Source organism: Coregonus clupeaformis, chromosome 21 (genome assembly GCF_020615455.1).
Source record: "Coregonus clupeaformis isolate EN_2021a chromosome 21, ASM2061545v1, whole genome shotgun sequence".
Lineage (NCBI taxonomy): Eukaryota > Metazoa > Chordata > Actinopteri > Salmoniformes > Salmonidae > Coregonus > Coregonus clupeaformis.
Window position 1 is genome coordinate 41,940,589 of NC_059212.1, and position 144,179 is coordinate 42,084,767.

General features: G+C 43.8%; 5 protein-coding genes across 7 annotated transcripts; 2 read left to right on the forward strand and 3 right to left on the reverse strand.

The window, feature by feature from the left end:
- Positions 1-21,554: 21,554 nt before the first annotated feature.
- LOC121535660 (protocadherin-8-like) lies at positions 21,555-25,771 on the forward strand. The gene is made up of 3 exons (XM_041842910.2): positions 21,555-24,324; positions 24,580-24,814; positions 24,950-25,771. Exons 1-3 carry the CDS (start codon positions 21,907-21,909, stop codon positions 25,297-25,299), a joined length of 3,003 nt encoding a protein of 1,000 aa, XP_041698844.2. The 5' UTR covers positions 21,555-21,906; the 3' UTR covers positions 25,300-25,771.
- A 1,425-nt stretch (positions 25,772-27,196) lies between these two features.
- Positions 27,197-55,456, forward strand: LOC121535661 (leukocyte cell-derived chemotaxin 1-like). Its single transcript, XM_041842911.2, has 7 exons — positions 27,197-27,356; positions 27,604-27,744; positions 43,450-43,590; positions 43,744-43,857; positions 52,217-52,370; positions 54,130-54,236; positions 55,006-55,456. Exons 1-7 carry the CDS (start codon positions 27,285-27,287, stop codon positions 55,228-55,230), a joined length of 954 nt encoding a protein of 317 aa, XP_041698845.1. The 5' UTR covers positions 27,197-27,284; the 3' UTR covers positions 55,231-55,456.
- Positions 55,457-58,782: 3,326 nt separating this feature from the next.
- On the reverse strand, positions 58,783-94,497 carry LOC121535662 (protein SGT1 homolog). Of its 3 annotated transcripts, none has more exons than XM_041842915.2 (13): positions 94,306-94,497; positions 94,173-94,218; positions 93,454-93,544; positions 93,109-93,178; positions 86,360-86,430; positions 84,658-84,711; positions 83,482-83,510; positions 83,036-83,058; positions 82,623-82,719; positions 81,526-81,633; positions 59,589-59,679; positions 59,265-59,437; positions 58,783-59,144 (listed from the first exon to the last, which is right to left on the reverse strand). In XM_041842915.2, the coding sequence occupies exons 1-13, from the start codon at positions 94,317-94,319 to the stop codon at positions 59,043-59,045; spliced, it is 969 nt and encodes a 322-aa protein (XP_041698849.2). In that variant the 5' UTR covers positions 94,320-94,497; the 3' UTR covers positions 58,783-59,042. The 3 variants fall into 3 exon arrangements, with proteins under 3 accessions (XP_041698849.2, XP_041698848.2, XP_041698846.2); XM_041842914.2 differs by having other exon boundaries at positions 83,036-83,055; positions 94,173-94,221; positions 94,306-94,496; XM_041842912.2 differs by having other exon boundaries at positions 94,173-94,221; positions 94,306-94,496.
- Positions 94,498-98,305: 3,808 nt separating this feature from the next.
- LOC121535664 (ETS-related transcription factor Elf-1) lies at positions 98,306-114,896 on the reverse strand. The gene is made up of 8 exons (XM_041842916.2): positions 114,665-114,896; positions 107,791-108,430; positions 106,913-107,033; positions 102,507-102,617; positions 101,885-102,040; positions 101,649-101,717; positions 100,590-100,782; positions 98,306-100,467 (listed from the first exon to the last, which is right to left on the reverse strand). The coding sequence occupies exons 2-8, from the start codon at positions 107,860-107,862 to the stop codon at positions 99,813-99,815; spliced, it is 1,377 nt and encodes a 458-aa protein (XP_041698850.2). The 5' UTR covers positions 107,863-108,430; positions 114,665-114,896; the 3' UTR covers positions 98,306-99,812.
- Positions 114,897-133,708: 18,812 nt separating this feature from the next.
- Positions 133,709-138,538, reverse strand: LOC121534731 (endothelin receptor type B-like). The gene is made up of 8 exons (XM_041841313.1): positions 138,068-138,538; positions 137,458-137,904; positions 136,261-136,373; positions 135,890-136,094; positions 134,707-134,856; positions 134,407-134,540; positions 134,162-134,270; positions 133,709-133,926 (listed from the first exon to the last, which is right to left on the reverse strand). The coding sequence occupies exons 2-8, from the start codon at positions 137,884-137,886 to the stop codon at positions 133,792-133,794; spliced, it is 1,275 nt and encodes a 424-aa protein (XP_041697247.1). The 5' UTR covers positions 137,887-137,904; positions 138,068-138,538; the 3' UTR covers positions 133,709-133,791.
- Between the last annotated feature and the right edge of the window lie 5,641 nt (positions 138,539-144,179).

Sequence of the window (144,179 nt, forward strand, 5' to 3'; positions counted from 1 at the left end):
TGTTCCACCCGGACCCAGCCGCTAGAGGACGAAACTCTAGCGCAGTCCTCGTCCCCTGCCTTAGATGGACCAGCCGCTCGCCCGCCTCTCTACCCTCGGGGAGGTGATTGCAGACGGCCCGGAAGAGGCGAGCGAGCTCCCCTGGAGTGGGCCAACGCGGTCTGGAATGAAGGAGGAGCCGCGTTGGCCCACTCCAGGGCTTTCCCCGAGAGGCAGGAGACGATGGCGGACACCTTCTCCCGCTCCGATGGAGCCGGGCTGATGGTTGAGATAATACAAATACAGAGTTGGGGGCAGAGGGAACACTTATACAGGTACGGATGAGGGGATATGAACCAGGTGTGTGAAAAATAACTCCCTCTACAGACACACGCATGCATTGCACACACACGCATGGACACACACACACGCATGCACACATACACTGACACTTGATTTGACACACACACACACACACACACACACACACACCACTCCATAATGTAGGTGCCTAACGCTCTCCTCCTCATGATCAAAAACATGAAACTAGGAACAAAAGGAGAACAGTTAAATATTCAACCTCACAGAGGGGAGACAGGGCTTTCTGACGGAATGCCTAAATGTGAGACTGTCTTCACTAGTTCAAAGGCCTTTGTCATAGAGAGAAACAGAGAGAGAGAGAGAGTGTGTGTGTGTGTGTGTGTAGACATATTATTTTTCATTCCAAGATTTTTTCTTTCATCCTCTCATGTGAACATGATTTGAGTGACAGCTGTTTGAAGGGGCGTGTACAAAGTGGAGGAGAGATTGCTGAGAATTGTGAGGGATGAGAGTGGGTGAGTCTACAAAGAACAATAGAGGTGGAGAAGAAGAGAGGAGAGAGAATGGAGAGAATGGAGAGGAGTTAGAAATGTTGAGATTATCAGTCAGACTGGAATCCCTTAGCAGCCAATCAGTATAAACACACAGCAACTTCAAGCCAACACACATATCGCCCCAAGCACAACACAGCTCGTTAGTGCAACATGCCCAAAATTAGTCTCTCTCTCTCTCTCTCTCTCTCTCTCTCTCTCTCTCTCTCTCTCTCTCTCTCTCTCTCTCTCTCTCTCTCTCTCTCTCTCTCTCTCTCTCTCTCTCTCTCTCTCTCTCTCTCTCTCTCAAATAACTGGCAATATCATTAATTCCAAATGAATACACATATAGACATGACATTTAATGACACAGAACATATAGATAATATACGTGGTGAGAATGAAAGGAGTGCATTCGGAAAGTAGTCAGACCCCTCGACTTTTTCCACATTTTGTTACGTTACAGCCTTATTCTAAATTGGATTAAATTATTTTTCCCCTCATCAATCTACACACAATACCCCATAATGACGACGAAAAAACAGGTTTGTAGAATTTTTTACATAAAGAAAAAAAAATGAAAGATCACATTTACGGACAATGGCTTCGAAAGTATTCACCCCCCTTTGCATTTTTCGTATTTTATTGCCTTACAACCTGGAATTAAAATAGATTTTTTGGGTGTTTGTATCATTTGATTTACACAACATGCCTAGCACTTTTAAGATGCAAAATATTTTTTTTCGCAACACAAACTAGAAATAACACAAAAAACAGAAAACTTGAGAGTGCATAACTATTCACCCCCCCAAAGTCAATACTTTGTAGAGCCACCTTTTGCAGCAATTACAGCTGCAAGTCTCTTGGGGTATGTCTCTATAAGCTTGGCACATCTAGCCACTGGGATTGTTGCCTATTCTTCAAGGCAAAACTGCTCCAGCTCCTTGAAGTTGGATGGGTTCCGCTGTTGTACAGCTATCTTTAAGTCATACCACAGATTCTCAGTTGGATTGAGGTCTGAGCATTGACTAGGCCATTCCAAGACATTTAAATGTTTCCCCTTAAACCACTTGAGTGTTGCTTTAGCAGTATGCTTAGGGTCATTGTCCTGCTGGAAGGTGAACCTCCATCCCAGTCTCAAATCTCTGGAAGACTGAAACAGGTTTCCCTCAAGAATTTCCCTGTATTTAGCGCCATCCATCATTCCTTCAATTCTGACCAGTTTCCCAGTCCCTGCCGATAAAAAACATCCCCACAGCATGATGCTGCCACCACCATGATTCACTGTGGGGATGGTGTTCTCGGATTGATGAGAGGTGTTGGGTTTGCGCCAGACATAGCGTTTTCCTTGACGGCCAAAAAGCTCAAATTTTGTCTAATCTGACCGGAGTACCTTCTTCCATATGTCTGGGGAGTCTCCCACATGCCTTTTGGCGAACACCAAACATGTTTGCAAATTTTTTTCTTTAAGCAATGGCTTTTTTCTGGCCACTCTTCTGTAAAGCCCAGCTCTGTGGAGTGTACGGCTTAAAGTCGTCCTATGGACATATACTCCATTCTCCGCTGTGGAGCTTTGCAGCTCCTTCAGGGTTATCTTTGGTCTCTTTGTTGCCTCTCTGATTAAAGCCCTCCTTGCCTGGTCCGTGAGATTTGGTGGGCGGCCCTCTCTTGGCAAGTTTGTTGTGGTGCCATGTTCTTTCCATTTTTTAATAATGGATTTAATGGTGCTCCGTGGGATGTTCAAAGTTTTGGATATTTTTTTATAACCCAACCCTGATCTGTACTTACCCACAACTTTGTCCCTGACCTGTTTGGAGAGCTCCTTGGTCTTCATGGTGCCGCTTGCTTGGTGGTGCCCCTTGCTTAGTGGTGTTGCAGACTCTGGGGCCTTTCAGAACAGGTGTATATATACTGATATCATGTGACAGATAATGTGACACTTAGATTGCACACAGGTGGACTTTATTTAACTAATTATGTGACTTCTGAAGGTAATTGGTTGCACCAGATCTTATTTAGGGACTTCATAGCAAAGGGGGTGAACACATATGCACGCACCACTTTTCCGTTATTTATTTTTTTGCATTTTTTGAAACAAGTTATTTTTTTAACTTCACTTCACCAATTTGGACTATTTTGTGTTTGTCCATTACATGAAATCCAAATAGAAATCCATTTAAATTACAGGTTGTAATGCAACAAAATAAGAAAAAACGGCAAGGGGGATGAATACTTTTGCAAGGCACTGTAAGTATTCTGACCCTTTACTCAGTACTTTTTTGAAGCACCTTTGGCAGCGATTACAGACTCGATTCTTCTTGGGGATGACGCTACAAGCTTGGCACACCTGTATTTGGGGAGTTTCTCCCATTCTTCTCTGCAGATCCTCTCAAGCTCTGTCAGGTTGGATGGGGAGCGTCGTTGCATAGCTATTTTCAGGTCTCTCCAGAGATGTTTGATCGGGTTCAAGTCCGGGCTCTGGCTGGGTCACTCAAGGACATTCAGAGACTTCCCGAAGCCACTCCTGCGTTGTCTTGGCTGTGTGCTTAGGGTCGTTGTCCTGTTGGAAGGTGAAACTTCACCCCAGTCTGAGGTCCTGAGCTCTCTGGAGTAGGTTTTCATCAATGATCTCTCTGTACTTTGCTCCGTTCATCTTTCCCTTGATCCTGGCTAGTCTCCCAGACCCTGCCGCTGAAAAACATCCCCACAGCATGATGCTGCCACCACCATGCTTCACCGTAGGGATGGTGCCAGGTTTCCTATAGTCTTGACGCTTGGCATTCAGGCCAAAGAGTTCAATCTTGGTTTCATCAGACCAGAGGATCTTGTTTCTCATGGTCTGAGAGTCCTTTAGATGCCTTTTGGCAAACTCCAAGCGGGCTGTCATGGGCCTTTTACTGAGGAGTGACTTCCGTCTGGCCACTCTACCATAAAGGCCTGATTGGTGGAGTGCTGCAGAGATGGTTATCTTTCTGGAAGGTTCTCCCATCTCCGGAGCTCTGTCAGAGTGACCAACAGGTTCTTGGTCACCTCCCTGACCAAGGCCCTTCTCCCCCGATTGCTCAGTTTGGCCGGGCGGCCAGCTCTATGAAGAATCTAGGTGGTTCCAAACTTCTTCCATTTAAGAATGATGGAGGCCACTGTGTTCTTGGGGACCTTCAATGCTGCAGAAATGTTTTGGTACCCTTCCCCAGATCTGTGCCTCAACAAAATCCTGTCTTGGAGCTCTCCGAGATATAATTGTGATGAGGCATATATCTGGGGAAAGGTATAAAACAATTTCTAGATTGTTGAAAAGTTTCCAAGAGCACAGTGGTCTCCATCATTGGGAAATTGAAAAAATATGGAACTACCCAGACTCTGCCTAGAGCTGGCCATCTTACCAAACTCAGCAACCGGGCAAGAAGGACCTTGGTCAGGGAGGTGACCAAGAACCCAGTGACCACTGTGAAAGTGGCTGAGAACCTGCCAGATGGACAACAGTCTCTACAGCACTTCACCAATCTGGGCTTTATGGGAGAGCGGACAGACAGAAGCCACTCCTGGATAAAAGGCACATGACATCACACCTGGAGTTTGCAAAAAGGCAAGTGAAAGACTCTGAGAGCATAAGGCAAAATATTCTGTGGCCTGATGAGACAAAAATGTAAGTCTTTGGCCTGAATGCAAAGCGCAATATCTGGAGAAAACCAGGCACAGCTCATCATTCATCTAACACCATCCCTACTGTGAAGCATGGTGGTGGCAGCATCATGCTATGGGGATGCTTTTCAGCGGCAGGGACTGGGAGACTGGTAAGGATAAAGGGAACAATGAATGGAGCCAAATACAGCCAAATCCTTGATGAGAACTTGCTTCAGAGTGAAAACGACCTTACACTGGGGGGCGAAGATTTGCGTTCCAACAGGACAATGACCCCAAGCATACAGCCAAAGCAACACTGGAAGGTTTCAGAACAATAAGATGAAAGTCCTTGTGAGGCCCAGCCAAAGCCCAGACTTGAATCCCAATGAAAATCTGTGGAAAGACTTGAAGATTGCTGTTCACCGCTGCTCCCCATCTAACTTAACAGAGCTTGAGAAAATCTGCAAGGACGAATGGGAGAAAGTTCCCAAATCCAGATGTGCAAAGGTGATACAGACATACCCAAGACTACTCAATACTGTCATAATCACAGCAAAAAGTTATTCTACAAAGTATTGAATACTTATGTAAATGAGATATTACTGTATTTCATTTTCAAGAAATGTGCAAACATTTCTAAAAACATGTATTCACTTTGTCATTGTGGGGTATTGTGTGTAGATTTCTCACTTTTTTTTTCCCATTTGGAATTCAGGCTGTAACACAACAAATGTGGAATAGGTCAACGGGTGTGAATACTTTCTGAAGGCACTGTATGTGTGTGAGCTTTCATTAGAGTGTTTGTGTGTGTGTAATTTTTTATTAGAGCAAGTGTGTGTGCCTGTGTGTGAGTGAAACACCCACAGCCATGCGCTGGAGATGAGAATGCACATGTTGGAATTATCACGCCTCCCAACAGCTTGTGGGCATTTGGTTAAATTATGAATTTCATGTATTTTTTACTTAAACAGTCATCTCTCTTCCCCCTTCCTCTTTTCAGCTCCCTCTCTCCCCCTCTCCCCCCATTCCTCATTTTCTACCACCTCTATTCCCCTATCTCTTCAGCCCCCCCCCTCTCTCCAGTTCTCTCCCTCAACTCAAAATGTGGGTGTATCAGTATCATTGCTGATAGATATAGACAGAGTGGGTTTTATCGCCAAAGCTGCTTGTTAATTAAAATCAGACAGGCATTAGCACAATCACTTTAGCTCATTTATATTCTCCATAAGAGCAGAAAGTAGGCCAGGCTTTGTGTTCCAATCACTTTTACGCCATGCTCGCACTAGAACGACTTAAATCTGAGTCCAGGAGAGAGTAGAGGGGAGAAAAGAAAAAAGAATTGCCAATGTATCACAGATGTCATCAGACCACGCTAGAAAGGACGAGTCCTTACTTAACCTCATCCTTATCTTTAACTCTACCTGCACTCCTACATGAAGTACATATAGCGTGTTGTGTGTCAGCTGGGGTTGAATGAGTACAAGGGATATAAATAATGGTCACAGGTTCTGATGGAACAGATTGCACATTGTGGCCGCGCAAGCTCGAAGGTGGTACGTTAAACTCTGCATGAGGTGTTATCATCTTCCTTGAGTCTGTCACACAAGCTCATTTGCATAATATCCTGCCTCCTTTTCAAAATGAACACAGTACACACACACACACACACACACACACACACGCACTGTTAATAGCCCACTCCTTTGCGTGCCTCGGATGCGGACACTCGTTCCTATTAGAATAATGTAGCCTAACACACATTAACCCCTGTGGTGCCTGACAGACCCGGAGGTGAGAGCCTGCTCTTATCCCATCTGTTACTGTATCAAACAGAAACACACATTAACGACACACTACTTCTTCCAGAGCACCGCCCAGATATGACTCCTCTGTCCAGTTAAGTGTGGCTCTCACATTCTTCAGTCCAACAGTGGTCATGTGGTTGAAGAAAGCAGTTCCGTATTGGGCCTAGGCTATATTTACCCTTGTAGCCACAGATCATCTTTCACCACATGGCCAATCTGAGATTATATGAGTTCCATTTAGTGGGTCCCTCTCATCCAGTCATTGCAGTCATTGCATAAAACTGAGTCCCTGAACCACCTGGAAATGAAAATGTGTAATGCACTGCATGTAAGTCCTCGAAAAGTGAAATAGAAAGGCCTATCCAAAATGTGTTGGCTGCTGCAGGCCTGATTGATTACATATTGAGATACTGGGTTGGTGCTTAGTTTGCCACAGATTGTGGAATAGGCATTTAGTGGCCTATCACTTACCACTAAGGCTTACTGCCCACTGGGCACACACATTAACGTTGTTTCCACATCATTTCAATGAAATTACGTTGAACCAACGTGGAATAGATGTTAAATTGACGTCTGTGCCCAGTGGGTGGTCTATCCTGTTTGTCCCAATCCTGGCAGTCCTGTGTCTGAAAGCACGCGCATGATATCAGTTTCTTGGCGCCCATGCTCTTTGTTGTCTGTTCTACTGGATTTTAATACAGGCTGTTCTTTTCTATAAGAGACTTGTTTACGATATATAGATAACCACTCGCCTCTGTTGGTTAAACAGTAGCAGTTGCTATCAGCAGGGGTTTGGATCTATAATATAACTCCCATTCACTACCATTTAGAGAGGAAAACACTCTCTGATGGCTTTTGTCTAGTAAGGACTAACTAAATTAGGAGAATGGCGCACAGCACGGTGCGCATTTTGAAGCATTTAGACACGCCTCATTAACAGTTTAAAATGTAGCCTACACCTGCCTCACGCATTCCGCTGGGGGAGAACAGGGTCCCTGCAGTGTTCTAACTAGGCCTTGACGCGCGAGGACAATGACGTCCTGTCTCAGAGGCTTTTAGCTACAGGCCAAGGGAGAGAGAGAGACGCATTTCTAAAGTTGTTATTAAGCCATTGATCTGTGATTGGATATTTGAATGACTATGAAGTTGGGTAGCGCAAATTCAACATGGCTATTTCTGGAGGGGCTATAGGCTGGGATTCTGACAAGGCAGCAGCTACTCTTCCTGGGGTCCATGAAAATTAAGGCAGTTATACAATTTTACAAATATTACAATACATTCACAACAGATTTTACAACACATTAAGTGTGTGCCCTCAGACCCCTACTCTACTACCACATATCTACAACACAAAATCCATGTGTACGTAAGTGTATAGTGCATATGTTATAATGTGTTTGTATGCATGTGTCTGTGCCTATGTTTGTGTTGCTTCACAGTCCCCGCTGTTCCATAGGGTGTATTTGTATGTTTTTTAAATCTAATTTTACTGCTTGCATGAATTACTTAAAGTGGAATAGAGTTCCATGTAGTCATGGCTCTATGTAGTACTGTGCGTCTCCCATAGTCTGTTCTTGACTTAGGGACTGTGAAGAGACCTCTGGTGGCATGTCTTGTGGGGTATGCATGGGTGTCTGAGCTGTGTGCCAATAGTTCAAACAGATAGCTCGGTGCATTCAACATGTCAATACCTCCGCAAAATACAAGTAGTGATGAAGTCAATCTCTCCTCCACTTTGAGCCAGCACTCTGTGCACATCTAAGGGCCAGCCTTGCTGCCCTGTTCTGAGCCAATTGCAATTTTCCTAAGTCCCTCTTTATGGCAACTGACCACACGACTGAACAGTAGTCCAGGTGCGACAAAACTAGGGCCTGTAGGACCTGCCTTGTTGATAGTGCTGTTAAGAAAGCAGAGGAGCACTTTATTATGGACAGACTTCTCTCCATCTTAGCTACTGTTGTATCAATATGTTTTGACCATGACAGTTTACAATCCAGGGTTAATCTAAGCAGTTTAGTCACCTCAACTTGCTCAATTTCCACATTTTCATTACAAGAGTTAGTTGAGGTTTAGGGTTTAGTGAATGATTTGTCCCAAATACAATGCTTTTAGTTTTTGAAATATTTAGGACTAACTTATTCTTTGCCACCCATTCTGAATCTAACTGCAGCTCTTTGTTAAGTGTTGCAGTAATTTCAGTCGCTGTAGTAGCTGATGTGTATAGTGTTGAGTCATCTGCATACATAGACACTGTGGGTTTACTCAAAGCCAGTGGCATGTCATTAGTAAAGATTGAAAAAAGTAATGGGCCTAGACAGCTTCCCTGGGGAATTCCTGATTCTATCTGGATTATGTTGGAGAGGCTTCCATTAAATAACACCCTCTGTGTTCTGTTAGACAGGTAACTCTTTATCCACAATATAGCAGGGGGTGTAAAGCCATAACACATACGTTTTTTCAGCAGCAGACTATGATTGATAATGTCAAAAGCCCCACTGAAGTCTAACAAAACAGCCCCCACAATCTTTTTATCAACAATTGCTCTCAGCCAATCATCAGTCATTTGTGTAAGTGCTGTGCTTGTTGAATGTCCTTCCCTATAAGCGTGCTGAAAGTCGGCTATTTGAGCCAGTAAAGGGGGCTTTACTATTCTTAGGTAGGGGAATGACTTTTGCTTCCATCCTGACCAGGCCTGAGTGGCAATATCGTCCGCTATTATCCTCAGTCATTTTCCATCCAAGTTGTCAGACTCCGGCGGCTTGTCATTGTTGATAGACAACAATAATTTTTTTCACCTCTCCCACACTCACTTTACGGAATTAAAAATTACAATGCTTATCTTTCATAGTTTGGTCATTTACTTGGATGTTTAGTGTCAGCGTTTGTTACTGGCATGTCATGCATACATTTGCTAATCTTGCCAATGAATAAATAATTAAAGTAGTTGGCAATATCAGTGGGTTTTGTGATGAATGAACCTTCTGATTCAATGAATGATGGAGCGGAGTCTGCTTTTTTGCCCAAAATTTCATTTAAGGTGCTCCAAAGCTTTTTACTACCATTCTTTATGTAATTTATCTTTGTTTCAGTGTAGTTTCTTCTTCTTTTTATTCAGTTTAGTCACATTACTTCTCAATTTGCAGTACTGTTGCCAATCGGTTGTGCAGCCAGACTATTTTGCCTCACTACCTCTCAACCATACCATTTTTAAATTCCTTATAAATCCACTGGGATTGAACTGTTTTTACAGTCATTTTCTTAATGGGTGCATGCTTATTAGTAACTGGGATAAGCAATTTCATAAATGTGTCATGTGCAGCGTCTGGTTGCTTCTCATTACACAACATGGACCAACAAATATTCTTTACATCAACAAAATAGGAATCACTACAAAACGTATTGTATGACCTCTTATACACTATATTAGGCCCAGCCTTTGGAACCTTGGTTTTCCTAGATATAATAATAATAATATGCCATTTAGCAGACGCTTTTATCCAAAGCGACTTACAGTCATGTGTGCATAAATTTTTACGTATGGGTGGTCCCGGGGATCGAACCCACTACCCTGGCGTTACAAGCGCCGTGCTCTACCAATTGAGCTACAGAGGACTACTATATTGTGATCACTACATCCGATGGATCTGGACACTGCTTTCAAGCAAATTTCTGCAGCATTAGTAAAGATGTGATCAATACATGTTGATAAATAAAATAAATAAAATAAATAAATAATGATTTAGTTCCTGTGCTGTTTGTAACTACCCCGGTAGGTTGACTGATAACCTTAACCAGGTTGCAGGCACTAGTTACAGTTTGAAGCTTTCTCTTGAGTGGGCAGCCTGATGAAAGCCAGTCAGTATTTAAATCACCCAGAAAATATACCTCTCTGTTGGTATCACATACATTATCAAGCATTTCATACATGTTATCCAGATACTGACTGTTAGCACTTCGCAGTCTATAGCAGCATTGGTTGAGCATGCAATAGTCCTATGCTTCATTACACTGAGCTGGCTAATATAGAGTTGAGTTGATAGAATGTAGAAATAATTTATGTGAGAACAGACCACGAAGTAGCCTATAATGCAGCCAAACGACCCCTCTCCCAAGCAAAGAAATATACAGTGCTAGGCCTATAGAAAAATAACTTTAGGCTAGGCAATAGCAACTAGATTATTCAAAAAGACAGATTTCAATTCTTAGAGGAATCTGGACAAACTTAAACTGTGTTCCATTACTGTTTCATTATGAAATGAAACAGAAATAGCCTAAAACATTGATTGCAGGAATAGAGGCCTACCTCTTTTCGTTGGTCTTACTTTGCAATTGTGTGTCTTTGACGGCTCACTTAAATAATGTATGTATGACCACCAGATTCCCATTCACAGAGTTTCCAGCGGTCAACCAGGCCTGTAGAATACCTCACCGCATGGCCTCTCTTTACCACTTTCATCTGTGCCACAATCAGGACATATTTCACGCAGTAAGGAGCGCTGAAGCACAGTGAGAGCTCATGCTCAAACGAGTTTAATTATCCTCCTAATTGACAATTCGGTTCCGGTATATTACCGATTTTCCGGTCCTTCTTGATGGCGAGAGGGTAATTCCCCGAGTTATAGGCTCTCTGATCAAATTAATTGGTAACACTTTTATATTGCACTATATTGAAGTCAAATTGGTCATTGCATTATAAGACTTGTCATAAGCATGAATTAACCACTTATGTATTTAGCATCACATAATGAGTTACTATCTGTCATTTTGACATTGGAAGCTTACCACTCATAACCTAAGGCATCCCATTATGAGTTGATGATAAAAAGGCATCAGCCATGTCTTTAGCAATACATTTAGCTTAATATGCAGGTTTTAGGTGTTACCACATTTCACCGTATCAATGTATGGACACCAAGAACTGAGGGACTAGTGTGTTTTTCTGATTATGTAGGTTCTACCCTGAATGGTAGGCCTATGTGTATAATGGTGGGCCCAATAGCCAGATCTACTGTTCTAAACAGCTTGAGGCTATGGACCTGAGTGAGTCTGTTGAGGTGGGTGTTTGAATGAATGGAAAGCACTAGGATTGTTGTCCATAGGCCTACTGATAGAGCTCAGAGTGGGGATGGGTAATTCACCTTCCGAGGACCCCAGCAGTGTTGGTGCAGGCTTTAACTCCAGCCAACACATCTGAATCTACTAATTATAGTCTTTAATCAAGGTTTGATGAGAAGCCTTGAATTAGGCGTGTTAGGTCTACAGCTTGGCTAAGGCAAAAGCCTACATCCACATGGGCCCTTAGAGGGTAAGATTCCTAACCCCTCCTTCAGGCCTATCTGATTACGCTGGGCCCCAAAAGCACTTGTCCTGGCGTAACGAACCCCCTTTAGTCCAGTCACTGCCTCCGCATAAGACCACAGAGACCTTGAATATAGAGCAGGCATTCTTTCTAATGAGGCAGAACTTCATGATTCCCCTTTAATAAAACTTTCTCTGGCTCCACCTCTACAGCAACAAAGCCTGAATTTTAAAAAGTTTGCCCCGCTTTTTTAGTTTTGTTGCTGTGACACACAAACGGTTCAGATGAATCAAACACTGCCTCCTTTCCCCCCTCGCGCTAATACAGTGACGCCAGCGTGTGTGTGACAGTGTTCCAGAGATGCTCATGCAGAGAAATAGGCCTCTTTGGCGGGAAGAGCGAGTATCAGAACAGGGTCTCCTCAGGGGAAAGCTTTGATGCCGCCTGGTTGTAGTTAAATAATCTACATTTCACTTTGTGTCTAGAACTCTGTTAGGAATTGAGGTAGATGATTATTTTCTTCCTTTTTGTATTTCTTATTATTCTTCCCAGGCCCTATTCAATTTTTTATTCGGTTTATTTATTGTGCGCAGAGCTGGGTGGGGTAACTGTGTGTGTGTGTGTGTGTGTGTGTGTGTGTGTGTGTGTGTGTGTGTGTGTGTGTGAGAGAGAGAGAGAGAATCGCATAGAGCGGCGTTCAGGTTTACTGGCCCAAGCCAAAGTAGGCTGATGACACTTACGCCTACAGTTGTATATTGATTATTGAAGTTGTTTGTTTTCCACAATATGGATAATTGTAAAGAATGGATGGTCTATCTTCATGGCTCTGGAGCAGAGATGGTTCAGTGAACCACAAGATGATGCCTGAGGAAGTGTTCGCTCTCACAACTAATGCCAAGCCTTTAGCTCAGAGAGATAACAAAGTCTTGAGTCTAGTGCACAATCCGTGTTTCATACCCAGTCAGTCACACCGCTCACATTTAGAGACAATTGAAGAATGATGTTCATCCTCTCTGACTCCAACCATTGAACATTCACAGGATTTCACTGTGTGGAATCTTAAAGATCCAGAACAATCACAGTCACTCCTGGGGGAAAGTGTGTCTTTGGGGATCTCAGGAGTTAGAACAAGTATATTTTGTTTTCTAAAGAGTTAGACAAAGTATATTTTCGTTTCTAAAGAGTTAGACAAAGTATATTTTGTTTTCTAAAGAGTTAGACAAAGTATATTTTGTTTTCTAAAGAGTTAGACAAAGTATATTTTGGTGAGCACCAAGAACCCAGCTTCGTCTCATTACTGTCTCAGGGCCCTCTTGAACAAGAAGAATCAAGGCCAAGAGTTTAAATATTAATTAGAGAATATTGTGCTCGATGTTGTTTCAGAATTCTCATGTGAAGCTTTGCCGCATATATAAGTTATTTGTTTTAAAGCAGCGGTTGTTTTCTCCTGCAGGAAAACGGGACCCTTTCTTCAAACTCTGCCTGGCACATATATATATATTGGCGACACGTTGATCGTGCGCAACCGTGTATGAGTGTGTGTGTGTGTGTGTGCTGTCCCCTCACATTGCACATTGCTTTTTAAGAAGCTGTGTTTTCTAACATTCAAAGGGAATTGTATATGAAAGATGTCGCACATGGCCCCTAAACATGGGTCTTTCCTGCGTGCTGAGGGAGTGCCAACTTCCTATCCAATGACAAATCATCTGCACTGATAGCACACATACATCTGACCGATGTTGGCCGGATGTATACATGATACATCGTGAAGATGTAGTATGGAGAGCGTTGGCTAATTGGCAAGACATCGCCGAGACGTCCGGACCGTGATCGCATTCCCCCCTCAGCCGTTGTTTGGATGATGCATGTCAAGCTGCATGCTGCCAAGCCGCTCTCCAGACGACATTAACTACAGATTACCTTTATCTGAGGTTGGGTCAATAGGTTTTAATCCCCATGAACTAATTGAAATTACCCTTACCAAATAAACATATGATAAACATTGAATTTGAATGGGAAGCTAAATCACAACAGCAATAATGAAAAACAAATATGCTTGAAGACTTGGCTCTAGCCTATGTGATTTTGTGTGTGGCTAAAATGAAGAGACAAGATTCAAGTGAATTAAATGTATTAGGCTTTATAGCTTGTTTCTGTCACATCAACAGCCCACGTGGAAACTGCCTGCAGTCAAAAGTGCCAATACCTGACCAGCAGCATAACCCTAATAACCCTAACTGAACAGGGAAGGTTGCCATTTTCCAAGCCATAATATCCTAACACAACCTAAATGTAAATATGTGACCAAAAAACATGAGATCACGTTATCAACAGATATGACATAGGGATTTGGTACAAATTCTCCTTTGTTCGTTAGTAGGCCATTCTTGAACTCAAATTCCTTTCTCTTTCTCTCTCCCTCTCTCCCTCCCATCCCTCCCTCCTTTCTCTCTATCCCGCCATTATTTTTTTGTCCTCTCTCTCCATTTCCCTCTCTTCTCTCTCTCTCCCTCTTCTCTCTCTCCATTCTCCCTCTCTCCCATCTCAGTGTAAGTGTGGGCAGGTATCAGCTTTACATACTGATCCACACTGATCCTACTGTGGGCTGACCAGACCACCATAGCACAGCTATTGGCTGATTAATTACAAATGCATGCAGAGAGAGAGAGGGAGAGAGAAAGAGAGGGGGAGAGGGATGGGTGGGGGTTAGCGATGCGACAGAGAAAGTTGGAGTGGGGAGAGAGAGAGAGAGAGAGAGAGAAGGGTGGGGCGAAATGTGAGCGCGAGAGAGTGGGAGAGTGGGAGGAAGATAGGAGTTGTAAAGTGAGTGGTGGGAGGAAAAGAGACCATTTCTATATCGTTGTTTACTTTAAAGACCCGTTCCACCTCAGCCGTTAATGCAGTGAGTAGTTCTCGCTTGTGACTCATCTGCTCTTTACAAAGTAGGTCAGTAGGTTTTTTGCTCAAACTTCTAATAGACTTACAGAGTTCTAAAAGCCCCCAAGTTCTGAAGTTCTGGGGGGAATCACTCAGAAATTCCAGGCTCCCACGCTCACCTCTACAGTGCCAAAAATTGTGAAATAGATAATTCTACCCAAAACATGTCTCATGAAATGCCAGTGGTTATACATGGTATTCTATTGGAGTAGTCCTACATGGTATATAGACCTAAAATGATCAGTGTGCCTCAGGACATTGGCCCTAGCCGTTAGCACTAGTCGGGATCAGTTTAGGCCTACCCTTCCCTTAATCTTTATGGGGTGAAATGCAATTCTGACTTATGGTCAGTGTGGGCAACTGCATAGTGTCTGCATAGTGTTCATGAGGACAACAACAGACAGAACTTCACAGGAGTGATACCCGGCGTCTGCCACTCCCCCTTCAACAGCTTTCTTACAGTTTTTCTCAATTGTTTACACACAAATACTGGTACTTGAGACACAATGACCACAATATGTAACTCATGCACCAACCCCCTGAACCAATTCTGCTAAACTACAAGCACAATTCCTGCTTTACACTCAAATTGCAGTTCTACAACACACTTTTTTCAAAACACTACACACAAATCTTTGCATTTGGCACAATTTTCATGCAGAAAATCTCTTGTTTTCACAATGAACACACTGCCATTCAAATATGCACACTGACTCATCACATGGGCAAACACCCGTCACACAGTTTTACAATTAGCAATCAGAGCTTTGGCATAAAAGGGCAACAGGTGAGCTCTTCTGTTTTGGAGCAATGGATGCCAACATTGGAAACAGAGGCAGAGCCAGAGGATTGAGAGTAAAATGAAGAGGACGGGGAGGACAAGGACGAGGACGAGGACGAGGAAGGCCAAGGACCGTAATCTCTGATGAGATCCGAGCCACTTTGGTTGATCATGTGGTCAACCATGGTCTAACAATGAGGGAGGCTGGGCAAAGAGTACAGCCAAATTTGAGCAGGTACACTGTAGCATCCATCATCCGGACATTCCGAAATGAGAATAGGTAAGAAATCTACTCTCACTAGAAAATTGCAGTACTGCATATCAATACAGTACTCAATGAGTACAGTAGTACAGTATTGCCTGTGGACTGTAAAAAATAAAGTATGTTTCAAGTATTTGGGAAATGTATTTCTACTTTGTATTTACAGCATTTTACTATTTGTTTGGCAGAACTGAAAGATTACCAACACAAGGTGGTCGGGAACGTGTTCTGTCTCCTGAACAGGAAACTGAAATCATGAACATGGTCCTAGAAAATAACGCCATAACATTACGGCAAATACAAAGAAAAATAATAGAAAACAATTAGATATTTCAAAATATTGATAGGGTAAGCTTATCAACACTGGACCGTGTCTTGCGCAGAAATAATCTCAGGATGAAGCAGGTCTACGGGGTGCCATTTGAACGCAATTCAGAAAGTCAAAGAATTGCGATATAACTATGTGCAAGTGAGTCCTATACAATCCCACAATTGATGCATACACTGTATAAATTATATATATTTCAGTATTGTAATCATAATGATTGTGCTTCACAACAGTGACCACTCCATGTCTATTTCTGATATTGTCATGTGTGTTTCAGAGAGTCCTTGAGCTAGAGGTGGCTGCAGTGGAGCACCAGTTCATCTTCATTGATGAGGTTGGATTCAACCTCACAAAAAGACGAAAGAGGGGAAGGAATATCATCGGCCAGCGTGCCATTGTTCAAGTCCCTGGCCAGCGCGGAGGGAACATCACAATGTGTGCAGCGATTACCCACCACGGCGTCATCCATCACCATGCTACCCTTGGCCCCCTACAACACCGCCCATCTGATCACATTCCTGGACACCCTACACAACACACTCATTCCACCAGATCAGGTAGATGGCCCAGAGCAGCTCAGGTACGTTGTCATTTGGGACAACGTACATTTCCACAGGGCTGCTCTGGTTCGTAACTGGTTCACTGCCCACCCACGCTTTTTAGTTGTTTATCTCCCTCCATATTCTCCATTCCTCAATCCTATTGAGGAATTTTTTTCTGCCTGGAGATGGAAAGTGTATGACCGAAATCCACAAACGCGTATACCTCTTCTCCAAACTATGGAATACGCATGTGGAGATATAGCAGCTGATGCTTTTCATGGCTGGAATCGCCATCCTAGGCGATATTTCCCCCGCTGCTTGGCCAGGGAAAACATTGCTTGTGAAGTGTTTTTTATTTTATTTATTTTTTACTGTAACTGTATACATTAAATTCTTCTGTTTTGTATGTAGACCACTGTATGTGCAACTTTGTGTTGGTTGGGAATGGGATGTACACTGTGTACATTGTTTTTGTGGGAAAAATGAAATATATTTGTTACCGTGTATTTGTGTGTTCTGAGCATAAAACAATATTCTCAAATATTTTACAACACACTTATGTATGTACTGTCTGTAGTAATGACAACACTGAACCAAAAAAAGGCCTAAGTCATTATGATGAATGGAGAAGAAGTGTTTTCCATTCATCATAGTGTATTACATTGAGCACATCAGTGTTCAACTGGTTCTTATAAATGTATATTCATATGATGGTTTGTGTGTGTCATTTGAAAACAAAATACAATTTTGATAAGAAATAAGATTGTTTTGAATGTAAAGTTTCATTTTGCTGGAGAATTGAGGGGTTTTGCCCATTGTGTGTGTGTTTTTTGATTTGTGTGTAGAGTTCTGAGAATATGAGGCATGCTTTCAGAAAAGGTGTGTAAACAATCGAGAAAAACTGTAACTCATCCTCCCCATCTGTCCATCTGCAACCCACCCACCCTTTCTGGCTGGCCCCTGCCAGCAAGTGTGTGTGCTCGCAACTGTGTGTGTGTGTGAATGTGTGTGTACGTGTGTGTGAACGTGTGTGTGCCTGTGTTTGTATGTGTGTGTGCACTTGCGTTTTGTAGGTTCTCCACAAACCTGTTCTGACAGCTTTCCCTTTGATTAGTTAAACTCCTAAACTCTCTTTTTTATTATTTTACAGAAACCTGAAAAAACTCCCATATTAGTCCTTCCACAGACACCCTGAATTCTTTAGCTACAGCCTCCAACTGAAAAGCTCCCTCCCTCAGTAATCTATAGGCCAAGGTCCTCAGACAATAACTTACTGTCATTCCCTTTATCCAACTCTAATGTGAGAATATTTATGTGAGTGTTCCTTTGACCTCCCGCTTCTCTTTCACTGTGATGGGGGACAGGGGCAGCGAGGCGAGACACAGCGAGACAAAAGCTGATGAGATTCAAAAGGAGCGAAAGAGACAAGGGACGGAGGAGGAGGAGGGAGGAGGAGACGGAGGAACCCTTTAAATCACCATTAGAAAGTCATTAGAAACCTGGCGGGGCCGGGCCGGGATGGTCGCACAGATTGCCCGCTCCCGAACACAAAACCGGTAATGAAGTGGAAGCTAGGAGGGAGTGACAGGAGACAGATTTCTTTGGATTAGCTATACTGGCCCTAAAGTTTCCCTCAGTCTGTGTGGCTGTAAAAAAAAAAATGTATTCATGAGGTGTTAACCGTTTTGTTTGTCTGATGGCGGAATGTATCTAAAGTGTTGCAGCTATCTGCGACAGATGGCTGAGATGTGATGGATCTGAGCAGAAGTTAACTAACACATTGGTTAAAAAAAGAAAAAAAAGAGAGAAAATAGAACCCAGTAAAGAGAAACAATGATCATGTGTTGCCCATGCTATTTCGATGTTACCAATCTGGTGGTAATTCGATTATCTCTCCTCTCGCTGGCTACTGGGAGAGAGTTGGAGAGAGGTGAGAGGAGCATATGATGGGAAAATAGATGTAGTTAACATTGATAATGAATGTTTCATTCGAATAGCCTAAATTAATGTGATGTTATTATTCGTTTAGAAATAAACATAGCCTACATAAAGTATAGCTTGGTATAGCCTATATCTGTAAAATGTGATGTAATAGGCTACGTAAAACTATTCAGCCAACCATGCATTGAGGATAATTCCTCTTTTATGAGCCAACGGTTTAAAAGCCTTCAAGGAGGTGCCTGAAACAGTCTAATTTATATTTCTTTATTCTCATTCTGTGTCCCGATGCCTCTATTCACACGACATCTGGAGCCTAAATACTGTCAATTAGAGGACACGACTCAATACTCTTTCAAGTGGTCCTCTCTTTAACCTGGTTAAGTCGAGGGCTAACTGTTGAGCCTGATGGGGCATTCACACATTTGTACTGTCTGTATTTAGCAATGGTCGATAGGTATTATCCCAAATGGACCCTTTTGAGTCTCCTCTCTCCGTTAGAGATGATAATGAGATAATTAGTTGTGAATCACGTTAGGAACTAATTAGGATGTGTGCATGTGATGGCACGCGAGTTAAGCAAAGGTTAGCGGGAGGTTGAAGGGGCGCGAGAGGGGCGCCCGCCTGCCTGCCTCAACAGCTCAAGGATCGATTATCTTGGACATCCCTATGTACCCCTCCATCCCTAACCCTCTCACCCCTCCTCTACTCCTCTGCATACTTTCCCATCCGACGGATAATGAAGCCTAAATCACCTAATTTCCATCTCAATGAGTTAAACCCAACAAGAGGCGAGGTTCAGGCGACGAACTCCACACCACAAATGCCGGGCAATCACCAGAGCAAATGGGACAATGAGAGAGAGAGGGAGGAGGTAGGAAGGAGAGGGAGAGTGCGGGTCTGCAAAAAATATTTTTAAAGAAAATGTTAATCCGTCTCGTGAAGAATAGAAGGGATTTGCGAGGCTCGCACTAATTCTGCTATTGTTGAACTCGCGTGCAGACGGGTGAGAGTGACACACCAATCACGTGAGAGAATGAGGTGTGTGTGCGAGTGTCAGAGCTGGAGTAGTGAAAGCACGCTCACATAAAAGGCAGCTTTGGGTTTGCCGAAAGTCTGTCCAGCATTTTAAAGCGAATCTAAAGAGGTCTTAAGAGCAAACCTCTCTCTCTCTCCCGCTCTCTCTTTCTCTTACACACTTACTCTCTCTCTCACACACACACACACACACACACACACACGGATCTCTCTCACACATAATCCGCAAAGTGAGACTCTACACAGTGTAATTTGCCTTTGATTGCGCTCTCTCTCTGTGAGAACACTGAGCAGTATATTACAGCATGCAGGCCTTCGCAGCCTAATACAGAATAAACAGAACATTTCTCACCGTAAGGCAATAAGGCCTACAGCTAGAATCAGTCTACAGAATGTATTGAGTTACATTAGAAGGGATATAAAGCCTGTTAAACCTTTTTATTAAAGAGTGTTTGGATTAAGGCTTTTGTTTCCACAAAGCAGCCTATATTTGATTGTTGCAAATAAAGAGGTTGGCCAATTAAACATTTTTATTAAAGAATGTTTGGATTAAGGCTTTTGTTTCCACAAAGCAGCCTATATTTGATTGTTGCAAACACTTTGCCCAAGTGTATTTTCTCACAGGCTGTTCTCTGGTATGGCTGGCGGTCCCATATAGCCAACAGATCGCACTCACAGATGTAACCTAGTAGTTCATAGGTATCAGAATATTTGACATTCTGCGGCAGATGGACCTTTAGAAGATGCCAACTGATATTAGTTCCTTCTGGAAAGTGTTGCCTTAGAGCTGCGTGTGTGTGTGTCTGTGTCTGTTTCTTACTGGAAAGAAAGCCACAATCTCTTAAAGACCCGTCACGGGGCCCAGACCGTTTTCTAAATGTAGGCCTATTTTAAAAGGAGGTACCCCCATGTCCAGTCTGATTCATCCCCTGTCTCCTGTTTAATGAAAGGAGTTGTGGCCGGGTCTGGGGCAGGCGAAGGTGGGGGACGGACAAAGGCTGCATGTGGCTCTGGCTCGTTATGCTGCAGTTAGGCGGAGGGCTGTGTAAGAGCAGCGGGGGTTTGGGTCCGTACAGGCCGGCTTACGAGCACAATACACCCGGTGCTGCTTAAAGGGATGTCCTACCATGCCATTATATTGCCACTGCTAACGAGCGCTTCATACGCCTTTGATATAATCTCACTATTGAAATCCGTATAAATCTCCCTGCGTTTACAGCCAAATCCTATTTGTTACGGGTGTATGTGACTGTGTGTGACTGGCGGGGGTGAGTGAGTTTTGTCTCTTCACCTGCGCAGCTCTGTTCTGGCAGACGAGGTTATGGAGAGAGGCGCGCAAGGCGCTGACACGCATGTTAAATAGCCCCGGTACACCGGCTTTCATTAACGAATCTCCACTCCCGCTCACACAACATCTCGTGGGCTGAGGCAGAATTAGAATAAAATCAATGTTTAAGTAGATAAAGTGGATATAGCCGTTGCTATTGAGTCAAATCTGATCTGATAACAGTTATTGGATTACACACGGGGGAAATTAATCAAAATATCTACACAGCTCTTGGTGAATAGAGTTATGGAATTATGAATGACAATAACATAGCCATGCACATTGGACAACCATCACAGAAAACTGGTGTGGTAGCCTACCATTTCTTCAGGATTTGGTGAGAGAGGTGCTGCAGATAAACGAATTTGTCCTCTAAAAGGGTTTAGGGGCTCTTTGGGTTGATGGGACAGGCCTATGTAATACATTTCCCCCTAATAATTGGTCCTTTAGAAGAAGGGATGGATAGGCTTCTGTTCAGAGCTCCCCAACCAAACGTATCAATATTCTGGTGAAGAAACTGATATGACCCAGGGGATAATGCATCAATAGCCCAATGATCCAATACGTTTTAGGCTGGCATAGAGTAGAGAGCAATAGACGAGGTCCTATAGCTATGCCCATAATGACGAATGTTTTTCTTTATAGGCTACTGTAGGCTAGCTACTGTCTGTTACCCGAGTGCTTTGTCCTCTAGCTCAGGGGCAGTGCGCATCTTCTCTGTTCTCCACGTGTGTTTGTGCGCAGACTCATTTAACAGACCAACCAACATAAACAAGCAACGGAAACTAAACATTTTAAATCAAGCCGAACGTTGAGCCCACATTGCTGTGCCAACTTTCTCCACACAGTCCAGGAATCTCTAAACAGGCTTAGGGGTCTTTTAGAAGTCCGCTTTTCGTTTTCAATGCGTGGATTGGTCACAGTGCAGCTCATTTGCATGCGCTGCTCGTATAAATCCTCCCGCCACTGCAGCCCTCTCGCGCTGGGAGAGCAAACCTCGGAGAGTGCACAGCGAGAGAAAGAGACAGTGAGCGCATTCTAAAATCAAGGGCTTATTATCTCAGCATCCTAATTAGAAAACTGGCGTGCCCAACGAGAGAGGGCGAAATTCAACTTGATAAGTGCTTTTGTTTAAATAAATAGTTGAGTTAAGTGCAGCCAGTTGAGTGGATTTTAGTTGTGTTAAATCGGCAGAATGGGTATGAGAGGGTGGAACTGGTGGGTGCTGGTGGGCACCTCACTGGCTGTCCTGTCCACTCTCACGCAGGGAAAGACAGTGAAGTATGAGACATTTGAGGAGGACGCCCCGGCGACTGTCATTGGAAACTTGGCCAAGGACATTTCATCCAGCCCCTCCTCGGGCTCCAAGACAAATTTCAGGATGATGAAGCAGTTTAACTCGTCTTTTATCCGTTTGAGGGAGAGCGACGGACAGCTGACAATCGGAGAGAGAATTGACAGAGAGAGAATCTGTAAACACACCCTTCACTGCCTCGTCGCCTTTGATGTTGTCAGCTTCTCCAAAGAGCAGTTCAAACTCATCCACGTCGAGGTAGAGGTCAAGGACATCAACGATAATTCCCCCGAGTTCCCTCGGAAAGAGTCGAGTCTGGAGATCTCCGAAAACACAGCGGTGGGCACGCGGATCCCGTTAGACTTCGCTGTGGATGAGGACGTGGGGTTGAATTACATTCAGAGCTACCAGATCTCCGTTAACAGTCACTTCACCATAGACGTGCTCAGCAGAGCCGACGGGGTTAAATATGCGGAGCTCGTGCTCATGAAGGAGCTGGACCGTGAGACTCAGGCTTCCTATGCGCTCGAGCTGGTTGCTATGGACGGCGGCAACCCGTCCCGCACGGGAAAGACGCGCATCAATGTCAAGGTGAAAGACTACAATGACAACAGCCCGGTGTTCGACAGGAGCAGTTTCACAGTGGACCTCCCTGAGGATGCACCAGTAGGGTTTCTCTTACTGGACCTGAACGCAGAAGACCCGGATGAGGGGCTGAATGGGGAGGTGGTGTATGGGTTCGGTCACCAGGTGCCATCCGAGATAAGACAACTTTTCAGAGTGGACCGCAAAACAGGACAGCTCACCCTCGAGCGCCCCATTGACTTTGAGAGCAAGAAAACGTACGAATTCGACGTCCAGGCGACTGACCTGGGTCTGAACCCAAGCCCGGCCATCTGTAAGATAGTGGTGCAGGTCCAGGACGTTAACGACAACGCGCCAGAGATCTCCATCACTCCTATGACGTCCATCACGGCTGGAATCGCCTATATCACGGAGGCTGCATCGCGCGAGAGTTTTGTAGCGCTAGTCAGCACCTCGGACAGGGACTCTGGTGCTAATGGACAGGTGCACTGTACGCTCTATGGCCACGACCACTTCAGGCTGCAGCAGGCGTACGAGGACAGCTTCATGATCGTGAGTACGAGCCTGTTGGACCGGGAGAAGATCCCTGAGTATAATCTAACAGTGGTGGCAGAGGACTTGGGCTCCCCACCGTTCAGAACCATCACCCAGTACACCATCCGGTTGATGGACGAGAATGACAATGCCCCTGTGTTCAGTAAACCTGTGTATGAAGTGGCAGTGGTGGAGAATAACGCCCCGGGGGCCTACATCACCACTGTTGTCGCCAGGGACATGGACTTGGGCCACAACGGGAAGGTGAGCTACAAGCTCGCTGACACCTACATCATGGGCTCCCCGGTGTCCACGTTTGTCTCACTGGACCCTGCAAGCGGCTCCCTTTATGCACTCAGGAGCTTCAACTATGAAGTCATGAAACAGCTTGAGCTCCGCATCACAGCCAGCGACGGTGGGTCCCCGCCCCTCACCGGAACCACAAGCGTTCATGTCAGGATAGTGGACCAGAATGACAACGCACCTGTCATCAACCAGCCCGTGCTCAATAATGGGTCAGCTGAGATTCTGCTGCCCCGGGACGCGCCCTCAGGCTACGTCATCACCCGGGTGGAGGCGCGAGATGCTGATGAGGGCGTGAACGCAGAGCTGTCCTACAGACTGGCCTCTGGAGAGAGTTCTGTGTTCTCCGTTAACAAAGCTACCGGGGAGGTCTACCTCAACCGCGAGCTCAGCCACAACGTGGACGAGACCCTGCGCATGACCGTCACGGTGAGTGACAACGGGAGACCTGCGCTCACCGCCACCGCTACGCTTCACTTCCTCATCATTGTGGGTGCCCCGCCGAGCGACAGGACCGTGTACTGGGCAGGCAGCGAGGAGGCGGGGGAGCACGCACAGTGGGACCTGTCAGTGGTGATTATTGTTGTCCTGGCGGGGAGCTGCACGCTCTTGCTGTTAGCAATCATCCTCATTGCCACCACCTGCAACCGGCGGAAACGGGACAAGACTGGAGATGACACCGACTCGTACGGGGAGAAGGAGACCCTGGAAAGGGGCAAGAACAACAGCGACAACCCACTGCTGCCGCTCCATGGAACCGTGGGAGGGTTTGAAGCTCACACCTTCTCTAGCCAGCCGGGGTTTACCGGGGGACACACTGGCAGCAGCGACCTGTGCTCCGCCTCAGAGGATGGGAGCGAGGCACCATGCGTCTATGAACCGGACAGCAAACCCAAGGTGAGATGCTGTTTTTAATCTAGGCCTACCACCTCTCTCTCTCTCTCTCTCTCTCTCTCTCTCTCTCTCTCTCTCTCTCTCTCTCTCTCTCTCTCTCTCTCTCTCTCTCTCTCTCTCTCTCTCTCTCTCTCTCTCTCTCTCTCTCTCTCTCTCTCTCTCTCTCTCTCTCTCTCTCTCAGCCACATACAGTGCTATTGTATTGTGTTGCTGTCCATGGTGCTGAACTATGTGTGTGTTTCTCTCTCTGCTCCACAGGGCTACTCCACTCTGCCCGGCTACGGTAACGGCTACAATAACGGTAAAGAGGCGGTCAGACCAATCACCATCTGGAAGGGCAACTCCTACACCACCATCTCCGCGAGAGACCCCGCGTTCAGTGGGAAGGACAGCGGGAAAGGCGACAGTGACTTTAACGACAGTGACAGCGACATCAGTGGCACCGATCTGAAGAAGGAGGGGGTACCGGTACCCCCCATGGGCGGCCAGAGTGGTAAGAGACACTTCTATTTCTTTATCATCATAACCATTACAGTCATTTGAATGAAATCGGTGTGTATGGAGTTTTGCTTTTATGTTTGGTCGCACAAGTAGCTTAACCTCTTCCCCTCCCTCCTCTCTCTCTCAGGTCTATGGGCATGTACCAGTGAGTGTAAGGTTCTGGGCCACTCTGACCGCTGCTGGAGCCCCTCAGCTGTCCGTGCTCACATTGGTCCCTCACCCATTCCCACCACCACCGGCCAGACCCTCTCCTCCTTCAACAGTCTTTCCAAGACCGCCTCGCTGCCCCGCGACTCACTCCGGAGGGACAACTATTACCAGGCGCACATCCCCAAAACAACAGGCCTGCAGAGCGTGTATGAGAAAGTGCTGCATAAGGAATATGACTATGTCCTGGTGACTCCTCCCAGACCCATTAGAGTTCAGGAGATGAGTGAAATCACTATCCCAGTCTACAGTCCCAGCAATGAAGTCTAAAAAAGAACTTCATTCACAGCATTCCAAAAATCTGTTTAATTGATAAAACCATATCAATGAGAATCACATGTTGCTTACAAATGTATGAGATTATTGTGGGAAGAATATGTAAATGAGTTTATATATCCAAAATAATATTTGTGTTTCATTGTAAAAGTCACATTTGGAGTTTTTATCCAATCACTTTTAAGACTATGTTGGACAGATACTGTGTAATTTATGCAAGGATTTGTACATAAAGAGAGTTTATTTTTTATAAAAATCCTAATTAAAAACCGAAGATGTGTACATATGAATTGTAATTATACTTGATTCTAAGGCATGACTACTATTTAAATGGCCCAGAAACCAGGGTTTGAGGCAGGAGACCCAATGTATCAAGTTGATAACTATGTATGAATAATAATTGTTTAGATTTTGTATCACGATATTCGAAAGAAAATAAAAGTTGAAATACCTTTTTGAAACGTTAGTAATCTTGTCCCACATGACTTCTGTTCACTCATGCATTAGCCTATTTGTGCAAGACATGCTACTCTTAGTTTTAGAGGAATAAGGTAGCTAAATAAAAAGGGCTTCTATATTATTAAACAGAGGCATAATCCTTCATCAAGGCATTATGCTCCTTCTGACAATTAAATTAATAGCCCTATCTATTCGGCAATTTGGAGCAGAGAGGTGTCGCTATTATAAAAGCTGTGAGCTCAGTAGTTGACGTTCAGTGACAGGACAGTTTAGGAGTGAGGGATGAAATAACACCGAAAAGTGAATACAATCGGCGAACCCCGTCTAGTCATCTCGTCCACATTTGATTGATGATTGACTTTGACTACTGCCAATAAAACGATATGGCAGTCTAGCCAACGTGCTCGCTAGAGGCAAAAAATTGTAACCAATCAAGCTAATCAATCAGATTAAAATGTAACTGAATCCTCTGAGCATATTATAGTCTCTAGGGGTTACTTTCTCTGTCAGAAGAGTCTAATAGAGTCTGTGGACCACCTCAAGGCGTATAATCATAATCAGTTGTGCACACTACTCAATCAAAACACACCGTGCCAAATGCGCGCCGATACATAAAAGCGCGCTTGGTACATTTAGATAGGGAACTGTTTACGCATCGATTGACTATCGCCTATAACCACATGCTGTAATGAATATGTTTGGTAATAAAACATGTCATGATGGCTCAATCAGTGCACATAAGCATTTGGGAGGGAATTTCACAGGATCCACCGCTGACCTTAGGCACGGTTAGAACTGAGCGAGAGAGATGAGAGATGAGAGATGAGAGAGAGAGAGAGAGAGAGAGAGAGAGAGAGAGAGAGAGAGAGAGAGGAGAGAGAGAGAGCAAATGTGAGTGAGAGGGAGAGAGAGAGAGAGAGAGAGAGAGAGAGAGAGAGAGAGAGAGAGAGAGAGAGAGAGAGAGAGAGAGAGAGAGAGAGAGAGAGCAAATGTGAGTGAGAGGGAGAGAGAGAGACTACTGTAAGAGCAGCTCAGGTATCCCCTCTGACTCTCTGACAGCGCATTGTATGTTCCAGGGTGATTTGAAGAAAGGCTTCCTTCATAACATCGTCCTACTCTGCATTCCTTGTGGAACCCCTGTTCCGAGGCAGGGCGCGAGGCCAACAGAGTGACAGAATTTGAAAACGCACATACCTTCCACGGTGTCGTTTCCCAGGCGGGTAATATAACACGCCTCGCGCATGAATGGGCAGTTTTGTTCCCACTGCCCACTCCCAGAGAGAAAGAGAGAGGAGAGAGAGAGAGAGAGAGAGAGAGAGAGAGGAGAGAGAGAGAGAGAGAGAGAGAGAGAGAGAGAGAGAGAGAGAGAGAGAGAGAGAGAGAGAGAGAGAGAGAGAGAGAGAGAGAGAGAGAGAGAGAGAGAGAGAGAGAGAGAGCGAGAGAGAGAGTGAGAGAGAGAGAGAAAGAAAGCGCGCGCGAGAGAGAGACCTTTGCTCAGGCTCTCAGACCCATTCGCAGCCATGGCCGGGAGTTCAGAGAAAGTGCCCATCGCCTTTGCGGGACCGGATGACCTGCAACAGTTTATGCCACCGGTAAGCAGCCTATATCATATATCGTTGCTTTAGTTTCTAAATAACAGAAACGTGTAAAGTGTGACAGATAGACTACTCTCAGAAAACTTTGTTTGGACATTCCACGAAGACACCTGCTCATTCTGAGGGAGGTGTTGTGGTTGAGCTGGACTTTTATAAGCGCAACGCATTATAAACACTTTATTAACACTTCTTGAACTCTGTGTAGGCGGCTTTCATGTGTAAATGATTGATGTGTTCATGGCAGGCATACACTGCTGTGGCCGTTAAACCGGCTGCCACCAGCCGCCTGCTGAAGACCGGGATTGTGGTCCTGATCGCCGGGGCAATTCTGCTGCTGTTCGGGGCTATCGGAGCTTTTAACTTCTGGAACAACAACGACAACCATGTAAGCATTTAAACATTAGTCCCTTTGGCTATAGCGAGTTCAAGAGACATTGCTCCTTGAACCAGCCAGCGACTCTTGTTTCTCAAGAGTCTAGAGGTATAGGTGAATGGAAGCCTTGTATGTTTCTGAGACTGAGGGTGGGCGGCTCGTAGGGTCCTGCTGATGTCCCGGGGTCGAGAGGTGTGAGCGAGGTAGGCCTAGGCTACATTAAAAATATATGTTTTTAATCAATTTGGTAGCTTTAGGCCTGCATGAGTTTAAATGCATTGCCTGAGCAAGAATAGCATAATCATTTTGTTGGGAATTTTTCAATGCGTTCAATTGTGTAGGCTTTGGATGCAGGGTAGTGTCTGCCTGTGCCTGTTTTTCTTGCTGTTTCTAGGATGTGGATGGGGGAATGTAAACAAAACTCACCCATTATGAATCTCCCCCCAACCCATTATGAATCCCCGCCCCCCCTTCTGTCACACGCACACACACACGCGCGCACGCGCACATAGTAAACGAAAACTGAAACTAAAATATAAACTAAAATTGGGAAAACCATTTAGAAAAATGAAACTAAAGAAAAAAGAAAAAAGAAAACATTTGAAAAACTAGAACTATACTGAAACTATTATATTTAACTGCAAAACGAACTAAAATAAACTGACCAAAAATATAAATGCGACAATGAACAATTGTAAAGATTTTACTGAGTTACAGTTCATATAAGGAAATCAGTCAATTGAAATAAATTCATTAGGCCCTAATTTATGGATTTCACATGACTGGGCAGGGGTGCAGCCATGGGTGGGCCTTGGAGGGCATAGGCCCACCCACTTGGGAGCCAGGCCCAGCCAATCAGAATGATTTTCCCCCCACAAAAGGGCTTTATTACAGACAGAAATACTCCTCCCCCCTCAGACAATCCCCTCAGACAATCCTGCAGGTGAAGAAGCCGGATGTGGAGATCAAGGGCTGGCGTGGTTACACGTGGTCTGCGGTTGTGAGGCTGGTTAGATGTACTGCCAAATTCTCTAAAACTAAGTTGGAGGCAGCTTATGGTAGAGAAATGAACATTACATTATCTGTCAACAGCTCTGGTGGACATTCGTGCAGTCAGCATGTCAATTGCACGCTCCCTCAAAACTTGAGACATCTGTGGCATTTTGTTGTGTGATAAAACTGCACATTTTAAAGTGGCCTTTTATTGTCCCCAGAACTAGGTGTAATGATCACACTGTTTAATCAGCTCCTTGAAATGCCACACCTGTCAGGTGGGTGGATTTCTTGGCAAAAGAGAAATGCTCACTAACAGGGATGTAAACAAATTTGTGCACAAAATCTGAGAGAAATAAGCTTTTTGTGCATATGGAATATTTCGGGGATTTTTTATTTCAGCTCATGAAACATGGGACCAACAATTTACATTTTGCGATTATATTTTTTGTTCAGTGTAAAGAAAAAAGATGATCAATTATGTTTAGTTTGAGTTTCTTTCTTCTAAACTTCAAAAATCAAATGGGGTTTTCAAGCTGTGTTTTGAATTGGGTTTTCAAGCTTCTGAATCTGGCAGCTAAATGCTGCCAGTAGATGCCAATGTTTCACATAGGCATAGCTTCTGCATGGCTATCACTAGCTTTCACTACCTAACAGGGAAGAAATCCGAGGGCGAGCACGGAGTATGACTGGACCAAGCTAGAACAGCTTCAGAAGTTGCTGGAGCCGTTCGCATGCCACATCGACCAACTTCAAACTGACACCCAGTCGCTGTCTGATGTGATGCCGTGCATTCTAAACCTTGAGGCACACTTACACTCAACTACTGTTGCAAAACAGAACATCTTGTTTGGTTGAACAGAAACACACAAGCTGGCTGGTTGTGAACTGATAGAGTTGTGATGAAGTGTTGTATTGCTTATGCAGTTGTAGCTGTTTTTATTAACCCTATTGGAAGGGGTTAGGCAGTGATACATGTTTAATATTACATAAACATAACATGTCAAATGTGCCATGGCTTCATTTGTTGTTTTTCCTCTCTCTTTCTGTCAGATAATACATATACACAGTCGTATGAAAAAGTTTGGGCACCCCTGACAATTTCCATTTATGAATAATTGGGTGTTTGGATCAGCAATTTCATTTTGATCTATCAAATAACTGATGGACACAGTAATATTTCAGTAGTGAAATTAGGTTTATTGGATTAACAGAAAATGTGCAATCTGCATCAAAACGAAATTAGACAGGTGCATAAATTTGGGCACATCAACAGAAAAATCACATCAATATTTAGTAGAGCCTCCTTTTGCTAAAATAACAGCCTCTAGACGCTTCCTATAGCCTCTAATGAGTGTCTGGATTCTGGATGAAGGTATTTTGGACCATTCCTCCTTACAAAACATCTCCACTTCAGTTAGGTTTGATGGTTGCCGAGCATGGACAGCCCGCTTCAAATCATCCCACAGATTCTCAATGATATTCAGGTCTGGGGACTGGGATGGCCATTCCAGAACATTGTACTTGTTCCTCTGCATAAATGCCTGGGTAGATTTTGAGCAGTGTTTTGGGTTGTTGTCTTGTTGAAATAATTGAAACCTTACCAAATAAATCTATGTCCTGGCCATGAAGTTGTATGGAGTCCTCTAGTGGCCTAAAGCCTGCGTTAGCATGGGCAGCGCCATTGAGGATTTTTGCAATTTTGATTTAGTCAGCTGGGCGGGACTTCTAACTTCATTGACTGATCTCTCCAGATGACCCTGTTGGCATGACCTGATGACCCGGTCGGAGTCGTGACAGCCGGGTCATCAGGAGGGATCAGCCAATGAATTTTACTCGCAAAGAAGGGGCTGCCCATGCTTTCACAAAGGAATGGCACCGAAGGGAATGGCAGCCGTTTTACGGGCTCTTGACCAATTGTGCTATTTTGTGTATTTGTTTGCGCTGATCGTAACTTTTTTTGTACATAATGTTTCCGCCATCGTTACCGAAAAGAGCTTCTGGACATCAGAACATCTGTCACGCCCTGGCTCTGGGGACACTTGTATGTTGAGCCAGGGTGTGCATTTCATTTGTTTATCTAGTATGTGTATTTCTATGTTGGCCTGAGTGGCTCCCAATCAGAGGCAACGAGTGTCAGCTGTCGTTGGTTGTCTCTGATTGGGAGCCATATTTAAACGGTCTGTTTCCCATTTGTGTTTGTGGGATCTTGTTTCAAGTCTGTTTATGTTAGACCGTGAACTGTCACGTATCGTTTGTTGTTTTTGATCGTGTCTCTAATTAAAGAGTATGTTTGCCTACAACGCTGCGCCTTGGTCCTCATCTTTGGTAGACGATCGAGACAGAAGATCCCACCTCGACTGGATCAAGCAGCGTGACGAGGAGAGAGGATGGACTTGGGAGGAGATGAGTGCGAGTCTGGCAAGAGGGATGGAGGCCTTGGCCACGGGTAGGAGTGAAGCCCATACATTTTTTAGGGGGGGGCTAACGCCGTGGACGACGGGGCAGCAGGAGGCCGCCAGGTTACGGGAGTCACTGGTCACCAGGGGGAAGGAGGATGTAGAGGCACGGCGAGAGGTACTGGCGTGTGTTGCCAGTCCGGTCCGGCCTGTTCCTGATCCCCACGTAGGGCCAGTGGTGTGTGTTCCCAGTACGGTCCGGCCTGTTCCTGCCACTCGCACCAAGTCAGTGGTGCGCCATCCAGCCCGGTCCGGCCCGCTTCCTGCTCCCCGCACCAAGTCAGTGGTGCGTTCCGTCAGCCCGGCGCGGCCCGTTCCTGCTCCCCCGCACAAAGTCAGTGGTGCGCGTCGTCAGCCCGGTCCGGCCCATTCCTGCTCCCCGCACCAAGTCAGTGGTGCGTTTCGTCAGCCCAGCTCGGCCCGTTCCTGCTCCCCGCACCAAGTCAGTGGTGCGCTCGTCAGCCCGGCACGCCCAATTCCTGCTCCCCGCACCAAGTCAGTGGTGCGCTCGTCAGCCCGGTCCGGCCCGCTCCTGCTCCCCGCACCAAGTCAGTGGTGCGTTTCGTCAGCCCGGCGCGGCCCGCGTCCTGCTCCCCACACCAAGCCAGTGGTGTGCGTCGTCAGTCCGGCACGGCCCGTGCCTGTTCCACGGTGGCTGGTCGGCACCGGTCAGATGCTTCATGCCGGAGCTAAAGCAATCCGCTCCACCAGTGTGCAGTCCAGCTCCGGCCAGCGGGCCAGACCGGACCAGGGGTACTTTGGGGGTTGGAGAGGAGCGGGGATCAGGCCCGAGCCGGATCCGCCGCCTAAGCGGAGTGCCCACCCGGTCCCTCCCTGTGGTGTTTGGTGGGCGCGGTCGGAGTCCGCGCCTTTAGGGGGGTACTGTCACGCCCTGGCTCTGGGGACACTTGTATGTTGAGCCAGGGGTGTGCATTTCATTTGTTTATCTAGTATGTGTATTTCTATGTTGGCTTGAGTGGCTCCCAATCAGAGGCAACGAGTGTCAGCTGTCGTTGGTTGTCTCTGATTGGGAGCCATATTTAAACTGTCTGTTTCCCATTTGTGTTTGTGGGATCTTGTTTCAAGTCTGTTTATGTTAGACCGTGAACTGTCACGTATCGTTTGTTGTTTTTGATCGTGTCTCTAATTAAAGAGTATGTTTGCCTACAACGCTGCGCCTTGGTCCTCATCTTTGGTAGACGATCGAGACAACATCTATCACTAACCTCGATTTGGACGAGGACTTCTGCTTCAATGAGTTGGAGGCGAAAGGCATATTGATTATCCCGGTCCAGGCCCTAATCTCCGACACTCAAAGAAGGCGAAGACGGAGCTATAGAGCCTATGGCGGCAAATTACTAAATCGCCTCTACCCTCTGTTCTATTGGCGAATGTGCAATCGCTGGAGAATAAACTGGACAAGCTCTGTTCGAGACTATCCTATCAACGGGACATTAAGAACTTTAATTCACTATGCTTCCCGGAGTCATTGCTGAACAAGGACATGGATAATATACAGTACCGGTCCAAAGTTTGGACACACCTACTCATTCCAGTGTTTTCTTTATTTTTACTATTTTCTACATAGTAGAATAATAGTGAAGACATCAACATTATGAAATAACACATATGGAATCATGTAGTAACCACAAAAGTGTTAAACAAATCAAAATACATGTTATATTTGAGATTCTTCAAAGTAGCCACCCTTTTCCTTGATGACAGCCTTGCACATTCTTGGCATTCTCTCAACCAGCTTCATGAGGTAGTCACCTGGAATGCATTTCAATTAACAGGTGTGCCTTGTTAAAAGTTAATTTGTGGAATTTCTTTCTTTCTTAATGCGTTTGAGCCAATCAGTTGTGTTGTGATAAGGTAGGGGTGGTATACAGAAGATAGCCTTATTTGGTAAAAGACCAAGTCCATATTATGGCAAGAACAGCTCAAATAAGCAAAGAGAAACGACAGTCCATCATTACTTTAAGACATGAAGGTCAGTCAATCCGGAGTATTTCAAGAACTTTGAAAGTTTCTTCAAGTGCAGTCGCAAAAACCATCAAGCGCTATGATGAAACTGGCTGTCATGAGGACCGCAACAGGAAAGGAAGACCCAGAGTTACCTCTGCTGCAGAGGATAAGTTCATTAGAGTTAACTGCACCTCAGATTGCAGCCCAAATAAATGCTTCACAGAGTTCAAGTAACAGATACATCTCAACATCAACTGTTTAGAGGGGACTGTATGAATCAGGCCTTCATGGTCGAATTGCTGCAAAGAAACCACTACTAAATGACACCAATAAGTAGAAGAGACTTGCTTGGGCCAAGAAATACGAGCAATGGACATTAGAACGGTGGAAATCTGTCCTTTGGTCTGATGAGTCCAAATGTGAGATTTTTGGTTCCAACCGCCGTGTCTTTGTGAGATGCAGAGTAGGTGAACGGATGATCTCCGCATGTGTGGTTCCCACCATGAAGCATGGAGGAGGTGTGATGTTGTGGGGTTGCTTTGCTGGTGACACTGTCTGTGATATATTTAGAATTCAAGGCACACTTAACCAGAATGGCTACCACAGCATTCTGCAGCGATATGCCATCCCATCTGGTTTGCGCTTAGTGGGACTATCATTTGTTTTTCAACAGGACAATGACCCAAAACACACCTACAGGCTGTGTAAGGGCTATTTCACCAAGAAGGAGCGTGATGGAGTGCTGCATCAGATGACCTGGCCTCCACAATCACCCGACCTCAACCCAATTGAGATGGTTTGGGAGGAGTTGGACCGCAGAGTGAAGGAAAAGCAGCCAACAAGTGCTCAGCATATGTGGGAACTCCTTCAAGACTGTTGGAAAAGCATTCCTCATGAAGCTGGTTGAGAGAATGCCAAGAGTGTGCAAAGCTGTCATCAAGGCAAAAGGTGGCTACTTCGAATAATCTAAAATCTAAAATATATGTTGATATGTTTAACACTTTTTTAGTTACTACATGATTCCATATGTGCTATTTCATAGTTTTGATGTCTTCACTATTATTCTACAATGTAGAACATAGTAAAAATAAAGAAAAACCCTTGAATGAGTAGGTGTGTCCAAACTTTCGACTGGTACTGTACGTCTAGCTGGTTTTTCTATCCATCGGCAGGACAGAACGGCAGAGTCCGGTAAGATCGGGGGGGTGGTGTGTGTCTCTTTATTGACAACAGCTGGTGCGCGATCTCTAATATTAAGGAAGTCTCAAGGTTCTGCTCACCTAAGTTAGAATATCTCATGATAAGCTGTAGACCATACTATTTACCAAAATAGTTTTCATCTGTATTTTTTGTAGCTGTCTATTTACCACCACAAACCGTTGCTGGCACTAAGACCGCACTCAACCAGCTGTATAGGGCCATAGGTACACAACAAAATGCTCAACCAGAGGTGGCGCTCCTAGTGGCCGGTGATTTTATTGCAGGAAAACTTAAATCCGTTTTACCGAATTTCTATCAGCATGTCACCTGTGCAACTAGAGGGATAAAAAAAATCTATATTACCTTCACTCCACACAGAGAGACATACAAAGCTCTCTCCCACCCTAATTTGGCAAATTGGACCATAACTCTATCCTCCTGATTCCTGCTTACAAGCAAAACTCAAACAGGAAGTACCAGTGACGCGCTCAATACGAAAGTGGTCCGATGAAGTGGATACTAAGCTACAGGACTGTTTTGCTATCACAGACTGGAATATGTTCCGGGATTCATCCGATGGCACATCAGTCACCGGCTTCATTAATAAGTGCATCGATGACATTGTCCCCACAGTGACCATACGTACATATCCCAACCAGAAGCCATGGATTAAAGGCAACATAGCTAAAGGCACTGAGCTAAAGGCTAGAGCTGGCACTTTCCATGAGCAGGACACTAATCCGGATGCTTATAAGAAATCCCGCTATGCCCTCCGACGAACCATCAAACAGGGAAATCGTCAATACAGGACTAAAATCGAATCCTCCTACACCTGCTCTGATGCTCGTCGGATGTGGCAGGGCTTGCGAACTATCACAGATTACAAAGGAAAACCAGCCGAGAGCTAGTGACACTAGCCTACCAGATGAGCTAAATGCCTTCTATGCTTGCTTCGAGGAAAGCAACACTAAGCCATGCGTGAGAGCACTAGCTGTTCCGGACGACTGTATGATCGCTCTCTCCGTAGTCGATCTGAGTAAGACCTTTAAGCAGGTTAACATTCACAAGGCCATAGGGCCAGACGGATTACAAGGACGCGTACTCAGAGCATGCGCTGACCAGCTGGCAAGTGTCTTCACTGACATTTTCAACCTCTCTTTGACCCAATCTGTAATACCTACATGTTTCAAGCAAACCACTATAGTCCCTGTGCCTAAGAATGCCAAGGTAACCTGTCGAAATGACTATCGCCCCGTAGCACTCTCATCTGTAGCCATGAAATGCTTTGAAAGGCTCACATCAACACCATCATCCCAGAAACCCTGGACTCACTCCAATTCACATACCACCCCAACAGATCCACAGATGATGCCATCTATATTGCACTCCACACTGCCCTTTCCCACCTGGACAAAAGGAACAGCTATGTGAGAATGCTGTTTATTGACTACAGCTCAGCATTCAACACCATAGTGCTCTCCAAGCTCATCACTAAGCTAAGGACCCTGGGACTGAACACCTCCCTGGACTTTCTGATGGGCCGCCCCCAGGTGGTGAGGGTAGGCAACAACACATCTGCCATGCTGACCCTCAACACAGGGGCCACTCAGTGGTGTGTGCTCAGTCCCCTCCTGTATTCCCTGATCACCCATGACTGTGTGGCCGCGCATGACTCCAACACCATCATTAAGTTTGCCTACGACACAATGGTGGTATGCCTGATCACCGACGATGATGAGACAGCCTATAGGGAGGAGGTCAGAGACCTGGCAGTGTAGTGCCAGAACAACAACCTCTCCCTCAATGTGGGAAAGACAAAGGAGCTTATCGTGGACTACAGGAAACGGAGGGTCGAACATGCCCCCATTCATATCGACGGGGCTGTAGTGGAGCAGGTCGAGAGCTTCAAGTTCCTCAGTGTCCACATCACTAAAGACCTATCATGGTCCAAACACACCAACACAATCGTGAAAAGGGCATTACAACCCTCTTACCCCTCAGTAAGCTGAAAAGATTTGGCATGGGCCCTCAGATCCTCAAAAAGTTCTATAGCTGCACCATTGAGAGCATCTTGACTGGCTGCATCACCGCTTTGTATAGCAACTGCTTGTTATCCGACTGCAAGGCGCTACAGAGAGTAATGCATACGGCCCAGTACATGACTGGCGGTACCAGAGCACCAAGTCTGGGACCAAAAGGCACCTGAACAGCTTCTACCCCCAAGCACACACACTACATACACTCACACATACAAAATATACACACACATGCAAATTGATGCCACACACACTCACACATAGACACACTTTCACACTTCACATACGCTGCTGCTACTCTATTATATCTCCCGATTAGGGTTGAATGGCGGGAACCCGGTTACTGAGATTTACAGGGATTACCACCTAAAAAGAACTGTGAGAAACCTGTAAATTATAATAAATTATTTATATGAACAGCATGGCGTGAAATGGAACTGTTAAATTTTATGTGATGTCTAAATTTGGCTTCTCTGTGGCCTCTGCATGATTAATCATCAACGTTCAGGGTGGGGACAGACAGCCCATCTCAGTATGGAGCATAGTTCACAATGCATGTAGACCTACCATCTCATCATGGTAACTTTTTTTCTTGTGACAGGTAGGCCTGCATTTGCTGCAGCATAGTCTATGCTACAGTAATATAAAGACCGAATTTACCCATCTCCATCTGGCTTTCAGGGGTCACCTTGTTTTTTAACTGTAAAGATTTTTTGTATTTTTTATTGCTGCTGCAGAGTTTTAAAACAGTCTATCACTCGAATATTGTTGCTTTAAATCAGTGCACACGCAAGCACTCTCTCGCGGTCTTTCTCTCTTTCCATCAACTCCATTCAAATTGAATCCAAAATAGATAATCCTGTTCTAGATTGATATATAGATGTTCTAGCCTACCTCTTTCAGGTAATAAATTCAATGCAGTATTAGCCTTATATTTAGCTAATTAATGATGGGTTATGCATAATAAGCTTCTAACTTATAGCCTCTGTCTCTTGGCAATATGCACGCACCTCTGCTGGCCTCTCTCCTTAAAATACGCTCCGTAGCTCTTGGAGTCCCATGCAGGAAAAGCTAGACTAGAATAGCTTGCTGGACATAATTGTTTTGAGCATTTCTTACACCAATAGCTATTTGAAGAGGGACGGACGCAAGCTCTTGTTTGCTTAATGTTAAATACAGCAGCCAATAGAACTCACGGGTAGTTTGAAAGAGGAGAGAACGCGCGAAGGCAGTAGGTAATAGAGCCCCACAGTGGAGGTGTCATAATACCCATAAAACCTAGCGGTCAAACAGGGAAATGGTTCCAATCGTTTTTCCACCATTCATTTTTCCCATAGGGGATTTTAGAAACACTTAAAATAAGGGCTGTGTTTTGTGTAGGCTTACCCTGGCGTGATGTTTTGATAACCATGAAAATCTCTCTCAGACAAGGTGACTTTTATCAATATATTCGGCTCTATTTACTCTCAGATTCGAAAATGTTATTAGCATCAAAGTAGACATCATAAAAAACTACAAATCCCTGCAGGCTCCTGCATGTTATCTCTAGCTGAAACCTTTGCTAACAGGTATTGTGTCAATTTAAAACTTGCAAAAGACAGTTCACAGAATTGTCAATTTAAAGAAATGTTGCCAATTTATTCATTACTACATTTAGCTAACATTAATCCAGAGATTCTTACCTTTGCCTCGATTTGGCAGTCTCATACAGATCATCATGGCATTTGTAGTTCTTTATGGTAGCCACATTAGCAGCTAATTAGCATTTAATTTGGGGGGATAATTACAAGCAAATATATTGATAAAAGATTTACACGGTTATCAAAACGTCATGCCAGGGTAAGCCTACACGAAACACAGCCCTTATTTTAAGTGTTTCTAAAATCCCCTATTGGAAAAATGAATGGTGGAAAAACGATTGGAACCATTTCCCTGTTTGACAGCTAGGTGTTATGGGTATTATGACTCATAATGTGGTACTCCATAGCAGTTACACTACTGTTCACAAGTTTGGGGTCACTTAGAAATGTCCTTGTTTTCGAAAGAAAAGCATTTTTTTTGTCCATTAAAATAAATCAAATTGATCAGAAATACAGTGTAGACATTGTTAATGTTGTAAATGGCTATTGCAGCTGGAAACGGCTGGTTTTTAATGGAATATCTACATAGGCGTACAAAGGCCCATTATCAGCAACCATCAGTCCTGTGTTCCAATGGCACGTTGTGTTTGCTAATCCAAGTTTATCATTTTAAAAGGCTAATTGATCATTAGAAAACTCTTTTGCAATTATGTTAGCACAGCTGAAAACTGTTGTGCTGATTAAAGAAGCAATAAAACGGGGCTTCTTGAGTCTAGTTGAGTATCTGGAGCATCAGCAATTGTGGGTTCGATTACAGGCTCAAAATGGCCAGAAACAAATAACTTTCTTCTGAAACTCGTCAGTCTATTCTTGTTCTGAGAAATGAAGGCTATTCTATGCGAGAAATTGCCAAGAAACTGAAGATCTCGTACACCGCTGTGTACTACTCCCTTCACAGAACAGCGCAAACTGGCTCTAACCAGAATAGAAAGAGGAGTGGGAGGCCCCGGTGCACGACTGAGCAAGAGGACAAATACATTAGAGTGTCTAGTTTGAGAAACAGGCGCCTCACAGGTCCTCAACTGGCAGCTTCATTAAATAGTACCCGCAAAACACCAGTCTCAACATCAACAGTGAAGAGGCAACTCCGGGATGCTGACATTCTAGGCAGAGTTGCAAAGAAAAAGCCATATCTCAGACTGCCCATCTTAATCTTTTCTTTTTATTGGCCAGTCTGAGATATGGCTTTTTCTTTGCATCTCTGCCAAGAAGGTCAGCATCCCAGAGTCGCCTTTTCACTGTTGACAGTAGGCCCAGGGAGGGGGAAGACAGAGTGAAGGCACACAGCAAACTTTTTTGTTTCATTTTTACTTGTTTTCACCTACACACTTTTATTACCCTGGGGTCCAGTGGACACGAACACCACACACAGTTGAAGTCGGAAGTTTACATACACCTTAGCCAAATTGTTTGGAACAATATACTCTACAAAGAGTGGACTCATTGCTAATTCTGAAGTTCTGATCCATTTTATGAGCACTACCAACACAGTGAATGGTAAATGGATTCAAAGGGAACTCCCTCTGCTGGTGATTTGCTGAATCTGCAATCCTAAAGGAGTGCTGTGGTTGGTTAATGTCAATTTCTACAGTTGAAGTCGGAAGTTTACATATACCTTAGCCAAATACTTTTAAACTCAGTTTTTCACAATTCCTGACATTTAATCCTAGTAAAAATTCCCTGTCTTAGGTCAGTTAGGATCACCACTTTATTTTAAGACTGTGAAATGTCAGAATAATAGTAGAGAGAATGATTTATTTCAGCTTTTATTTTTATCCCAGTGGGTCAGAAGTTTACATACACTCAATTAGTATTTGGTAGCATTGCCTTTAAATTGTCTAACTTGGGTCAAACGTTCCGGGTAGCCTTCCACAAGCTTCTCACAATAAGTTGGGTGAATTTTGGTCCATTCCTCCTGACAGAGCTCGCACACACTTTTTCAGTTCTGCCCACACATTTTCTATAGGATTGAGGTCAGGGCTTTGTGATGGCCACTCCAATACCTTGACTTTGTTGTCCTTAAGCCATTTTGCCACAACTTTGGAAGTATGCTTGGGGTCATTGTCCATTTGGAAGACCCATTTGCGACCAAGCTTTAACTTCCTGACTGATGTCTTGAGATGTTGCTTCAATATATCCACATAATTTTCCTTCCTCATGATGCCATCTATTTTGCGAAGTGCACCAGTCCCTCCTGCAGCAAAGCACCCCCACAGCATGATGCGGCCACCCCCGTGCTTCACGGTTGAGATAGTGTTCTTCTGCTTGCAAGCAACCACCTTTTTCCTCCAAACATAATGATGGTCATTATGGCCAAACAGTTCTATTTTTGTTTCATCAGACCAGAGGAAATTTCTCCAAAAAGTATGATCTTTGTCCCCATGTGCAGTTGCAAACCGTAGTCTGGCTTCTTTATGCCGGTTTTGGAGCAGTGGCTTCTTCCTTGCTGAGCGGCCTTTCAGGTTACAGTGAGGGAAAATAGTATTTGATCCCCTGCTGATTTTGTACGTTTGCCCACTGACAAAGACATGATCAGTCTATAATTTTAATGGTAGGTTTATTTGAACAGTGAGAGACAGAATAACAAAACAAAATATCCAGAAAAACGCATGTCAGAAATGTTATAAATTGATTTGCATTTTAATGAGGGAAATAAGTATTTGACCTCTCTGCAAAACATGACTTAGTACTTGGTGGCAAAACCCTTGTTGGCAATCATAGAGGTCAGACGTTTCTTGTAGTTGGCCACCAGGTTTGCACACATCTCAGGAGGGATTTTGTTCCACTCCTCTTTGCAGATCTTCTCCAAGTCATTAAGGTTTCGAGGCTGACGTTTGGCAACTCAAACCATTGCTCCCTCCACATATTTTCTATGGGATTAAGGTCTGGAGACTGGCTAGGCCACTCCAGGACCTTAATGTGCTTCTTCTTGAGCCACTCCTTTGTTGCCTTGGCCATGTGTTTTGGGTCATTGTCATGCTGGAATACCCATCCACGACCCATTTTCAATGCCCTGGCTGAGGGAAGGAGGTTCTCACCCAAGATTTGACAGTACATGGCCCCGTCCATCGTCCCTTTGATGCGGTGAACTTGTCCTGTCCCCTTAGCAGAAAAACACCCCCAAAGCATAATGTTTCCACCTCAATGTTTGACGGTGGGGATGGTGTTCTTGGGGTCATAGGCAGCATTCCTCCTCCTCCAAACACGGCGAGTTGAGTTGATGCCAAAGAGCTCGATTTTGGTCTCATCTGACCACAACACTTTCACCCAGTTCTCCTCTGAATCATTCAGATGTTCATTGGCAAACTTCAGACGGGCCTGTATATGTGCTTTCTTGAGCAGGGGGACCTTGCGGGCGCTGCAGGATTTCAGTCCTTCACAGCGTAGTGTGTTACCAATTGTTTTCTTAGGTGACTATGGTCCCAGCTGCCTTGAGATCATTGACAAGATCCTCCCGTGTAGTTCTGGGCTGATTCCTCACCATTTTCATGATCATAGCAACTCCACGAGGTGAGATCTTGCATGGAGCCCTGGGCCGAGGGAGACATTTTCGAATAATCGCACCAACTGTTGTCACCTTCTCACCAAGCTGCTTGGCGATGGTCTTGTAGCCCATTCCAGCCTTGTGTAGGTCTACAATATTGTCCCTGACATCCTTGGAGAGCTCTTTGGTCTTGGCCATGGTGGAGAGTTTGGAATCTGATTGATTGATTGCTTCTGTGGACAGGTGTCTTTTATACAGGTAACAAACTGAGATTAGGAGCACTCCCTTTAAGAGTGTGCTCCTAATCTCAGCTCGTTACCTGTAGAAAAGACACCTGGGAGCCAGAAATCTTTCTGATTGAGAGGGGGTCAAATACTTATTTCCCTCATTATAATGCAAATCAATTTATAACATTTTTGACATGCATTTTTCTGGATTTTCTCACTGTTCAAATAAACCTACCATTAAAATTATAGACTGATCATTTCCTTGTCAGTGGGCAAACGTACAAAATCAGCAGGGGATCAAATACTTTTTTCCCTCACTGTATGTTGATATAGGACTTGTTTTACTGTGGATATAGATTTTTTTTACCTGTTTCCTCCAGCATCTTCACAAGGTCCTTTGCTGTTGTTCTGGGATTGATTTGCACTTTTCGCAACAAAGTACGTTCATCTCTAGGAGACAGAATGCGTCTCCTTCCTGAGCGGTATGACGGCTGCGTGGTCCCATGGTGTTTATACTTACGTACTATTGTTTGTACAGATGAACGTGGTACCTTCAGGCGTTTGGAAATTGCTCCCAAGGATGAACCAGACTTGTGGAGGTCTACAATTTTTTTTCTGAGGTCTTGGCTGATTTATTTTTATTTTCCCATGATGTCAAGCAAAGAGGCACTTAGTTTGAAGGTAGGCCTTGAAATACATCCACAGGTGCACCTCCAATTGACTCAAATTATGTCAATTAGCCTATCAGAAGCTTCTAAAGCCATGACATCATTTTCTGGAATTTTCCAAGCTGTTTAAAGGCACAGTCAACTTAGTGTATGTAAACTTCTGACCCACTGGAATTGTGATACAGTGAATTATAAGTGAAATAATCTGTCTGTAAACAATTGTTGGAAAAAGTACTTGTGTCGTACAAAGTAGATGTCCTAACCGACTGCCAAAACTATAGTTTGTTAACAAGAAATTTGTGGAGTGGTTGAAAAACAAGTTTTAATGACTCCAACCTAAGTGTATGTAAACTTCCGACTTCAACTGTACATACTTCCGACTTCAACTGTACATACTGTTTTACCTCAATTACGTAATCTACCTCGTACCTCTGCACATTGACTCAGTACTGCTACTCCTTCTATATAGCCTCATTATTGTTTTTATTGTGTTACTATTTCCTTTTTTACTAAGCAAATATTTGTCTTACTTTTTAACTCTGCATTATTGGGAATGGGCTTGTAAGTAAACATTTCACTGCAAAGTCTACACCTGTTGTATTCAGCGCATGTGACCAATAAAATGTCATTTGATTTGACAGACGTCATCATGAGACAGAGATGTTATGTCTTTCCAAGTCTATGGTCCTGGCCCATCACCTTATTTATTAATGCTCCCCAGTGGCTCGAAGTGACATCCCCAAAAAACAAACTATAGGCCTACAACACATACATGGCTCCTAGCCTCCCACACATAGGCTAATTTCTATCCCTAACACTAAACGAAAACTTAAACGAAATAGAAAGGTTTTTATCAAACTGAAACTAAATCAAAACTAGTAAATCAAGTCTGAAAACTAACTTAGACTAAACTGAATTTCAAATAAAATGCTAAAAACTAATAGAAATAAAAACATGATAACCTCGCACACCACAACTTCCTTCTCCATCGCTCCGTCTTACAGGTATGACAACATTCCCGATGTATGTGTTTGTGTGGCAGGTCTACAACATCCACTACAGCATCAGTATTAATGGTAAGGTGGAGGAGGGCTCTATGGAGATTGATGCTACCAACAACATGGAGAGATTCCGCACTGGCAGCGGAAATGGCGAGGCAGAGGAGGTCCACGACTTCCAGGTTGTAAGTTTGAAAGAACAACCGCAACAAAAAATTCAAATTCCAATGGTACATTGAAGTAATTATGTAAAATGTTGGATGCACATTGCTCATTAAATTTTAAATGCTTTTGTTATAAGCAATTCCCTCTCTTCCCTATCTTCAATCTTTCTCCAGGGTATAACTGGTATCCGTTTCGCTGGAGGAGAGAAGTGCTACATTAAGACCCAGGTCAAAGCTCACCTGCCTGATGTGAAAACTCTGAACAAAGACTCACTTCTGTTCGACCTGGTAGGAATGACCTCAGCTCTCTCTCTCCCTCTCCCTATCCAGTCACCCTCTCCCTCTGTCCACTGGCGTAACGCAGTTTCTCTGGGCCCCCTCGCAAGCTCAGCGTTTGTTTTAGCTAATGGATTAATGTTTATTGGTAGGCCTATTTGGTCGTCATTTTCTCAGGTTAAGCATAACATTTCACGAAGCTATATACGGTGTCGCAATGCTGCCATTTTTAGACTTCTGGCAATAATGTAATTCAGTAATTAAAGTAGGAAATTCAAACATTGCAGATTGTCAAATTAATTTAAGATACAAAAGAATACTAATCAGCTCCCAATAGATTTTTTTAGAATATACAGCTGAATATATATATAGGCTACCTGAACCTGCATGACATAAGCTGTCCTAGCTCTCTCCTAGCTTGGATAGAAAGTAAAACCAGTCTATTAATGCCAAGTAATCCAGTCAGTCCACCCTCAAAACAGTAGTTTACTAGGGATTGTTTTATTATGCAGTGTACTATCTATAGCTATATACCGTATATAGCTGCGATTTAGGTGCTATTTATAAACTTTTTATAAAAATTACACATCAAATAGCCTAACAATGAGGAAAAAAGTAGTCGGCTTGAGGATACATTCAGCTATTATTTCTTGTTGAACTCAGCGGGTTTTGTCTGGCTAATAGCCTACACAAATGGGCTTCAGTATTCAAAGTAAATTAAATTAAATCCAACTTGAGAGACCCCCTGGTCTCCTGAAGTCCTCCTTTTTTGTGTGCAAATGTTTTCAACACAGCATGTAGGTCCAGGTTGTGGGCCCGACTGTTTTCAATACTGGGTGTTGCCAACCCAGACAGTCTTTCCTGAGACATTGTGCATTATATGTCCATTGCCCTGCACACAATTATTTTTGAATGATGCATGCCATTATACAGTGAGGGAAAAAAGTATTTGATCCCCTGCTGATTTTGTACGTTTGCCCACTGACAAAGAAATGATCTATAATGGTCTATAATTTTAATGGTAGGTTTATTTGAACAGTGAGTAACAACAAAAAAATCCAGAAAAACGCATGTAAGAAATGTTATAAATTGATTTGCATTTTAATGAGGGAAATAAGTATTTGACCCCCTCTCAATCAGAAAGATTTCTGGCTCCCAGGTGTCTTTTCTACAGGTAACGAGCTGAGATTAGGAGCACACTCTTAAAGGGAGTGCTCCTAATCTCAGTTTGTTACCTGTATAAAAGACACCTGTCCACAGAAGCAATCAATCAATCAGATTCCAAACTCTCCACCATGGCCAAGACCAAAGAGCTCTCCAAGGATGTCAGGGACAAGATTGTAGACCTACACAAGGCTGGAATGGGCTACAAGACCATCGCCAAGCAGCTTGGTGAGAAGGTGACAACAGTTGGTGCGATTATTCGCAAATGGAAGAAACACAAAATAACTGTCAATCTCCCTCGGCCTGGGGCTCCATGCAAGATCTCACCTCGTGGAGTTGCAATGATCATGAGAACGGTGAGGAATCAGCCCAGAACTACACAGGAGGATCTTGTCAATGATCTCAAGGCAGCTGGGACCATAGTCACCAAGAAAACAATTGGTAACACACTATGCCGTGAAGCACTGAAATCCTGCAGCGCCCGCAAGGTCCCCCTGCTCAAGAAAGCACATATACAGGCCCGTCTGAAGTTTGCCAATGAACATCTGAATGATTCAGAGGAGAACTGGGTGAAAGTGTTGTGGTCAGATGAGACCAAAACCGAGCTCTTTGGCATCAACTCAACTCACCGTGTTTGGAGGAGGAGGAATGCTGCCTATGACCCCAAGAACACCATCCCCACCGTCAAACATGGAGGTGGAAACATTATGCTTTGGGGGTGTTTTTCTGCTAAGGGGACAGGACAAGTTCACCGCATCAAAGGGACGATGGACGGGGCCATGTACCGTCAAATCTTGGGTGAGAACCTCCTTCCCTCAGCCAGGGCATTGAAAATGGGTCGTGGATGGGTATTCCAGCATGACAATGACCCAAAACACACGGCCAAGGCAACAAAGGAGTGGCTCAAGAAGAAGCACATTAAGGTCCTGGAGTGGCCTAGCCAGTCTCCAGACCTTAATCCCATAGAAAATCTGTGGAGGGAGCTGAAGGTTCAAGTTGCCAAACGTCAGCCTCGAAACCTTAATGACTTGGAGAAGATCTGCAAAGAGGAGTGGGACAAAATCCCTCCTGAGATGTGTGCAAACCTGGTGGCCAACTACAAGAAACGTCTGACCTCTGTGATTGCCAACAAGGGTTTTGCCACCAAGTACTAAGTCATGTTTTGCAGAGGGGTCAAATACTTATTTCCCTCATTAAAATACAAATCAATTCATTCAAACATTTTTGACATGCGTTTTTCTGGATTTTTTTGTTGTTATTCTGTCTCTCACTGTTCAAATAAACCTACCATTACAATTATAGACTGATCATGTCTTTGTCAGTGGGCAAACGTACAAAATCAGCAGGGGATCAAATACTTTTTTCCCTCACTGTATACCATAGATAAGGGACTGTTGATATTCCAACCACACAACTCAAACGCCGGTTCACCAGTAAGAACAAAAATCACAAACTGCTTTTTTTGTTCAAGCCCTCAAGAACTGTTGTCTGCTAAATATGATAATCTGTTTGCATCTTCCGATTTATTGGCTGTCCAGTATCCAGACGACCTGTCCCCAGAGTTTCCCATACAGTTAATCTCATTCCGTAACGTGTTGAGGCCGGCAATTAAGGAGAATGAGAAGCTCAATTAAAGATATTGCTGAACTGCTGTATTTGAAGCACTCCTCCGTTCTGCCTAGTTTCCCTGATGTTGCTACGGCAATCAAGCTGTTTTTACCATCCCTGTAACTGTCGCTTCTGCGGAGAGATCATTCTCTGAACTAAAACTCATAAAGAACTACATAAGAAGCATAAGGCTCTCGATCTGATATGAGCATTTGAACCCCAAGCTCCACTCATTGCACTGGCGCCATCGTAGCCTTTACCACGGCATTTGTTAGCCAATATCCCCCTTATACTTGATAGGTTTCTTTTTCAAGGCCTGAGGCACTTTTTCAGTCACATTCCTGAAGCCCAAGAAACAAACACTTAGCTTCCTAGTACATATGGAAATCAAAAAAGGTTTATGAATAAATTACTTTTTAGAAGGTTACTGTCAAAATGATTTATTACATCAAAAAATAAATAGACATTGATGACAGGCACATTCGCCACCAGAGCTCATGGCTGAGGCTGCAGGGGTGTCCGGTACGCCAGGGCCTCTCTCTCTCTCTCTCTCTCTTTCTCTCTCTCTCTCTCTCTTTTCTCATCCTCTCTCTCTCTCTCTCTCTCTCTCTCTCTCTCTCTCTCTCTCTCTCTCTCTCTCTCTCTCCCATCCCTCTCTTTCTTTCACTCACACACCTGCGTGCTACTTCACTCATCACCCTCCTCTGTGTTTGTCTGTCTAAAGGTGAAGGTATCAGGTCAGAGAATTCTGGGTTACCTATCTGACCACGACACACACCTATCTACTGTCAGACACGGTTAACATCGGCTGTATGTTGTGGAGGGTTGAGGGGTGGGGGTAGGTATAGGGACTGAGGTAATTTAAGCGATTACAGGACAGATCTAAAATGAACTGAGTGGTTGAGTCTGGCTGGGTTAGCTGCGTGTGGATGTTACTGTCATGGTGGTGTGTGTTTGTGATTAGTTGGCCTGGATGTGTTTAGCCTGAGGGCTTGTAAAGGGAAAGGAAGAGATTGTAGTAGATTGGCATCCAGACCCAAACATGAGCTCTCTCTCTGGCCTGGAGGGGCTCTTCTGCCACAAACTATACCCAAACAAGACCTGTGATCTGGCCTCACCTGACACAAGGAACCCACCCCCACCCCACCACCACCTATGCCCCAAGTCATGTGTTATAGCCCTGACTGTCATGTTGTCCATTTCACTCAGAGTGAAGCCAGTTTAGAAGTATTTGATGGTGAACATCTATCTATTCATGTTCCTTTATACTGGTGTTGTTTTGTCCCCTAATGTAGAAACTGAATGAACAGCCAGAGAAGGTCATGAGCCAGTAACCCTGCAGTCAGGAGAAGCACATAAAGTTCCAGCTCACATACAAGGAGGCTAACATACAAGGAGGCTAACATACAAGGAGGCTAACATACAAGGAGGCAAACATACAAGGAGGCAAACATACAAGGAGGCAAACATACAAGGAGGCTAACATACAAGGAGGCTAACATACAAGGAGGCTAACATACAAGGAGGCTAACATACAAGGAGGCAAACATACAAGGAGGCGAACATACAAGGAGGCTAACATACAAGGAGGCTAACATACAAGGAGGCTATAAGGTCCTGTTAGCAGCTGTCAGATTATCAGAGCGCTAGTAGCAGGATGAGGGGGGTGGACTGTGAGCCGCAGGGACACGCACACACATACACACACACACAAACACACACACGTACACTAGTGCTGAGCGATTAGTGCTTTTTGAGGTCAGTTTGGTTTTGGTTCGATTTTTTTTTTTATCATCACGGTTTTCGATTTCAGTATTGATTATTTTTTTCAACATTTAATGCACTACGCATTATGTGGGTTGAATGCTGTAACAACACAGAATAAAACTATTAGCAGAAGTCCCATGATGGTAGTGACTGCCCATTACTGCTTATCACTTATTAACCATCATTTATTCACATTACTTTAAATATTTCAGTTGTTCTGTATATTACACTTGTTTTATTTGATGACTTTATTATTTAATTCCAAGCCATCATCTCATCTCTATAGAGCAGCTGCCTATGCTGTCTTACAAAATCACTATTTTAGTAGTTCTTCAAAGTAAATAAGGCATACTTTTATGACTCGATCACTTAGATCATGTATTTTCAGGTAGAGATACCTCGCAAAGCAACTGCTCTATATCCCTCTCTGATCCCGCATTTTTCTGTCTCTTTTACATAGCAGGCGTAAAAGAAACACAGACCAGACAAGTAGGCGCGCAATGGATTCTGGTCATTGTAGTTAATGACCATGTTTTCTGCGCTAAACTATGTAGAATATTGGCCTGTTGGAAACTACAACTCCCTACTACATCGCACAGTTCGGGCTTGAACTGATTTATCTCTAGAGAAATTGCTGCAATGTGCGTATAATTGAACTTAAGTCATTAGTTGTTTAAAAAGTGGAAAATATACATTTCGGTTAATCGCTCAGCACTAACTTGTGAGTCATGTTTTCACACTCTCGCTCTCTGGCCAAACTGGGACGAGGTGGGTTGGATCGACACACTGATCTTAACAACATCTGAACAAGCCTGTCAAGCTGTCACAGTGCTGCAAGATGTGTTTGTGTGTGTGTGTGTGTGTTTGTAAGTGTGTGTGTGTAAGCTGTCCCAGTGCTGAAATGAGGCCGTCTGATTATTTAAATCAGTTAGCGCTGCATATGCCCCATGCACACATCACTAAACATCATGCTGGCTGTTCTCTCACAAACACACACATACACACGCATGCACACATCACTAAACATCATGCTGGGCTGTTCTCTCACAAACACACACATGCACACATCACTAAACATCATGCTGGGCTGTTCTCTCACAAACACACACATACACACGCATGCACACATCACTAAACATCATGCTGGGCTGTTCTCTCACAAACACACACATACACACGCGTGCACACATCACTAAACATCATGCTGGGCTGTTCTCTCACAAACACACACATACACACGCATGCACACATCACTAAACATCATGCTGGGCTGTTCTCTCACAAACACACACATACACACGCATGCACACGCACACACATATACACACACACACAGTACATGCCTCTCTGCCTTGTAAAAATACATTTATTTATTATACGGTGTGCCAAACTGTGTGTGTGTTGGTCTCAGATAGGGAGATGTGGTTAAAATAGCAGCTGCAGGCTGGTCATCTGCTGTAATTTAGAGTGATGGGAAATATGGGTCAGATAAACTCTTATCAGTTTCGTGGTGGTGACACACACACACACAGACACACACACACAGACACACACAGACACACACACACAGACACAGGGTCAGATAAACTCTTATATGTCCTGCAGTGGAGGACCCTTGCTGTTGTTTGTCCCCCAAGCTAATAATTTAAAATGAAAAAGTATTTCTGGTGGGTTAGATGATAACATTCCCCTGACTATCTATTACCTGTTTAGTAACTAGCAACACATGTATATTACTCTAGTAATATAATGTTATTACCATGTTATTAGTGTTAGCTGTGTGTGTGTATGCGTGTGTGTGTGTGTTTGATCTAGAAATCATACAATCTGCTTTTTTAAATCGTGTTTTTCCGTCAGCTTGTAGACGATGTGAATGACTCCTGACTTTGTTTGAGCACCTAAATATTGGAGAACCTGAGGGGTTTTTCATCAACAGGAGAGCAACTGTGTCATTCCACGAGATGAGTGCCTTTTGCGTTCCTTTGATATTTTAAGTAGAAACTGTGCACCAATATTAAATATCAAAAGCCTGTTGTATTAAATGAAGTTGACTTTAATATAGACCACATGGAGAATTCAATATATCAGATTTTTAATATCATAATAATTTATAAACATTTCTATATCGCTATTCATAACATTCTGAAAGCGCTTCAAAAGCAAATAAACAAGCAAGCAATACATCATGAGTAGCCTAACTATAGTTGAGTCAACCAATAGAGGCCAAGTCATTGAGTGCATGCATCCTCCCAAGATGGAGAGGGACAGTTTATGGCTTGATCAGAGGAAGGTTGTTCAGGGAGATGGTTGATGAAGAGTCTGGTGATGATCATGGAGAGGGCTACTCTGGGAACCAGCCTGAGTCATCTAGCTACTGGACTTCTCCTCCTTCACAATGTATGGCACCCACTTGGGTGATGCCTCAGCAGCACTGGGCGCCAGAAAGCTCACCACACACAGTTATGACTAAAGGCTTGCTCGGTCAACCCTGTGTCACTTCTATCAAGATTTGAACCCTCTTAATCCCACATTTTTTCCAAGTTTCAATTGTAAAGCCCTAGTTATTTTGTTGCTTTGACAAAGTAATTTATGAAGATTATTGTTTATTTCATGTGATTAATTATTCATTTACGTCTGTCCCTCATTTTAAAGTCAACCCTGTTACGTGAACTGAACTCTCGTTTTAATATGGTTAAACTATTCCTTTTTAAATATATATATTTTTAAACAAACATTGACCATCTAATAGTTAAATCATAGAGTTAAAGAAGATGAGCTGGCTCTACTCTTTTTTGCCATTTTCTGGTGTTTTGTGGTGGAAACTGAGCGGGTCGAGCATAACATTTACATTTTACATTTTAGTCATTTAGCAGACGCTCTTATCCAGAGCGACTTACAGGAGCAATTATGGTTAAGTGCCTTGCTCAAGGGCACATCGACAGATTTTTCACCTAGTCGGCTCGGGGATTAGAACTAGCGACCTTTCGGTTACTGGCACAACGCTCTTAACCACTAAGCTACCTAACACGTCAACCCTGTTACCCATAGATAGACAGGCTAGAAATGTTTTAACAATTATTTTGGTGAAACTTGCATTCAATTGCCACTCCCTGTTGCAAACAACAAGCTTCAATTCCCTGCCACAAAGGGATTTATGGCTGATTTAAGAAGAAATCATCAACCCTGTTAGGGTATACCCTGTTACTTTATTTGGCACTTAATAGGCACTTACTGTAGTAATTATTTTATTTACGTCTTGAAATGGGAAAATGTTGTTTATTAAGTTGAAGATGTGCTCTTTATGACAAAATGTAAAAATTTGGTGAAATCGAACACAAATTGACCAAGTTACACTTCTCAAAAGGCACCGAATTGGTGGAACAACCCTACAGTATTTTCTACTCAGTTTTACCTCAGGGCTTCATAAAGTATCTAACACAGACCATCCAAAAAATCTAACATCTATCTAACGAACACTAGGTCAGGAACTACATATTTACAAAAGGCTTGAGGGATTTCCCTGTTTTAATATGTACTTTGTTATTGGTTTCATTAAGAAAACATGCACAAGATTTTAATAGAAAATGGGGAAAGAGAAAGAGCAAACCACATCAAAACAGACAAGGTGTCAAAAGAATCAGAAGAAAATTGCCATTATACAGGAAAATAATTACTCTGTCAGTCAGACATAGTGTAAGCCCAGGGGCTTTCCTTAAGAGTGTTCCTGTCTGTCTGTCGGTCTATCAACTTTGTATAGTCAAGAGCTACTTATAGGATTTACGTTTCAATGTTCATCCTATATTTATAACCCCCCCTCTCTTTCTCTCTCCAGGAGGATGAGGTGATGCCTGCTAAGTTCGAGGAAGACTCACGGATCTGGGTGGCAGCTGACACGCCCCTCTCTGACCCCGCCTTCCTCAGCTCCAAGATCCATGATTTGTGTGGAGACCTGCCAATCTTCTGGCTCCGCCCCACCTACCCCAATGGTACCCAATCAGCCCCTTTTTATTGTCACAGGAAAATAATAAGTAATGAAAGTGACTCCAACCAATGCACATAGCAACATGATGCACTGGAGATATGCAAAACAGTACAATTAGTAGTTTTTTTGCAATTAACATTAATTGCAGAAAGTATTCAGACCCCTTAACTTTTTCCACATTTTGTTACGTTACAGCCTTATTCTAAAATGTATTACACCCCCCCTCATCAATCTACACACAATACCCCATAATGACAAAACATAAACAAGTTTGTAGACATTTTTGGTAATTTATTAAAAATAAAAAACGGAAATATCACATTTACATAAGTATTCAGACCCTTTACTCAGTACTTTGTTACAGCACCTTTGGCAACGATTACAGCCTCAAGTCTTCTTGGGTATGACGCTACAAGCTTGGCACGCCTGTATTTGGGGAGTTTCTCCCATTCTTCTCTGCAGATCCTCTCAAGCTCTGTCAGGTTGGATGGGAAGCGTGGCTCTCTCCAGAGATGTTCGATCGGGTTCAAGTCCAGGCTCTGGCTGGGCCACTCAACGACATTCAGAGACTTGTCCCGAAGCCACTCCTGTGTTGTCTTGGCAGTGTGCTTAGGGTCGTTGTCCTGTTGGAAGGTGAACCTTCGCCCCAGTCTGAGGTCCTGAGCACTCTGGAGCAGGTTTTCATCAAGGATCTCTCTGTACTTTGCTCCGTTCATCTTTCTCTCGATCCTGACTAGTCTCCCAGTCCCTGCCGCTGAAAAACATCCCAACAGCATGATGCTGCCACCACCATGCTTTGCTGTAGGGATGGTGCCAGGTTTCCTCCAGACGTGAGTTCAATCTTGGTTTCATCAGACCAGATAATCTTGTTTCTCATGGTCTGAGAGTCTTTAGGTGCCTTTTGGCAAACTCCAAGCGGGCTGTCATGTGCCTTTTACTGAGGAGTGGCTTCCGTCTGGCCACTCTACCATAAAGGCCTGATTGGTGGAGTGCTGTAGAGATGGTTGCCCTTCTGGAAGGTTCTCCCATCTCCACAAAGGAACTCTAGAGCTCTGTCAGAGTGACCATCGGGTTCTTGGTCACCTCCCTGACTAAGGCCCTTCTCCCCCGATTGCTCAGTTTGGCCGGGCGGCCAGGTCTATGAAGAGTCTTGGTGGTTCCAAACTATTTCCATTTAAGAATGATGGAGGCCACTGTGTTCTTGGGGACCTTCAATGCTGCAGACATTTTTTGGTACCCTTGCCCAGTTCTGTGCCTTGACACAATCCTGTCTCGGAGCTCTACGGACAATTCCTTCAACCTCATGGCTTGGTTTTTGCTCTGACATGCATTGTCAACTGTGGGACCTTATGTAGACAGGTGTGTGCCTTTCCAAATCATGTCCAATCAATTGAATTTACCACAATCAAGTTGTAGAAACATCTCAAGGATGATCAATGGAAATAGGATGCACCTGAGCTCAATTTCGAGTCTCAAAGCTAAGGGTCTGAATACTTATGTAAATAAGGTATTTCAGTTTTTTATTTTGAATACATTTACAAAAATGTCTAAAAACGTGTTTTCGCTTTGTCATTATGGGGTATTGTGTGTAGATTTTAGAATAAGGCTGTAATGTAACAACATTTTGAAAAAGTGAAGGGGTCTGAATACTTCCGAAGGCGCTATAGGTGTGGTCCTCCAAAGGTGGCTCCAATAATGCCCGGATGTCAAATTATGTCGTGTTGGCTTTCATAGTGTATTGACTGTCTCTGTGCTCTCCCCAGGCGGGCAGAGGAAGAGGAGGGCGGCCCCTCATCAGCGTCGCCAGGCAACCGGGTCAGAGGAGGAAGTGGACCCGGAAGCAGAATTTAACCCCGAGAACCCATATCACGTGAGTTCCCTCAACCAATCAGTCAGTATGCCGCTTTACTCGAGATTCCCGCAGCAGAGCACTAATATTTGGCCTTAATTGACAGTGTTTGTTGTGTCACCACTGGCCTAACAGCCAGACAACATCCTCTCTTAGATATATAATGTTATGTTCACACGCTCATGTCAACAGTTGAGCATCTGACAACGGGTCAAGTGGTTTCTGTCCCGGTCCCGTCTCTCTCCCAGCATTCACAGCTGTGTGAGCAGGAGCAGATGTTGGGGTCACAATGTCACCTCGACTGTGTGTGTTTATGTGAGTGCGCCTGTCACTCAGAGCATGTGTGTGTGTGTGTTTGCCTGTCACCCCGAGTCTGTCTGCACCTCGTGAACCCCTTTAGAATACCAAACTAAAGTCCCATTGAGCCTCTCAGAAAGAGTGCAAATAGCTCCCCCGTGCCCCATCCCTCCCTCAATGTGTAGACCCCCAGATGTCCCCTAATCCCCACCGCTCCTCCTTCTCCTCCTTCCCCTGAGAGAAACAGACATCCCCAGACCCAGACCCAGAACCAGACTGTTTGCATTTGAGATAAATCATTGAATGAGAAATATAGTTCTACACAGAAACACATTATACACAGACATAAATGGGTGTATGGAATTGAAAAATGTCTATTACCAGTATTTCACCCTCTCTCTCTCTCTCCCTCTCTATCTCTCTCTCCTCCTATTTCTCCCCTCTATCTGCCTTTCCTCCCCTTTCCCTTCTGTCCCTCTCACTCAACATAAAGCGTGGCCTGGATGGCGATGAGGGCACCATGACCTTTGACCCCATGCTGGACCACCAGGGCGTGTGCTGTACGGAGTGCCGGAGGAGCCACACCCACTGCCAGAGGATCTGTGAGCCCCTGGGCGGGTTCCACCCCTGGCCCTACCACTACCGCGGGTGCAGGGTGGCCTGCAGAGTCATCATGCCCTGCCGTTGGTGGGTGGGACGCATTCTGGGCATCCTCTAAACACCCCCCAACCAGCCCTGGAGTGGTAGTCCAGAGAGAAGGAGAGGCGGGTAGAGAGAGAAGGGGGAGGTGGATTTGGGCAAGGGAGAAAGAGAGAGAGATAGATGGAGAGAAAAATCAAACAAGTCAATCAAGGATATTCAGTTTTCCATCATAAGATATGCTATGCATGCTGTAACACAGACTACAATACCATATGACATACAGTACATGAGTATTATTGCTCATACAATACTCTTTAGAAAAGAGTACTCTTGCATTCCACATACCCGTGATGACAAATTAATCCTGTCTGATCTTGTCACCTGAAACGAAACATATCAAAGTAACATCAATTAAAGTACAGATTTTATATCATGATATATGATATGATCTGTGATAGTTATAATGATTTGTGGAAACTTGTATGTAAAGAGCCAACACCTTTCCTTTTAGCTTTCTGATGTAAATAAATGTAAGAAGTATTCTGTAGGCTGAAGTATGAGTTGGAGGACTAGACTGTATGTTAGCTGTGCATGCCTTTAGGTATTCATCATTCTAGTGAGAAATGTTTTAAGTATTTCCTAACCGTTTCTCCAGAAGTAGGGCCTACTAACAACATGTGATGTTTGCTTTACATTCTCCTCAAAGGTCACTGTATTTCCCATCAGCATTAAATAACTATTTCAAAGTGCAAGTTCAATGAATAAACCTTTTTTTAAGTAAACATATAGAAATCATTTTTGCCATTCTTATTGCGTAGCAACAACATAGTAACACATTACTTCAGTAATGTACTGTCCTCAATACATACTGTATGTTGCAAATTAGTCTGTACTGTATAGGTCAACAGCAGAGATGAATGCTACCGTACACATGGTATGTATGCAGGCACACATATGCAGCCAAACACACTGGAGTTAATATGTCAAATATAGTAGTTGATCCATAAGATGAAAAACTTTGAGAGCAGCAGTGAGTTTCAGAGGTCTAGAAGACTTTAATGTCAGAGTTCCAGCTGTAGAAGACTTTAATGTCAGAGTTCCAGCTGTAGAAGGCTTTAATGTCAGAGTTCCAGTTCTAGAAGGCTTTAATGTCAGAGTTCCAGTTCTAGAAGGCTTTAATGTCAGAGTTCCAGTTCTAGAAGGCTTTAATGTCAGAGTTCCAGTTCTAGAAGGCTTTAATGTCAGAGTTCCAGTTCTAGAAGGCTTTAATGTCAGAGTTCCAGTTCTAGAAGGCTTTAATGTCAGAGTTCCATTTCTAGAAGGCTTTAATGTCAGAGTTCCAGTTCTAGGCTTTAATGTCAGAGTTCCAGTTCTAGGCTTTAATATCAGAGTTCCAGCTGTAGACGGCTTTAATGTCAGAGTTCCAGTTCTAGAAGGCTTTAATGTCAGAGTTCCAGTTCTAGGCTTTAATGTCAGAGTTCCAGTTCTAGAAGGCTTTAATGTCAGAGTTCGAGTTCTAGGCTTTAATGTCAGAGTTCGAGTTCTAGGCTTTAATGTCAGAGTTCCAGTTCTAGGCTTTAATGTCAGAGTTCCAGTTCTAGGCTTTAATGTCAGAGTTCCAGTTCTAGGCTTTAATGTCAGAGTTCCAGTTCTAGGCTTTAATGTCAGAGTTCCAGTTCTAGAAGGCTTTAATGTCAGAGTTCCAGTTCTAGGCTTTAATGTCAGAGTTCCAGTTCTAGGCTTTAATGTCAGAGTTCCAGTTCTAGAAGGCTTTAATGTCAGAGTTCTAGTTATAGATAGAAGTCTTAGAGTTCCAGTTATAGAAGTGTTTAATGAGACTAAAGACTGCAGCCGTCATGCTGAGATCTTACCCACGATGCAGTGCTTAACTCCTTTTGATGTTAGTAGCGAGCAGCTTCAGGCAGGGGGGTGGGAGGGGGCAGTGTGTGCGTGTGAGATGCAGTTAAGAGTTCTAACCGAAGCCGTTTCATCGTCACGACAGATGAAACGATGTGCAATGAATTTAACACTTAACTCAGTGAGGAAGGGAAAGGGTGTGTGTGAGGGTGTATTTTTCACTTAACTCAGTGTGAGAGGGCTGATGATGCAGTTAGCAGGCAGATCCATATTAATGCTCCTGCGCTTCTTAACGCAACGCCCACTCATAGCAGAGAGTAGTAGAGCGTAGTGTGTGAGGATGAGGTCTACTCCCTCTCTAATATAGTACAGTAGATCAGTACAGTAAGCATCAAGATCAGTACAGGATTGGGTGTGTTTGGTATTGGTGATTGACGATGCAAGCTTTCGTTTGGGCCACCTTCAGTAGCCAAACGTCGAACGTTGCAGATAGAAATGCCACGAATAGAGCAGATTTGATTCCTTATTCTACATGTCAGAGCCGTGTTTGTTCTCTATAACATATTTTTATCTGAACCTTTAAAAAATGTTGCGTCCTTCTTAACGCGCCCCAGGTCTCTTACGTCTACACACAGTAAAACCAAGAAAATGGTGATCCAGAAACAAAATAATTTATTTACATTGAAGTTTTAATCAAATTGAGGAAAAGGAAATTAAGATTCCAGACTTCCATTGCATGACTGTATTGCTGCTGATGTGGAAAAACATTATATAATTCTTATACAAGTGTACCCCACAAAAAAGTGCCCTCAATTCTTTATTAAACTATTTTTCTTAAAACATGTTACATATTTTGTATTCTTTCCCAAAACATGTACAAGTGGAGAATGGGACGATATACACCTGCCACCCCGGATAAAGAAAGGCTCTGAACACAAGAACAGGCACAAGAAGAGGTTAAAAGGGTTTCCTAACCTTTCAGTGCAGGAATCAAGTTCAACTCTACACTCCATTTAACCAAGCTTACCATGGCCAGAAACTGACCATTCAAATGGATTCCCAGCGTTTCTATGATATCTAGGACATACAGATGTATCGATGAACCTCTTTATAGTGTTTGTGAGAATGGTTTAACGCTAGGGTTTCTAGTGGTTCCTGGACTGCAGCTGAGAAGCACCAAAGCTCTAAAACCAATATTGACAGACGGACTGGAAGGGGAAGGTGGAGGAGGAGCGAGATGGAGGAGGAGGGAGATGGAGAAGGGGGGAGATGGAGAAGGGGGGAGATGGAGGAGGGGGGAGATGGAGGAGGAGCGAGATGGAGGAGGAGCGAGATGGAGAAGGGGGAGTTGGAGGAGGAGCGAGATGGAGGAGGAGCGAGCTGGAGGAGGAGCGAGCTGGAGGAGGAGCGAGATGGAGGAGGAGCGAGATGGAGGAGGAGTGAGATGGAGGAGGAGCGAGATGGAGGAGGAGCGAGATGGAGGAGCGAGATGGAGGAGGAGCGAGATGGAGGAGGAGCGAGATGGAGAAGGGGGAAGGTGGAGGAGGAGCGAGATGGAGAAGGGGGAAGGTGGAGGAGGAGCGAGATGGAGGAGGAGCGAGATGGAGGAGGGGGAAGATGGAGGAGGAGGAGGAGTGAGATGGAGGAGGAGCGAGATGGAGGAGGAGCGAGATGGAGGAGGAGCGAGATGGAGGGGGGGGGGGAGGAGGAGCGAGGTGAAGGAGGGGGGAGGTGGAGGAGGGGGGAGGTGGAGGAGGAGCGAGATGCAGGAGGGGGGAGGTGGAGGAGGAGCGAGATGGAGGAGGAGCGAGATGGAGGAGGAGCGAGATGGAGGAGGAGTGAGAGGTGGGTTCGGGGGAATAAAGTGGACATGTCCATCGGTGGCAAAGAGAAGGAGAGAGTTGGGCGGGAGAAAGTAATATTAACAGACAGGGCCTGGGAGGAGGAGGAGAAGGAGGAGGGGAAGGTTGGGGGAGAGGAGATATGGGCGGTCCATTTGAGGCAGAGAGCAGGAGTGTAGGAGAGTGTTCTTCAGTACTTCTTAAACTCCACGTCGTCAGGAGGGCTCATCTCTACCGTTCTCTTCCCGACGTCTGTCCAGTTGGTGCTCAGGACTGTACCACCCGACTCCATCTACAGGGGGAGGAGAGGAGAGTCAGTGACACTCACTGTGTACTGCTAAAACAAAAACCTCTTTCTCAGTTTCTCCCTCTCGTGGTGTGTGTGTGTGTGTGTGTGTGTGTGTATACTCACAAAGGATTTGTTCATGGCCCGTTTGACCTCGTCAGTGCCATCACAGTAGATTTGTTGAAAGAGTTTGTTGAGCGCTGCATCTCCCTCCAGCTTCTCCTTCTTCTCCTCCTCACTGATGTCCCCCACCACCTTGTCCCAGTTACGGCTGGAGGCAGACGACGACGGGTACTGGTCTACACAGGAACACACACACACATTAAAAAGGTTTTCAGTACCACAAACCAGTTCTGATTTTGTTATATGTTAGTGTAAGGGAGAGCGCGCAAAGGTGAAGAGAGTGTGTGTGTGTGTGTGTGTGTGTGTGTGTGACGGAGAGGAACTGACTGGGGATGAAGTGTTTGATGATGGGCTCCTGTCCCTCTCCCTCCAGCTTCTCCCACCTGATCCCCTCTGTCTTCTGCATCTTGACCTCCACCTGAGAGGGAAGGACGGAAGAGAGAGAGGGGGGGGGGTACAGAAAGAGAGAGGACAGAAAGAGAGAGAGAGGACATAAAGAGAGAGAGAGGACAAAGAGAGAGGGGGGGGACAGAAAGAGAGGGGGGGACAGAAAGAGAGAGGGGGGCAGAAAGAGAGAGGACAAAGAGAAAGAGAGGACAGAAAGAGAGAGGACAAAGAGAGAGAGGACAGAAAGAAAGAGGACAAAGAGAGAGAGAGAGGACAGAAAGAGAGAGAGGACAGAAAGAGAGAGAGGACAGAAAGAGAGAGAGGACAGAAAGAGAGAGAGGACAGAAAGTGAGAGAGGACAGAAAGAAAGAGGACAAAGAGAGAGAGAGGACAGAAAGAGAGAGAGAGGACAGAAAGAGAGAGAGAGGACAGAAAGAGAGAGAGGACAGAAAGAGAGAGAGAGGACAGAAAGAGAGAGAGGACAGAGAGGGGGGACAGAAAGAGAGGGGGGGGCAGAAAGAGAGGGGGGGGCAGAAAGAGAGGGGGGGACAAAGAGAGAGAGAGAGAGGACAAAGAGAGAGGACAGAAAGAGAGAGAGGACAGAAAGAGAGAGGACAGAAAGAGAGAGAGGACAGAAAGAGAGAGGACAGAAAGAGAGAGAGGACAGAAAGAGAGGACAAAGAGAGAGAGAGGACAAAGAGAGAGGACAGAAAGAGAGAGAGAGAACGAAAGCCAGTGAGAGAGGAGGGAGAAAGAGAATGAGAGAGGAGGGAGAGAGGGGGTAGAGAGAGCAAGAGAAGCAGATATATCTTTAGTTATTGTTACGTCTAAATAGGGCTCAACACAGAAGATCAGAAGATGGTAGCTCAGACAGAGCCCACCAGTCTCTTTTAGCGGTGTGATCAGCTCACGACAGACACACAGGGATATGCGGGGGCACAGCCCATGCCCAGATCTTCCAGACAGAGCGCTAACGAGACATCTGTCAGATTGAGGGGCCGGAATGTGTGTGATCAGCACAGCTCAATATACTGGTGTGTGTGGGTGAGAGCTATAAGTCTGTCCATCACAGCGGCAGGAGCACACATTTTGGGACAGATCATTACATCCGAGAAGAAAGGAGACAAGAAGATGAGAGGAGAGCAGCCACCACCCACACCCACTGAGCTGCAGTGACAGGCCAATACCAGTGGGATATGCAATCTGCTGAGTTGTCCAGTACCCCCCGTCATCTTAGGTGTGTGTGTGTAGGTTTGTTTGTGTGTAGGTTTGTTTGTGTGTAAGTAGTGTGTGTGTGTGTGTGAGCAGAGAGAGGGAGAGCGTGTGTGTTCAGAGACGGTCTGATAGAGTAGGGGATGCGCTGGCATGTCGACGCAATTAAATAACATTTCTGCTCGGCTGGGAGATGGGACTTTTCATTCATGAAGGTGTCAGGAGTAGACGCCAGAGCATCAGAGGACACACACGCAGACAAGAGCACTGATTACAGAGCTAATAGAGGAGCTCAACACTAAGCCAATACTAAACTACTAGGACAGAATGGTACACAACATATACACAAAAATATGTGGACAAATTAGTGCATTCGGCTATTTCAGCCACACCTGTTGCTGACAGGTGTATAAAATCGAGCACACCGCCATGCAATCTCCATAGACAAACAGTGGCAGTAGAATGGCCCGTACTGAAGAGCTCAGTGACTTTCAAGGTGGCACCGTCATAAGATGCCCCTTTTGCAACAAGTCAGTTTGTCAAATTTCTGCCCTGCTAGAGCTGCCCCGGTCAACTGTAAGTGCTGTTATTGTGAAGAGGAAACTTATAGGAGCAACAACGGATCAGCCGCGAAGTGGTAGGTCACAGAATCTCACAGAACGGGACCGCCGAGTCCTGAAGCGCATAGCACAAAAAAATTGTCTGTCCACTCACTACCAAGTTCCAATCTGCCTCTGGAAGCAACGTCAGCACAATAACTGTTTGTTTGGAGCTTCATGAAATGGGTTTCCATGGCTGAGCAGACACACACAAGCCTAAGATCACCATGCGCAATGCCAAACGTCGGCTGGAGTGGTGTAAAGCTCGCCGCCATTGGACTCTGGAGCAGTTTGATGGAGTGATGAATCACGCTTCACCATCTGGCAGTCCAACAGACAAATCTGGGTTTGGCGGATGCCAGGAGAACGCGACCTGCCCGAATGCATAGTGCCAACTGTAAAGTTTGGTGGAAGAGGAATAATGGTCTAGGGCTGTTTTTCATGATTCGGGCTAGGCCCCTTAGTTCCAGTGAAGGGAAATCTTAACGCTACAGCATACAATGACATTCCAGACGATTCTGTGCTTTCAACTTTGTGGCAACAGTTTGGGGAAGGCCCTTTCCTGTTTCAGCCTTGCAATGCCCCCATGCACAAAGCGAGGTCAATACAGAAGTGGTTTGTTGAGATCGGTGTGGGAGAACTTGACTGGCTGCACAGAGCCCTGACCTCAACCCCATCGAACACCTTTGGGGTGAATTAGAACGCAGACTGCGATCTAGGCCTAAACACCCAACATCAGTGCCCGACCTCACTAATGCTCTTGTAGCTGAATGGAAGCAAGTCCCCGCAGCAATGTTCCAACATCTAGTGGAAAGCCTTCCCAGAAAAGTGGAGGCTGTTATAGCAGCAAAGGGGGGAACAACTCCATATTAATGCCCATGATTTTGGAATGAGATGTACGACAAGCAGGTGTCCACATACACTACATGACCAAAAGTATCTCAAATATTAGGACTGACTGACCCATGATCAACTGCTGTCCACATGCAACCTCCATGGCCACCATGGATATGATTTGTCCCCGGTGGTAATCTATGAACATCTTGAAAACCCATCTGGCTTTATGGCCACACATGTACTCTTAAATTTCCACCCGGTACAGCCAGAAGAGGACTGGCCACCCCTACGAACCTGGTTCCTCTCTAGGTTTATTCCTAGGTTACTGCCTTTCTAGGGAGTTTTTCCTGGCCACTGTGCTTCTGCATTGCTGGTTCTTTGGGGTTTTAGGCTGGGTACCTGTTATGCACTGTGTGACAACAATTTTGTGACACCAAAGGGCTATATAAAATACATTTGATTGATTGATGGAACCCTCCACTTTGACCTTCAATGTTCTTCATTGTATATTTGGGTCATTCCACCTCAAAAAGCACAAGAGGAGTATGCCAACCGCAAGCTCAGATTGTTCAGTAATTGTTTCTGTTATTAGAAACAGATAAGATTAGCATTCCTGCAACATTTTGTTTAAATATAATTTGGTCATTTTAATTTATACGATTCATATAATACTCAATTCACGCCAATCTGAAAGCGCAAACCACCACATTCAACCATGCCAAGGTGACTGGGAATATGGCAGAATACAAACAGTGTAGCTACTCACTCCGCAAGGCAATTAAACTGGCAAAACATCAGTATAGAGACAAAGTGGAGTCGCAATTCAACGGCTCAGACACGAGACGTATGTGGCAGGGTCTACAGGCATTCACGGACCACAAAAGGAAAACCAGCCACATCGCCGACACCGACGTCTCGCTTCCAGACAAGCTAAACACCTTCTTCGCCCACTTTGAGGATAACACAGTGCCACTGACGAGGCCCACTACCAAGGACTGTGGCCTCTCCTTCTCCGTGGCCGACGTGATTAAGACATTTAAGCATGTTAACCTCCGCAATGCTGCCGGCCCAGACGGCATCCCTAGCCGCGTCCTCAGAGCATGCGACATGTTTATGGACATATTTAATCTCTCCCTTTCCCAGTCTGCTGTTCTGACGTGCTTCAAGATGGCCACCATTGTTCCTGTACCCAAGAAAGCAAAGGTAACTGAACTAAATGACTATCGCCCTGTAGCACTCACCTCTGTCATCATGAAGTGCTTTGAGAGACTAGTCAAGGATCATATCACCTCTACCTTACCTGTCACCCTAGACCCACTTCAATTTGCTTACCGCCCCAATAGATCCACAGACGATGCAATCGCCATCACACTGCACACTGTCCTATCCCATCTGGACAAGAGGAATACCTATGTAAGAATGCTGTTCATTGACTATAGCTCAGCATTCAACACCATAGTACCCTCCAAGCTCATCATCAAGCTCAAGACCCTGGGTCTGAACCCCACCCTGTGCGACTGGGTCCTGGACTTCCTGACGTGCCGCCCCCCAGGTGGTGAAGGTAGGAAACAATATCTTAACTTCTCTGATCCTCAACACTGGGGCCCCACAAGGGTGCGTGCTTAGCCCCCTCCTGTACTCCCTGTTCACCCATGACTGCGTGGCCAAGCACGCCTCCAACTCACTCATCAAGTTTGCAGAAGACACAACAGTAGTAGGCTTGATTATCAACAATGACGAGACAGCCTACAGGGAGGAGGTGAGGGCTCTGGGAGTGTGGTGCCAGGAAAATAACCTCTTACTCAACGTCAACAAAACAAAGGAGATGATCGTGGACTTCAGGAAACAGCAGAGGTTGCACCCCACTATCCACATCGACGGGACCGCAGTGGAGAAGGTGGAAAGCTTCAAGTTCCTTGGCGTACACATCACCGACAAACTGAAATGGTCCACCCACACAGACAGTGTGGTGAAGAAGGCGCAACAGGGCCTCTTCAACCTCAGGAGGCTGAAGAAATTCAGATTGGCACCTAAAACCCTCACAAACTTTTACAGATGCAGAATTGAGAGCATCCTGTCGGGCTGTATCACCACCTGGTACGGCAACTGCACTGCCCGCAACCGCAGGGCTCTCCAGAGGGTGGTGCGGTCTGCCGAACGCATTATCGGGGGCAAACTACCCACCCTCTAAGACACATACAACACCCGATGTCACAGGAAGGCCAAAAAGATCATCAAGGACATCAACCACCCGAGCCACTGCCTGTTCACCCCGCTAGCATCCAGAAGGCGAGGTCAGTACTGGTGCATCAAAGCTGGGACCAACAGAATTAAAAACAGCTTCTATCTCAAGGCCATCAGACTTAAATAGCCATCACTAGCACATTAGAGGCTGCTGCTGCCTATTGAAATCACTGGCCACCAAGAAATGGAACACTAGTCACTTTAATTATGTTTACAGTCACTTTAATAATGTTTACATATCTTGCACTACTCATCTCATATGTATATACTGCATTCTATTCTATAATATTCTACTGTATCTTAGTCCATGCCGCTCTGTCATTGCTTGTCCATATATGTACATTTTCTTAAATTCCATTTCTTACTAGTTTTGTGTGTATTAGGTATATGTTGTGAAATTGTTAGATATTACATGTTAGATATTACTGCACTGTCGGAGCTAGAAGCACAAGCATTTCGCTACACCCGCTATAACATCTGCTAAACACGTGCCTAACATCTTATTTGGAGCAAACTCTTTATAACAATGTGTTAGACATGAGGAATCCAAAGAAAAGGTCAAAAGCCACCCACGGACCCCCCACACCAATAACGAGTATAAAGGATCAGTTCTCTATGTCTGACAAGTAATATGGAGCTGTGGCCTATGTAATGTTTTCCCAGTGAATTTGGTGATGTCTTTTTCCCTCTGTTCAGAGAAATTAGTAATTGATGTTGTTAGGTTTATGCCAAATCAAATGGTATTTCTCACATGCTTCGTAAAACAGGTGTAGACTAACAGTGAAATGCTTACTTATAGGATCTATCCCAACAATGCAAAAACAAATTAGAGAAATATACTGAACAAAAATAAATGCAACATGTAATTTTCCATACACACAAAAAGCTTAATTCTCTCAAATGTTGTGCACAAATTTGATTACATCCCTGTTAGTGAGCATTACTTCTTTGCCAAGATAATCCATCCACCTGACAGGTGTGGCATATCAAGAAGATGTTTAAACAGCACGATCATTACACAGGTGCACCTTGTGCTGGGGACAAAAAAAAGCTACTAAAGAATGTTCAGTTTTGTCACACAATACAATGCCACAGATGTCTCAAGTTTTGAGGGAGCGTGCAATTGGCATGCTGACAGCAGGAATGTCCACCAGAGAATTTAATGTTAATTTTTCTACCATAAGCCACCTCCAACGTCATTTTAGAGAATTTGGCAGTACATCCAACCGGCCTCACAAGCGCAGACCACGCGTAATCACGCCAGTCCAGGACCTCCACATCCGGCATTTTCACCTGCGGGATTGTCTGAGACCAGCCACCCGGACAGCTGATGAAACTGTGGGTTTGCACAACTGAAGAATTTCTGCACAAACTGTCAGATACCATCTCACGGAAGCTCATCTGCGTGCTCGTCGTCCTCACCAGGGTCTTGACCTGATTGCAGTTCGAAGTCATAACAGACTTCAGTGGGCAAATCCTCACCTTCGATGGCCACTGGCACACTGGAGAAGTGTACTCTTCATGGATGAAAACCGGTTTCAACTGTACCAGGCAGATGGCTGACAATGTGTATGGTGTGCTATGGGCGAGCGGTTTTCTGATGTCAACGTTGTGAACAGAGTGCCCCATGGTGGCGCTGGGGTTATGGTGTGGGCAGGCATAAGCTACAGACAACGAAGACAATTGCATTTTATCGATGGCAATTTGAACGTACAACTTGAATACCGTGACGAGATCCTGAGGCTCATTATCGTGCCACTCATCCGCCATCATCACCTCATGTTTCAGCATGATATTGCACGGCCCCATGTCGCAAGGATCTGTACACAATTCCTGGAAGCTGAAAATGTCCCAGTTCTTCCATGGCCTGCATACTCAGACATGTCACCCTTGAGCATATTTGGGATGCTCTGGATGTGTATGACAGCATGTTCCAGTTACCGCCAATACCCAGCAACTTCCCACAGCCATTGAAGAGGAGTGGGACAACATGCCACAGGCCACAATCAACAGCCTGATCAACTCTATGTGAAGGAGATGTGTCGCGCTGCATTAGGCAAATGGTGGTCACACCAGATACTGACTGGTTTTCTGATCCCGCCCCTACCTTTTTAAAAAGTTATCTATGACCAAGAGATGCATATCTCTATTCCCAGTCAAGTGAAATCAATAGATTAGGGCCTAATGAATTTATTTCAATTGACAGATTTTCTTATATGAACTGTAACTCAGTAAAATATTTGAAATTGTTGCATGTTGCGTTTATATTTTTGTTCAGTGTAGTTAGAAAAAAATGGAAGAAAAAATAAATACAAATAACACGAGAAATAAATATAAAAATAATAATACAAGGAATAAATACACAATGAGTAACGATAACTTGGCTATATACACGGGGTACCAGTACCGAGTCGATGTGCAGGGGTACGAGGTAATTGAGGTAGATATGTACAGTACCAGTCAAAGGTTTGGACACACCTACTCAGTCCAGGGTTTTTCTTTATTTTTTAAACTATTTTCTACATTGTAGAATAATAGTGAAGACATCAAAACTATGAAATAACACATACGGAATCATGTAGTAACCAAAAAAGTGCTAAACAAATCAAAATATATTTTAGATTTTAGATTCTTCAAAGTAGCCACCCTTTGCCTTGATGACAGCTTTGCACACTCTTGGCATTCTCTCAACCAGTTTCACCTGGAATGCTTTTCCAACAGTCTTGAAGGAGTTCCTACATATGCTGAGCACTTGTTGGCTGCTTTTCCTTCACTCTGTGGTCCAACTCATCCCAAACCATCCCAATTGGGTTGAGGTCGGGTGATTGTGGAGGCCAGGTCATCTGATGCAGCACTTCATCACTCTCCTTCTTGGTCAATTCTAAATAAATCACCAGCAAAGCACCCCAAAACCACCTCCTCCATGCTTCACGGTGGGAACCACACGTGGAGATCATCCGCTCACCGACTCATGTTTCTTCCTTTAGTAGTGGTTTCTTTGCAGCAATTCGACCATGAAGGCCTGATTCACGCAGTCTCCTCTGAACAGTTGATGTTGAGATGTGTCTGTTAATTGAACTCTGTGAAGCATTTATTTGGGCTGCAATTTCTGAGGCTGGTAACTCGAATGAACTTATCCTCTGCAGCAGAGGTAACTCTGGGTCTTCCTTTCCTGTGGCGGTCATCATGATAGCCAGTTTCATCATAGCGCTTGATGGTTCTTGTGACTGCACTTGAAGATAACGTCAAAGTTCTTGAAATTTTCCGGATTGACTGACCTTCATGTCTTAAAGTAATGATGGACTGTCGTTTCTCTTTGCTTATTTGAGCTGTTCTTGCCATAATATGGACGTGGTCTTTTACCAAATAAGGCTATCTTCTGTATACCACCACTACCTTGTCACAACACAACTGATTGGCTCAAACGCATTAAGGAAAGAAATTCCACAAATTAACTTTAAAAAGGCACACCTGTTAATAGAAATGTATTCCAGGTGACTACCTCATGAAGCTGGTTAAGAGAATGCCAAGAGTGTGCAAAGCTGTCATCAAGGCAAAGGGTGGCTACTTTGAAGAATTGAAAATATAAAATATATTTTGATTTGTTTAACGCTTTTTTGGTTACTACATGATTCCATATGTGTTATTTCATAGTTTTGTCTTCACTATTATTCTACAATGTAAAAAATAGTAAAAATAAAGAAAAACCTTTGAATGAGTAGGTGTGTCCAAACTTTTGACTGGTACTGTACATATAGGTATGGATAAATTGAATAGGCAACGAGATAAGATAATAAACAGTAACAGCAGCGTATGTGATGAGTGAAAAGAGATTAGTGCAAAAAGGGTAAATGCAGATATTCCGGGTAGCTATTGGTTAACTATGACTAACTATTTAGTAGTCTTGTAGCTTGGGGGTAGAAGCTGTTCAGGGTCCTGTTGGTTCCAGACTTTGTGCATCGGTACCGCTTGCCGTGTGGTAGCAGAGAGAACAGTCTATGATTTGGGTGGCTGGAGCCTTTGACAATTTCTAGGGCCTTCCTCTGACACCGCCTGGTATAGAGGTCCTGGATGCCAGGGAGCTCGACCCCAGTGATGTACTGGGCCATACGCACTACCCTGTGCAGCACCTTGCGGTCGGATGCCAAATAGTTGCCATACCAAGCGGTGATGCAGCCAGTCAAGATGCTCTCAATGGTGCAGCTGTAGAACTTTGAGGATCTGAGGGCCCATGCTGAATCTTTTCAGCCTCCTGAGTGGGAAGAGGCCTTGTCGTGCCCTCTTCCGACTGTGTTGATATGTGTGGACCATGATAGTTTCTTAGTGATGTGGACACCGAGGAACTTGAAGCTCTCGACCTGTTCCACAATAGCCCTGTCGATGTGGATGGGGCATGCTTGGCCCTCCATTTCCTGTAGTCCACGATCAGCTCCTTTGTCTTGCTGACGTTGAGGGAGATTGTTGTCCTGGCACCACACTCCACAGGTGTCTGACCATCTCCCTGTAGGCGGTCTCATCGTCGTCGGTGATCAGGCCTACCACCATCGTGTCGTCTGCAAAGTTAATGATGCTGTTGGAGTCATGTGCCGCCACGCAATCGTTTTGTAGCACAAATCCAATGCAAGTCAATGGTACCTATATTAGCATTTTCATGCTTCATGTCCAATTCACAATGTATTTAAAATGTATTGTATAACTCAATGATGGTTTGCATATGAAGCGCGGAAATGCTAATATAGGTACCATTGACTTGTGCCACACATTGGATTTGTGCCACAAATGCTAAAAAGTTAGCATTTGAAACAGTGGCAAGGTAAACACCACCAAATCATTGGTTGCTGTCATACCTTGGCCAGGAAACCAACAAGTCATTTTGTAATTTGGGTGAACTATCCCTTTCACAGGGGGTGGGGGGTATTAAAAACATCTGGAACAGCACCATCTAGTGGTCAGAACCTGGTAATATGTAGTGGTCCTCTGTAGCTCAGCTGGTAGAGCACGGCGCTTGTAACGCCAAGGTAGTGGGTTCGATCCCCGGGACCACCCATACACAAAAATGTATGCACGCATGACTAAGTCGCTTTGGATAAAAGCGTCTGCTAAATGGCATATTATTATTATTATTATTATTATTATTATTATTATATCAGGATGTAGGATGGGACATACATCTAACTTCAATGACCAATTTCTCAACAAACAAAAAACAAAACAAAAATTCACTGAGATTACATTACGTAGGATGAAGAAACAATTACTCCAACCCGCAGCTCCATGCTACTTGTCAGACATGGAGAACTGATACTGTATACTCGTTGTTGGGGTGGGATTAGCATGGGGGGGTTCGTGGGTGGCTTTTGACCATTTATTTTCTCGATTCCTCATGTCTTACTCATTGTTAGAAAAAAGTTTGGTCCAAATCAGATGTTAGGTACTATATTTATTGAATATTATATGAATCCTACAAATTAAAATTGCCAATTTGGGGGCAATCAATTAGCTTAATTTATTAGAAATACAATTATATTTCAACAAAATAATGTTGCAGGAATGCTAATATTATCAGTTTCAATCAACAGAAATGATGTTAGAACGATCTGAGATGGTGGGTGTCATGGCTTGCTGAAATGACATGGAATGACCCATTTGTTACTTCCACCAAGATCTTTCTGCAGACACAGACCTAGTCAACCTTAGTGGACAGTGCATGAGAATGGGCTGGGAGACTGAGGGAGACATGACAGAGAGAGAGAGAGAGAGAGAGAGAGAGAGCCTTTGCGGTGGCTGAGAGGTTTTTAAGGTCTTATCTGCACTGAGAGAGTGTGTATTGTGAGTGTGTGATGATAACTGCCTAAAGCAGTCTGTACCCATGCAGAGTGTGTGTGTGTGTGTGTGTGCTTGCTCGGGGGCTACACAACATTAATCTGCTGCCATATCTGTGTCTCTGTGCGTTAAAGGGATGTGACAGGCGAGGCGCCGTGTGTGTGCGCGCGTGCGTGTGAGAGTGTGTGTGTGTGTGACGGGCAAGGCGCTGCTTCTTAAAGGGATGTGACAGCACAGCCACTGCTCCCAGGGGCCATACTGAGTAACACGCGCACGCACAACTCGTACCCCCTGCCTGTCAGAGTTGAGTCCCTGTGTCCCATGTCACCAGTCCCACGTGCTCTTACCCCAGTCACATTCCATCTTGCCATACGCACACACAGCCTTCCACTCACAGACAAACACAAAACCCCCAGACAGTCTCTGCTAAATGACAAAAAAAATATATATATATATATATATATATATATATACACATATATGCTCACACACACATACACCTTTTGACAGCACCCCTTTTGATTTTAACGAAACATTCCATTGTAGAAGTGCTCAGAAGGTGACTTTTTGGACCTGAATGCCAAAACATTGAAGAGATAAAGCTGCTCAAAGTTGACCTATTTGCATACCCCACCATACCATGAGTAGTGCTGAGCAATCACGTTTTTGTTGTTTTTTTTAAACATTTAATGCACTATGCATTATGTGGGTTGAATGCTGTAACACAGAATAAAACAATTAATAAAAGTCCCATGATGGTAGTGACTGCCCATTACTGCTTATCACTTATTAACCATCATTTATTCACATTACTTTAAATATTTCAGTTGTTGTGTATATTACACTTGTTTTATTTGATGACTTTATTATTTCATTATTAATCATCTCTATAGAGCTGCTGCCTATGCTGTCTGACAAAATCAACATTTAGTAGTTCTTCAAAGTAAATAAGCCATACATTTATGTAGTGATGGGTGAAAAACAAATCGATAGTTACATACCGTATCGCTTTGACAATATTGCAATATTATTTTTGCGCTAGTTGGCTGTACCTACACCAAAATGCCAGTATTTTTCCTTCATAGATTGTTCTCCATCATCTTTTTAAATAGGGATCCAATTTGTTTTCAGCACTTTTACTGCCATGACTGATCAAAACTCATTTTATCTCTCTTGTCCCTCTGCAGCAGACATATGGTAAGCAAAATGTTTGGAACATCGAATCGCAATAAAAATCACAGTATCGAATCGCAATATATATAGAATCGTGAGAAATCGCAATACATATCATATCGGCACCTAAGTATTGTGATAATATCGTATCGTGAGGTCCCTGGCAATTCCCAGCCCTACTTTTATGACTGCTGAATACCAACTATCAATCACTTAGAGCATGTATTTTCAGGTAGAGATACCTCGAAGCAACTGCTCTCTATCCCTCTTGATCGTGCATTTTTCTGTCTCTTCTCTCCCTCCATGTCTGCCCCACACTAACCTAACATAGCAGGTGTAATTTTCTGCACTAAACTATGTATAATATTGGCCTGTTGGAAACGGCAACTCCCTACTACAATCGCACAGTTCGGGCTTGATTTGATTTATCTCTACAGAACCTGTGCAATGTACACATTGAGCTCAAAAATAATTTTACCGACGTCGGTCAATCAGTTGTTTAAAAAACAAAAAAAGAACCAAGATTTCTGTTAATCCCTCAGCACTAACCATAAGACATGCATGTGTTCATCACTGGAAAAGATAAACGGTTGAGATTGATATAATTTAAAAGCTTACAAACAGGGTTGTCAAACTATTTGAGAATTTCTTGAGAAAAAAAGTGTAATACAAATGTCATTTTTTAACCTTAAACGTAAATTATCTAAAAACGTGTAAACTATGTTGTAGCTTGGACCACCTTTTACATCATCTGAGGTTTTTGTGTTGTGCCTGCCATTGGTTGATACACAAAATGCTCTTGAATACAGGGTGGGTGTCATGTTTTGGCTGATAAATATACTAAAATGTGAATACAGTTGAAATTTCAAAATTGTACCGCAAAGATGGTTGGAGGTTCACACAGAGAATGTTGACTTGAACGGGAATATCTGTTGTTTTAAATTATACTGTCAATCCTCCATAGGAAACCTATTAAAATCATATAAATATAGATAATATAATATATAATAGAATATCAGCCTTTGCCAAACCCCTTCAAATGTTCCAAAAATGCATTCAGGTGAGAAGCTGTTGGTGGGGGGAAATGCTCATAAATATTCATTTTGGCGGTGGGTAAACGTAGTTGTGCCTGATCAACACTTTCTCACTAAAGCATACTAACAGAAGTCCACTGGCACGCTCTGATAATAAAATGATGTGCATCGCGAGCTACTACGGCTCTGGACAGTTAGCTCACAGTGTTAAGGCGCTGAGTTCCTGACATCTACTGCCACTTGCAGTGTAAATTCCAATCCCCCATGTGACGCAATATTTTTTTTTGAAAATGTGGACTCACATTTATTGCTGTATAAGTGCAATTATCACCTTGAAAATGAAGATTAGGGGCTCAATTCAATCCAACCTGCATTGCAGTTTTATGCAGTAGCTCTTTTTCCAATGGTCAAATTAACTGACAGTGGCCTTGTGTACTGTATAAAAACCTACAACTACTACCAGGGCGACCCCTCTCACAGGTATGCTTTCACTTTTCAGAATTAGAAGTGTGTGGGCACAGGATGAATATTGGGCAACATTTATTTTTGCCCCATGTGGGATTAGAACTCGCAACCATCGAACTGAGCCAACTGTTCTAGCTGACTGTGCCACCAGTCATAACTGTTAGGAAAAGTTACATTGAAATTACCACCATTGTCAACTATTTATTATTCCGATGGATGGAGCTACAAATATAAACGTATAATCCTCATAGCCTACATGTTTTTCTTCTTCGTAAAAGCACATAGATGCGTATAAAACGGTAAGTGAAAACTTTGAATTTGGTCATATGCAGAAATGTGCCTTACTGCCTTTTGACAGTAGTCTAGTCAAGGAAGCATCATGCAAACTATATTGGCACACTCCATTTACCAAGACCATTGCCAAATAAGGCACGCTGTCACCTGCTTTTATAGTAAGCCTTGAGGTGGTACCACGCAGCACATCTAGAAGGGAGTGTATTTCATACCGAACCCCTTCCTTGAGATGACGTAGAGGCACCTTCAAGGTGCCTCTAAATCAAGATTTCAATGATAGACTTGCATCGCTAGGGGCAAAAAGACCTAGATTTACTATTAAAAATACCAAAATATATCACTTTTGCAACTAACTGTCAAAATGAAGACCGGAGGTGTTTCACTATAAATAAGCCTAAAACATCTGGTTAAAAAAAATTACTAATAAATGATTTCTTCATAAAGTTACTCTTTAAATTGACATTCGACAGTGGGTGGACTGCGGCCATCTTTGTGGTAGTAATTTGAAGTAAAAATGTCAATTCAATTTAAATGTCAATGGTGTACCAGCTAAATTGCAGTGGTCTGAAGAGATAGAAATATAATTCATAGAATGGACCTAAGATTGAAATTACACCAAACTCAACCGTTTATCTTTTCCAATTAAGACCTGGATGTCTCATGGTATGGTGGGGTATGCAAAATGGGTCAACTTTGAGCACCTCCAACTCCTAAACGTTTTTTACCTGACGACTCCAACAATTATTCCGCTGCTCTATGTTCACTACATACTTCAGTCCGAGACTGCCATTGTTGAAGTCGTTTGTGGTGACGTCAAAATGAGGGGTGATGTACAAAACAAAGTCATCAGTGATTGGTTCATCTCTAACCAATCAGAGTATCAAAGGCAATGACACATTTTCAAAATGTCGCTTTCCCCACGTGTGTTTGTTTTGGCTCTGGCCCAAGTCATCGGTTTCTGGGACCAATCAATGGTTAGAATGTGTTTGCGTTCTAGAAATAGTCAGAGAGGTACTCAGATCCAGACGCATTGCAGAGAATAAACTAACATCCGTGGCGTAGCGTTTGGCCGGAGCAAGGAGTTTGGGTAGCCAGGCAAAAATGTTTTGGCATTCAGGTTCAAAAAGTCACTTTCTGACCACTTCTTCCATGGGCAAATATGTATGGAACCAAGATATGGTCACTATGCCAGGGTTCTCCACAAATAAGAGGAGCGCACCGCCACCTTGTCGACTTGGCTGCGATACTATTTAAAGATTTCAGAGCAAATTAAACAGATTTTTAGAAATGATAGAGCAGCTATCTTTGATCGGCAATGACATTGTCGAATAATACAAACTTTGTAACGGTAGTCAAACAAAAGTCAAATGACCAAAGTTGCTAAGCTTGCTAGATAACCTCCAAATGAATTACAGAATATCTCTTATATTTATTCAGATAGCAGATCAGCTCATGAATAAGAGGGGGAAATGTTATAGCGGTAATTTGACATGCATATGCGAGAGACGTGCTTTGATAATGCAACCTATGGATTACAGAATAAAGTTAGGAATTTTCATGTGAGACAGGAGTCAGGATTTTGGGTTTTAGTGGGATTGGGACTGGATATGAAAATAGACTAGGCTCTAGGACATGAGAAGATAGAATTTTCCCTCATGCCTCTCTGAATTGTTAACAGTACTCATGTATGTGACAGAGATGCCCATGTAGTGTAAATTGTGCATAGGCCTATGAAATTTGTGACTGTCTGAAGAGTCACAATGACAGCTCAGAGGCACACATTATTTTATAGGCTATACCAGTGGTTCCCAACCAGGGCTACTAGGACCCCTGGGAGTACTTGGCCTATCCACAGGGGGTACTTGAGAAAACATATGAGACAATAGGCCTACTGGTAAAATGCACATGAGCGGGTACTTCTGGGCAACTCCAGGCAGGGCAAAATTCAGTTGGTGGTACAGTAACCAAAAAAGGCTGGGAACCACTGGGCTATACTGTAGGGGTTTTCCTGTAGGGTTTATTAACTGCATTTGGGTCACGTGGCAAGCCCTACTTTAGATTACAGTAGAGAATAATTTAAAAAGCAACTTAAGAAACATAAATACAGTCTGGTGAGGGATGCTGACAGGCATGGAAATTACAGGGAGGGAGGTTGTATGTTATCTACTCACAAAGACGAGATGAGTTTGGAGCAGAGCGTGTGTGTTTACCCTTCCATTCTGATCAAACACTCCGGTGTGTAATTGGCTCTCTGTTCTCGTGACAACCCAGTGCGTTAGAATGTCTGTCATAGCCGATGACGGGAGGAGGTCAGAGAGGGCAGCACTGACAGATGTGTGAGAGAGAGAGACACACCACACACTCATAAAGCACACATTTACAGGACAACTTCGGCAAGATTCTGTGAAGACAGCACAAGGGTGTTAAGTGTATTTTCTCAGCAAGTGTGTATGTGTGTGTGTGTGTGTGTGTGTGTGTGTGTGTGTGTGTGTGTGTGTGTGTGTGTGTGTGTGTACAGTGCATTTTCCCTTCCTAAGCCCTAGTTCAAACAGCGCTCTATCGCCGCACAGAACTAAAAAATAAGTCACTTTCTTTTTGGAAGAGTGGGGATAGAGTGCCGTCTGAAACAATAGAGTACGCCTCGTAGTAGAGCAGTTCTTCCACTATCGGGATAAATGGTAATGTGTGTTAATTGCATGCAAATAAAGGTTGCTTCTTGACCACACCCACAACGGAAGCACAATCATGGCTTCAGATTCGCAGGTGGAGGACATCTCTGAGAGGTCGCTGTTACGCTCGAATTCCACCCAAAACCAGCCAAGGAAGTCTGCTGCAGTGTTGAGAGCGGTGGTATGAAACCAATCGGTACGTCAATCAAAGCTCTTAACCGTGCCAGCCCGTTCAAAATGTCTATTCAGTTCGACTCGCCATTAATTCAGTGTCTGAACTGTGCGTCGGGGAAAGTAAACAGAAACATTTGGAGTGAAAGGAACCCAATGCACCCAGATAAACAGTGAGCACTGCAGCTAGTCTGACTTCTGCACAGCCATGGGACTCAATAGTATTTAGTTGGAGACAGGTTAGGGGGAGGTCTGTTTTGGTGAGTTTCTGTACTTCTTCCTTCTCATGCCAGAATACCGATCTACTAAAATGAAGTCAGACAAGCATCAAATAATCTCAGCACACACACTCTCTCTCTCTCTTTTTCACACACATAATTCACCTGTTCAGAGATCAGCCAGAGTCTCTAAGTGTGTCTAGCGGAAAGGAATGCACCCGTCAACTGATGTGTATGTGTGCGTACCTCCCTGTGTGTGTTTGTGTTCTTGCGCCTGCATGTTTCTCTTTGGGTGCGAATATCGTTTGTCCAAGGAACAGTGTATGTGAATGATGTGTAACGTGTAATGTGACCGTGTGTGTTTTGCATGCGTGTGAGTGTGTGTCTAGGGCCGGCCATGAGAGTCTGTGGAGCCCTGTGGAGCCCTGGGGACCAGGAAACAGACAGGGCTTTGTGGGAGTGGAAGGGGCCTGCACTCTCCACCCATCTCTGCTTCTCTCCTCCACCACCCTCTGCTTCTCTCCTCCACCACCCTCTGCTTCTCTCCTCCACCCCCTCTCCTTCTCTCCCCCACCCCCCTCTGCTTCTCTCCCCCACCCCCCTCTGCTTCTCTCCTCCACCCCTCTTTCCTTCTCTCCTCCACCCCCTCTCCTTCTCTCCCCCACCCCCTCTCCTTCTCTCCCCCACCCCCTCTCCTTCTCTCCCCCACCCCCTCTGCTTCTCTCCTCCACCCCCCTCTCCTTCTCTCCCCCACCCCCCTCTGCTTCTCTCCTCCACCCCCTCTTTCCTTCTCTCCTCCACCCCCCCTCTCCTTCTCTCCCCCACCCCCCTCTCCTTCTCTCCCCACCCCCTCTCCTTCTCTCCCCCACCCCACTCTGCTTCTCTCCTCCACCCCCCTTTCCTTCTCTCCCCCACCCCCTCTCCTTCTCTCCCCCACCCCCTCTCCTTCTCTCCCCCACCCCCCTCTCCTTCTCTCCCCCACCCCCCTCTGCTTCTCTCCTCCACCCCTCTTTCCTTCTCTCCTCCACCCCCTCTCCTTCTCTCCCCCACCCCCCTCTCCTTCTCTCCCCCACCCCCCTCTGCTTCTCTCCTCCACCCCTCTTTCCTTCTCTCCCCCACCCCCTCTCCTTCTCTCCCCCCACCCCCCTCTCCTTCTCTCCCCCACCCCCTCTCCTTCTCTCCCCCACCCCCCTCTGCTTCTCTCCTCCACCACCCTCTGCTTCTCTCCCCCACCCCCTCTCCTTCTCTCCCCCCACCCCCTCTCCTTCTCTCCCCCACCCCCCTCTGCTTCTCTCCTCCACCCCCTCTTTCCTTCTCTCCCCACCCCCTCTCCTTCTCTCCCCCACCCCCCTCTCCTTCTCTCCCCCACCCCCTCTCCTTCTCTCCCCCACCCCCTCTGCTTCTCTCCTCCACCACCCTCTGCTTCTCTCCTCCACCCCTCTTTCCTTCTCTCCCCCACCCCCTCTCCTTCTCTCCCCCACCCCCTCTGCTTCTCTCCCCCACCCCTTCTGCTTCTCTCCTTCTCTCCCCCACCCCTTCTGCTTCTCTCCTTCTCTCCCCCACCCCTTCTGCTTCTCTCGTTCTCTCCCCCACCCCCCCTCTCTCCTTCTCTCCCTCACCCCCTCTCCTTCTCTCCCTCACCCCCGTCTCCTTCTCTCCCTCACCCCCGTCTCCTTCTCTCCCTCACCCCCTCTGCTTCTCTCCTCCACCCCCCTCTGCTTCTCTCCCGCACCCCCCTCTGCTTCTCTCCCGCACCCCCCTCTGCTTCTCTCCTCCACCCCCCTCTCCTTCTCCCCCCACCCCCCTCTGCTTCTCTCCCACACCCCCCTCTGCTTCTCTCCTCCACCCCCTCTCCTTCTCCCGCCCACCCCCTCTGCTTCTCTCCCACACCCCCTCTGCTTCTCTCCCACACCCCCCTCTCCTTCTCTCCCACACCCCCCTCTCCGCTTCTCTCCAACACCCCCTCTGCTTCTCTCCCGCACCCCCCTCTCCTTCTCTCCCACACCCCCCTCTCCTCCACCCCTTCTCCTTCTCTCCTCCACCCCCTCTCCTTCTCTCCTCCACCCCTCTCCTTCTCTCCTCCACCCCTCTCCTTCTCTCCTCCACCCCCTCTCCTTCTCTCCTCCACCCCCTCTCCTTCTCTCCTCCACCCCTCTCCTTCTCTCCTCCACCCCTCTCCTTCTCTCCTCCACCCCCTCTCCTTCTCTCCTCCACCCCCTCTCCTTCTCTCCTCCACCCCCTGTCCCCATCCCCTTCACTCCCTTTAAGACTGACTCCTTGTGTGAGTTAGTGTTACGCGAGAGTGAGTTTGTGTGCATGTACACAGTGTGTGTGACACAGTGTGTGTGTTCAAGGCACTGATCTCCCCCTCTTTTCCCTCCTCCTCCCATTCCAAGACTGAGTCCTTGTTTGAGCTTCAACACACGTGTACCTCTGGGCCTGCTGTCGCCATGGTGAACTATGAGTGAGTGAGAGTGTGTGTGTGTGTGTGTGTGTGTGTGTGTGTGTGTGTGTGTGTGTGTGTGTGGGGGGGTGCGCTACGTCCTCTCTCTAGGGGGGAAACTCGTTTTGGCATTGGCTGGCAGGAACTCAGGAATAACTTCTCTACCTCACTTTTTTATTTTCTATTCCCTTCCTCTTCTTCCTCTTTCCGTGTCCCTCCATCTTTTCCCTCTCTGCTGAGCTATGAGGCTGCATGTCTATCTGTCCTCCAAATCATCCCCACCTTCACTCTCTGTCATCCTCCCCCCTGTTGTGCCATGCTGTGTCTGTGTGGCATGTCCCACTATCTCATTAGCAGACTGAGCACCATCTCATGCCCTGAGCGAGCCCCAACAGCCTATACCTATCCACAGATTCCCAAAGCACACTAGAAGGGTTCGCTCTCTCCCTCCCTCTCACACAAACCCTTTTAGATACATGTGCACTCACGCTCAACACAGGATGAAATTCTCACACACAAACTCACTGGATCCATTTCAAGCTTGTCACACACTGACACCTGTTTTAGCTTGCCATTTGTCATCGATACACAATATCTATGTACTATTTTCACATTCAATAGGATTGTGGATTGACCACAGGCTTCTGTCAGTTCAACATAATACAGCAGAAACACAAAAGAGAGCGCATGGAGAGATGCCTACACACTCACTAGTCTACACACTCACTAGTCTACACACTCACACAAATTAGTGTACACTAAGAAGTGTCGTTCCCACTCATTAATGTCCAACTTCAGAGCTTGTTAATCCTCACAGGGAAGCTCTCTCGTACAGTGGGGGAAAAAAGTATTTAGTCGGCCACCAATTGTGCAAGTTCTCCCACTTAAAAAGATGAGAGAGGCCTGTAATTTTCATTATAGGTACACGTCAACTATGACAGACAAAATGAGAGAAAAAAAATCCAGAAAATCACATTGTAGGATTTCTAATGAATTTATTTGCAAATTATGGTGGAAAATAAGTATTTGGTCAATAACAAAAGTTTCTCAATACTTTGTTATATACCCTTTGTTGGCAATGACACAGGTCAAACGTTTTCTGTAAGTCTTCACAAGGTTTTCACACACGGTTGCTGGTATTTTGGCCCATTCCTCCATGCAGATCTCCTCTAGAGCAATGATGTTTTGGGGCTGTCGCTGGGCAACACGGACTTTCAACTCCCTCCAAAGATTTTCTATGGGGTTGAGATCTGGAGACTGGCTAGGCCACTCCAGGACCTTGAAATGCTTCTTACGAAGCCACTCCTTCGTTGCCCGGGCGGTGTGTTTGGGATCATTGTCATGCTGAAAGACCCAGCCACGTTTCATCTTAAATGCCTTTGCTGATGGAAGGAGGTTTTCACTCAAAATCTCACTATACATGGCCTCATTCATTCTTTCCTTTACACGGATCAGTCGTCCTGGTCCCTTTGCAGAAAAACAGCCCCAAAGCATGATGTTTCCACCCCCATGCTTCACAGTAGGTATGGTGTTCTTTGGATGCAACTCAGCATTCTTTGTCCTCCAAACACGACGAGTTGAGTTTTTACCAAAAAGTTATATTTTGGTTTCATCTGACATTCTCCCAATCCTCTTCTGGATCATCCAAATGCACTCTAGCAAACTTCAGACGGGCCTGGACATGTACTGGCTTAAGCAGGGGGACACGTCTTGCACTGCAGGATTTGAGTCCCTGGCGGCGTAGTGTGTTACTGATGGTAGGCTTTGTTACTTTGGTCCCAGCTCTCTGCAGGTCATTCACTAGGTCCCCCCGTGTGGTTCTGGGATTTTTGCTCACCGTTCTTGTGATCATTTTGACCCCACGGGGTGAGATCTTGCGTGGAGCCCCAGATCGAGGGAGATTATCAGTGGTCTTGTATGTCTTCCATTTCCTAATAATTGCTCCCACAGTTCATTTCTTCAAACCAAGCTGCTGACCTATTGCAGATTCAGTCTTCCCAGCCTGGTGCAGGTCTAAAATTTTGTTTCTGGTGTCCTTTGACAGCCCTTTGGTCTTGGCCATAGTGGAGTTTGGAGTGTAACTGTTTGAGGTTGTGGACAGGTGTCTTTTATACTGATAACAAGTTCAAACAGGTGCCATTAATACAGGTAATGAGTGGAGGACAGAGGAGCCTCTTAAAGAAGAAGTTACAGGTCTGTGAGAGCCAGAAATCTTGCTTGTTTGTAGGTGACCAAATACTTATTATTAAGTCACATTGTAGGATTAAAAATCCTACAATGTGATTTTCTGGATTTTTTTTTTCTCAATTTGTCTGTCATAGTTGACGTGTACCTATGATGAAAATTACAGGCCTCTCATCTTTTTAAGTGGGAGAACTTGCACAATTGATGGCTGACTAAATACTTTTTCCCCCAACTGTATGTATGTGTGTGTTTTGACACAGTCAGGTCTGTATTAAAGAGGATTCTCCGTTCAACTAATGGTTAATTACCACATTCCAGTGTGGTTATTCTCTGGTAACCTGCTGTGTATTAAATCACGTCTCTATGGGCTCCTTATAAAGCCTTTCTGAGGGCTGCAATTTTACACACATTTTCACACTTCTTGAGGCAAATGGTAGCACAGTTCTGATAGGCTGAGTGGTTTGACGTGTGTGTGTGTTGTATATGTACAACTTGTGTGTGTGTGTGTTACCTTGGTGGAGAGGACCTTGAAGGTGCTGTGTTGGGGGACGATGGGATGCAGCAGGTTCATGTTCAAGCTGAAGTCCTCCCCCGAAGGAAGCTTCACCACAGCCGACAACTACAGAGACAAACACACACATTATAAACACACACATACACCACCTCCTCCTCTTTTTATAGAGGGGTGGGGATGGAAGACTGTTTCATCAAATTCACCCTGAGGGCTTTAGTGCTGGTCTGAAATCAGTTGGGCTTTTTTTCTTGGATTGGGGATTTAGACCTGGGGGTAAACTGTTCCTAGAGCTGAGTTTACAGGCACCCCTGAGGGCATAGCTGGGCCCAAAGGGAGTGAGTGATTGAGCGTGTGTGTGTGTATGTAAGAAGGCACATGTGCCCATAGCAGCACCCCTGCCAAACCCCCCTGGAGGAAAAGCCCCTAGCCATCTTATTACCCCTAATAACACCTCCCCTACTGTTCTCACAGCAACAGAAAGAGAAAGAGTGGGCTAGGGCAGAGAGAAAGGAGGGGTGCGAGATGTGGAATTGGAATCAGGCCCCTCCCTGTGTGTTTCAGAGGGAGCGCTGCTCTACTGTAGGGGGACTTCAGCGGAGACAACAACCCCCTATTTTTAGTGCTGTACCGCTGCGCGCGCATGTACACGTACAAACACACACACACACTCCCCTCCATCTTTCATTCCAGATCCAGAACATCCATTTTTCCTCATCTCCATCTCATTTAAACCCAAATCACACTGCAGTCATTAATTTACAGCACAGATCCAACACTATGCCCATACTTTGATTTGATTCCATGTTATCTACACCCCCGCCCCAAACAGAATCCTTTTAATGTCAATAAGATGAGAAATAAAGACATGTCGAGAGACAGCTTCCTCCGAGAGACAGCTTCCTCCTCAGCAACTATACTGGGCTGCTGATACTCTGGCAGCACTTCTGACAGTTTGGAACTGTACTTCTCTCTCCTCAAGAGCCCCTTACACTGACCTGTGTGTGTGTGTGTGTGTATATCTGACAGAAGTCTGTGTGTCTGTGTGTGCTCGCTTGCTTGTTTGTACGTGTGTGTGACTGTATGTATGTGTGTACCTGTCTGTTGTTAAAATTGACATTGACACCGTCCTTAGGAGCGTTTTTCACCATGATGGTGACGATGACCTGGGACTCTGTCTGGTACCAGTCGTGTCTGAGGACGTACACAGAAACTCAGTACAGGTTGCCCCTGAAGTGTAAGATCAAGTCATCTACCTGCCTGCACACATAAGATGAGTCCCAAATACCCCCTATTCCCTACGTAGCGCACTACTTTTGACCAGGGCTCATAGGACTCTGGCAAAAAAGTAGTGCACTATAGAGAATATGGTGACATTTGGAATGCAACATTTACATTTACGTCATTTAGCAGACGCTCTTATCCAGAGCGACTTACAGTTAGTGAGTGCATACATTTTTCATACTGGCCCCCTGTGGGAATCGAACCCACAACCATGAAGTGTACTTACTTGATGTGTGGTGTCAGTGTCTGCTGTGGCATCCAGTCACCCCAGGAAAAGAGCGAGAAAGTTTAAACAAACAAAAATAGGAGAGAAAGAGAGAGGGCTTACTGGCTGTGCTCGCTCTCTCGCTCTAGCAGTTAGAACAGAATAAGCAAGGTTTGGAATGCTGGGAGCAACATTGCCCCCATGAGGTGGAGAGTGGAACTGAATGCCAGAAAAACCTGTATACAGTCGTAAGGTTTGTGTTGTTGATTATATGTATTTTTCAAACTGTGAAATAAATCAAACACAGCATATACATTTTCTTTTTAACTTGACAGGGATAGCACAATAAAGTCAATTATTATTTTTTCCATTGTGGCCCCTTAAAAGTGCATGGCACAAGATATTTTTATACAGACATGGTACAGAGCATAGATAGAATAATGGTAGGAAGATCCGTTAGCACTCACATTGTTCTCATTTCCATTCTGATTCGCCGCTGCAAGGGACAGGAATCAGAATGTTACAGTCAAACAGTTCTTCATTACTCGTACATTAACAGGCCAGAGGAACACACAAACACACACAGGGACATGCCACACAGAGAGACACACCTCCCTGTGACATCTCAGAGGCAGTCTGTTTACCAGTCCATCCACATCTATTAAAACCCCACTGTATTTACCAGTTATGTCTGTTACATTATTCACTGCTTTCATTAGAGAGAGAGGGAGGGAGAAGGTGGCAGAGGGAGGCGAGGAAGAGCGGGAGAGGGAGAAGGAGGGAGAGAGGAGTTTAAAGGGGAAGGGGGCTGGGATGAGACGGAGCATAAATGTTATGAGGTTGCCTTTGAAAGGGGGGGGGGGGGCTGGGATGAGACGGAGCGTTAATGTTATGAGGTCACGTCTGAAAGGGGGGGGGGCTGGGATGAGACGGAGCGTTAATGTTATGAGGTCACGTTTGAAAGGGGGGGGGGCTGGGATGAGACGGAGCATTAATGTTATGAGGTCGCGTTTGTTATGAGGTCGCGTCGGGGGGGGGGTGTAACTGTGTGGATGTTTACTGGGGTTGATCCGAGGCACCCCTTGCTGTACATTATTAATGTGATCCAAACAGGTTCAGTTTAAACCCTATGAGACGACAACCACACACACAGACAAACACACAACTTCTCTGATGAAGAGTTCAGTTAGTACAGAGTTAGAATTCAGATAGAGGTTGGAGATGGGCCTGTGGCTAGGGTTTAGATGGTGGATAACATAGATGCCTCCCGAATGGCGCAGTGGTCTAAGGCACTGCATCGCAGTGCTAGCTGTGCCACTAGAGATCCTGGTTCGAATCCAGGCTCTGTCGTAGCCGGCCGCGACCGGGAGACCCATGGGGCGGCGCACAATTGGCCCAGCGTCGTCCAGGGTAGGGGAGGGAATGGCCGGCAGGGGATGTTGGTAGAGCATGGCGTTTGCAACGCCAGGGTTGTGGGTTCGATTCCCACGGGGGGGGGGGCCAGTATGAAAAAAAAATATATATATATATATATATATATATATATATAAATAATGTACTCCCTCACTAACTGTAAGTCGCTCTGGATAAGAGCGTCTGCTAAATGACGTAAATGTAAATGTAAGAAAACAGATCCTACTTACTCCCCATCATCTCCTCACAGCGTTTGAGCCACGTTTGGAAAGTGTCATCTGAACCTGTGGAGCCGAGGGAGAACACACTGTTCAGACATAATCTCACCCAGTTGGAACACAACTACTGCAGAATCTACACACAGCCATGTACACTTCTGTACATTTGACCAGATTGGAAGGCATATCCGATATGGTTAATATTCCACCTAACCTATCAGAGGCCAAGAGCTGTTACTATTAGGGATGTGCATCTCTCCTTTCATGAACGATTCAATTTGCATCTACATGCATGAGCTACAATACAGGAACAACACCTTTTAGTTTGAAACGAGTTGGTGCGATTCGGTTTGATTAGGGGAACGAATTGATGCCATTCAGTTCGATTCACTAACATTTTTTGCATGCGTTAATTTTTTATTTTAAAATTAATATCTGCTGCTGATGGGAGGTCAGGAGCTGGGCCTCTCTGAGCTGAATCTGTCTGAGATGACTTCTCTAAACTGAGTGGCCATCTGTTAGTGTGTGTGTGTGTGTGTGTGTGTGTGTGTGTGTCAATGTGGTGTGTAGACACCTGAGCTGAGCCATTGGGCAGACTGAGCATCTACCACCACACTATCAGATTAGGGATGGAGAAATGTATGCTTTTTATCTCCCAACTTTAAAAATCTGAAATCACCCACTGATTAAATTGTTGTTTTTACAGATTGAAAATGTTTTGAGCTAGTACTATGTCAATAGCATGGCATTTAGCCAATTAACATAATGCAGCTATGGATTTTACCTGTTTTGAAAGCGAATGGTTTAGACCGTTTGGAATTTTACTGGAGCTCTCCCGCTCCAAACAATGAACGAGAGATTATAGCTGTCCTTTATAAAATTACCCTGTTCATGTACAAATGACCAAATACACTGACCGTTTAAAGCAAAACTACCAAAACTATTTCTTATGGTGAATCTAAATCTAAATACAATCTGAATGATTGAAAACACCAATCAGCAGTTGGATGTGAGTTGCGTCCACTCCGGTAGGCTACACAACTCCAGTAAAACACAATTTTCTACAGCGCATTTGTTAACAATGACCCAGCAAATTACATAGGCTTTATTAGTTGAGTGACAACCTATGATTTGACATTGTCGAAAGCCATTTCACAAGCATCTGAATGCTGAAGGTGCCAGATGTACGAATAGCCTATTAGTACAGGTATAGGCCTACCTCCCGTTGGCGCAAGCATCTGTGTCTCCCGCACTTTGCACACAGTTGTTATCTGACAGCCATAAGCAGTTACATGCATAAAAGTTGGAAAGGCTACTGAACTGAAGGAGAGGACGTATCAATTCAGTCACAACAGTTAAGAGGTATCTCAGAATAAAACAATGAGTAAAACACAGTGAACCGGAAATGTGTAATGTTTGAATTGGTTTTCTGACCGATGCATGCTTAATTTGGATCGGCTCAAACCGATGCACTCATATCTTAAACATTAGAACAGGGGACCGATGTGTATCAGTGAATCGTTACATCCCTAGTTACTATATTTCTAATACCAATAATATCATACAGTTTTAGATCTACATGACGTGTCTAAGGATAGGGGTAAAGTGTCGTTTTTAGATTGAGGGATTAGGGGAAGGTGTTAGTGGAAGTGTGTAGGTGCTGAAAAGGAACCAGGCCCCTATGTCCTCCACATGTCCCCTCAGCAGGCCTCACCATCCAGGCTGTGTCCCTTAGTGAAGGCAGCATGTGATGACTCAAAGTGGTTCAGGTGGTACTCTGCCATTCTGCAGGGAGGTAGACAGGAGCAGGCTTGTTATCAGTAGCAGAAAGAAACTCAGGGAAAACAGACACCAATTTAAGTTTGACATATACACTGCTCAAAAAAATAAAGGGAACACTAAAATAACACATCCTAGATCTGAATGAATGAAACAATCTTATTAAATACTTTTGTCTTTAGATAGTTGAATGTGCTGACAACAAAATCACACAAAAATGATCAATGGAAATCAAATTTATCAACCCATGGAGGTCTGGATTTGGAGTCACCCTCAAAATTAAAGTGGAAAACCACACTACAGGCTGATCCAACTTTGATGTAATGTCCTTAAAACAAGTCAAAATGAGGCTCAGTAGTGTGTGTGGCCTCCACGTGCCTGTATGACCTCCCTACAACGCCTGGGCATGCTCCTGATGAGGTGGTGGATGGTCTCCTGAGGGATCTCCTCCCAGACCTGGACTAAAGCTTCCGCCAACTCCTGGACAGTCTGTGGTGCAACGTGGCGTTGGTGGATGGAGCGAGACATGATGTCCCAGATGTGCTCAAATGGATTCAGGTCTGGGGAACGGGCGGGCCAGTCCATAGCATCAATGCCTTCCTCTTGCAGGAACTGCTGACACTCTCCAGCCACATGAGGTCTAGCATTGTCTTGCATTAGCAGGAACCCAGGGCCAACCGCACCAGCATATGGTCTCACAAGGGGTCTGAGGATCTCATCTCGGTACCTAATGGCAGTCAGGCTACCTTTGGCGAGCACATGGAGGGCTGTGCAGCCCCCCAAAGAAATGCCACCCCACACCATGACTGACCCACCGCCAAACCGGTCATGCTGGAGGATGTTGCAGGCAGCAGAACGTTCTCCACGGAGTCTCCAGACTCTGTCACGTCTGTCACATGTGCTCAGTGTGAACCTGCTTTCATCTGTGAAGAGCACAGGGCGCCAGTGGCGAATTTGCCAATCTTGGTGTTCTCTGGCAAATGCCAAACGTCCTGCACGGTGTTGGGCTGTAAGCACAACCCCCACCTGTGGACGTCGGGCCCTCATACCACCCTCATGGAGTCTGTTTCTGACCGTTTGAGCAGACACATGCACATTTGTGGCCTGCTGGAGGTCATTTTGCAGGGCTCTGGCAGTGCTCCTCCTGCTCCTCCTTGCACAAAGGCGGAGGTAGCAGTCCTGCTGCTGGGTTGTTGCCTTCCCTACGGCCTCCTCCACGTCTCCTGATGTACTGGCCTGTCTCCTGGTAGCGCCTCCATGCTCTGGACACTACGCTGACAGACACAGCAAACCTTCTTGCCACAGCTCGCATTGATGTGCCATCCTGGATGAGCTGCACTACTGAGCCGCTTGTGTGGGTTGTAGACTCCGTCTCATGCTACCACTAGAGTGAAAGCACCGCCAGCATTCAAAAGTGACCAAAACATCAGCCAGGAAGCATAGGAACTGAGAAGTGGTCTGTGGTCACCACCTGCAAAACCAGTCCTTTATTGGGGGTGTCTTGCTAATTGCCTATAATTTCCACCTGTTGTCTATTCCATTTGCACAACAGCATGTGAAATTGATTGTCAATCAGTGTTGCTTCCTAAGTGGAAAGTTTGATTTCACAGAAGTGTGATTGACTTGGAGTTACATTGTGTTTTTTTAAATGTTCCCTTTATTTTTTTGAGCAGTGTATAATGATTTAAGGGAGATGTGGAGTGGCAGGGTTCATACACATTTTGACAGATGGAATATCATGACTTCTCCATGACTTAACCAATTTCCATTACCAACAATTGGTGGTGTCTCTATGTACGTATAAAAAAGTAAGCGGAACGTGGTATTGACACTGGAAGGTTACTCTGATCCCATTAACCATCTCCTGTCGTTGTGCAAGGCACTTACCCCCCCAAAGTAGAATACCTGTTAGGAAACTATATAAAACACATGTAGTCAACCCTCAGTCTGGAGAGCAACTGGGTGTGCAGGCTTTTGATCAAGCCCTGCTCAAGAACAGAGCCAGATTATCAAGGTCTGGTTGACCAGCTAATTTCTAAAATGTGGTTTGTTAAAGTGGGCGGTGGTACAAAAGCCTGCACCCATTAGCTCTCCTGGAGGATGGTTGACCACCCATGAAGAAAACATTTTCAACATTACAACCAAATACCTTTTATGCCTTCTGAAATGATTTGCTCTTTTAATATATCAAAGATCAAGTGGCTATGGTAGGCTACAAATCTTTTTATACCATGGCATTGCTGAATACTCATTTCTGATTGGCATTCTAGAGCATGCATTATTTCCCTATAATGTACGCTATACTTGCAAGGTAGAATTCAATGGCTAAGGTCAATTTAGAGAATTTGGCAGTACGTCCAACCGGCCTCACAACCGCAGACTATGTGTATGGCGTTGTGTGGGTGAGCGGTTTGCTAATGTCAATGTTGTGAACAGAGTGCCCCATGGTGGCGGTGGGGTTATGATATTGGCAGGCATAAGCTACGGACAACGAACACACTTGCATTTTATCGATGGCAATTTGAATGCACAGAGATACCGTGACGAGATCCTGAGGCCCATTGTCGTGTCATTCATCAACCGCCACCACCTCATGTTTCAGCATGATAATGCATGTCGCAAGGATCTGTACACAATTCCTGGAAGCTGAAAATGTCCCAGTTCTTCCACGGCCTGCATACTCACCAGACATGTCACCCATTGAGCCTGCTTGGGATGCTCTGGATCGACGTGTACGACAGCGTGTTCTAGTTCCCACCAATATCCAGCAACTTCGCACAGCCATTGAAGAGGAGTGGGACAACATTTCACAGGCCACAATCAACAGCCTGATCAACTCTATGCGAAGGAGATGAAGCAAATGGTGGTCACACCAGATACTCTGGTTTTCTGATCCATGCCAATACCTTTTTTTTAAGGTATCTGTGACCAACAGATGAATATCTGTATTCCCAGTCATGTGAAATCAACAGATTTGGGCCTAATGTATTTATTTCAATTGACTGATTTCCTTATATGAACTATAACTCAGTAAAATCTTTGAAATTGTTGCATGTTGCGTTATATTTTTGTTCAGTATAGTATACTTTCTAGTGGCAAATGAACACATTTCTAGTGACAATGTGTTAAATTACAGCCATGGTATAAAAGGGATAATGAACTCGAGGCTCTATGTGTTCTCTGGAAAATAATGCAACTCCGTGGAATGTTAGTTCCACTCCGTAATCATAATCCAAAACAAAGCCTACATCAAAATATTTTTTCCTAAAATTACTGTTCGCGATTCACAAATTATTATTTTGATTCACATGATTCAATTCACTACAATGTGGAAGTGAATCGTTCATTTCTTGAAAATAATTGTTTAAATGAATCATATGAATCGTTCAAAAAAGTAAATCACCTTTGTATGGGCTCATTCGCGAGTGTCGGTGGAACGTTTTTTGGTACATGACGAAAACATTCATACATGCTAATAATAGCTCAACAGTTAACTAGAGCAGTGGTTCCCAACCTGGGGTCAGCGCGGCGCCAGAGTTTACAGGGGGGGCGCGTGATCTCATTTGCTTTGAGGTCAAACATGCATAAAATGTTTAACTATAATTTAATTGTACAATTAATACATTTAACAATGTGTATTAAAAATCATATGCTTGCAATGCCAAGGCCAATCTAAATAATAATAATAATGGCAGAGAAACGTAAAAGCGGTAACTCCCCGAAAAATTTTTTGCACGTCAATGACCAGCGCTCAATCAGTTTCAGCTAGCAGCTCGTTGTTCCTGCAGTCAGAGCATCACTATTTTATGAATAAAACAACATGTCTAAGAAACGTAAAAGTGCTGATGACTCATCATCAAAAAAGAAAGTAAGGCTATATCTCGAGAGTTATCTTAACTTCGGTTTTATTGAGGGACAGGATAGGACTCGGCCAGAATGTGTCATTTGTGGCGAGAAACTAGCTAATGACAGCATGAAGCCAAGCAAAATGCGACGACACCAGGAAACAAAACCCCAGGAGACTGTTGGTGAAGGTCAGGATTTTTTTGAGGGGAAGAAGCAGTTGGCACTATCAAAAAGATCCACACACATCAGAAAAGTATTTGAAAGAGCAGGCAGTGATTTACACAGAGCCACGGAGGCGTCATGTGAGTGTTCGCTATTAATTGCCAAGTCTAAAAAGCCGCACAATATCGGAGAGCAGCGAATCAAACCCGCCTGCCTGAAAATTGTAGAGAGGCTGTGTGGCCCACAGGTGGCGGATAACGTGAAAACCGTCCCACTCTCTGACAACACTGTCAAAGACAGAATTGATAAAATGGCTGGAGATTGTCAAAACCAGCTGCACGAGAAGCTTAGGAATGTTCCCTTTGCCATTCAGTTGGATGAAACAATAACAGTGTCAGACGAATCCGTGCTCATCGTTTATGTGCAATATATTGACGGTGATGACTTGAAACAAGACATTCTTATGTCTACCAATCTAGCCACAAAAACAACAGGCCAATATATTTTTATAGCTATGGACTCACATCTCTCGTCCAACAATCTGCCCTACGAGAATATTGTTGGATGCTGCACTGATGGGGCTGCAGCGTTGATGGGCAAAAACAAGGGATTTAACAGCCGATTGAAGGAAAAAGCCCCGGGGTGCGCAATTTTCCACTGCGTGCTACATCGCCAAGCATTGGCCAATAAAAAAAAACTTTCGGAAGACCTCAGTAACACCCTGGCAACTGTTGTTAAAGTTGTAAACTTCATTAAGGCTCGCCCTACTAACAAGAGACTGTTTGCCTAGCTGTGTGAGGATGAAGCGCATCAAACACTGCTGTTACACACAGAGGTATGCTGGTTGTCACGTGGACAAGTGCTTGTGCGTTTTATGGAACTGCAGGGAAAAATAAAGGAATTCTTGCAAGATCACAATCGACCACGGTGCGAACAGCTGACTGATGCGTTTTGGATCAAAACGGCATACCTAGCGGATACGTTCACTCTCTACAATGAGACAAACAAGCGGATGCAGGATCCTGAATCAAACGTAATGCAGTGCAAAGACGCTCTTGTGCGGAAACTGGAGTAGAGTTGGAAAAATGTGTAAATGGGAGCTACAACAATTTCCACTGCTGATGAAACAGTCTGGTGGCACTGTGCCTGCGTCTTTGCGCACTGAGTTTACCCGCCACATGAACATGCTTCGGGAGGAAATTAAATCCCGTTTTGCCGATGTTGACGAATACTTATCAAAGAAATCGTGAGTGATTTCACCCTTACATTTGCAGTCTCGAGGACGTGGAATACCTCGGCTGTGAAGATGAGCTTGGTGACCTTCAAGCCGATTGTGTCAAATATTTCCAAGAGAACGGATACAAAAAGTTTTGGATTGTCAAAGGACACGTTGTTGCACCCAGACTGGCCAAACACGGAGCTACAAGGGTTATTCTACCATTCAGCACTATGTACCTGTCTGAGACAGCCTTCAGCGCGCTTGTAACAATAAAAATAAAAGCCCATAACAGGCTCGATGTCCACCAGGACTTTAGGCTGGCTGTCACTAGCATCACACCTGACATCCTATCCCTGGTCAGATGTATGCAGGCCCAAGGTGGCCATTAGTTTATTAAGGAAGGGAAAAGTTATTGATTGTAACTTACTGTTTGTTATTCTTACTTATTGTTATTTTTATAACACATACATTATAGCTGTGTCAAAACCAGTGTTCACATGACTTGCATGTGTGTATGCAACAAACTGCCCCCTTTCAGTTAATTGGTCTGAGGGAGATCTAGGACAGATATAGGTGCTGTTAATCACCTATTACGCTGATAATGAATAATTATTATTATTTTGGTAAGAATGTGTGTGTATAGGCCTACAGTTAATTATACACAAAGATAACCAGGGCAAACCAAAGGGAAAAGGAAAGAAAAACTATAATTGATGTAGATTTTTGCCAATAAAGATTTGGAATTAATAACTTTATTATTTTGGTGGTGGTGGTGGAACTCAGCTTTTCTTAGATACAAGTAGGGGGGCTCCAAGGTAAAAAAGGTTGGGAACCGACGGAAAATTGAATTGGCTACCTAGTTAGTCTTCTCTATCCTATTATAGGCATACCTGCTGCTGCAATGTCCGACTCTCTCCATCTGTCTAACCCCATCAGAACGCAAAATATAAGCTTGTTTTTCTCCATTGTCTGACACAATGCAATTGTAAACAAACACTGTATAGCTTCAAAACATGAAGTTATAGTTTAAACTATCATTTTTATCTCATGGATGGTCAGCCGTTGCATAAATAGAACCGTCTATGCATTTGAGAGTGGCTACATTTCTCCAGCCTCATCCCTATGCTGTGTACCCAAAAAGGTGACAGAGTAGCCCCTTTGTTATTGTTTGAATTGCAGATTGACACTTTTATTAGGAAAAACACATCTCTGGAAAATGGTTCAACAACAGTGCTTTGTGTTCTGATAACATCTTTAAGCAGTCATAGCTATAAAGTCAGACAGACATTCCTCCCAGAAAATAAGCAAGCTGCAAAAATAAATGCATGTAAATTCAGATCAATTTATTTTGACTGACAGCTGTTATGGGTTACGGCCAAACTGCACACATACCCTGTTCTCACGAAGGCAATGGAATGGCTTCATGGCCACACATACACAGAGCAGTTAAGTCTTACCCCATTCTCATGAAGGAAAGAAGAAGGCTGGGGTTGAGATGCTGGGCTTTCTTGGCATCGTTGACAGCACCTGTAGAGAGACACACACACACACACAGATGAGAAACATAGCTCAAGTTTCTGTAGCAAAGACAAAAATATAGAACTAACATTAGACAATCCTTTGAATTAAAATAATTATTCAAATCACTAATTTCAGAAAATCAGTAAAGCAAGGTTGGAGGTTATCAAAAGTTAGAGCAGTAGTTTGTCAATGCAAGAAGGATTGGGGTTAGGTTCTGACTGATAGCAGTACTTTCGGGTTAAGTTTGGGTAAGATCTTAGGCGTTAGGATAAGAGCCTTACAGCTGTAGTTTTTCAGTTGGAGGTGGGCGTAGGCTCGTTGGCAGAACCATTCTGCATTGTCAGAGTGTCCTTCCAAGGCTTCATTCAGTTCCTGAAGGAAAATGTCAGTGTCATCAAATAGGCATGTTTGGGGTCAATTGAATTGAATTCCCAAGATACATTTTTTATGAGCACTAGTTAAGGTTGACAGTTGTTTAAATACATTTTCATGTTCCCAACAATTTAACCTGTCTTTCTGCACGAAATCTTCACTTACATTAGTTAGCTAGCTAGGTGGTTAACAAGTTAGCTAGAATAAAGTGTGATGTATGGCAGGTGGCTAGCCAGTTAGTTAGCTATGCTAGTTAGATAGCTAACTTCTTGGGTTTATCTTGTCTAAGCTAAATGCTGTAAAGTTACATATCACTACTGGAATTGAGCAACAACTAGTTTCAGACCAAAATAATTTGGTAATGTGGCTAGCTAGTTAACTTCGTTTCTAAATGTAGCACAACATTAGCTAGAGTCAGTTAGCTATAAACTTTTCGGAGATGGTTAACGGTAACGTTAGCTAGCTAGCGTTATTGAAAACATTTAAAATCCCCTGACTAGTTAGCTAGCAAGAATAATGCATTTGACTTTCAGTAAAACTAGTTCATATTTTCATTTTAGTTTGACAGATAGTTAGCTAGAAAGTTAGACAGCTAATAACATTGGCTATCCAGCTAGCCGTTGTTTACCTCAAGAGCTTTCTGAGGGTCCTCGTCTATGAAGCTATCAGAGAAACTGCTAAAACGAGAAAACAGAGCTGACGTTAGCCTCTTAAACAAGGACACATTTACAATAAAATACTCGAAAATGTAATATACTTGCCGTTCGGTTGCCATGAGGGTAGAAGTGTTGTCAGAGGGAGAGAGCAGTGGCTAGCTAGCTGGAAAGTTCTAGATAGGGGAAGCGAAATAATGCTGGAGTGGAACACAGTGGAGGCGTGTGTACAGTGCGGGCCCTGTCAAACGTCAGCTGAGTAGGAGAGGCACGTCTCACTACTGAGCCCTAACGGTATGGAGGGGTAGGTGCGGGCGAAAAAACATTTTCACACGGTTTGTCAAAAGACGGTCTTCTTCTTCTTCAGTGGGGTTTATCGGCGGTTGGCATCCAACGTTATGGTGCATTACCGCCACCTACCGTACTGGAGTGTGGGCCAGAGACCGGGATAAACTAAATCCTACCTGCCAACCCCGTTTCTCTTAAAAAAGATAACAAAATATACTCTTTAAACTAATTTCCTGTATCCCCTTCTACCTCATACTAAATCTCATCCTCTATCTTTCCCTCTAATACTGCCCACACTGTAGCAATACATGCTCCACAGTCTCTATTTCCTGACAATAATCACACTTTTCTGATGGATGCTTTTCTTATTCAACTGGCTGCGTCCCACCCTTAATCTTGTAAAAATAGCCTCCTCTCTTCTGTCCCTTCCTGTCGTCCTCCCCTCCCCGACTTTCCTCTGTACTTGAAATAAATGCCTTCCCTTATTATCTCTATTCCACTGCTCCTGCCATCTCTTCACATCACTGTATATATCAGTCTTTTTGCCTCTGCCTTGCTCATTGAAACTTCAACATCAACATCCCCACTACTAAGTGCTTGTTTAGCCTGTTCATCTACCGCCTCGTTCCCCTCCACCCCCACATGGGCTGGAACCCTAGTAAATCTTATCTGAATACCCATCTGTTTAATCCTGCCATGGGTTTGTAGCACCTCATAAAGCAGGTCTTGTCTGCTACGTGAGCTAAAGGACTGGATACGCATTAACACTGCACATGAATGAGAGCAAATAACTACTCTGTCTGGCTTAACTTCCTTCACCCACTGCAAGGCCAACAGTATGGCCATCAGCTCCGCCATATATACAGCCAGATGATCTGTTTCCTAACTTCCACCCCACATTCCTGCACTACAAATGCTGACCCAGTACGCCCTGTCCTTGGATCTTTTGAACCATCTGTGTAAATGGCCACAAAATCCTGATATACAGTTTCCAGACGTCTCTTAATGAAATCAGCTGGATCAACACCCTCTCTATCTTTCTGTAGTCTCTCCAACACTTCTAGATCAACTACTGGAGACGGGAGTATCCATGGTGGATTTACAGGAATAACTACCGTTGGACTAAACTCCCTTCCATACAGTCCCATCTCCTTCGCCTGGGTATTACCCACCCACCCACCCACCCACCCAAAGCTCGTGTTCGGTCTTCGCTCATGTTCCCAGTATGCCTGTAAAATCGCTTTCGCAGTATGAGACACCCCATGTCCTTGTAGGTTGACCCAGTAATTCATTGCCAGCTGCTGTCTCCTAATCTGCAACGGCATATCCCCCATCTCCACCTGTAATGCAGCCACTGGGGACGTCCGAAACGCCCCACTACATATTCTGAGTCCTTGCACCTGTATGACATCTAGATTTTCCAGTGAGGTCCGGGCTGCTGAACCATATGCTATACTTCCATAGTCTATTACAGATCGGATCAATGCAACATACATGGTCTTCAATGAGGAACGCCCAGCCCCCCACTCCTTCCCCGTCAGACAGTGCATCACATTTAGCACCTTCTTACACTTTACCACCACTCTCTCAATGTGTTCTGCCCAGGTCTGTCTAGTATCAAAGTATACCCCAAGGAACCTGAAGGCCCCCACCCTCTCCAAGTTTCTCCCATATAACCTCAAGCATACCTCATCTCCCACCTTCCTCCTGGTAAAGAACACTGTTTGAGTTCTCTACAGAGAACCTGAATCCCCACATTAATGCCCACCACTCTACCTCATCAATTGCTTCCTGACTATGTATGGCACATTTCTTCCCCTCTTCCATAAGGCACCATCATCTGCAAATAACGACCTCCCTATATCTGCAGTCAGGATTAATTCAAAATGAAAACGTTTATTTCACGAAAACAAGTTTAATAATTCCTCTTTTATCAACTCCTTCTGTATAAATTGCATGAAAACATCTGCATGAACATCAATACATTGCATATAGTATAAAAGCCTGGTACAGTGTTTCCACAATTACAGTTCCTCACACAATAACAATAACAAATATATCAGAGACTTCCAGCAAAAGCAAAGAAGCATAAGGCAATATTATCAAAGGAAAAGATTGCATGGGAAAATGTGCTTTTTATTAGGATATATATAAGCCAAGGTCATCATTATGGCTTTGCAAGGAATTAGGTAGAAGATCCTTGTAGGATCAGCAAAACTAACCATAGATCAGAGTCTAGGCCTGAGGAGCAAAATCATCATACTTTTTTTGCATAGAGGAGTGAGTACATTTGGGAATTGGGATGTATATACTGTGTGTGTGCAGCTAATAAAGACAGATATTATGCACCTGAGAGACAACTGTCAGAAAAAGTGTTCACAAACATATACACTACCGGTCAAAAGTTTTAGAACACCTATTAATTCAAGGGTTTCTTTATTTTTACTATTTTCGACATTGTAGAATAATAGTGAAGACATCAAAACTATGAAATAACACATATGGAATCATGTAGTAACCAAAAAAGTGTTAAACAAATCAAATTATATGTTATTTTTGAGATTTTTCAAATAGCCACCCTTTGCCTTGATGACAGCTTTGCACACTCTTGGCATTCTCTCAACCAGCGTCACCTGGAATGCTTTTCCAACATTCTTGAAGGAGTTCCCACATATGCTGAGCACTTGTTGGCTGCTTTTCCTTCACTCTGCCGTCCGACTCATCCCAAACCATCTCAATTTGGTTGAGGTCGGGGGATTGTGGAGGCCAGGTCATCTGATGCAGCACTCCATCACTCTCCTTCTTGGTAAAATAGCCTTACACAGCCTGGAGGTGTGTTGGGTCATTGTCCTGTTGAAAAACAAATGATAGTCCCACTAAGCCCAAACCAGATGGGATGGTGTATGGCTGTAGAATGCTGTGGTAGCCATGCTGGTTAAGTGTGCCTTGAAATCTAAATAAATCACAGACAGTGTCACCAAAAGCACCCCCACACCATAACACCTCCTCCTCCATGCTTTACGGTGGGAAATACACATGTGGAGATCATCCGTTCACCTACACCGCATCTCACAAAGACACGGTGGTTGGAACCAAAAATCTCAAATTTGGACTCCAGACCAAAGGACACATTTCCACTGGTCTAATGTCCATTGCTCGTGTTTCTTGGCCCAAGCAAGTCTCTTCTTATTATTGGTGTCCTTTAGTAGTGGTTTCTTTGCAGAAATTCAACCATGAAGGCCTGATTCACAGTCTCCTCTAAACAGTTGATGTCGAGATGTGTCTGATACTTGAACTCTGTGAAGCATTTATTTGGGCTGCAATTTCTGAGGCTGGTAACTCTAATGAACTTATCCTCTGCAGCAGAGGTAACTCTGGGTCTTCCATTCCTGTGGCGGTCCTCATGAGAGACAGTTTCATCATAGCGCTTGATGGTTTTTGCGACTGCACTTGAAGAAACTTTAAAGGTTCTTGAAATGTTCTGTATTGACTGACCTTCATGTCTTAAAGTAATGATGGACTGTCGTTTCTCTTTGCTTATTTGAGCTGTTCTTGCCATAATATGGACTTGGTCTTTTACCAAATAGGGCTATCTTCTATATACCCCCCCTACCTTGTCACAACACAACTGATTGGCTCAAACTCTTTAAGGAGGAAATAAATTCCACAAATTAACAAGGCACACCTGTTAATTGAAATGCATTCCTGGTGACTACCTCATGAAGCTGGTTGAGAGAATGCCAAGAGTGCGCAAAGCTGTCATCAAGGCAAAGGTTGGCTATTTGAAGAATCTCAAATATAAAATATCTTGATTTGTTTAACACTTTTGTGGTTACTACATGATTCCATATGTGTTATTTAATAGTTGATGTCTTTCATCTACAATGTAGACATTTTTAAAAATAAAGAAAAAGCCTTGAATGAGTAGGTGTTCTAAAACTTTTGACCAGTAATGTATATTTATATATCAAGGCATCTATGGTCTAAGAAAGCACATGTATAACTACTGCAGCATATCAGGAATGCTAACAGGATTGCTGGCAGAAGGGCTCCAGGTAGGAGTTGCCCATAGGGGTAGATCTAGGATCAGCTTACCGTCCCCAAATGATGACCAGGAAAACCTTAGATCAGTGTCATTGGGCAACTACCAACTCTGGCAGACGTAAGTTCACTCTCTCTTAAAAGTGTGAGAGAAGTTTTATCATTCAGTCCTCATCATTGATAGTCATCCGCCATGTCAACATGGAGATTAAGAAGCAGTAAAGCCAACAGTACTGCTGTAAAAAATGAAATGGAAAATCCCTTTTGATTTGTATTTTTTATTCTCTACTCTACTCAGTATGAATGTAACCAAAAGCCTGTAAAATTTAAGGTCGCAGACACACCAGTAGTGGTTGCTGGCCGAGAGTACTTAGCACCTCTGAACATCATTTCCGATTTTACATGTAGAATCGTGTGGAAAATGTAGGCAGTCAGACATCTACAGCGGGTGGTTCCTACAACACAGCACGCTGAATGATCTGCCGACAAACGCTAGAGACACATTCGGTGCGATGTGTGCGAGTCTAACATTCATAATAATCTCTATGGAATGTTCTCCCTGAGCATGTCGACTAGGACACGTTTACCTCAAGCACTGATGGTGGGTCTTCTACTGGTGTGGGTGACAGTGTGAGAGTGTGTTTATGTTGAAGATCAACAAGTGACACACATAAATAAGAATGTTAAGGAGCAATATGTGGTAGCTAGCGTGCTACAGATTAAGACTGTCTTTGGTGAAAGCTGGAAAATAATTATTTGAATATTTGAGGCACTTTGGTAGGGGAGAGAGTGGGGATAAAGAAATAGTACATGAAAAGTTAACAGCGCAAAGCGCTGGTCATGGCAGAGCAAAGAGCATAGAGAGAACAAGAACAGTGGAGTTGAATTGCAAACAGAGACAGAGGATGCTCTGCAGCAAGGCTGTAGATTCCAGTGCATGTCTTTGGTCGGCAATAAGAATGTCCACCATGTTGGTACCAAGAGTTCTAAGACAATTACATTCTAGTTAGAATGCCAATTAGGAATGTTATCGACATGGAGTGTTTGGTGCCAACATGGAAGACAGTTTGGTTAACTCTCTTTAAGGATGGCTCTGGTGCATAAGGGAATGTAAGAGCGAGAGACAAAGACCATCCAGGTCTGTAACATCTGTAAAATATATCACATTTTCATCATAACTGTCCAACATATTTCTCTGAGGTCTCCCTTTTCAATCATTGTCTTCTGCAGTCGTCTTGACGACGAGGCAATGACAGGCCGATACTGACCAGATGTCTCGGGGCATCCTACTCCACAATCAGTCCTGAGTCTGGGTCCTCCTCCGGCTTAACCTCTAGCTCCTCCTGCTTGACAGGGAAGGACAGGGGCTGTAACTGCAGAGTCACTATCTGACTGGTGGTCTGTCCTGCACTAGCAGCCTGTCTCTCACACAGACTCCCCAGCAGCTGAGCAGTTCTGAAGACCGACCCATGCTGACCAGGCTGCAGAGACTGCACGTTCTGCAAGGTCCGCAGCATCTCAGCTGAGACTATAGGCAGATGCTGCTGCTGGATCAGACTGCCCCCCGGTGGCCGGAGGACTGTCCTGCGATGGGCTAGGGATAGAGCTGGGGATCGGGTCTTGGGTTTTGGGCCGGGTCGGTGCCGCTGGGCTGCTGCTGGACCTGTGCTGGTCTGTCTGGGCATATGGTACCCTCCGGTAGCCTGGGGAGGGGGAAGGAAAGAATGCTCGTAGGACCCTAAATCGTCCAGGGATTGGTCGCTGGAGGGCGGGCTGTCCTCTGGGTCTCCTTCATCATCATCATCTTCTTCCTCATGATTGTCTTGGTCCTCCTGGTCTTCGTCGTCGCTGATGAAGATCATGTCTTTGGGCAGAGAGGCAAACTGGTAGACCAGCCTCTGACCCTCCACCTTGTTCAGAATCCCACGCTGGTAGTAGTACCTGTCAGGGACAGAGAGAGGACAGCTTTGATACACACACACTTGCAGGGACACTGACTGGAAGTTAAGTTATTATTATTGCAATGTAAGTAATGTAACTACAGCAATGTAACTACAGCGTACCTGAGTGCTCGGCCCATGGTCTCATAGTTCATGTCTGGTTTGTTCTTGTGTTTGCCCCAGAGTCTGGCCACGGCCTTGGAGTTGACCAGCTTAAAGATCCCTGCATGCCGATTGGTCCATTTGATGTAACGTGGGCAGGCCTGTCTGTCCTGGAGAAGCTCAATCAGGAACTGCCACAAGAACATAGTGTTACCTGAAACACAGGTGAGGGAGAGGTGAGATGGAGTGTGTGTCTGTGTCTGTTTGTGTGTATGTACCAGGGGAGAACGACCGCCTCCTCTCATTGAAACCACAAAGTTCAAGGCCGACCGCGGTACTGCAGGCATTGTTTGCAGAAAACAGGATCCCCATTATAGTGAATGGGAAAATGGCAATCTTCATGGTCATTCTTCGTGTAAATATTGTATTTGTTTTAAGACAATCATGGAACCAATAATTGCTTTTACTACACCAGATGTATGTCCTTGAACCGATTATTTTTAAATCACATACAGTAGAAGTTATAAGGGTAATTTAGTTGCTAATGGCAGCCTGCAGTACCCCAGTCGGCCTTCAACTTGAGATACTCAATAAGAGGGGGCAGCACTGAGCTAGACTGCAAAGTCACTTTCCGGAGTAGCTAAAAACTGTGTATGTTATGCATCGGTTAGTGCTATCCGGGGTCCTTGGGACATCCCTATCCTAAACCCTAACCTTACCTAACCACAACCCTTACCATTTTAAATGTCAACTTCAAATGGGGTATGGACGTCCCAGGGATTCCGAATAGCAATAACCGTTGTGTATGCATGAGACTTCCTTGGCTTCAAATGCGCTATTAAGTCTTCACATAGAAATAATAATAATATAATATAATATGCCATTTAGCAGACGCTTTTATCCAAAGCGACTTACAGTCATGCGTGCATACATTTTTGTGTATGGGTGGTCCCGGGGATCGAACCCACTACCTTGGCATTACAAGCGCCGTGCTCTACCAGCTGAGCTACAGAGGACCACATGAATGGTGTCACGTGATCGATAGCTTTGCCCATTCATATACAGTCATTTAGTGTGTACCTTTGCTGTATTTGCCCCTCTTGAATGTGATGTCCGGTGTGGGGGATTCAGGCCTTTTGGATTTCTTACCTAAAACTCATAACAGAGTAGTTGTTATGTCACAATGAGATCTTTGACATTGTCAAAATATTGTCAAAACTGATGAGCAGGCATACGAACTAAGGTTGTGGTTCTGATTACAATTTATAGTTCGAAAGCATGGCCAGATAATGACATCAGTAAAATGACGAATTAACCTCTCTTCTTCTTTGGTTGCTCGGCAACAGTCTCCCTCTGCAGCGTGACCCACTGGGGATGGCCCAGAGCTCCCACAAGGCCCTCCGCTGACACCGTCAACTGGTGGGTAATGGGCGACGTGATGACATCACCCAGGGAGGGGACATACAGCTGGGCTAGAGGGGAGGAGACAAACACACTGTTAGGGGTTACAGTGTAATTAATGAGTCTACAAGGAGACAATCAGATTATATATGAGAACAGGATGAATACATCTGCTCCAAGCAGAGCAGAAATATAGATGCTTGTTTGCACTAGGGAGTGATCCAAAGAAACCTGGGGCGCGTTCAGCAGGATGCAATGTTTTGGAACGTTCCAATAGAAATAGGCTATGTAGAAAAACATGCCTCTGACATGTATAATAAGGGATCATATCAGCTCTATTCATGGAATTTCTATCTGCAACGTTCGACAACGTTTGGCAACTGAACGTGGCCATTGTGATGGTAGACAACAAGCTCAAAACCCAGTTAGATTTGTTTATGCAAAGACTGAGTCAGAGTCAAGACAAGTTACTCACTGAGCTACTCACTTAAACTAGCTGTGTGTGTGTGTGTGTGTGTGTGTGTGTGTGTGTCTCACTGTAGTGCTGTTGGTCCAGAGAGAGGGAGTCAGGGGAGTCCATGTTGAGGAGAGTCTCAGCTGCCACCAGTGTTTCCATGGTTTCCTCATCTCCACTCTCACTGTCCTCCACTGGAGAGAGAGAGGGGCGAGTGAGGGAGGGGAGAGATAGGAGAGGGGTTGGGATAAAGGGAAGATATGTAGAGAGAGACAAGGGGAGATTATTATCGACAGAGACGGGGTAATGCGTCAGCATGACATCATGGCTCTGTCTGTAGGCCTATCCCTAGTGATGGGACAGCGGGAGTAAACAAGGGGGCTATCTAGCTACTACACTGTTAGCTAGCCTAGCAGCCTTTCTATCACAGGAGGTTGGTGGCACATTAATTGGGGCAGACGGGCTCATGGTAATGCCTGGAGCGGAATCAGTGGAATGGTATCAAATAAACCAAATACATGGTTTCACTGTGTTTGATGCCATTCCATTCGCTGCGTTCCAGCCATTATTATGAGCCTTCCTCCGCTCAGCAGCCTCTACTGCTTTCTATCACAACAAAAGTCTAACTGTATATTCGCTAGCTAGCAAATCGAGCTTAAACAGAGATGGTCATAATAATGTTAACAGGCCATGGCTGAACGATTGACAGAGAGCTAACAGTAGAAAATAAAAAAGGAACTAGCTAGTTGCTAAATTAGCTAGCTAAAGTTAGCTAACTTGCTAGAAAGTAGACAAGTGAAGCTACAAAACCAATTGACTACACACTTACTTGCATAGATTAAGATCCTCGCCACTAAATCATTACTTTCAAGAAAAAAAAAAGCTAATCAATTTATAACATTTTTGACATGCGTTTTTCTGGATTTTTTTGTTGTTATTCTGTCTCTCACTGTTCAAATAAACCTACCATTAAAATTATAGACTGATCATTTCTTTGTCAGTGGGCAAACGTACAAAATCAGCAGGGGTTCAAATACTTTTTTCCCTCACTGTATTAAAGAAAACATTTATTCTCTCAGTAAAAGGACATTTGACTTTCAGAAACATATTGGTCAAGCTCAGGCACATTTTTTTAGGTGCATTTTCCAACCTGTTAAGTGCATAATAACAGGGTGGAACCTAACAGGGTGGAAATTTGGAGCCTAAAATTAGCCATAGCTCTGTGAGTGAGCAAGATTGAGCTAGCATAATGGTGAACACTTGAACAGGATTTTAACTTCTCTATCAAACATATATTTTAACATTTTGAAATTTGGTTAATTTTCTCTATAATTTAGCCTAACAGGGTGGACATTTATGAATGGGACATACAGACTAACAACATCAAACATGGAAAGAGACAGTGATGGGAAAAGTACTCAATTGTTATACTTGAGTAAAAGTAAAGATAGCTTAATAGAAAATGGCGCAACTAAAAGTAAAAGTCACCCAGTAAAATACTACTTGAGTAAAAGTTTTAAAGTATCTGGTGGTGGAAAAAATACTCAATTGTCTTTATTGAGTAAAAGTAAATGCTATACATTAAATTCCTTATATTAAGCAAACCAGACGGGCACACGCCAACACTCAGGCATCATTTAGAAACGCAGTATTTGTGTTTAGTGAGTCCACCAGATCAGAGGCAGTTAGAATGACTATGTGTTATATTGATAGGTGAATGAATTGGACAATAATTCTGTCCTGCCTGAGCATTCTAAATGTAACAAGTACTTTTTGGTGTCAGGGAAAATGTATGGGAGTAAAAAGTACATATTTTCTTTAGGAATGTAGTGGAGTAAAAGTAAAAGTAGTCAAAAATATAAATAGTGAAGTTAAGTACAGATACCCCACACTTCCTGAATGTGGTGTCATTGTGGGAAGGGGTTGTTTTCTTAAATGGAGAATTGCAACAAACTAACAGGGTGGAAAGTGATATCAGGGACACAGAAAATCTGAAATAAAATAATAATAAATGCAATAATCATGGAAAAAATATTGTTATTGATGAGAGAATTTAACTAGCTCTATAAAATTATGAAGAAAGATTGTATTATTTTATGGCTTATATTTATCGTGGAAGTTGATGAATAACACCCGGGGACATGGCAAAAACGCAAAAAAAAGTCTTCAAAATGCATAACATTCCCTTTCAAGATCTATATTTTTGTGTTTTTAAGGTAAAGCACACCCGACCTTATATTTAAAATCCAAATTTTACACTAAATAAGAAGTGATATTTCTTGGGGACAGAAAAGGCACCGCATTGTAGGATTGACCCAGCTAGGGTATTCTTTCTTAATGCCTCATTATATAGACGCTAAGTTAGCTATGTTAGCCACAGTACTAAACTACAGTATTTTGGACTGAAACTGCTCTGTTGTTAAACTCCAGTAGGGATATGTGCTATAAACACAGCAGATCGTTTTTAGTCGAAGTAGCTAGTGTGCTAGCTAAGCTTTCTACCATAGCAAGCTAACCGGCTAACCACCTGAATGTACTGACTGACTGCACAAAGCTGGATCATATTTGTTTTTGCCCAGCACAGTTTAGGATGTGCATATCACCCTCCTGTTTTACACTGACATTTTCTCGAAGGAGCTGAATGAATCCTTGGAGCCTACGCCCCCGGCTATACTGAAAAACGACACCTGTAAGTCAGACCCCTAACCACCATTATCTTACCTGAACGTATAGTGGGGGAAAAAAGTATTTAGTCAGCCACCAATTGTGCAAGTTCTCCCACTTAAAAAGATGAGAGAGGCCTGTAATTTTCATCATAGGTACACGTCAACTATGACAGACAAAATGAGATTTTTTTTCTCCAGAATTTCACATTGTAGGATTTTTTATGAATTTATTTGCAAATTATGGTGGAAAATAAGTATTTGGTCAGTAACAAAAGTTTCTCAATACTTTGTTATATACCCTTTGTTGGCAATGACACAGGTCAAACGTTTTCTGTAAGTCTTCACAAGGTTTTCACACACTGTTGCTGGTATTTTGGCCCATTCCTCCATGCAGATCTCCTCTAGAGCAGTGATATTTTGGGGCTGTTGCTGGGCAACACAGACTTTCAACTCCCTCTAAAGATTTTCTATGGGGTTGAGATCTGGAGACTGGGTAGGCCACTCCAGGACCTTGAAATGCTTCTTACGAAGCCACTCCTTCGTTGGCCGGGCGGTGTGTTTGGGATCATTGTCATGCTGAAAGACCCAGCCACGTTTCATCTTCAATGCCCTTGCTGATGGAAGGAGGTTTTCACTCAAAATCTCACGATACATGGCCCCATTCATTCTTTCCTTTACACGGATCAGTCGTCCTGGTCCCTTTGCAGAAAAACAGCCCCAAAGCATCATGTTTCCACCCCCATGCTTCACAGTAGGTATGGTGTTCTTTGGATGCAACTCAGCATTCTTTGTCCTCCAAACACGACGAGTTGAGTTTTTACCAAAAAGTTATATTTTGGTTTCATCTGACCATATGACATTCTCCCAATCCTCTTCTGGATCATCCAAATGCACTCTAGCAAACTTCAGATGGGCCTGGACATGTACTGGCTTAAGCAGGGGGACACGTCTGGCACTGCAGGATTTGAGTCCCTGGAGGCGTAGTGTGTTACTGATGGTAGGCTTTGTTACTTTGGTCCCAGCTCTCTGCAGGTCATTCACTAGGTCCCCCCGTGTGGTTCTGGGATTTTTGCTCACTGTTCTTGTGATCATTTTGACCCACGGGGTGAGATCTTGCATGGAGCCCCAGATCGAGGGAGATTATCAGTGGTCTTGTATGTCTTCCATTTCCTAATAATTGCTCCCACAGTTGATTTCTTCAAACCAAGCTGCTTACCTATTGCAGATTCAGTCTTCCCAGCCTGGTGCAGGTCTACAATTTTGTTTCTGGTGTCCTTTGACAGCTCTTTGGTCTTGGCCATAGTGGAGTTTGGAGTGTGACTGTTTGAGGTTGTGGACAGGTGTCTTTTATACTGATAACAAGTTCAAACAGGTGCCATTAATACAGGTAATGAGTGGAGGACAGAGGAGCCTCTTAAAGAAGAAGTTACAGGTCTGTGAGAGCCAGAAATCTTGCTTGTTTGTAGGTGACCAAATACTTATTTTCCACCATAATTTGCAAATAAATTCATTAAAAATCCTACAATGTGATTTTCTGGATTTTTTTCTTCTCAATTTGTCTGTCATAATTGACGTGTACCTATGATGAAAATTACAGGCCTCTCTCATCTTTTTAAGTGGGAGAACTTGCACAATTGGTGGCTGACTAAATCCTTTTTTCCCCCACTGTAACCCTCCTAAAGTACTACAAAACTATGTCTGAGTGTGTGTCTGTTTCTGTCTACATGTGCTGTTGGCTACGCCAAGAAGGCAAAGCAGCTCAACCCCAGATTTCCCCTTGCCTTCATTAGAACAACAGGGTAAGTGTGTGTGTGTGTTGTTACCTGTTGTTAGCAGGTGGTCTTCTGTGTGTGTCTGCTCACAGGCCAGGCCTGCGTAGGAGAGCAGGTGGGAGTGTGGGATCTGCTCCACTATCACTGCAGGATAGGCCAAGTGCTCATCCAGCTGCAACACACAGGGACAAATTATCTGTCACTCACTTCAATTCAGTTATTTTACATTCTATCCAATGCTTTATTTAATCATTTCCAATATCTAGTGTTTGATATTGTAAGACAACAGCCAAGGTAGGGCTTGAACCAGCAACTCTGCAGTTAAATGGGAAGGGTACTAAAATCTGTGCCATAAGGTTCCAAAGTCTTGGCAGAGGTTGTACACTGACATACAGTGAGGCTAGACTTTAGGGTGTTAACTTGAAAAAAACACACAAAAAAACGTTATTTAACTAGGCAAGTCAGTTAAGAACAAATTCTTATTTACAATGACGGCCTAAAACCGGCCAAACCCGGACGACGCTGGGCCAATTGTGCACCACCCTATGGGACTCCCAATCACGGCCGGTTGTGATACAGCCTGGAGTCGAACCACACGCCTCAAGCATTGAGATGTAGTGCCTTAGACCGCTGCGCCACTCGGGAGCAAACTTAAGAGTTGTGTGAGTGAGAGGACTACTTTCACTGTTCCTATTTTAAATAGGTCAGTATGTTTCCAATGTAAATTGGTGCTGATGTATCAATAACTATGGCTGACTTCATCATCATGTTATACTTGGCTACTGTACATGTAGATTATATCTCTGGATTCAATACAGCTTGTCTGCACTTTGATATTTTATTTCCCAAGTGGTTCTACATTGCCGTGTGATTTTTGAGGAGGCTTTGATGCTTTATCTGTTGGCGTGCACACACACGGTCGTTCCCACCTGTAGTCCATTGTTCACGTGGTCACTGGCGAACTCAAAGATTAGTTCCGTCTGCTGCAGCATGGAAGACATCCCAGAATACTCCAATAACAGGTCTACGATGTCATCATCCCAGCATTCCACATCAGATGTCCAACAGTTTCACACAACACGTTCTAAATTCTAGGTTCCAGAGCACCGGATCAAAGTTACAGGTGTCAAATCACAGGTTCTGTGTTCCAGAAGTTCCAGAGCAGAGAGAGTTGTATCAAAAGCTTCCCCCCGTCCGTTTCTCACAGGTCCTCCTGAGGATCAGTCACTCTTAACTGCATGCCTGAATAACAGCACAGTGACTAAACGGTCTAAATGAAAGTCACTTCAGATAAATAGCTGGCTAGTAACTTGTTCCTCACTCCAACGCAGTGGCTTAACCTCTCAGAAGAGTGAGTGTTGGCTTGGCTAGTTGGTTAAATTGTTGAGGCAATATCCTGTAGGAGTCCTCAGTAGATGTTCCATAGATGAGATGCTGAACAGGAGCAGAGACAGAGAAGTTGTAGGGAGAAACAGTTACTTGTTTCTCGTTCTCAGTTTCTACCCTCGATGAAGTGGAGGCCGCCAACAGTCCTGTGGTCTCAACCTGAGAAAAGGGAACAGAGAGAGACTGGTGGTGGGAGAGGGTAGCGGGAGGGAGGGAGGGAGGGAGGGAGGAGAGAGGAGAGAAAGAGAGAGAGAGATTACATTAGAGAAGTCTCTTCAGGGCATGATAACTCTACTTGTAGCCTACATAAGCCACATTTTCTGATCAAAGTGCAGACAGTGAACAGAACCACATGATCAGGGCTCTATAAACTCTGTTGGCAGAACAACAGTCTGTGGGTTCAGTCTGTCAGTGAGACCCAGGGCAAAAACACTGTCCTCTGTCAAGCTGAGCCAAGGCCTTTTATAACAATCAACTGTTTATATTCTTATTCCTCTTATCACACTATTCTGCCACACAGACCCTCTGCTCTCTCTCTCTCTCTCTCTCTCTCTCTTGCGCTCGCGAGCACTGCTTTCTTATCTCCCCCTCTAAAGAGGCCAAACCAGCAACAGGAAAGAAGCTTCCAGACTGCGTCATGAGTGTGTGTCTATGGGGGAGGGAGGGAAAAAATTGCAACTGTGCCTGCTCAGAGCACCTAATGCTCACGTCGGACAATGTACACCTGCATTAGGGTGTGTGTCATCCATACACTGTGCCAGGTCACCCTGACGCGTGTGTGTGTGTGTGTGTGTGTCTCAGTTTGAAGGGAGGGGAAACTCCTCATTCTGAGATATGGTGCTTTCCCTCTGGTCAGGGCAGGCATGCCAGGAATGTGTTTGGAATACTTAATATGAGAGATAAGCACAGAGCCAACAGACAGACACAGAGTTACATTACTACAGAGAGAAGGGGTGGTGGAATCACAAAAGGTGCTAGGTAATGATTGACTGTGTTTTTGACATCTGTTTAATCTTATTAGGATTTCTTCACATCCCCACAAAGACTGTTATGTACATTTTCTAGACAGACTCTCATAAGGGATTGTTGCGTTACAAACATGTATCGATAACAAACAAGACTGAAAAACCTACATCTGACAAGCCTACATCTTCGTCCATCGCTCCTACATCATAATAACAGGGTTGTTCCACCAATTCAGTACCTTTGGGTAGTGTAATTTGGTGAAAAAAATAGCTGTTTTATTTCACCTAATTTTAACATTCTGTCTGTCATAAAGAGCACATGCTCAACTTGAAAAACAGGTTTTCCCATCTCAAGACGTAAATAAAATAATTACTACAGTAAGTGCCTATTAAGTGCCAAATAAAGTAACAGGGTATACCCTAACAGGGTTGATGATTTCATCTTAAAGAGCGACTGCCTTTAAAAAGCAACAAATCCCTTTGAAAACTACTTATGTGGCATCGATTCAAGTCAGAAACAGTTATTCTTGTGTCAAAATTGACTAGAAAGTATAAATTGGATAATTTTGGTCATAAAGTCAGTCTCATCTAAAATGTAGTATGGAATATCCATGCGTCACAACAGGTAAATGAAGGTTGCGTTTTGATTTGACGATGTCCATTTATCCACTAACATTGGGTGAACAGCTGCAGTGATTGCGCTTTATGCAATAGCATTGACAGTAGGCAGGTTTCCACTGACCCAGGTTTTGACAGTAGGCAGGTTTCCACTGACCCAGGTTTATTCAACAAAAGCAATGTGGCAAAAAACATTTTTTAGGACGTGTAATGGAAACGGCAGATATAGGAGAATTTTTTTACAGATCGACAACATTTTTATCCATTCGACAGTGGTGGATTTTTATTTTGTCTAACTTTGTTTATTGCAACAAATGATGGTGGAAACCGTGTTTTTTGAATAAATGATGATTGGCAAATACTTTTGAAAGTATGCCAGGCACGTGATGTAGGATAACCACGGAACTATAAGCTCCACTCCATATTTAATTATAAATGCCTACTGCTTGCAAAATAAATAAAAATTCTACAAAAAATGTATTTTTCTTTGTAGGACAGGGATTGTCCTGACGTTCAAGAATGCCTGAATTGCTTGGCCTTGCTTATCTGGTTGGCTGGCAAGTTTCACCATTCAATTATGTTAAATCTACAGGAATGCAAGTTTCACCATGGCAGGGACCGTGGCGATATGCTGGCACATTATAATATATATATATTTTTTTGTCCATTAAAATGGCATCAAATTGGTCAGAAATACAGTGTAGACTAGTCCCCTGTAGCTCAGTTGGTAGAGCATGGCGCTTGCAACGCCAGGGTTGTGGGTTCGTTTCCCACGGGGGGCCAGTATTAAAATGTATGAACTCACTAACTGTAAGTCGCTCTGGATAAGAGCGTCTGCTAAATGTAAATGTATAATTATTAGAATATGGCAAATATTAGTCAATTATTGCATTTAATCCATGCTGGCTTTCGCAGGCTACCTGAGACATGAAACAGATATGTGGGAAGGCATATAGGCTGTCGGCAATTTATTAATGCACAATTTGCCTAAATGGGTAATGGAAACACTTCAACCAATACATTTTTATTCGACACTGTAGGTTTTTGCGAAAAAGTGTATTTTTTAAGGCATGACATCATTATGTCCAGCTGTCTTCATCGACAAGAGATGGATCAATTGAAACTCACCCTAGCAGACAATTGTTGCATGTATTTTCTATGCAAACTTTCTAAATGTCAACAACAACAAAAAATCACTGGACAAGGTTGTGGAAACATAGCTAGAGACAGCCCTCCCCAGTAGCTCCGACTTCGTTTACATAAGACAACAGATCACGCATTTTTGAATTTGAGAAATACTGCACCAAACCCCTTAGTAAAATTGCGTAACTAAAACATCCTCTGCAAAAATGTCAAAATTAATTACAGATTTATTGAGTTATCTAGATTCATTCTGAGGATTTTGAGGAAGTGAAATAGGCTTCCATGTCTATAGTGTCTCATGGGGGACAAACATCATTAACCAAACCCGGAATCGGTCAGGAAACACACCACCAAGACTGAAATCTTGTTTTTCTAATGAGCAACAGAAACACACACGTGCCAATCGGTGTGTTCAGAGGCTCTTTAGATCAGCCATAAATCCCCTTGTGACAGGGGAAATGGATGCTTGTTGTGTGCAACAGGGTGGGGCAATTGAATGCAAGCTTAAAAAGAAAATAACCACAGTTGCCGTGTTATGATCGACCTGCTCAGTTTTCCACCACAAAACCTTTACACTATGATTTGACAATGTTTCTTTAGATTATTTAAAAAAAAGAAATAGTCTCACCATATTAAAATGAGAGTTCAGTTCACGTAACAGGGTTGACCTTAAAATGAGGAACAGACTTAAATAGATCACATGAATCACACTAATCACATGAAATAAAAACATTTCTTGACACTTTGTAAAAGCAACAAAATAACTAGGGCTTTACAATGGTTGGGAAAACGAGGATACATTTTGGGGTTTAAATGGGTTAAAATCTTCCTAGAAGAGGGTGCATAGAGGGACATGAATTTGGGCACTTTAGCAAGTCTTTATTCATATAAAAAAAAATCAGATTGATTGAATTTTCCATGTTGTCTATTTAAAAGGGCATTAAATGTAATATAACAGGCTTTTAAAATGCAATATTGGTGCACAACTGCTACTTAAAATATCAAAGGGACCCAAAACGCACTCTTTTCAATGACCCAACACCATCATCACTGTGACTGAAAAATATCAACCCCCAACAGCAACCCAGCCCAGCCCTGTCCTCTCTGAGTTTAAGGCCTTGTCCTTGCTGTCAGTTAGATAGGATAACATAACATTTACACACACTCCTTTATGCTGGGGGTTTACCCCGCTCTCCTCCACCTCCTCCACCTCTCTATTTGTTCACTCAGTCACTAATATTTTCTCTCCACTCTTTTACTCACCTGTGCTCCTCTCTTCAGGCAGTTACTGACTGCTGTTAGCACAAGAAAATCCTGTTTTGCTGTTGCTGGCCTACCATGATCTCTCTCTCTCTCTCTCTCTCTCTCTCAACAACCACATCCGGGTAACATGCACCATGATGACAGTTGTTGTGCTACACACCTGTGTTTACCTGAGCTCCTCCCACTCTATCCTTAACCCATTAGAGAGGGGAGACTTCCCTTGAGACAGCCTAAGAGCTGCTCAAAGGTCAGACATCATGCATGCTATGTTCATGCCGATGCATTTTCAATGCCAGTATTTTCTGTTTTGCCTGTTCAGCAGATATGTTACTATATGTGTTGTTGCTTCCATAGCGTGTGCGGCTGAGAGAGCAAGATGCGACTGAGGCTGTTATCGCACAGGAAGCACAACCCATTCTGTGGGCTCCACTTCCTCCTGAGAGAGTGGGAGGGAGCCAAACACAATGCTGGAACAGCTGTCACCACGGAGACCAATGTTCCATTGTAGGTCTGCCAGGCTGCCATCTTGTATTATGGTTGTTTTGAATGTTGGGTTGTCGTTAACGCTTCCCCATGTTCTCTGTGTCCTGTCTATTTCCCAATATTGTTAAATGACTCCTTGTCTCATCCCCTGCACAATGGTGACGAGAGGAGGTTTTTAAAACTATTTGGGACAGACACAGTCCATCTAGAGGTTCATCCATCACATGCGTTGGTGTCTGTGGCTTCAGTCATGTGATCTGAGCCTGTGAAGTTGCTGCCAGGCCCTTAGGGACAGTGATAAGCTCCATAACACACTCGCTGTCCTGTTTGTGAGTGTGTGTGTGTGTGTGTGTGTGTGTGTGTGTGTGTGTGTGTGTGTGTGTGTGAGTGAGTGTGTATACAAAGAGCATTGTGAATTAGACCAGGCTGGTAGGGGAATAGGGAGAGGAGCTGATAAGCTTCCCCTGTTGCCCGGGGTGACCGGGCCTGGCCAATCTAACATGGAGGAATTAAGGGGTTATTCTGAATAACACAGCAGCTGTGTTTTGGTGAGCTTAAAATCGCACCCCCCTTTCTGTGTATGACTTGTGTGTGTTTGTGTGCACGTGTGCGTGGAGGTATGGGTGTGTGAATGTGTGTGTGCTTGCTCGCATATACACTGAACAAAAATATAAACGCAGCATGTAAAGTGTTGGTTCCATGTTTCATGAGCTGAAATAAAAGATCCCAGAAATGTTCCATATGCACAAAAAGCTTATTTCTCTTAAATGTTGTGCACAAATTTGTTTACATCCCTGTTAGTGAGCATTTCTCATTTGCCAAGATAATCCATCCACCTGACAGGTGTGGCATATCAAGAAGCTAATTAAACAGTATGATCATTACACAGGTGCACCTTGTGCTGGGGACAATAAAAGGCCACTCTAAAATGTGAAGTTTTGTCACACAACACAATGCCACAGATGTCTCAAGTTTTGAGGGAGTGTGCAATTGGCATGCTGACTGCAGGAATGTCCACCAGAGCTGTTGCCAGAGAATTGAATGTTCATTTCTCTACCATAAGCCACCTCCAAGTCATTTTAGAGAATTTGGCAGTACGTCCAACCGGCCTCATAACCGCAGACCTTGTGTATGGCATCGTGTGGGCGAGCAGTTTGCTGATGTCAATGTTGTGAACAGAGTGCCCCATGGTGGCAGTGAGGTTATGGTATGGGCAGGCATAAGCTACGGACAACGAACACAATTGCATTTTATCTATGGCAATTTGAATGCACAAAAATACCGTGACGAGATCCTGAGGCCCATTGTGTGGCCCATTTTTTTTTCCAGGTATCTGTGACCAACAGATGCATATCTGTATTCCCAGTCATGTGAAATCCATATTTTAGGGCCTAATGAATTTGTCAATTGACTGTAGCATTTATATATTTTTTCAATATATATGTTTATAATCTACAAAATCACAGGTGCCTGGATACTTTATGTACATACTCTAAAGCCAAACAAACAGATACAAGATAATAACACTGACTTAAATGATGTATTCTCAATAATACATGGATCATGCCAAACCCACAACCTCAGATTTGGGGTTTCTGCTATGCTTAACTGTAGAGCACTAAACACTTTCACTTTCAGTTCAGCCTCAAGCTACTACGCCACATGTGTCAAACTCATTCCACGGAGGGCCGAGTGTCTGCGGGTTATCGCTCCACCCTTGTACTTGATTGATTAAGGTCACTCATTAGTAAGGAACTCCCCTCACCTGGTTGTCTACGTGTTAATTGAAAGGAAAAACCTTTCAGACACTCCGCGGAATGAGTTTGACACCCCTGTACTACACAGACCCGCCTCCTCTTATTAACACAATAGCATTATCTTTGTAAAATCGTCAACAAGCATGTCTATTATCTCCTCTGCTCTATGATAGGAGCAGTGCGCTTACCTTCTGTTGTATGTTCCTGCTGTGCTGTGTCTGTGTGTGTGTGTAGCAGCTGGTACAGTCCTGACAAAGCTGAGAACAGGAAACAGTTTTTTCCCCTCCTGTGACATAAAACAAACTCCGGTTAGAGGATGCCCTTTGGCACAGATATAGGTTCAGCTTAACGTCCTCAAACCCTCAAAACAACCACGAGGGAGAAAACACAAAGCTGACCTCAGATCAGTATCCAGAGGGTGACTTCGTCCTTCTCCGCAAACAACTGCTCTGCTTCCTCGTTCCCCTAAGGGCCCCTCCCACCGTGAATTCTGATTGGCCACCTGTCCTGTAGTAGAGGTAACCCCTGGCGACCATTGTCAGCAAGGCTCTAAGGCAGCATTTCCCAAAATCGGTCCTTGGGACCCCAAGGTGTGCACGTTTTGGTTTTTGCCCTAACACTACACAGCTGATTCAAATGATCACAGCTTGATGATTAGTTTGGGGGGGTTGGGAAACCCTGATCTAAGGTAAACACAGGTATACAACGGTTTATGCAAATCTCCAGAGGGTTGAGCAACAATCCCAAGTAGTACACAATCAGTCACCCTCGCATGCATGCGCGCACACACACACCGCTCAGGGCCAGGTATGTATTTGAGTTGAACAACAGCGTGTCTCAATTACATAGTCACTAGCCCTCCCTAGTGGCCAGTGTGTGCAGGAGACATGTTTATTACATTTACATTTTACATTTTAGTCATTTAGCAGACGCTGTTATCCAGAGCGACTTACAGTAGTGAGTGCATTCATTTTTTAATTTTTTTTTCGTACTGGAGTGTAGAACTGCTAATACATTCATGCATAATTCAATATAGGCCCATCTTTTCTTCCTCCCGTCTATAGTGTAATCACTGATCTGACATGAGTGGAACTGAGTGAACTGCAATGTACAGAAATTGGGTTTGCACTTATCCAATGTGCTCATGTCAGGCTTCAAGCAGGTCGAATCGCTCAAAAGGGAATGCCACCTGTAAGGGGCATTCTTTGCTCCTGAGTCGTGTGTGTGGGTGTGTTAATTTGTTTATGAATTTGTTTATTTGGATCCCCATTAGCTTTTGCATAAGCATCAACTACTCTTCCTGGGGTCCACAAAAAACACATAACATGACAAGTAACAAAACACTGATACACTGATAGACAAGAACAGTCACAAAAATGTAAAATACAACGATATACAAACAATACAACAACAAAAATAATGTGTGTGTTAGAGTGTGTCTCTCTCTCTGTGTGTCAGTGGCGGTCAGTGCCATTTAAGATGAGGGAGGACAATATTTTTTTTATGAGCATGGCCTTATTTCTATTACAACATATTGGATGACTCATTCATATTCCATTCACCCAGTTCAATGTAACAGCGATAGGTTGAGGCTACTAAATGATACTCAAATGTTCCCTTATACCCATCATGAGGTTGCTACAACCTAGCCTATGAATGAAAGTTTACAATGTAGGTGCACACAGGTCGAGAGACAAATTTGAGGCGACAGACAGTGACACATGGACAGACAGTGACATTCAATACCGCCTTGCACACTCTTGCCTGCATCTAGCTGATATAGGGTGTAATCATTAGTCCAACAGTTTGCTTCCATTTAAGAAAAGTTTTTCAACAGAATCAGTGGAATGAATACACCCCTGATCACGCGTAAACACAGTTCACTTTCATAGCAGCCATGTTGTATTCCTTTTATGCGCTCTCCTCCTCTCACCTTGTCCCTTCGCTTGTGGACTTCAATGCACAACACATCAGCTGTATGTATGTATCAGCTGACTGGAACGAATTGCAAAAATCTCTGAAGCTGGAGACTCTTATCTCCCTCAATAACTTTAAGCATCAGTTGTCAGAGCACCTTACCGATCACTGCACCTGTACACAGCCCATCTGAAATTAGCCCACCCAACTACCTCATCCCTATATTGTTATTTATTTTGCTATTTTGCACCCCAGTATCTCTATTTGCACATAATCTCTTGCACATCTAGCGTTCCAGTGTTAATACTATTGTAATTATTCTGCACTATAGCCTATTTATTGCCTTACCTCCATAACTTGCTACATTTGCACACACTGTATATATATTTTCTGTTGTATTTCTGACTTTATGTTTTTTTTACCCCATATGTAACTCTGTGTTGTTTTTATTGCACTACTTTGCTTTATCTTGGCCAGGTCGCAGTTGTAAATGAGAACCTGTTCTCAACTGGCTTACCTGGTTAAATAAAGGTGAAATAAAATAAAAATAAAAAAATGTGACCAGGCGAAAAAACCTTTCCAAGCCAAACCCTACACACAGGCTACATTGTTGTCACCATATTAGCTAAAGTAGCATCATAGTCAGCATAGCTAATAGAACTAATGCGTTAGTAAACCCGCTACAATCATGCAGTAACATTAGTCAGTAAGCACCAGCGGGCCCCGGTGGCAATAAATTAGTAATACCAAAAGCTTACCTTGACTTGGAAGAGTTCTAGTGTTGTGTTGGATAGTCATAGCCAGCTAGCTAACGTAGCATCCCTCTGTTTGAGCAGGGTGTTTCAGTAGGCTAAACTAGCTAGCTGCATTTGCTAGCTAAGTAAGTGAAAAGATAAATGGCCAAATCTCTCTCTCTATTTCTCTCTTGCTTCTCCTTCATTTTGGAAGAAATTAATTTGTTCAAAACTGTTCAACTATGGTCTTTCTCTCTCTTTGAGCCCACTACTCACCACATTTTATACACTGCAGTGCTAGCTAGCTGTAGTTTATGCTTTCAGTACTAGATTAATTCTCTGATCCTTTGATTGGGTGGACAACATGTCAGTTCATGCTGCAAGAGCTCTGATAGGCTGGAGGACGTCCTCCGGAAGTTGTCATATTTACTGTGTAAGTCTATGGAAGGGGGTGAGAACCATGAGCCTCCTAGGTTTTGTATTGAAGTCAATGTACCCAGAGATGGACAGAAGCTAGCTGTCCTCCGGCTACACCATGGTGCTACCCTACAGAGTGCTGTTGAGGCTACTGTAGACATTCTTTGCAAAATAGTGTGTTTTAATCAATTGTTTTATCTAAAAAGGATAACTTTTTTAATGTTTTACAATTTACATTTTTATGAAATTCACTGAGGAGGATGGTCCTCCCCTTCCTCCTCTGAGGAGCCTCAACTGCTGTGTGTGTGTGTGTGTGTGTGTGTGTGTGTGTGTGTGTGTGTGTGTGTGTGTGTGTGTGTGTGTGTGGGTCCACATCAGAGTATGTGAGTGGAGTTGAGCGGTTGGAAATCCCGCACATCGCTCATGGAGCAGTGTGCTCCACATCCTTTCCAATCCCACATCCTTTCCAACCCCACATCCTTTCCAACAGCTCTGCTAAAATCCGCTCCCTGCCCACAGGAAAAAAAAAACTGCAGCTCCAAATTTGCTCCATTCATTAAAATAAACATGAAAAGGTGAATGTAAGAAGCACACATCATTTCAAATAGGCGACATGTCATATTAAACAGCATAAATAGGTCATGAGCCAGACAGGGAACCTAAGAAGGAACGGAAATGAATTCTTTAGGCTATATTATTTCAATTATTTCAAGGCTATAGTCTACAAAGAAATAAATTGTGAAGCATTTGTGAGTGTAACACAATAGGCTGGTAGGGACATAAAGGGCTCAGTGTTTGAACAACATTTAATTGTATTAAATCATTATAGTCTATGTATAAATTGCACATATAGGCTGTGACTTACTTAGAATGAAATACAAATTAAATGAAAAAGTAGTTATTAGTGCCTTTGAATTCATTTTTAGAATTCATTTTTAGAAACACAAGTTTGGCCAGTCTGTGGCTTCAAGCTCATGTGATGGTGCCTGGAGAGCAGGCCAGCAGCGGAGAATATCCTCTCTGCGCTTGTAGAGCCACTGGGGATGCTAAACACCCTTTTGGCCAATCTTGCCAGGCTGGGCAGAGATGCAGAGTTGTTTTTTTATTTTTTCTATAGGTAGGCCTAAATGTTTATAGGCAAAATAACCCAATCAAAACGTAAAACTCTTTGAACGTGGGAATATGCCAGGTCTATTGGGCCAAAATCAATTATGGCCTATTGTTTAGATAATAAAACAAAAATGAACGAAATGTTTAAGAGATCAGATTTTTTGTTAATAAATACTTTTCTACAATGTCTCACTTAGTTATCTACCCACCTCGTTCCTTTCTTTTAGCATGTGCACGTAGTAAATACACCATCATGCTTTCGGGATACGTGTCTTTTCAGATTTGTGAAGTGAGCGCTACTGGAGCGCTACTGTAGCAAAATTGGAGCAGGCGAGAAGGCCGATGCTCCAGTCTTTGGGAATCTCGTTCAGCGCTCCAGTCAAATTGGGCACACTCCGCTCCTCGCTCCGCTCTAGCTCCGCTCACATACTCTAGTCCACATAGTCCCCGCTGTTCCATGAGATGTTGTTTAATCTGTTTTTTAAAGGTAATTTTGCTGTTTGCTTGAGTAATTGGAAATGGAAGGGAGTTCCATGCGATCATGGCTCTGTATAACAATGTGCGTTGCCGTGAATTCATTTTGGACTTGGGGACTGTGAAGAGAACCCTGGTGGCATGTCTTATGGAGTATGTATGGGTGTCTGAGCTGAATGTTATTTTATTATGCAAACAATCTGAAGTTTTCATCACAGTAATATTTCTCATGAAAACTAGAAGAGAAGCAGTTCATCTCTCGTCAACCCTCAACCAGTAAATACTGGCATGCATGTTGTTGATGTTAGTTCTGTATGTGCAGTTAAGGGCAAGGCGTGCTGCTCTGTTTTGAGCCAACTGCAGCTTTGCTAGGTCATTCTTCGCTGCACTTGACCATATTACCAGAAAGTAATCAAGATGGGACAAGACCAGAGCCTTAACAACTAGTACAGTTGATTTTTGTCTCAAAAACGATGAACATCTTTTTATAACAGACATACCCCTCCCCATCTTCACAACAACTTTGTCAATATGACTTGGCCATGATAATTGACCATCCAATGTTATACCTAGGAGTTTAGCTTCCTCAACTTGCTCAATGGTCACACCTTTTATGCACAACTCCAGTTAAGATTTAGGTCTTAGAGAATGCTTTGAATCAAATACAATGCTTTAAGTTTTAGATGTATTTAAGACCAGTTTATTATTAATCACCTATTCTGAGACTGACTGTAACTCCTTATTTAGAATTTCAGTGAGCTTACTGGCTTTGGGTGCTGACATGTAGAGTGTGGAATCCTCCTCATACATAGTCATTCTAGTTTTGTGTAAGACCAGTGGCAAACCATTTGTAAAAATAGAGAAAGGTAACCGCCCAAGGCAACTGCCCTGAGGGACACCGCACTGTACATATCTGATGTTAGAGAAGCTTCCATTGAAGAACACTCTCTGGGTTCTATTGGATAATTAAAACTCCAGCCAAGTGATGGCAGGTGATGTAAAACCATAGCAAGTGAGTTTCTTAAATAACAGTTTATGATCAACAACATCAAAGGCTGAACTGAAATCTAACAATTCAGCTCCAACTATCATCTTATTATCCATTTGTTTTAACCCAATCATCTGTCATCTGAGTCAGTGTAGTACAAGTTGAGTGCCCTTCTCTATATGCACACTGAAAGTCAGTGGTTAACTTGTTCTCTGAAAATAGCAGCATTGTATTTGGTCAAGCATAATTCTCTCCATCAGTTTACTAAGAAGAGGCAGTAAACTGATTAGGCAGCTGTTAGAGCCAGCAAAGGGTGCTTTTCAATTTTTAGGCAGTGGAATTTACTTTAGCTTCCTTTCACATCTGTGGACACACACACTCCTTTAGGCTTTGGTTAAAGATCTAGCAAATAGGGGTGGCAATAAAGTCTGCTACCATTCTCAATAGTTTCCCATCAGGGTTGTCTATATCTGGTGGCTTATCATTATTGATGGATAACAATAGTTTTTCCACCTCTCCCACACTAACTTTACCAAAATTCAAAACAGCAATCCTTCTCTTTCATTATTAGATCTTTTATACAAAAATATGATGGTTCACTGTTCAATGTTGTCATTTCACTACTAGTGAAATAGTCATTGTAATGATTGGCAATGTCAGAAGGTTTTGTTATAAATGACCCATCGGCGTCAATGAACAATGGAGATTAATTGGGTTTTCTGCCCATGGTATCATTGAAGTTACTCCAAAGTATTTTTCCATTGTATTTTATGTAATTTATCTTGGTTTGTTAATATCATTTATTCTTCTTTTTGTTAAGTTTAGTCACAACATTTCTCAATTTACAGTATGTCAATCAATCAGCTGAGCAGCCTGACTTTGCTTGAACCATATTCATCATCAATCCAGGGGGCTCCAACAGTTTTCAACAGTTTATTTCTTAACAGGTGCATGCTTGTAAACAATTGGCATGAACAATTTTACAAATACTTCCAGTGCTGCATCTGGATTCAGTTCCTCATACACATCAGACCAACATATATTTTTCAACAAAAGAGTCCTGAGAAAACATTTTGTATGCTCTCTTATAAATTACTTTAGGCCCAACCTTTGGGACTTTTGCTTTCCTTGTTATGGTCACTACAGCCAATGGGAACTGATATTGCTTTAGAGAAAGATTCTGCAGCATAAGTAAAGATATGATCAATGCAAGTGGATGTCACAGATCCAACACTATTGGTTGAGTGATAACTTGGGTTATATTACAGGCATTAATCATAGTTAGAAGCTTCCTCTTGAGAGGACGTGCTTGGATGTGCATTGCTCCAGGAGTTATCATGGGAGAATGTCTACAGAAAGTACACACACGCAAGCACATTTTACATTTTAGTCATTTAGCAGACACTCTTATCCAGAGCGACTTACAGTTAGTGAGTGCATACATTTTTATTTTCATACTGGTCCCCCGTGGGAAACGAACCCACAACCCTGGTGTTGCAAACGCCATGCTCTACCAACTGAGCTACACGGGACCACTACATTACCACTACAAACACACACACATTAATAACCACAATCAGACTGTGTCCTCAGCTACTTTATAATAACAGAAGCGGGAGTGTACCTATCTTTTTGGGCCAAACCATGAAATTCTTGGACCCAAGTTTATACTCCGCAGATGGCAGAGGGGCAGGGAGAGAGAGATTAAGAGGGGGAGGGAGGGAGAGATTAAGAAGGGGAGGTAGAGAGAGATTAAGAGGGGGAGGGAGAGAGAGATTAAGAGGGGGAGGGAAATATAGATTAAGAGGGGGGGGAGAGAGATTAAGAGGGGGAGGGAGATAGAGATTAAGGGAATAAGAAAGGGAGTAATAAAAGCAGAATATTGCCTTTACTGGCACCGAAAACACCAACCAAACACACAGTGTTATTTTCCCCTTTTATCTATTCTGGATAAGAGTATGCCAACTGGTGTCACGATCGTCGGGTACAGAGGACCAAGGCACAGCGTGAAAAGTGAACATATTTATTAAATAATGATGATGATGATGATGATGATGATGATGATGATGATAACACGAACAAAAACAACAAACGATAACGTGACGTCCTCGGTCTAACACAAACCACACTGGAACAAGATCCCACAACCACTGTGGGAAAACAGGCTGTCTAAATATGGTTCCCAATCAGAGACAACCAGCAACAGCTGACACTCGTTGCCTCTGATTGAGAACCATTCTGGCCAACATAGAAATACAACAACTAGAAATGAAAAACTAATGAAAACTCACACCCTGGCTCAACATACTAGAGTCCCCAGAGCCAGGGCGTGACAACTGGCATCACATTCTCTTTTCTATTTGGCACAGTGGAACTATAGGGAGGTTCTACACTAGTGGGAGCGGTTTTTTGGGGGTTTGTATCATTTGATTTACACAACATGCCTACCACTTTGAAGATGCAAATATTTTTTGGGGTGAAACAAACAAGAAATAAGATACAAAAACAGAACATTTGAGCGTGCATAACTATTCACCCCCCCCAAAGTCAATACTTTGTAGAGCCACCTTTTGCAGCAATTACAGCTGCAAGTCTCTTGGGGTATGTCTCTATAAGCTTGGCACATCTAGCCACTGGGATTTTTGCCCATTCTTCAAGGTAAAACTGCTCCAGCTCCTTCAAGTTGGATGGGTTCCGCTGGTGTACAGCAATCTTTAAGTCATACCACAGATTCTCAATTGGATTGAGGTCTGGGCTTTGACTAGGCCTTTCCAAGACATTTAACAGTATAGCAGTATAGCTTAGGGTCATTGTCCTGCTGGAAGGTGAACCTCCGTCCCAGTCTCAAATCTCTGGAAGACTGAAACAGGTTTCCCTCAATAATTTCCCTGTATATAGCGCCATCCATCATTCCTTCAATTCTGACCAGTTTCCCAGTCCCTGCCGATGAAAAACATCCCCACAGCATGATGCTGCCACCACCATGCTTCACTGTGGGGATGGTGTTCTCGGGGTGATGAGAGGTGTTGGGTTTCGCCAGACATAGCATTTTCCTTGATGGCCAAAAAGCTCAATTTTAGTCTCATCTGACCAGCGTACCTTCTTCCATATGTTTGGGGAGTCTCCCACATGCCTTTTGGCGAACACCAAACGTTTTTCTTTAAGCAATGGCTTTTTTCTGGCCACTCTTCCATAAAGCCCAGCTCTGTGGAGTGTATGGCTTAAAGTAGTCCTATGGACAGATACTCCAATCTCCGCTGTGGAGCTTTGCAGCTCCTTCAGGGTTATCTTTGGTCTCTTTGTTGTCTCTCTGATTAATACCCTCCTTGCCTGGTTCGTGAGTTTTGGTGGGCGGCCCTCTCTTGGCAGGTTTGTTGTGGTGCCATATTCTTTCAATTTTTAATAATGGATTTAATGGTACTGCATGGGATGTTCAAAGTTTCTGATATTTTTTTATAACCCAACCCTGATCTGTACTTCTCCACAACTTTGTCCCTGACCTGTTTGGAGAGCTCATTGGTCTTCATGGTGCCGCTTGCTTCGTGGTGCCCCTTGCTTAGTGGTGTTGCAGACTCTGGGGCCTTTCAGAACAGGTGTATATATACTGAGATCATGTGACAGATCATGTGACACGTTATTTATTTTTTTGAATTCTTTGAAACAAGGTATTTTTTTTTCATTTCACTTCACCAATTTGGACTATTTTGTGTATGTCCATTGCATGAAATCCAAATAAAAATCCATTTAAATTACAGGTTGTAATGCAACAAAATAGGAAAAACGTGAAGGGGGATGAATACTTCGCAAAGCAATGTGTACATGCCTCCTGTAAGACCTTATTATCCGTGAACCGTACATGATACAGACAACATCTTGATGTCATTATACTCCTTATATTGTGCTCTAACATATGGAGTATGTCTAGATTCTGAAATAAAAAATGTCACATTCATTTATTCAACATTAAACATATTAATATGAATATCTCAAAACGACCCTTTTGGGATTTTGCTTATTTTTGGACATATTGTTTGGAACAATATACTCTTCAAACATGTCAAATGTATAGTGGGCTCTCTGGTACTTAATAATATGACCCATTTTACACATACAGTTGAAGTCAGAAGTTTACATACACTTAGGTTGGAGTCATTAAAACTTGTTTTTCAACCACTCCACAAATGTCTTTTTTAACAAACTATCGTTCTGGCAAGTCGGTTAGGACATCTACTTTGTGCATGACACAAGTAATCTTTCCAACAATTGTTTACAGACAGATTATTTCACTTATAATTCACTATATCACAATTCCAGTGGGTCAGAAGTTTACATACACTAAGTTGACTGTGGCTTTAAACAGCTTGGGAAATTCCTGAAAATGATGTCATGGCTTTAGAAGCTTCTGATAGGCTAATTGACATCATTTGAGTCAATTGGAGGTGTACCTGTGGATGTATTTCAAGGCCTACCTTCAAACTCAGTGCCTCTTTGCTTGACATCATGGGAAAATCTAAAGAAATCAGCCAAGACCTCAGAAGAAGAATTGTATACCTCCACAAGTCTGGTTCATCCTTGGGAGCAATTTCCAAATGCCTGAAGGTACCACGTTCATCTGTACAAACAATAGTACGCAAGTATAAACACCATGGGACAACGCAGCCAACATACCGCTCAGGAAGGAGACGCGTTCTGTCTCCTAGAGATTAGCGTACTTTGGTGCGAAAAGTGCAAATCAATCCCAGAACAACAGCAAAGGATGTTGTGAAGATGCTGAAGGAAACAGCTACATAAGTATCTATATCCACAGTAAAACGAGTCCTATATCGACATAACCTGAAAGGCCGCTCAGCAAGGAAGAAGCCACTGCTCCAAAACCGCCATAAAAAAGCCAGACTACGGTTTGCAACTGCACATGTGGACAAAGATTGTACTTTTTGGAGAAATGTCCTCTGGTCTGATGAAACAAAAATAGAACTGTTTGGAAATAATGACCATTGTTATGTTTGGAGGACAAAGGGGGATCTTGCAAGCCGAAGAACACCATCCCAACCGTGAAGCACAGGGGTGGCAGCATCATGCTGTGGGGGTGCTTTGCTGCAGGAGGGACTGGTGCACTTCACAAAATAGATGGCATCATGAGGAAGGAAAAGTATGTGGATATATTGAAGCAACATCTCAAGACATCAGTCAGGAAGTTAAAGCTTGGTTGCAAATGGGTCTTCCAAATGGACAATGACCCCAAGCATACTTCCAAAGTTGTGGCAAAATGGCTTAAGGACAACAAAGTCAAGATATTGGAGTGGCCATTACAAAGCCCTGACCTCAATTCTATAGAAAATTTGTGGGAAGAACTGAAAAAGCGTGTGCGAGCAAGGAGGCCTACAAACCTGACTCAGTTACATCAGCTCTGTCAGGAGGAATGGGCCAAAATTCACCCAACTTATTGTGGGAAGCTTGTGGAAGGCTACTCAAAACATTTGTCCCAAGTTAAACAATTTAAAGGCAATGCTACCAAATACTAATTGAGTGTATGTAAACTTTTGACCCACTGGGAATGTGATGAAAGAAATAAAAGCTGAACTAAATCATTCTCTCTACTATTATTCTGACATTTCACATTCTTAAAATAAAGTGGTGATCCTAACTGACCTAAGACAGGGAATGTTTACTAGGATTAAATGTCAGGAATTGTGAAAAACTGAGTTTAAAAGTATTTGGCTAACTTCCGACTTCATCTGTAGAGATTGACATTAACCAACCACAGCACTCCTTTAGGATTGCAGATTCAGCAAATCACCAGCAGAGGGAGTTCCCTTTGAATCCATTTACCATTCACTGTGTTGGTAGTGCTCGTAAAATGGATCAGAACTTCAGAATTAGCAATGAGTCCACTCTTTGTAGAGTATATTGTTCCAAACAATCTGTCTTAAAATGATCCAAATGAAAAAGGGCCATTTTGAGATTTTCATATTAATATTTTGAATGTTGAATAAATCAATGTGAAAATGTACATTTCAGAATCTAGACATACCCCATATGTTAGAGCACACTATAAGGAGTATAATGACTCCAAGATGTTGTCTGTATCATGTACGGTTCACGGATCATAAGTTCTTACAGGACGCATGTATAGTAGGGCTGGGAATTGCCAGGGACCTGACAATACGATATTATCACCAAGCTTAGGTGCCGAAATGATATGTATTGCTATTCTCACGATTCTATATGTATAGCGATTCAATACTGTGATTTTATTGCGATTCCATGGTCCAAACATATTGCTCACCATACAGTATGTCTGCTGCAGAGGGACAAGAGAGAGCCATGAGAAAACATGGAAATAAAAGTGCTGAAAACAAATTGTCTCCCTATTTAAAAAGATGATAGAGAACAAGCTATCAAGGTGCAGGTACAGCCAACTAGTGCAAAAATAATATTGTGATATTGTCAAAACGATATAATGCTGTATATCGTAAAAAATAATATCCGGATATGTAACTGTATCGATTTCTTCCCCCATCACTAATGTATAGGTCTAAAAAGGGCCTAAAATTGCCATTTCCATCATGATTTCCAAAAAATTGTTTGTGATACAAATGTAAAAAGCAATTTTTCCGCTCCCGCTGGCGTGGAATCGCCCTATATGTTACCCTACCGTCCACACACACACACACACACACACACACAAACACACACACTCCCTCGCTCCCTCCCAAAAGCCTGGGAGGAGTGAGAGAGCCAGGCTTCCAGGTCGGCAGCTTCAGCCCAACATCACACACATACATTGACTGACTCTATTAGCTAAACAATGTTTTTATTTTCTCCATATTATGTCTATCTCCGATAAGCTACCTAGGGAAGGGCTAGTATTAATATACTGTATGTAGCCTTGGAAATAAGGTTCATGAAATCAATAACTTGCTAACATCGGATAACATTCATATACTGTCCATCTCTGAAACTCAGATAATGACTTTGATGATACAGCATTAGCAATACGATATAACGTCTTCAGAAAATACAGGAATGCCTTTTGGGGAGGTGTTGCAGTATATCTTCAGAGCCATATTCTCATGTCAAATTATGTTGAAGTGTTGTGGTTGCAAGTTCACCTGCCTCATCTAAAGCCTCTTCTTTTGGAGTGCTCCTATATGCCACCAAGTGAAAACAGTCAGTATTTGGATAATATGTGATGTTAATAGAGAGGTCTATTTTCTGGGTGACCTGAATATTGACTGGTTAGCAACTAGAAATTACACAGTTCAGGACTTTGTCAGGTCCTTATTCTCAGTATTGTCAGACTATGGAAGCACATGCAGGTATAGATATACAGATATAGATCATCCGAGGATCTCATTTAAAGACTGCCAGATCCTAGTGATCTTATTGAAGATATTTTTATTTCAGTCATTACATAGATATAATGTCCATTTGGGGTTATTTGCATACCACTTTTATGCCAACATTTTATATCATATCACATTATATTGCATCATGTATCATATGAGGATAAAATGGCCCAAATAAAGACGACAGGTTCTTGGACATAGAAAGAACAAAACTGTCTGTGGTGTCTGACCCTTACTCTCAGACTGGAGAATAGAGGGAGAAAACCCAGAAGGAATTTTCCATAAAGCATCAAAACAAACTGATCAATCCTTTCTGTTGGCATGAACACTCGACTTGACCCTCTAATAGTACTTTTGAACTCAGCCGGTTCTGTTCTGTTCTCCTGGATTTAACATAAAGCTTGGTGTGCCCATCTTGTTCTCCATATGTCCATGAGTTAAAGCTTTGGATCAAAGTTGTGGCAACTTTGTTCTTCTCTTCTCTGTTTCTCCTCGCTATGTATTTGAAACATGTGCACGTGTGCATCACGCGCACACACACACACACACACACATTCCAGCCCCACATACCTTCTCTTGGTGAAGTGAGAATCTTGGCTTTGGGTTACTTCAACATATTTGCATTGAAGTGATTTTACAGTGGAGCCAGGAGAGTGAGTGTGTTTTCTTTGTTCTGTCAAAACACACACACACACACACACACACACACACACACACACACACACACACACACACACACACTGCAGGACTATTTTCTTTGTTCTGTCTAAATGTTAATGTTACCTCGGCCAGATGGACAAACGCTCCACAGTGTGTGTGTGTGTGTGTGTGTGTGTGTGTGTACGTGCGTACATACGTGTGTGTGTGTCCTGATTACTGTAGATTGATATAAATCTGACTTTTCTTCATCTGACTTTTCTTTAGGCTGGAGAGAGAGAGAGAGAGAGAGAGAGAGAGAGAGAGAGAGAGAGAGAGCAGAGACACGAGACAGAGAGAGAGAGAGAGAGAGAGAGAGAGAGAGTGGAGAGAGAGAGAGACAGAGCAGCACAGAGAGACAGAGAGAGAGAGAGAGAGAGAGAGAGAGAGAGAGAGAGAGAGAGAGAGAAGAGAGAGACAGAGAAGAGAGACAGAGAGAGAGAGAGAGAGAGAGAGAGAGAGAGAGAGAGAGAGAGAGAGATCAGAATGGGGCGATTGAGGCTAAGGGAGAGACTCATACAATCTCACAAATCTCCCATAATAATTAGGTTGGGTTTTCTTTATCAGTAGGAGAGTAAACTGAAGAGCAGCACTGGGGATATTTGGTTCAAACTCCCTCTACTGTGAGCTACAGAGTCAAGATGAACATCTATTCCTCTAACAAAGACAAGTACAGTATGTGTGTTTTATTGCCCACCCATTATCCTACCACACCGTGACCCTACACACACACACACACACACACACACACACACACACACACACACACACACACACACACACACACACACACACACACACACACACACACACACAGCTAGTCTGTTGATCTCCTAATGCTGCCATCAATGCAGGGTTCAGGGATAGGCACTAATTTGATAAGGAGCTGTGATAGCACACTCTGTTTTCCAAACATCAGGGAGTATTCATTACTGAAACAGAGCAAAACAAGAGTTTCTATTGGACAAATTCAGGTAGGTCCCTCCCCGTTTCGTCCCGTTTGCTTCCGTTTAAGAAATGTTTTGCAACAGAATCGGCGGAATGAATACATCTCAGAACTCATCACTGGCACCATTGTTGAGAATTAAAGCAGAGAGAGAGGGAGGATTGGGGAGAGGGATAGAGGGGTGAAGGGACAGAGGGATAGAGGGATAGAGGGGTGAAGGGACAGAGGGATAGAGGGATAGAGGGGTGAAGGGACAGAGGGATAGAGGGGTGAAGGGACAGAGGGATAGAGGGATAGAGGGGTGAAGGGACAGAGGGACAGAGGGGTGAAGGGACAGAGGGATAGAGGGGTGAAGGGACAGAGGGACAGAGGGGTGAAGGGACAGAGGGATAGAGGGGTGAAGGGACAGAGGGATAGAGGGGGTGAAGGGACAGAGGGATAGAGGGGTGAAGGGACAGAGGGATAGAGGGGTGAAGGGACAGAGGGACAGAGGGGTGAAGGGACAGAGGGATAGAGGGTGAAGGGACAGAGGGATAGAGGGGTGAAGGGACAGAGGGATAGAGGGGTGAAGGGACAGAGGGATAGAGGGGGTGAAGGGATAGAGGGATAGAGGGGGGAAGGGACAGAGGGATAGAGGGGTGAAGGGACAGAGGGATAGAGGGGTGAAGGGACAGAGGGATAGAGGGGTGAAGGGACAGAGGGATAGAGGGGTGAAGGGACAGAGGGATAGAGGGGTGAAGGGACAGAGGGATAGAGGGGTGAAGGGACAGAGGGATAGAGGGGGGAAGGGACAGAGGGATAGAGGGGTGAAGGGACAGAGGGATAGAGGGGTGAAGGGACAGAGGGATAGAGGGGTGAAGGGACAGAGGGATAGAGGGATAGAGGGGTGAAGGGACAGAGGGATAGAGGGGTGAAGGGACAGAGGGATAGAGGGGTGAAGGGACAGAGGGATAGAGGGGTGAAGGGACAGAGGGATAGAGGGGTGAAGGGACAGAGGGATAGAGGGGTGAAGGGACAGAGGGATAGAGGGGTGAAGGGACAGAGGGATAGAGGGGTGAAGGGACAGAGGGATAGAGGGGTGAAGGGACAGAGGGATAGAGGGGTGAAGAGCGGGCTCTGCGAAAGGGGTGTAGAATAAAAACATTTAAAAAATTAATCCCTCAAAGTGTTTAAGAGGATTGCAGTTCACCAGTACTAAGTCAAATATATTATTTGAATATATATATATACTGGCTCGGTATATCTGCAGGTGCTGAGCCAACAGCATCAATACAGCACTCCATATTCAATAACACAGCATCAAATCCCTTGGCAGAAAACCAAACTAAACTACAAGACATATGGAGAGAAAAACGTCAAATATATCCTCTCCCCTCCCTCTCATCCGACTCTCCAATAAGCGGCGAAAGTCCTTGTGGCTTGTCATACTCGCTATTAAAGCATAAGAAATCAATCCATTTTTACAATTGGGTGGCAGTCCACAAGTCTACAGAATACTAAAATGATCACATTTGAGACAAACACTGAACTGTTTTTGAAACACATTTTGAAAATAAAGCCAAAAAGTTATTGCGAGAACTTTTGGAATGTGCTGCCATTTATGATTTCTTCACATGAAGTCGAACCCAATTAGATCAGTAGTCTAATGAGAAACAGCTGAACGCCTACCAAACACAGAACACACAATCAATCATTCAAAGATGCTATCGCTAACTATCCTGCTAAAATCTTATACAAAATGCTAATGGTAACAATCACAGGAGGTTGGTGGCACCTTAATTGGGGAGGACCCGCACGTGGTAATGGCTGGAGAAGAATTGGTGGAATGGTATCAAATACATCAATCACATGGTTTCCAGGTGTTTGATGCCATTCCATTTTCTCCGTTACGGCCATTATTATGTGCGGTCCTCCCCTCAGCAGCCTGGTAACAATATCAAACAGTGTAAAAGCAATTTAACAAAGATATAAAAATTAATTCATTCTAAAGTCCTTGAATTCTGAGTAGTATATGGTATATGTTTAAAAAAAGCACAGATATTATACTGTACAACTAACAACGTTCTTACAACCTTCTTGCAATGTTCATATAATGTTCCCTATGTCTCAAGTCAGGCGTTTGCACTATGACGCCTCTTTGGGTTTGGCTTATGTCATGTATCTTCTGAACATTCATATAGAGGTTATAACCAGGAACAGCCACACCCGGCAATATCATTTCTCTACAATATGACCACCCTATGTCGTGTCATTCATTATCAATAATACTGATATCTGATTGTCTGCACTGAACCTCCATTCCTCCACTCCTCCTTCCCCCAATGATCCTCCTTTCCATCAACCCTCTTCTAGCTACACATCCCAGACCATTCACTTTCATAGGCAACACTCAAAGTGCACTTAAGTACTCCTCCCTCCAGTCAGAGGAGACTTTGCTGGATTAGGGCACTTATTTTCTCCTAGTGGTTTGAAACTACATCAACTAAGCCTGAATAAGGGCACTTCTTAAGACACTTCTTATGGCCTTCTCATAATGGTTTAAGTGTCAGAGCGGGCTTAGGTGTGGTGTAGGAATCAGATGCAGGACACAGATGCTAGTCCAAAAATACTTTAGTAAAGTCCACAAAAATGAACGGCTACAACCAGAGCCGGAGGCACAAGGAAAAATAACGCACACAGCGTATAAATGCAGAACACAGCAAACACGCTCAACAAGGGCTCTCTATCCAATACAAAATAGAGCATAAACTGACTGGAAGCACCAGCTGACAAGGAACAACTACACACAACCACAAAACATAAACAACGAGAACTTAAAGGACACACAATCAAGACAAAATGAGAAACAGGTGTACCAAAACAGACCAAACCAAACAAACACAGAAACAACGAACGGTGGCAGCTAGTACTCCGGAGACGACGACCGCCGAAGCCTGCCCGAACAAGGAGGAGGAGCCGCCTCGGCCGAAACCGTGACATTAAGTCAGAATCAGGTTATATGACTGATCTTTAATTAGTCCTTTAAGGCACATCATACAGTGGGGAAAAAAAGTATTTAGTCAGCCACCAATTGTGCAAGTTATCCCACTTAAAAAGATGAGAGAGGCCTGTACTTTTCATCATAGGTACACGTCAACTATGACAGACAAAATGAGAATTCTTTTTCCAGAAAATCACATTGTAGGATTTTTTATGAATTTATTTGCAAATTATGGTGGAAAATAAGTATTTGGTCAATAACAAAAGTTTCTCAATACTTTGTTATATACCCTTTGTTGGCAATGACACAGGTCAAACGTTTTCTGTAAGTCTTCACAAGGTTTTCACACACTGTTGCTGGTATTTTGGCCCATTCCTCCATGCAGATCTCCTCTAGAGCAGTGATGTTTTGGGGCTGTCGCTGGGCAACACGGACTTTCAACTCCCTCCAAAGATTTTCTATGGGGTTGAGATCTGGAGACTGGCTAGGCCACTCCAGGACCTTGAAATGCTTCTTACGAAGCCACTCCTTCGTTGCCCGGGCGGTGTGTTTGGGATCATTGTCATGCTGAAAGACCCAGCCACGTTTCATCTTCAATGCCCTTGCTGATGGAAGGAGGTTTTCACTCAAAATCTCACGATACATGGCCCCATTCATTCTTTCCTTTACACGGATCAGTCGTCCTGGTCCCTTTGCAGAAAAAACAGCCCCAAAGCATCATGTTTCCACCCCCATGCTTCACAGTAGGTATGGTGTTCTTTGGATGCAACTCAGCATTCTTTGTCCTCCAAACACGACGAGTTGAGTTTTTACCAAAAAGTTATATTTTGGTTTCATCTGACCATATGACATTCTCCCAATCCTCTTCTGGATCATCCAAATGCACTCTAGCAAACTTCAGACGGGCCTGGACATGTACTGGCTTAAGCAGGGGGACACGTCTGGCACTGCAGGATTTGAGTCCCTGGCGGTGTAGTGTGTTACTGATGGTAGGCTTTGTTACTTTGGTCCCAGCTCTCTGCAGGTCATTCACTAGGTCCCCCCGTGTGGTTCTGGGATTTTTGCTCACCGTTCTTGTGATCATTTTGACCCCACGGGGTGAGATCTTGCGTGGAGCCCCAGATCGAGGGAGATTATCAGTGGTCTTGTATGTCTTCCATTTCCTAATAATTGCTCCCACAGTTGATTTCTTCAAACCAAGCTGCTTACCTATTGCAGATTCAGTCTTCCCAGCCTGGTGCAGGTCTACAATTTTGTTTCTGGTGTCCTTTGACAGCTCTTTGGTCTTGGCCATAGTGGAGTTTGGAGTGTGACTGTTTGAGGTTGTGGACAGGTGTCTTTTATACTGATAACAAGTTCAAACAGGTGCCATTAATACAGGTAACGAGTGGAGGACAGAGGAGCCTCTTAAAGAAGAAGTTACAGGTCTGTGAGAGACAGAAATCTTGCTTGTTTGTAGGTGACCAAATACTTATTTTCCACCATAATTTGCAAATAAATTCATAAAAAATTCTACAATGTGATTTTCTGGATTTTTTTTCTCAATTTGTCTGTCATAGTTGACGTGTACCTATGATGAAAATTACAGGCCTCTCTCATCTTTTTAAGTGGGAGAACTTGCACAATTGGTGGCTGACTAAATACTTTTTTTCCCCACTGTAGATTACTTCATTGAGTCCTTCTCTGCACTGCGCAGGGCCCCTCTCATGCTGAAGTGTACTTGTTAGTAGCGCGTGAGTTGCTCTGGTCGGAGGCCCGGTCTGAGACTTTGAGCTTCATACAGGACTGCTTCTCATCCATCAACATCTCAGCTGGCAGACACCAGCAACACAGGCATGACTAGAGAGACAGAGAGAGAGAGAGAGAGAGAGAGAGAGAGAGAGAGAGAGAGAGAGAGAGAGAGAGAGAGAGAGAGAGAGAGAGAGAGAGAGAGAGAGAGAGAGAGAGAGAGAGGAAATTAGTTATTTGTACATTTAACCCCATTAGGGTTAACTCCATTTGGCACGCTGTGTAGATGCAGTATGTGTGTGTGTGTGCGTGTGTGTGTGCCCGTGCGTGCATGCATATGTCTTACCCTGAAGCAGCTCTTGAAGCGCTTGCTGACCATGTAGAGAGCGATGGGGTTTATGCAGGAGTTAAGAGACGCCATGTTGATCCCGATGTAGTCCAGAACCAGGAAGAAACTGGAGAAACACACCATCCTATTTAATCTCTCTCCTTTGTACAATATTACGTTCAGTGTAGCGGGGGTGGGGCACATAGATATTGACATCTTAATGATAACAGTTTTAAGTGTGTGTGAGTGTATGTGGTCCTCACCTGAGCAGTTCACAGCGGTTAGGGTCTTTCTCGTCATAGACAGTGAGCTTGAGGATGCGGCTGAGATGGAGAGGCAACCAGCACAGAGCAAACACGAACACCAGGCAGAACACTGTCTTAGCCACCTCACGCCTCTACACACACAGAGACAGAGAGAGGGATCAATCAACCAACCAATCAATCAATCAATCAGCCAACCAATCAATCAATTAACCAAACTATCCAGCTAAAGTGCCCCTCATAAGTATAGGGACATTCTACAATATTAAGGATGAAATAAAGACTGGAGAGAGAGGTTACCTGTTTCAGATGGTCACTCAGGGCGATCTGGACTCCGTTCTTCTTCCTCAGCATCTCACAAGTCATCAGGGTGTAGAAGACGGCAGTAATGGCCAGAGGCAGGCAGAAATACACACTGAACAGCCACCAGTCCTTAGCTGACTTATAGAACTGGAAGGACACAAAGAAAATACACATAAATATAGGGCACACCATTGACCTTGTGGTTAGAGTGTCCACCCTGAGATCGGAAGGTTGGGAGTTCGATCCCTGGCCGAGTCATACCAAAGACTGTACAAATGGGACCTGATGTGTCTCTGCTTGGCACTCAGCATTAAGGAGATAGATTGGGAGTAAGGCCCTGCGATAGACTAACGTCCTGTCCAGGGGGTGTACTTGTACATCAAGCTGTCTCACGCTACAGAAACAGGAGATAGGCTCCTGCTCCTATGAGCCGTTCTGGCTCGCATACCAAGGCTTGTGCAAGGCTACTTACACCAGATAAATGGACACTCCGTTTGGCCTCATTGGCAAAATCCCGAAGTATCCCTTTAAGTGTATTGCAGTTCACAATGCAAAATACCCATTAGAAAGATCCACAGATAGTAGAGGAAATCTGACTCTGTTTGGTCCTATAGCCTTGGGAGTTAGTTGGGAGCCAAACCCTAATGCTGAAGTATGAGGGAAATGAAGAAGAGTGAGGAGAAGTAACCTCAAGCAGACCTCAAGGGGCTCTCTAACTCAGAGTTCAGTCTTGGTAAAACGTCAACTATCACTTCATCTAAAACTTATTTGGAATGACAACTACACAAGTTCAAGCTATCATCTATTGGTCACTCTGAGACACACACACCACACACACAGACACACACACACACACACACACAGACACACACACACACCACACGCACGCACACACACACACCACACACAGACACGCACGCACACACACACACACACACATGTACTCGAACCTGTGAAAACACACATAAACACACTCAAACTACCTTATCCAGACAAACAGGGGCCTCATAAATCATATGATTTATCTTTACCAGAGTGACCACTAGGGGAGAGTCAGTACACAGCTGCAGCTTTCCCACATCAGACCCCAGCCAGGGACACTCCATATAGCCTAGTGTGTGTGTGTGTGCGTGTGTGCGTGTGTGTGTGTGTGTGTGTGTGTGTGTGTGTACGTACATACCCTCATAAAGTCTGAATTCTGCATGGGGTGTAGCAGACAGATGCGGAGGTGCTCTCCTTTGTAGTCCATGGCGATCATGTCGAAGGCTATAGCTTCGGGGACAGCCAGCAGGATGGACAGCAGCCAGATGAGTGCGATTTCTATAGCCGTCCACTTGGGAACACCAATCCCCTTTATACGGTTCCACGACGCTACTGCTCGGTACCTGGGAGAGGATGGGAGAGGGAGGAACATTAAGGGAACATTCTTTGTGTAGTCAATAAATAAAACTGTGTGTGTGTGTGTGTGTGTGTGTGTGTGTGTGTGTGTGTGTGTGTGTGTGTGTGTGTGTGTGTGTGTGTGTGTGTGTGTGTGTGTGTGTGTTAGCGTACCTATCGATGCTCAGAGCACACAGGCTCAGCACAGTAATGCCCACTGAAGCTTTCTGGACAAACGGCACCAGTTTACACAGACCCACACCAAATGGCCAGTCCTCCGCTAGGAGCTAGGGGAAGAGAGAAATTAAGAGAGATAACGAGATCAGGGTTACTCACACAGGAATGATCTGAATTTGGTGGAACGTGATTAAGCTGCTACCGTGTAATTTCTACTTGGTAAATACTAGGTTAGTCGGATAGCATAACCCGGAATTTCCCTCTATACGCATTTCAACTAATCTACTTAATGATTTGGACAAATAGAATACCCATGGCAAATGATAACCAGTCATGAGTAAAAGACAAGAATCTCTACAGGCTGAACCCTGGCTAACCTGTATTGGGGTTTAGGGTTTTCATGCCTGCTTATGAGGCCTATTGAACTCACATGTGGAGGTAAACACCAAACTGACCCTAGATCAACGTGGAGAGGCAATCTCACCCTACTGTATTAGAATCACATGTGGTCTTATCTCCATAGCACACAGGTAGATTATTCTGGTATGCAGTTAATCATTTAAACATGTTTGGCTTCCCATAACCCCAATATCTATAATATTCTCTCGCTCTGTTTTTCTGTCTGTATGTGTATATTTCTCTCTCTCCCCTCTTTCTCTCTCTCTCTCTCTCAAACACACACACACACACACACACACACACACACACACAAGCCTACAATAGCCCAAATATACAGAATATTCAAGCATAACAGAGAGAGAAGGGCATGTGGAATGTGGTATGGCTCAGATGAAGGAAAACGTACTACAGAGACCTAGCTACTGTAATACAATGTGGTCTGAGAAGAAGAAAGTATTTGGCTTGCAGACCAGTGTCTGAGCTTGATATGACTCTGGCCTGTCTGGAGGGATTTTTATGGCAAACAAGCTTACTTGGGACAGAGAAAATATTTTTGGCCCAGTATTACAGTATAGCCTGTTTCTCAGCTTGTAGGCTTCCCCTTATCTACCCCTGTGTGTGTGTGTGTGTGTGTGTGTGTGTGTGTGTGCGTGTGTGTGTGTGTGTGTGTGTGTGTGTGTGTGTGTGTGTGTGTGTGTGTGTGCGTGGATGCGCGTGGATGCGCGTGGGTGCATGCCTGTTGCGTAGACTACATGCATGCCAAGCCTATGTTGGCATGTGTTTGATTGTTCTCACCTTGTACACGTTGATGGGAATATCAATCACAATGTGCAGCAGATCTCCCAGCGCCAGGCTCCCGATGAGAATATTGGGCCCGTTGCGCATGCACTTGTTCCTGTAAATGATTCTGAGGAGCGTGGAGTTCCCGATAATACCGACCACAAACACGAGACATGATACTACCGTGTTGATGTACTTAAATGTGTCTCTGATCTCGGTGGGTCCCGAGCACATCGGCGGTAAAGGTCGCATGCGCCGAGGAGTGGTGACATTGGCGTTGAACCTGTCCTCTCTCCCAGAGATTACTGGTTTCTGTGTGGCGGACGGATGGACGTCTGTGCGCGCGTCTTGGGAAACCGGTGTTCGGGTGGCTTGTCCGGTAACCACGAGGAGATGTCCCGCCAGGAGAACCAGCAGGAAACTGATGAACAAGGTCTTAGCCATAATCGACAGGAGTCCTGTCTGCAGATGAACACATGAAAACATTTTAAACATTTAAAACGGAAAAATGTTCCAATAGCCCATGAGTTGAAAAATCTGATAGCCTAAAATATCCCCCTATGTGCAGCTAAGTTCAATGTAAAGAGGCATGAGCAGGTGAATGTCAGTAAAACCCTTTTCTTACCTGCAAGATGGAAAGAAGCTTCTCTAAAGATCCTTTGAGTAACACGTCAGAAAACGTTTGTTTTGATAGGCCTTCTCTCCCAGTTGTGAATTAAACGTTTGAAAACAACTTCCCCAACTGTCATAGAGGGGCAGTAAGTGGTTCCATAAAAAACAGAAGAGTGGGGCTATTATTACAACTATGTCATGGTTATCTTGTCCAAACTGTCCTCATCACTTCTCTTCTCGCGTCCGCAGGAAGGTTGATGTTGATCCTTGTCTGGTAAATGTTAAATCAAGTTTAAATTGGTCAAATAGCTCCAAGATGTTATAAAATGAATGAAGAAGTCCTTGGTCAGTGCTCCAGTTTGACGGAACAGCCTTCTATCCTTCTCTGGTCCCGTTACCCTACTGGTTCCTGCACGCTGACCGCAGTCTAACTTTAAATCCTCGAGCACTGTTATCCGTTACAGCGGTTACTGCCTCTACTCGACCCCTCCCTTCTTCTGAGAGAGAGAGAGAGAGAGAGAGAGAGAGAGAGAGAGAGAGAGAGAGAGAGAGAGAGAGAATGAACAATGCAGTGAATATAATTGATTGTAAGCCAGCGGGATAGCTGCTTAAAAGTTATTTATTGTTCAATAAAGTGAGGGGAAGTAGAGAGGGGTGTTATTTTTATGACCGTGGAACACTGACTGGGCTGTCTTGTCACCTTGGGACAGGAGTCAGGACAATAAGACCTATAGACTTCAGAATTTTTTTCAGGAATTCCTTCATCCAAGTGAACTGAACTGACTGAATAGATAAGGTTTAACTGGATTTACCTGATTAGCGAGTTGTGGAGTTAAAAATCCTGTATTTTTCGGCTTAACCATTGTTTAGGAGATAATCATCTATTAAATTCTGTAGGATCTATATTCTATCCACACCTGCGGCTGTTTTCTAAGGACTGAATTGCTGTCTGCCAGAATACCGTCAGTACCAGTGATTGATCACCGTCCCAGAGGGAGAGAGGGAGAGAGGGAGAGGGAGGGATGGATGGAGGGAGAGAGCGAGAGAGAGAGGGAGAGCATTGCATGGGTCCTGATCGTGGAATGAGTTAGAAGAAGTAGTGTCCTAGGGTCTCATTTATAAGCGTTGCTACATTTAACTTGCGCCATTTCTGAAAAGACTGCTCACGCACAAAAATATTGAGATTTATCATCTGGGCTTACGCCATACATACGCATGTTTTCCGTTATAAATCAGACCTGTTGTGAAACTGCGCGCGTGAACGAGCATTATAACTCCGCCTGAAAAATGGCCATCATTCAACTTTGATGGTGACAATAACGCCCTTATTTGTTGTATAGGCCCTACTTTGGAAGTATTGGTATTAGGCCAAGACAGTATCTAATGAAATAGTAATGCATGGCGAATTTGGTCAAATGTCTTTGGAGGGGTTGGCAGAATGTTTTCTTTTGCAGTGACTTTGCTGTAGGCTATCTGACCGTGTCTGAAAGACAAAAACAATTGCACATTGTTGTGGACCTGTAAACCTATCGTTTGAATGCAATCATGTTTTGCATTGACATGTTTTGCATTGACACTACATCGCAGAGCAAGCTGCGTTGCTACAGATGCTGGTTCGTTACCCTTCTGTGTCGCAGCCATCTCCCGAGGCTGTACGGGAGTTGCAATGATGGGACAAGACTGAAAAGGGGGTAAAAAAAAAACTTTGTGGATGGGTATCATAATAATATTTAAAATTATAAAATCGGGTAATTTTGTATACTATTATTTAAATTTGCATCGGCCCGTTTCGGGGGGATTCTGGTAAGATGCCGGAAAAGTCCGCTGAATTCCGGTAGACGGAAATGGCCCGATGTACTTGGGCCGATTCTGGGCAGTCATTCATTTTGATTCCGGGCGGAGTCCGACACCCGATTCCAGGCGGATTGAATCAGTTCCGGCCCGGAAGAGGGCCGCTTCTGGGCCGATTCCTCATTGCTAGCTGGGCTGCGCTTCGGATCGGAATAAATAGAGCAAAATACTTAAAACAGCTTATCTATTTACTACCATGAAGTGTTAAATTAATTAAATGAGAGATGGGACGAATGGTAGCCTATCCTAACTTGTAGCCTATAGGCTATTTCGCAAATATGAAACCATCACAAAGCAGGTTTCCATCCAACCTTTTTATGCAAGTAAAGTAGTATAACAAATGTAATGACAGGCCTGATGGAAACTGAACATTTGTCGGGATACTTTCCAAATGTCGACAAAACAAAATAGCCTATAGGCAAGGTAGGGTATTTTTGTGTGGTGAAATTAATTATGCGACTAATGTCGGAGGAAACGCGTTTATGCGCAAATATTAATCTAATAACCATCATTTCGATGTAAATTTGGAGTGTGGGCCTCCCACTACGACTTGTAGGGAAAGCATGCAGTTTATTAGGCTACAGATGAAAAAAGTGATGAATTTCACAGGGTGGTGAAAGTGCAATGTGATGAGATTGATGCTCCTTTCCAATAAATATCGAGAGTCTTATTCTGGTGACATGATCATCCTTTTGACAAATACAAATAATCTCATCATGTAGGCTATACCTGCACTGTATCTGATAGCTGTTGGCTAGAGCGCACGTGCCAATACCAGAGTGGGCACACTCGCTATATAACGCAAACATTTTTGTGAGAAAACCATCAGTAGAGTTATAAATGCGATGGAAACCCATTTAACTTTGATTTGTTATTCGGTACATGGACATTTAACCGCAAAAGTTATTTTTATGTGTACTAAATCATCACGCACAGATTTTGATCCCCAACAAGTCAATTTGATGGAAACATCTCTGGTGGGAAAATGCGCATATTGTTTTTATGTGGATTTTAGAATATTCGCATGAAAATCCGTGGCCAATTGGATGGAAACCTAGCTAGTGTCAGAAAAGGTGAGCAATGTATTCTGCAATGATCATGGAAATGAATAAATAATAGGAAATCCAGTGCATTCAGAAAGTATTCACACCCCTTGACTTATTCCACATTTTGTTGTGTTACAGCCTGTGAATGTCTTTCATCATCTACACACAAAACCCCATCATGACAAAGTGAAAACATGTTTTTAGAAATATTTGCAAATGTATTGAAAATGAAATACAGAAATATCTAATTTACAGTATTCACACCCCTTGAGTCAATACTTTGTAGAAAGCACCTTTGGTAGCGATTACAGCTGTGAGTCTTTCTGGGTAAGTCTCTAAGAGCTTTCCACACCTGGATTGTCCAGCATTTGCTAATTATTCTTTAAAAAATATTCAAGCTCTATCAAATTGGTTGTTGATCATTGCTAGACAACCATTCTCAGGTCTTGCCATATATTTCCAAGTAGATTTAAGTCAAAACTGTAACTTGGCCACTCAGGAACATTCACTGTCTTCTTGGTAAGCAACTTCAGTGTAGATTTGGCCTTGTGTTTTAGGTTATTGTCCTGCTGAAAGGTGAATTCATCTCCCAGTGTCTGGTGGAAAGCAGACTGAACCAGGGTTTCCTCTAGTATTTTGTCTGTGCTTAGCTCCACTCTGTTTCTTTTTATTCGGAAAAACTCCCGTCTGTAATGATTACAAGCATACCCATAACATGATGCAACCACCACTATGCTTGAAAATATGGAGAGTGGTACTCAGTGATGTGTTGTATTGGATTTGACCCAAACATAACACTTTGTATTCAGGACAAAAAGTTAATTGCTTTGCCACATTTTTTGCAGAATTACTTTAGTGCCTTGTTGCAAACAGGATGCATGTTTTGGAATGTTTTTAATCTGTACAGGCTTCCTTCTTTTCACTCTGTCAATTATTGTGGAGTAACTACAATGTTGTTGATCCATCCTCAGTTTTCTCCTATCACAGCCATTAAACTCCTGAGTGGTGCAGCAGTCTAAGGCACTGCATCTCAGTGCTTGAGGCGTCACTACAGACTCCCTGGTTCGATTCCAGGCTTTATCACAACTGGCCGATTGGGAGTCCCATAGGACGGCGCACAATTGGCCCAGTGTCGTCCGGGTTTGGCCGGTGTAGGCCGTCATTGTAAATAAGAATTTGTTCTTAACCGACTTGCCTAGTAACTTGCCTGTACCGTTTTAAAGCCACCTTTGACCTCATGGTGAAATCCCTGAGCGGTTTCCTTCCTCTCCAGCAACTGAGTTAGGAAGGATGCCTGTATCTTTGTAGTGACTGGTTGTATTGATACACCATCCAAAGTGTAATTCATAACTTCTCAAAGGGATATTCAATGTCTGCAGGTTTTTTTTACCCATCTACCAATAGGTGTCCTTCTTTGCAAGGCATTGGAAAACCTCCCTGGTCTTTGTGGTAGAATCTGTATTTGAAATTCACTGCTTGACTGAGGGACCTTACATATAATTGTATGTATGGGTACAGAGATGAGGTAGTCATTGAAAAATCATGTTAAACACTATTATTACACACACAGTGAGTCCATGCAACTTATTATGTGACTTGTTTTGTTAAGCATATTTTTACTCCTGAACTTATTTAGGCTTGCCATAACAAATGGGTTGAATACTTATTGACTCAAGACATTTCAGCGTTTCATTTTTAAATCATTTGTAAAACATTTGAAAAACATAATTCCACTTTGACATTATGTGGTATTGTGTGTAGGCAAGTGACAAAAAAATGTCAATTGAATCCATTTTAAATTCAGGCTGTAACAAAACAAAATGTGGGGAAAGTCAAGGGATGTGAATACTTTCTGAAGGCACTGTAGATGCCTATTTCTAATTAGTTTTTAGAATGCAAAGATAAATAAATAAATTTTTGGCTCTTCTCACTAACAGCAAATGATTGCATCTTGTTATTATATTTAGCTACCATTTTTTTTTGCTATGATTAAGAGTGTCATCATATATTGCTGCACAAGGTTATGGCCAGGGTTGTGGGTTTGATTCCCACGGGGAACCAGTATGAAAAATGTATGCACTCACTAACTGTAAGTCGCTCTGGATAAGAGCGTCTGCTAAATGACTAAAATGTAAATGTAAAATGTTACCACTAGGCTACTTTTGCCTTCTTGCAATGCAACACTTCAAACACTAGAAACTGTGCATACACATGGTTTGCGGGAGGATAAGCACATTCTCACGTCAAGTTCAGTTTTTACAAATTCCAACTTTTGCGTGAAAACTGTTTTGGGGCATATTTTGTGGGTATGCAACGTTTATAAATCTTGCCCCTGCTCATTATCTGCTCTCTCTCACCTCTCAGCAAGAGATGCACACACCTTCTAGTAAGTTCCACCACAGGGTGTGTTTTTGTGTGTGTTTAGAGAAAAACACACCCTCTCCCTTTCACACATGTTCCTCTTCTCCCTTACCCTCCCCAGGCTTCACCATTCTTCTTCCTTTCTATCACCCCTTATTAGAAAAGATTGGAAGTTGGAGAATTCATAGGCAATATACTAGGGCCATGTAAGTATAGCGTTGGTTTATTTGTAAAAAAAAATAAATAAATAAAACAATTGACTTTTAGTTGACAATGTTTGAGTTGCCTTTAAAAGAAATGTCCCCATTGGCAAAATGACTGATACCTCTGCGTTAGGACAATGGAGAGTGTTGTGAGCATGTTGTCTGAAACAAGTGATGATTCTTCATCCTAGGGATATTAATACAGTCTCAACTAGGACTCCTCCTTGTCGTCCAATAGAGAGCCTGATCTTTAACCCCAATAGCCCTAAGCTATGTCCTCAGTCCTGCTGAGTAAAGTCTGGTGTGACCCAGCCACCTAGCCCTAGGCCACACACACACACACACACTCAGGGCTCGATACAGGGACAGCTGGATTCATTCCGAATGGTTTTGAAGTAATCTACCTATGTCCTGCTTACTTGGACGGACGTGGAATTTCACAGTGGATCTTGAGCAACCTGGCTGAAATATGAGAATATGTGACAACCCAATGAGCACTGGCTACCCTTTTCGCACAGGGCCATTTTTTATCAAGGTTCCGTCGCCCCCATAGTGACAAATGACATTGTTTTGATGTGTGGCTATGTGCGTGGCTACGCTACGTAGCTATGCTGGCATGATCGTATCTTGTGCACCAGCTTGATGATGGCTAACGTTAGCTAGC

Coding starts and splice junctions, on each gene's coding strand:
- LOC121535661 (XM_041842911.2), top strand. CDS start 27,285: ATGGCCGGGAGTTCAGAGAAAGTGCCCATCGCCTTTGCGGGACCGGAT. Junction 27,357..27,603: donor TGCAACAGTTTATGCCACCG/GTAAGCAGCCTA, acceptor TGTTCATGGCAG/GCATACACTGCTGTGGCCGT. Junction 54,237..55,005: donor ACCCCGAGAACCCATATCAC/GTGAGTTCCCTC, acceptor CTCAACATAAAG/CGTGGCCTGGATGGCGATGA.
- LOC121535664 (XM_041842916.2), bottom strand. CDS start 107,862: ATGTCTTCCATGCTGCAGCAGACGGAACTAATCTTTGAGTTCGCCAGT. Junction 107,034..107,790: donor ACGTGAACAATGGACTACAG/GTGGGAACGACC, acceptor TGTGTGTTGCAG/CTGGATGAGCACTTGGCCTA. Junction 100,783..101,648: donor GAGGGGCAAATACAGCAAAG/GTACACACTAAA, acceptor CCTGTGTTTCAG/GTAACACTATGTTCTTGTGG.
- LOC121535660 (XM_041842910.2), top strand. CDS start 21,907: ATGGGTATGAGAGGGTGGAACTGGTGGGTGCTGGTGGGCACCTCACTG. Junction 24,325..24,579: donor AACCGGACAGCAAACCCAAG/GTGAGATGCTGT, acceptor TCTGCTCCACAG/GGCTACTCCACTCTGCCCGG. Junction 24,815..24,949: donor CCCCATGGGCGGCCAGAGTG/GTAAGAGACACT, acceptor TCTCTCTCTCAG/GTCTATGGGCATGTACCAGT.
- LOC121535662 (XM_041842912.2), bottom strand. Junction 93,179..93,453: donor CCAACTGAAAAACTACAGCT/GTAAGGCTCTTA, acceptor GTCTCTCTACAG/GTGCTGTCAACGATGCCAAG. Junction 59,145..59,264: donor GGGCCATGAACAAATCCTTT/GTGAGTATACAC, acceptor CTCCCCCTGTAG/ATGGAGTCGGGTGGTACAGT.
- LOC121534731 (XM_041841313.1), bottom strand. CDS start 137,886: ATGGCTAAGACCTTGTTCATCAGTTTCCTGCTGGTTCTCCTGGCGGGA. Junction 134,857..135,889: donor AGAATTCAGACTTTATGAGG/GTATGTACGTAC, acceptor GTGTCCTTCCAG/TTCTATAAGTCAGCTAAGGA. Junction 134,271..134,406: donor AACCGCTGTGAACTGCTCAG/GTGAGGACCACA, acceptor GTGTTTCTCCAG/TTTCTTCCTGGTTCTGGACT.